General features: G+C 42.1%; 1 protein-coding gene across 4 annotated transcripts; it reads left to right on the forward strand.

Moving 5' to 3' along the window:
- Positions 1 to 20,006: 20,006 nt before the first annotated feature.
- Positions 20,007 to 82,418, forward strand: MMRN1 (multimerin 1). Of its 4 annotated transcripts, none has more exons than XM_073340687.1 (8): positions 20,007 to 20,646; positions 38,340 to 38,459; positions 42,396 to 42,502; positions 49,608 to 49,706; positions 54,273 to 54,446; positions 59,755 to 61,734; positions 69,482 to 69,628; positions 70,904 to 82,418. In XM_073340687.1, the coding sequence occupies exons 1-8, from the start codon at positions 20,090 to 20,092 to the stop codon at positions 71,323 to 71,325; spliced, it is 3,606 nt and encodes a 1,201-aa protein (XP_073196788.1). In that variant the 5' UTR covers positions 20,007 to 20,089; the 3' UTR covers positions 71,326 to 82,418. The 4 variants fall into 4 exon arrangements, with proteins under 4 accessions (XP_073196788.1, XP_073196789.1, XP_073196790.1 ...); XM_073340688.1 differs by having other exon boundaries at positions 54,276 to 54,446; XM_073340689.1 differs by lacking the exon at positions 54,273 to 54,446.
- Positions 82,419 to 144,179: the final 61,761 nt, after the last annotated feature.

A 144,179-nucleotide genomic window follows, 5' to 3' on the forward strand; every position in this document is an offset into this window, starting at 1 on the left:
ATTCATTTATCTTCAGTAAAACATACAGATTTTTAATAGACAATTTTTGTCTTGATCACATGCACCCCGTAACCATTGCTCTTTGTATCTCTTGCACCATGTTCCCTATATATGAAACGCATATTTTGAGAGTAACTGTACTCCTTTTAAATTCAGACTCTTACAAGCTTTAATGTTGCATCTGAGCCTTGACTGATAATTCAGAATGAATGACTTGCCTTACCTCTTCCGATATCTATTCGACCCTGTACACTGAATCTCACACTGCACTGAGCTGCTTCAAAAAAAATTATTTCCCCATGAAATACATAGCTAAAAGAAAACTGATAAAAGATGAGCATGCCTGAAGTCTAGCCTGCATTTTTGCCATGGAAACAGCAACCATAAGAAATAAAATGAGGGGACTATCAACTATCACTTAAATCATCTTATTACACCTTGCAGACATAGCCAACAGTAACTTACTCCTCGTACAGGCGCAATAGACTCATCAATTTTATTGGGACTATTAATCTTTCTGATGTACGTTGTTGTTACTTTTAAAATGTCCTGGCTCTTCTTTACTTCTTCAAATGCAGGAAACCTTGGGAGAGACAGAGGAATAGAAGGAAAAGGTGAGAGTGAAGTTCAGCTCTCTGGGACTTCCCCATTAGATATTCAAATCATTTTTGTGAGGGGCAGTAGCCATAATCTACTGCAACATACTTCATGCTCTGAGCTTTGTGTTCCCCAGCCAGTGAGGCATCCCTGCATATTCGGACCCAGAGATGTGGTGAGAAGGAGAGCGGTGTCTTTTACAGACTTCTGGAAGAGGAAGCACTGGAGCTGTCAGGGCCCTAGTTTGTACGTCTCTTTGTGGATGCCAAACATCTATTCTGGTTTCATTCTGCTCAGATATGGGCTCAAATCAAAACCTAGCACTGGGCTCCTCCAACCTTTGAGGAAGCATAAAACCCAAGATGCAAATCCAGACTCTGTGGCCTGGTTCTATCTCCACTACTGTTGCTCCGTCCCTTTTCCTTGTCATCTCTCTCTCTCTCTCCCTCTCTCCATTATTGCCTCTGCCTCTCTGTGCTGTCTTCTTCTCTCCTCGTTCCCTCTCCTATTTTCCTTCAGTCTGATGCTCTGTTCTTCTCCAGTCACGTCTGTCTTGCTTCCTCATGCATTCTTTTTTGCGACCAGAAGTACTGGTGGAAAGGTTCCCCCTGCTCTCCCTTGTAATATTAACACAAATACAACCAGAACAAATGACTATTTTTGCTGATGGATCATCTCGGGATCACTGAACAACCATGTGCTGAATGCCATCTGTTTTTATCAGACTCTTCAGGATGTGGATGATTGGTGGGGGTTTTGCAATGTCTGAGTCTAATCGGAGTTGTTGACGCACCCATAATAACAGTCCCATGGGCTTTGACTGATTCTAGTGCTCAGTTAAATGGTGTTCTCTAATACTAGCCCTCTGAGGCACTGTTGCATGCTCCCATTGGGCTGCATAATGATTACTCATCTGTGGAGCCATCTTCGGCCTGGAAAACCTAGCAGCCCAGCTTTCAACATATACCACAAATAGAAGCATCTCATACTGTTTTGGCGCGTTGTCACTGAACTGGCTCCCTTCCAGTTTCCCAGAATAGTATTGATTGATACATTGGTAAGTGAGTTAGCCCAGCAGCTCTGCTCTGCTTATCTGAGTTGTTTATGTCTCCTGCAGCACCTGTTTGTTTCCCAAAGTGCTCTGCTAATGGTATTTTCCACTGAATGCATCCAGTGAAGTGAGCTGTAGCTCACGAAAACTTATGCTCAAATAAATTTGTTAGTCTCTCAGGTGCCACAAGTACTCCTTTTCTTTCTGCTAATGAGGCTTTGTCAGTTGCAGAGACGTGGAAATTTTAAGCAAACAGCAGATAAATCAGAAGGCCACTTTAGCAGCTGCCCAACTTGCTCAGAGGAAGTACTTCTCTTTCAGAAATCATTAGCTAATGTGTTACAGTTTCTGACATGACACACTTTCCTTCTTCTATTCACTTTCTTGTACCTAGAAAGAATAGGATCTAATCCTTTGGTCTGGCTGAGCTCTGCTCAGGACAGACGTGAGGGGAATAAAGATATTTGTATATTACTCTGCACTTCCTTTTATCCCTGAAATAGTGGGGGATGATTTGGCCGCCAGTATAATTTAGAACAGGCTTGAGGCTGCTCTAAGTTACCCTGGCCTTTTACAGCCCCTAAAGGGCCATAATGCTAGCCAGGGATCACTGGAATGAAGAAGCTACAGTTCTTTCTACCCCTACCATACTCTCTTACACCTGGGAAGCCAGAGAAGATGGGATAGGGCCAGAGTTGTCAGCTTTATACCAGCTAGTGAGTTCCCCCATGCTGGGAGAATCCTCAGCTGTTGCTTTTCAGAGAGGTGCAGATAACTGAGGCTAAGGAATTGGCTGGAGATCCCACAGTTACGGTATAATACTTGGAAATTCAAGACTCAGTGTTGCTACAGCATAAAGTACAGAAGAGTTTGAGTCACAATACTGAATCCTCTGGAACTCCGGGGGAGCTCATCAGAAGATCTACATTTTGCTCTGAGATCCATTTAGTAAATTTAAACTTGACTCTGAGGAGAAATAAGTAATGCAACATCTAGGTAGCTAAATTCTTAGTGCCAGCGTGTTTTATTTACACATATAAACCACTCCTGGAAGAGAGAGGCTAGAACAACACACCAACAATCCCCTCTTCCAGGGAGCTCAGCCCAACACTAATGGGCAGTTCCCAGACAGCAATTCTGCCCCAAGAATCAGCTTGGGTTAGAGAGCGTAAGGCAGAGAGCAATCTCCCTTGCTCATTGCCACAGCTCCCCCAAAGAAATTACAGCAGAAAACCAATAATGCCAAAGCACATCCTCTAAGGCTAAACACTTGCTTTCACACACACAAAAATGAACTTGTAAGGTTGTGTGTTACAGCATCGCCCGTTGACTTCTGCCATAACAATGCTATATTTTGTTTGCTTAGTTTTGCCAACAGATGAAGGTCAAGGTGGAATTCGCTATCTTAGCTGGGTTGTCAGTCAACCGCAGCTCAAAAATCACACCTCAGCTGGTTACATTGCTCACACTCAAACCATTAATCTAAAGAGTTTGCTGTTACCTTCTTACTACAATATAGCCTCTTTCTACAGTCCAAGGCTGGCAACAGCTCAGCAATTTTGCTCTTATGTATCACGCTAGTCTATAGTTGAAGCTTCTTTATTTATATAAACCAGCCAGTAAGTAGGTAATCATCTGAGCCCTTAATCCAGTTGAATTTATTTTAGACATTGTTCATTCTGAAAGTGTTTATTAATCTCATTTGTTTTCATGGGAAATATTATTTCATCAGTGCACAATGTTTGTGTTCAAAAACTTTAAGACTCTTGGAACTCTGAGGTGACTTTTATTTTAGTTTCTATGTATATAACCCTTAAAGGTATGCTACAGAGCAACGGGCAAAGTATTCACGATACAAAAAAATCTGACCTACCAGACTGTTAACATGCAGGGGAACTTTGTGTGTTCTTTGTGTGCCTGGAGTGAAGATTTTACCTGTAGGACAAGGCATAGAGACTTGTAGAAGTCTTTATGCAAACTATAGAGTAGTTTTACAAATACATGCAGTATTTGTTCTCAATTGGTGCAAAGTGTATAAAAACTAGTTGATTCACTAGTATCCAGTGGAAGACCTGTCTTAACATAAAAAGAAAAGGAGTACTTGTGGCACCTTAGAGACTAATAAATTTATTTGAGCATAAGCTTTCGTGAGCTACAGCTCACTTCATCGGATGCTCACGAAAGCTTATGCTCAAATAAATTGGTTAGTCTCTAAGGTGCCACAAGTACTCCTTTTCTTTTTGCGAATACAGACTAACACGGCTGCTACTCTGAAACCTGTCTTAACATAGCTGTCCCTTATTTCTTCTCCTGATGAGGCCATTTTGTGTCCTAATGCTACTGTATCTCCATACCCTAATTTTATTCGCTTCATATTGACAAGAGATAGGAGAGTGGAATAAACCATGGGGCTCATGTTAAACTGAGAAGCATTGATTAATGCTTACAGTGAGAAAGCAATATGATACCTCTCTCGTGCAACAAGATCCTAAACAAACAAACAAACAAACAAACAAACAAACAAACAAACAAACAAAATTGTTCTGAAGCAATGGGGGGCTAGATTTTCCGCTGCCCTATGCCTTATGCAGTCATTTACATGTGTCAAGTGGATATAAAATGTTACTAGATCCAAGTTCTCTCACTCACACTGGAGCTAGCGTTGGTGTAAATGACTACACCAGGTGCAAAGCAGCCCTAAATCCAGTGGTTTCAGCTCTTGTAGAAGGGGATCCTCTGGTGGCAGACAGTCACGGTAGCAGCCACCCCAGCATAGACGGCGTGGCTGGAGAAAAGGACGTGGTTAGACATTCATATACCCTGGAAATTCCAGGGTGCCAGAATGGCCCTTGCGGGCCATTGACAGGTCCAAGTTGTTCTGATTTATGCTGGGGACAAGATAATTGCCCAATGACCCAGGGATGGGGATGTAAAGTTGTGTGTAGCAGAAGTGGGTCACATTACCTAAAATAGCAAGTGATTAATAAAATAAGCTTGAGAAAGAGCAGTGACTGCTCTAAAGTGACTATCCTGTTTGCTAACCATAACAGAGAGGTCATCTGATGGGGACAGGTAGAATAGACATTTTAAAAGAGAATTAGGAATTGTAGGGTTATGTAGTGTAGGGGATTAGAGCCTTTCATTTATAGGTCATGAGGTCAATCCCCACCCAGGCTGGTAGAGACCAGAGCTGGGATGATACTGAAACTGTAATTTGTGAATGTTTTGTTGTAGAAGCATGTTTAAAGACTTGCAAAATAGCTTTGTTCAGTTAATATTATGCCACCTGCTCTCGCACAGACCAGAAGCCATTGCCATCAGAAGCCTATTCAATGATTTAGGCATGTAAAATGGTGTAGCTCCTCGAAAAGCAGTGTCTACATCACAATTTGCACTCTTCCTGGCAATCTCAGACGACTGGCCAAGGACTGTGCGAAAATGGAGACTGAAATACCTTAGACGTGGTCCCTCCCTCTGTGGCAGTGGTTCCCAAACTGGGGTTTGTGAACCTCTGGGGGTTCATAAAATGTTACAGGGGGTCCCTAGGGATACCAGGCAGCACAGGGCCAGCAGCCCAGAGCCCCTGGACTTCCTAGAGCTAAGCAGATCAAAGCAAGCATATCTATCACATTGAGAAGATTTAAACTTCAAGGCCCCTTATAAGAAATGGAAAGGGAGGTGGATATTTTTTGCTGTTTTTAAAATTAAAAAGGCAGCTAGTATTGTTTTTAAAATTATGATGAAGAACAAGTTTAAGCTTTGTTGTACCGTGCGTCGTTTGCCCAGACTGCTCAAGACCTGAACGCTTGTGTAGGAGGAACTCCTTGAGTTGGCTTCTTAAATACCTTCATGCTGCTTCACATCTGATACTCCTTGATGAAACATAGGAGCCTTGTCTTATAACAGGCTTATTCAAAGTGATACAAGCTACGAAAGTGAGATCTTGGAAGAGTGTTGCCGTTTTCATAACGTAATAAAAATACTGTAATGATAAATAATAATTAATAATAAATAATGTGTAATAAGCATGTCATAAAAGCAAATTTTATATTTCCAAGATCACTGCTTTTATAATTTATACTTAGGTTAAGGAGAAAATCCCTGGAAATATTCATTTTTAGGAGGGGGTTTGCGAGATTTGACATTTTAGTGGAAGAGGTTCACAGGTTGTTAAAGTTTGGGAACCACCGCTCTATGGCAACCCAGTTGCATGGAAGTAATGAAGGTTGAAATACTGGTGTCTGAGATTAGCCCAGTTTATGGCAAAGAGCTATAGTCTGAACTATTCAAAGATGCATAAGGGCTTTTGGTGCCCAATTCCAATTAAAATGAATCATCAGGGCTATCAATCCAGCACTTTGAATGGGTCTAAACCAACAACAAAAAATTATAATTTTAATAAAAGTAGCTGGAAATTATTAGCCTTTAACCTACACAAACTATGGCTTCATGTAGCTCAGCTCACAGGAAATTACAACTGATTGGACTCAGTGACATAGCTCTAGTCTGCAATAGTTTGAAAAGCCATCACAGCACTGATCTGACAATCCTGGGATTGCTCACCTAAATTAAAATCAGTTTCAACCATTTTTATCATGTTTATTATTTAAGCAACACTTAATTATTTAAGTTTATTATTTAAGCAACAAATAAGTTTATTAGTTAAGGAACAAATAAGAATGACAAGACTAAGTTCTCATTCAACAGTATTTATGCAAGGAAAATAATCCTCGTCATATTTAAATCCACTAATCACTAAGGGCCAGATTCTACAGTACACTAGTTAACACTGGTGTAAATCTGGAGTAATTCCATTGTCTTCAGTGGAAATAATCCAACTTTGCAGTTGTGTTACTCAAAGTAGAATCTGCCCCCAAGCTTTTATCTTTTCAAAGCTTTGTTTGTTTAACAAGATTTTATTTATACACAGAGTATGTTGCTACTTCAATTATTTTTTTAAAATCCATTTCACATGTAATATATGAAAGTGATCTCAACTAATTTGCCTCTCCTTTTATCTTGGGACCGCTGGAAAAACAGGATGATAAATATCAATGCAGGTAACGGTTTTAATTCAAAATCTGGAATGTGCGGACTGGAAAGAGAAGATGTCAATGAGAGGGTAGCTTAAATTATCCTTTAAACAATGTATTTTTTGCATTTTGTATTTTGCTTTCTTTTGTGTCTCTCCATTCACAAAGAGTATCTGTATATTTTCAGCATGAATGACAATTTGAAATTTTAAATAAAGACAGAACAAGAAAGGGTTGAGGAAAGTGTCGTCATTAGAAAGAAGCACAGAGTGTGTCGCCATAAAACAACTTGCAAAATGATAGCTGTTTTCAGCACACAGCAGAGTTCTAAGCATTTAAAGGTGCAGTCCACATAAAAAAACAACAGTAACACAGCCGAGTATATTCTCCATGCCTCCCAGCATCATTTAACCACTTACTAAAGAAAGGCTAACCAATATGAAAATATAGCCATCAGGTGGGCTTGTTATGCACTCATCAGAATGGTGTATTCTCCTTCGTTTGCATGTCTTGATTCCCAGAAATGCCATCTCAAAGAGCAGTATTCAGGGAATATTAAAACAGTGTCAACATCATTCCACCAAACTATTGCCTCCTGAAGGAGGTTACCACCTGTATTGTATAGAAAACATGGTGTTTCCCAAAAGATACATAGTGTACATGGGAGATACTCCTATATACCACATAGGCAAGGCAACCTCAGTGCATGCATTCTCTGCTGCCATGAATGTTGGGCCTGGGTGAGGGGACCAGAGGACAACATGGTTGGGTTGACAATGCTCCTAAACCAACCCAGTTCATATCAACAATGCCTCAGATCAACCCAGGGAAAATGGGCCATTTCATCAACCCTTAAGAACAGGGGTGGCCAACCTGAGCCCGAGAAGGAGCCAAAATTTGCCAATGTACATTGCCAAAGAGCCACAATAATACATCAACAGCCCCCCATCAGCTCCCCTCCAACAGCCTCGTGCCCACCAGCAGCCCTGCCAATCAGCGCCTTCCCCTCCCTCCCCACACCTCCCGATCAGCTGTTTCATGGCGTGCAGGAGGCTCTCGGGGAGAGGGGGAGGAGCAAGGGCCTGGCAGGCTCAGGGGAGGGGGCGGGATGGGGTGGAGTGGGGGTAGGGCTTGGGGCAGAGCAGGGGGTTGAGCAGTGAGCACCCCCCCGGCACATTGGAAAGTTGGCACCTGTAGCTCCAGCCCTGGAGTCGGTGACTATACAAGGAGCTGCATATTAACTTCTGAAGAGCCGCATGTGGCTCCGGAGCCACAGGTTGGCCACCCCTGCTTAAGAGGGTGCATTTTATACTTCCTTGTGCCGCTTCCCAAGGCCATGACCGATTCTCCTCCCTGTGCTATTGGAGTAATGCTCAGAGCACATGAACTTCAAATGTACACAGCCTCTGCAAAGAGGTACAAGAGGATCATTCTTCCCTCCCCTGGCTCCTTTTGTTCATCCTTGCAGAAGTTGAGCACAAATTGGCCCTTGATGTCATGAGTCACTGTACTGAGACTCATGTCTTTAGTGGCAATTTTCTCCATTGGAAACAAGAGGCGGACAAATTCTATGCCACATGAAATGCCGTTGCCTTTAGAGGGGCTTCATAATGGGAGGTGTAAGCCAGAGCAGAATTTGTCCCAGCACCAAACCCATCTTCAGTTTTAGGAAGCAAAAATTACACAAAACACATTTATAAATCTAATCTCTTCTCTGTATATCTAATCTCATTAAACGGAAATCTCTCTCAAAAGTCAAGAAAGTCAAGTCTCTCTCAGAAAGAAAGAAAGAAAGAAAGAAAGAAAGAAAGAAAGAAAGAAAGAAAGAAAGGCTATACTCTCAGAAGTCAAATATAGCCTTTCTTTCTTTCTTTCTTTCTTTCTTTCTTTCTTTCTTTCTTTCTTTCTTTCTTTCTTTCTTTCTTTCTTTCTTTCTTTCTATAAAACACTTTAAAACGCCAAAGCCATGCTTGTGCCACAGCAATAAACCTGACAGAAACAAAACTATGATCCTGCTGCCAGCAGTTCTAATAGGCTCACATCAATTTCGGTATTAATCCATCCTCATGATCCTCTTCAACAGGGCAAGGTAGCTTACGTTTCCTTATGGTGAGCTGCTAGAGAACACATTTGAATGTGAACTCCTTTGGCCATGGCTAAACTGACCATGAACTGTACAGTAAAACCACCCATTTTGTAAAAAATTGTGTTATTATAGATATTTGGGGATGTTGGGTTGGTAGTTGATACAGTGATCTCTCTGAAAAATGATAAATGGGATGTTTTATTTAAAAGAGGCAATGAATAACACTGAACATTTGGTTCGAGCATCTGTAGTTTTGTATAAACTGCATGTGCTGAAATTAGTTTCACCTTGCTTCTCTTGAAACACCTTGTTTACTACTGTCATGCTGCCTTCTTCAGTTTTTGTCTCGTATGTCGAGTACAAACCTCAGAAGGAAATGGTAGCTTAATGCAGCACTCGGACTCTGTTTCTTGGGTTTGTGGTTTAACAGATTGTTCCATCTTTCTTTGCACGTTTGTTAAAAGCAAAGAGTCTAATTCTTGCGAGGTGTTTTGAGCAGTGAGTTTGGAAGGACAAGAAATGTACAATGAAGTAATTGAACCGCCAGTGTCAGCCATGTTGGTGATCCTCCTATAGCTGTCGGGGTCTCATGGCCACCACTCTTCTAAGCAGTATGGATGAGAGCTGGGAAAATAACAAACATTTTGGTTTGCTGGCAATTTTTCAGTTGAACTTGTGTTCCTGTGTCACTTCAGCCCTCTTCAAGAGCCCACTCATAGTGCTTTCAGTGGTGATGACCACTGGAATCTTGTCTATACTGGGGCTCCCAGTGTTACCAATGCCAGTGGACCTGAACCAATGTAAGCAATTTTTGACAAACTTCCCTTGTGTAGACAGGTCCTCAAGGTATAAAGGAGCTGTCTATAGTAAATACATAGGGCCAAATCCTGCTGTAGTGTACCTCTTAACTTTCAACCCGGGTGTGTTGGCAACAGAACAACTCTATCTGGGAAGTCATGTTTGTACTATTTTACTAACAATACTGATATATTCTTCCTCTGTAATTAAAGCAGACAGACAAATGCATTGTAACACAGGCACATGTACAGTGCACATGTCAATTCTGGATCATCAGACCTCTGTGTGTTACTGCTAGCCTACAGTTTTCAGTAACCACATTTTGCTTGTTTAATCAACATGGAGAACAGCCAGAAAGAATTTGCAGGGGATGGGCTATGATAATCCCCAAACCCTCAAGATTCTTGCTTGGCACAGGTGTGACAGGCTACACTAGGTGGAAGGCCATGGAGTGTCAAGCCCAAAATTGTCTTCCTCTTCTCTGTCTTTGTTTTTACCTAAAGTACATACTATTCTGGTTAGACGGTGATTATTATTTGTTTCACGGTAGCACCTAGAGGCCCCATTGTGCTAAGCACTGTACACGCATAAGTGGCTATCTCTGCCCCAAGAAAATTAGTCTAAATTGATAATAGAAAGACAAGGTTATTGTGTGTCTCTTTGTATAAATTGAAGTGCTCCTCTCTATGCTCGTTGTTATTACTTTATGCAACTCCATGTGTAGAATCCTGACTTCTGTGGAACTATGTTTTTAATAAGGGAAAAACAAGGTCCAAAAGAAAGTGACATTCCTGGGAATTCAATGTAGACCAAACCACTCATTATTTCCTTTTTTAAAAAAAGGTGAATTATCTGCTGTAACCTATTCCAGAATCTCAAGGCAGCTGAAAAAGCATACGTGTGAAAATGTCATCTCAGCAATAACAGAAGGAAAAACTGGGTAAGACATTGCACAGGGCAGATGGAACGAGAGCAAGAGGACCCTGGGAGAGGTCTGGAGAAAAGATCTGTGAGCTGCTTGAGAACTGAAGCATGAAATACATGACCAGGCTCATGGGGCAGATCACTGAGGCTTGGAGTCACCCTGTGAAAGGTCAGAGAGCCATGAGGGAACAAAACAGCTAACTTTTAAGAATTTAACCCACGCATGGCAACTTTCCCTCTTCAACATGGAGGTTCCCTTTGGGGTATGAGCAAGAGGACTATGCTGGAAAGGGCAGGGAGAGGAGAGTGAGTGCTGGGTAATGAGGGAAAGAGGGTCTGTGGTTGAGGAACATAGGGCTTGTATGCAGACATATTGACACTTGAAGAGTTCCCCAGAGGACAGTTAAGGTTCCAGTGCTTGACACACTAATGGCCTGCCCAGAGACACTTGTCTCTTCCAGCTCTGCTCTCTGGCACACCAGAGAAGCAAGAGAGCACCAGCTGTGGAGCCAAATGACAGGGTGTTGAGCTAATGGCACTTGAAAGGCGCTTGTAATGCCGCTGTCTCCGTTCCTGGCCACACCAGGCACCAGTCCCCTAAGCACAGCCCTCTTTTACCATCCCAGAGTCCCTGCTCATCCCTACTTACTCACACATGGCCCCCAAAGCCCTGTGATTTGAATAGTCCTGCTCATCCTTTCTTCTCTCTCTCTCGCTCTCTCTCTCTCTCTCACACACACACACACACACACACACACACACACACACACGGCAGCCCGAGACTAGCAGCCAGCAACTGGCGCCCTAGGCGAAACATGCAATCAGCGCCCCCCACCCCAAAACCTCAGGGGCAGATCTAGGCTGAGGTTTTTGGTAAACTGGGAAACATTTTGCCCCTTTTTTCCTTTTAATGTTTTTAAGGGTTTTTTTTTGTTTTTTTTTAAAACAGAGGCTTAATTATTCGGTTTGTCCATCCCTCTGTCCAACCAATGTTTCTGAGATCAGATAAAACAGAGACACAAAATTTTCATAATAGATTTGTACATGACAGCTAGATGATAGTTCAATCCAATATCAAATAAAAATGCATTAAAATGTTAATTATAATTTTTATTATTACAAATCCAAAATCATCCATCTCCAAATAAAAAACACTCTGTGCTCTTAAAACATGACTTTTCTTGCTTTAAGTTTTGAAAATTCAGTCACTAGTACTTTTAGATCCAGTTTTCCAGCTATTTCATGCTCTATTGACATTGTGTCAAGTACAACAAGTCTCTCTTGCACCATTGTTGAACGCAGATATGTTTTTATCAATTTTAACTTTAAGAAGCTACATTCCCCACTAGCTACAGAAACTGGCAATGAGCAGAGCCATAAAAATGTTTGGAAAAATGCTGTGAGTTTATTTTCACAAACAAACTTCAGTATCTTTCATATGAAAACTGCTGTTTCTTTTGCCGAATGTGAACTGACTCTGGTTCAAATTCTGTCGGAAAGTCTGTTTCTTCAGCAAATTCGAGAGAATCTACCAGTGTTCTTTCAAACCCTTCATCACTTATCATAGAATCATAGAATCATAGAATATCAGGGTTGGAAGAGACCCCAGAAGGTCATCTAGTCCAACCCCCTGCTCGAAGCAGGACCAATTCCCAGTTAAATCATCCCAGCCAGGGCTTTGTCAAGCCTGACCTTAAAAACCTCTAAGGAAGGAGATTCTACCACCTCCCTAGGTAACGCATTCCAGTGTTTCACCACCCTCTTAGTGAAAAAGTTTTTCCTAATATACAATCTAAACCTCCCCCACTGCAACTTGAGACCATTACTCCTCGTTCTGTCATCTGCTACCATTGAGAACAGTCTAGAGCCATCCTCTTTGGAACCCCCTTTCAGGTAGTTGAAAGCAGCTATCAAATCCCCCCTCATTCTTCTCTTCTGCAGGCTAAACAATCCCAGCTCCCTCAGCCTCTCCTCATAAGTCATGTGTTCCAGACCCCTAATCATTTTTGTTGCCCTTCTCTGGACTCTCTCCAATTTATCCACATCCTTCTTGTAGTGTGGGGCCCAAAACTGGACACAGTACTCCAGATGAGGCCTCACCAATGTCAAATAGAGGGGAACGATCACGTCCCTCGATCTGCTCGCTGTGCCCCTACTTATACATCCCAAAATGCCATTGGCCTTCTTGGCAACAAGGGCACACTGCTGACTCATATCCAGCTTCTTGTCCACTGTCACCCCTAGGTCCTTTTCCGCAGAACTGCTGCCTAGCCATTCAGTCCCTAGTCTGTAGCGGTGCATTGGATTCTTCCGTCCTAAGTGCAGGACCCTGCACTTATCCTTATTGAACCTCATCAGATTTCTTTTGGCCCAATCCTCCAATTTGTCTAGGTCCTTCTGTATCCTATCCCTCCCCTCCAGCGTATCTACCACTCCTCCCAGTTTAGTATCATCCGCAAATTTGCTGAGAGTGCAATCCACACCATCCTCCAGATCATTTATGAAGACATTGAACAAAACCGGCCCCAGGACCAACCCTTGGGGCACTCCACTTGATACCGGCTGCCAACTAGACATGGAGCCATTGATCACTACCCGTTGAGCCCGACAATCTAGCCAGCTTTCTACCCACCTTATAGTGCATTCATCCAGCCCATACTTCCTTAACTTGCTGACAAGAATACTGTAGGAGACCGTGTCAAAAGCTTTGCTAAAGTCAAGAAACAATACATCCACTGCTTTCCCTTCATCCACAGAACCAGTAATCTCATCATAAAAGGCGATTAGATTAGTCAGGCATGACCTTCCCTTGGTGAATCCAGGCTGGCTGTTCCTGATCACTTTCCTCTCATGCAAGTGCTTCAGGATTGATTCTTTGAGGACCTGCTCCATGATTTTTCCAGGGACTTCTGAATTCCTCCAGAATATTTTTTGTTTGCTGCAGTTTTTGAATAGCAAAATGTATGTTCAAGTTCTTTTCCTGAAGCTGCTTATTAGTGAGGTTAATCTTGAAAAGGATATTATGCCACAAAATGAGTAAAGTCACAAATTTGAACTTGGAAAGGCTATTTGCAAGAGCTTCTGCATTTGAACGTGCCATATTGCCAGATGATCCAGTAAAGGTAGTATCATCAGAAATTTCAATTAGGGCATCATAAATGTTTCCAAGTTCATAGCGAAGAGGCTTCAAAGCATCAGTGTGACTCTCCCATCTTGTCTGATTAAGTGGTTTCACAGTTAGCGAATTCACATGGCGAGTCAGAATCTCCCAACGGCATGCTGAGCCTGAGAAAAACACATAAACACATTGCACCAGGTCAAAGAAACTGCTTGCCTCCAAACAGCATCTAGTAGCACTATTGACAACCAAATTCAGAGAATGCACACTGCAAAGAACGAAAAAAGCCCTCGGATTGATTTCCATCATTCTCTTTTGTACACCATTGTCTTTACCTTTCATATTATTCCCATTATCATAGCCATGGCCACATACGTTTGCAACAGATAATGACATTGTTTCAAGATCTTGTAGAATAATTTCAGTCATAAATGCTCCGGTCGTCTCCTTCAGTGGTATGAAACCCAAAAAATGTTCCTTTATGAGCACTTCAACATTATCTTCATCTGCAGACTTTTCCATATCCACAAAATGAATGATCGTCATTTGTTCAACATGACTCATATCTGCTATACAGTCCAGTATTATTGAAAAGTATTTTGCAGAAAGGCAGCTTCTACAATTTTCTTTTTAATGGCATTTGTTAGGATTTGAATCAGTTCACTCTATATTTTTTCCCAAGTAATGAACCTGTGTTTCATGATCAGTTATTTTATGTAGATGCTCCTTCATGACCGGATCAAACAAAGCTAGGTATTCAACAAATTTTTAAAAGTTTCCATTACCTGGAGTGTATAATTTTTCACTTCTACCACGGCCGTGGAATGCTAAAGTTTGCCCACCGAGAACTCTCACTAAAGCAATCAGATGCTCTAATCTTTGTTGCCAATATTTTTCTGTTTCCTTGATCACACGTAAATTTTCTTCGATAGTTTTTCCTTTTTTCAATTGTAATTCAAGTTCTTTCCAATTTTGAAAACATTCCAAATGTTTTGTACTTTTCATGTGACGAGAGAATTGAAGATATGTTTTTCCAGTCCTTCGAACCATTTTCAGTAAGTGATGTACCAATTGCTTGATTTCTAAACAACTTGCAGCAAAAGCAAAACATGGAGTCCTTTGACAGTGAATATTGTAACCAGTTTTGATGAATTTCTTCCCCATTAATGAGCTTCCTCTTGTAATGCTGAGCAGAGAATTTTCTTTTATTTCCATCCTTAAGGAAGGGAAATTCATGAACTTGTTCGGGTTCATGTTCCATGAGAATTTGCCACACACTGTCATCACATCTGGTCCATGATTACCCATACTGTAACTTGTTTGTAACTTCCTCATCCTTTCTTTCTTCTACTTCATCTATTTCAATTTCTGCATGTGTCTCTGTCAAGGTTCCTTCCCCACTCTGAATGCTAGGGTACAGATGTGGGGACCTGCATGAAAACCTCCTAAGCTTACTTTTACCAGCTTAGGTTAAAACTTCCCCAAGGTACAAACTATTTTACCCTTTGCCCTTGGACTTTCGCTGCCACCACCAAACGTCTAACACTGGTATTATTATTATTAGGAAAGAGTTTGTTTGGAAACGTCTTTCCCCCCAAAATCCTCTCAAATCTTACCCCCTTTTTTCTGGGGAAAGTTTGATAAAAATCCTCACCAATTTGCATCGGTGATCACAGACCCAAACCCTTGGATCTTAAGAACAAGAAAAAAGCATTTAGTTTCTTAAAAGAAGAATTTTAATAGAAGAAAAAGTAAAAAGAATCACCTCTGTAAAATCAGGATGGTAAATACCTTACAGGGTAATTAGATTCAAAACCTAGAGAATCCCTCTAGGCAAAACCTTAAGTTACAAAAAGACACAAAAATAGGAATATCCATTCCATTCAGCACAGCTTATTTTCTCAGCCATTTAAAGAAATCATAATCTAACACTAGATTACTTACTAAATTCTAAGACTCCATTCCTGTTCTGTCCCCGGCAAAAGCATCACACAGACAGACCCAGACCCTTTGTTTCTCCCCCCTCCAGCTTTGAAAGTATCTTGTCTCCTCATTGGTCATTGTGGTCAGGTGCCAGCGAGGTTATCGTAGCTTCTTAACCCTTTACAGGTGAAAGGGTTTTTCCTCTGGCCAGAAGGGATTTTCAAGGTGTTTACCCTTCCCTTTATATTTATGACAGTCTCTGAAGGTGAATACATTTTCTCCATTTCCATATAGGTCTGAAGCTGTGAGCTGCCTTCATCTAGAAGTAAGTTTCCATCATCTTGAGTTTCCAAACTTCTTTTTTGCGGATGTGAGCTACCCTCATCTGGAAGTAATATACCTTCATCTTGATGTTCCAAACTGCTTCCATGTGGATGTGAGCTAACCTCCTCTCCAAGTAAAATTCCTTCATCTGGATGCTGTGAACTGCTTCATTATTTATTTGGATTAAAGAGAAGATATTTCAGGAAGGATCCCTGCTTTTTTGCTTGGTCCTTCTCCTTCTCAGCCTTTTGTTTATGATATTCAGCTCCTGAGGGTTTTCTTTTTCCCCTTTCTGCCATGGGGCATTTGAATATTGTTATGTACAGGGCTCTCGACTGCAAGCATTATAGCATTAAGGATGGCTGACACACCACATGGTTGGCAATTTAAACCACATTGCAGCCATTCCAACATGTATTTTCACTGGTAAAATGTTCAATGATTAGTAACATACACTCACTTATCTATTAAAACAGTTAGTTACAGCATTTACATGGAAACAAAATGACCTTTTTCAATGTTATAACCCAACGCCAGCTGTTTGGAAAATAATCTCCTTCCTCATGGATACCCTCTTGGAGTGTGACATCATCACTTTCATAGTCTATTAAGCGTTAAAGCTGTTACTTTTCTTTTATGGACCTTATTTATTACATGTGAACCAGTTATAACAAAGAAAAGTTCATAATTATACAGCCCGATAATAACGCTAAGGTTTAATAACGCTTAAAGATACTCACATTTTGGATTTATTCTGCTGAAAGACGTTATTCTTTATTCTTTGACACCAAGAAACACATTTTTCCACAGTATTCGCTCAGTTCTTAACCATCTACCCTGACGTGTATTAAAACGAGCGTTTGACGTATCAACATGCGATATCTCCGCTCTACATGAATTTCCGGCTAAGCGACCTTGACGTATATTCGAGTTAGGTGTCACTACCATTGAAGCTCTTGCCACTGGCGGATGTGTTTCATTGTGGCTGAGTTATTGCTTATCAAAATTGCGAAGTGGGTCATCTTGACTCTACGTCGCAAATTGAAAAACAAAATTACTAAAATATTATTTAGGTTTGCAGTAAATAAAAGATTTGACATATTAATAAATTCTCAGAAAGGTAGAGAAATTAATTATAATTCATATTCCCACCGTACACACACAGGAATTGAAATTATGACATCTTCATTATTTTATTTGTATTTTTTTCATTTTTTCATTTTATTTTTTCCTCAAATTTGGAACTCCATTTAACTTGGCATCTAGGCAACCGCCTAGTTTGCCTATATGAACGGGCCACCCCTGCCCGCAAACACACACACACTCTCTCTCTCTCTCTCTCACACACACACACACACTTTCTCTCACACACACTCTTTCTCTGTTTCATTCCTTCCTGTGATGGGGTGTTTACCCCACCCTTGCCTGGAAAGGGTTGATGGAGACTGAGAAGGGGGCTAATTAACCTGTCGTGGGGTGGTTACCCGCTTTGGCCCTGAGAGGGCTGAGCCCAGCCCGGGGAGAGGGCTGGGGCTGTGGGGAAAAGCCCAGCCGGATTAAGGGAGCAGCAGCAGCTGTGGCCAGCTCAGTCAGGCCCAGCTGGCCCCTATAAGAGGCTGTGAGCCAGGAGCCCAATCAGTCCTCCTCTGCCTGGGGAGGGAGAAGGTCCTGGCTGCAAGGTGCTGAGCAGGGCACCTAGATTGGAGCAGGGCTGGGGAAGGGCCAGAGGAGCTGGGATCTCCAGCCTGGAAAGCCTCAGGCTGCAGGCCTGACTACAGGCCAAATAGGTGCAGGATTGCAGAGGGGCAGCCCATGGGTAGGTGGAGGCAGCAGGTCCAAACCCCCTTGCTGGTGATGAGTGGCATATACACTGCAGTTTGGCCCTGATATAAGGGGCTAAGTGGGGACTGGCAGTAGCCCAAACTGAGGTGAGGTGGGGTTAGAGGGTGGGGGGCATTCCCCTGGGTGGGAAGACCCAAAACCTGAGAGTGTGGGGGTATTGCCAGGGGGGCAGCACCCCAGAGAAAGGGGCACTGGGTCCTGGGAGGGACATGGGGGCTGGCAGTGAGGTGGATCACCGGCCTGCAGAGGATGCTCTGGGGCTGGATGAGCTAATTCCCAATGACTACCAGCAGGAGGCACTGTAGGGGTGAGTCTGAACCTTTACATAACCCAACAGGCCACAGCTGAGGGGAATCAGGTGGCCAAGTAATCCCCTGACTGAATGAAGGAGCCCACCTGAGGAGGAACAAGCTGGGCTGGGACTATAAAGACAGGAGATTGGAAGCAAAAGGGGGCTGGTAGGAAACTCTGTAGTTACTGCCTTGGAGAAGGGAGGTGTGTTTGAGCTGACAAACTTGGAGTCTAGGGGAGGCAAGCCAGGGCTCAGGGGAAGGTAGTAATCTTCTAGAAAAGACCAGACCTTGACTGTTAACTTGCGGGTCCCTGAGCTGGAACCTGGAGGAGAGGGTGGGCCCAGGTTTCCCTGCCAGCTGCTGAGAGAGTGGAACTGTGAAGCAGGGAGTGGGAAGACTCCCTAGGGCTGCTGGTAAAGACAGACTTTCCAACCCCCAGGAGGGCAAAATGCATCCCGTGACCTGGCTGGAGGGCTGAGTCACAAAGCGGCAGTAGCAGCTTGTGGCGTGAGAGAGAGAGGTGCGGGTTTGTGAGCAACTATGGGAAAGGGTGTTGACCTAGTGAGCTATTCCCCACAGTGACCAGGAGGAAGTGCCAGTCTAGTGCTGAGTAGAGCATGCTGTCAACTCCCCCCTGGGTTCCTTAGTTCACTGTTGCCTGCTGTACTGTGAAGTCAAGACATCATCAGTGCTAAGGGGAGATGAGTCTGTATGAACCACATAAAGACTTAATTTCCTCCATCAGCCTGATACATAGGCAGGAACCTTTAACGTAGCCCCATTAGTCACTGACTGCCCCACTCTACCTTTCATGGCCTGACAGATCTTCAGTCTATTCCCTATGGCTCCCAAAGCTCTCTTTAATACCTGTTGCTGCCTGTTTTTCTTCCTTAGCTCCTCATGGTCTCTGTGCTGAGTGGAGATGGAGGGAGTCAGGCTGGCAGCATCAGAGGACAAAACTAGCCAATAGAACTCAAAAGGTCCACTGGCTTTTCATCTGAGAGATAAAGCAGGTTAAAATGAGGACAGGGAATAAGTCTGTTTGTGTTTAAAATTAATGTTTTCAGAAATGGCCTGTGTCAGAGTTGCAATGGAAGTGTGTGTGTGTGTGAGTTGCTGTGGCTCTTTAGTTAGAGGATGGGGGGACATTTTATAAGTGTAGGGAAAAAATTCAAAGAAGGTTCATTCAGAAAAGTTTCCTCTGCTAAAGTTAGTAAATCTTTGACCAAAGCTATTATAGAAAATTCAATTGACCCACAAAGAGCATATATTAAATTTTGAGATTAAATTCAATTGTTAAATATAAAAAGGTCTTAAATTCAAAATTTGAATGCAACCTCAACTCTGGAGTTACTGCTAATGCGTCCATAATAACTATAGTACTCCTTGTCATAAACTTCAAAGTGCTCTGGTCCTACAGGGTAGTGTTACAAGGAAGGGGCCAGGTATTGGCTCATAGCATGTAGATAAAGTTGTTCTATTCATTTATACTTTTTCAGTCTAGTGCAAAGGCAATCTCTTCCCACCAGCTCCATTCCTGCAGCAGTTGTTTGCTTGAGTATTCAAATCCAGTGAGAAACATGGCAAACATTACATAATGTACCAGTGTATTGAAGTCCACCCAAGTTCTTTTCTCGGGAACTCCATAGCAAGTTCACAGCAAATATGAACAACTAAGTGGCACATTTGACAGTTCTGTGCATGGATACATGGAAAGGGAAATTACTTAACTGGTTTGTTTCCCCCCCCCCCCACACCCCCAACTAACTTCACTGACAAAGTTTCCATGTACACATTGTGCCATTAATCTTCATCCTGTAGCTTCAGCAGATAACCCTTTTTATTCTTTTCCCCTAAGGCTTCCAGGCTCCAGGCCTGTAAGGGGGCACAGGTTGCAGAGAAACAGGAAATTGAGCTTCCTCAGTCAGTTTTGAAATACTAAAAACCTGTTTCCTCTTCTGCAGAAACAAAACTGGCAAAGCACTCTCCGTGCAGGTTCACTCTGAGAGCCGCGCCTCAGGAGGAGGAGAAGGCGGCTGCAGGATCCTCACACAAGGAATACGTGCAAGACATCGTGTGACTCTTACAAACCAACACAGGATGAAGGAGATAATCTTCTTATTGCTTCTATCTCACTTACAGAGTGGCAGCCTGGAATCTGCTACCACTGGCAAGCCCTGGTCCATGACTAGGGATGGTGAAACCCAACCAAGCCATGCAGACTTGACTTCACCTCCTACTGCAACACACAGCCTCAGAAACCTGATGGCAACCCCTATATCCACCCCTTCTGAGACCCAAACAGCTGCAGCAAGTACATCATGGGAACATGCTGTGAAAATCACCCCTGCACCCATAGAAGAGGTTCAGGGATTGAAAACCCTGCCAGGGACCCAGGAGAAGAGAACCTCTACCCCTACAACACAGTCCAGTGGAAACGGCAATCGTGGTGGTGCTAATCCTAAGCAAGGAACCCTATCCAACAGCACAGGGAGCTTTCCACAGAGCACTCCTAGAAAGATACCTCCCCAACAAGGGGCTGTTAAAAGCCAGCAAAGAACAGGGAACAGATCTCCCAGGCTGTCGTACTATAGTGCCACCAGCACTAAGAAGGATGCTGACTTCAAAAAATCCAGCTTTGAAACTACCCGAGGAAAGTAAGGAAAGCGACATATTTTATTCTCTTATCTTATGAACTGCTTATAAAGGCCATGGACTATATCCTGGTCCTACTGAAATTAAAGGCAAAGTTCCTATTGATTTCAATAGGACTTGGATTTGAGGAAGGCTGGGGTGGGAGGAAGCCAGAGCCAACAACTGTAGTCCGTACTCAAGGTCTGTCTACACTCAGTGTATCCAAGTCCATGCACCCACAACTGCAAACTCATGATTGCCAAGTTCCTTTGGCTCCCTAACATCATGCCCATTGTAGTGGCTGAGTAAAGACTACAGAGTTTTAGCCTGTCATGCTTATTATTTTAAACCCAATGTACAAGTCCTCACTGTCATGTATGACTAGAATGGTAGATGGAATAACCTAATTATCTGTGGTCAATATACTTCAAGGTTTTAAGTAGCTGCCCACAACACACATTTTATTGTAGATGGTCTATGCCTGCTGTTTTAGGCACTCATATTGAGCAGTGTGGTGTATAAATTCTCCCTCTTGAATTTTCATTTTTGTGGGTCCAAGAGATTGCACACCCACTTCTTTGGGTGCACAAACATAGAGGCCTTTTAAAAAATGTTTGGCTTTGTGTTCTTGAACTGCCCCTCTTAAAGGATATGCAGTGGTGGTGAAGCCATGTTGGTCCCAGGAGATGAGAGACAAGGTGGGTGAAGTAATATCTCTTATTGTACGCATTTCTGTTTGGGTCTCTCACCAACAGAAGTGGGTCCAATAAAAGGTATTACTTCACCCACCTGGTCTCTTTGTTAAAGGGATCACAAACTATTAAAATATGAGGATGCCACACAAAATGTCTTAATTGAAAGCCAAACCAAGTGGCATTGCAGCACAGTTAACATTCATGACTGGGCACTTGTTAGACCAACTGTCTTTAGTGAATAATCTCACCACTGGGCAGACTCGCTTGGGTGAGTCACTTATAGGGTGACCAGATGTCCCAATTTTATAGGGACAGTCCCAATTTTTGGGTCTTTCTTATGTCAGCTCCTATTACCACCATCACCACCACCCTTCTCCCCCACAGACACACACATTCCCTGTCCTGATTTTTCACCCTTGCTGTCTAGTCTCCCTAGTCAGTTAGCTTGTTTGTGCCTCAATTTCTTAAACTTTAAATGGGGACAATAATCCTTACTTACCTCAATGAAGTGTTGAGGCTTCCTTAATTGTTAAGAGTTTGGATATTTGGCGGAATGATGCAAGGTGTTGCTATTTTTCAGAAATATCTATTGCTGTGTGGCTATACAATAGAGGTTTCCTTTTCTACAGTGCTTATTTACATTTTAACATTAAAAATGTAGACTTGTTTTTCTTTTTAATTTAAACAAAATTAAACTCTTAAACATCTCTATGCACATTATGCAGCAACCTGATATAAAACCTTACTGGGCTTTAGAGCAGGATCTGTGTACAAGTGATAACAGACACAAACGACAAAAGTCTATTTGGTTTAACCTAGGAAGAGATTACAGTAAGGAGAGCACTTCCATAGAAGCAGTATTCCACTGAAGTTCTCTAAGATGAATATAGTATGAATATATATAAGATGAAAATATATATGAATATATACAAGATGAAAAAACTCCTTGTCACAGTGGGCTAGGTAAACTGAAGTTAAACTGGATCTCTCTATTGGTGAGAGATCATGGAACTGTATCACCAATTTCATATTTGTTTGAATCAAGAAATGGGTGGACAGCTTTAACCCTTGATAAAACTGAAGTCCCTAGGCTTTTCCACATTAATTCAGCTTCCAGCTGGTGTAACTACTGACTAGGAAGTGGCATTTCTCAGCTTTTCTCAACCCCTCAAACAGCCATAGCCAACTCCGGCAGACCTCCCTTTGCAGTATCCCACAAATTTCAATTAATGTTCACAATACCACCATGGAATAGGTACATATTGCCCCTATTTTGTAGATGAGGAAATGGATATAGAGGGTCAAACTCAGCCCTGGAGTAAGTGAGCTCACTGGAGTCACACCCATCAGGGCTGGATGTGACTCAGAAGTAGAAATTACCATACCTCATGTTAAACAGTACCTTTTTTCCATGAAGAGCCCCATGAAAGCTAGTGGGGTTATTTGAGGACTAAGCTACTTCTCAACACAAATACCTTGTTTTGCTCAGACTCCATGCAGCAGGTGAAGTTGCAAAGCAAGAATTGGATATTGCATTCAGATACTCCAGGGATGAGTTGCAGTGTAGGGCAATAAGATGGATCAGAATGTCAAACTCAAGCTGCATGACCTGTCACTCTGAGCTAACTCCTACAGTTCCAGATTAGATTTCATCCTGATGGTCTTTAAGGTAGAATGGTTAATATTCTGCTTCTCATTCCAAGATTCTAATTCTCTGTCGTCCCATAATATAGGTCTAGTCATAACTATATGAGTATGTTTACAACAATTTAAGGAGACTGGGGTTCTATTCTTGGCTCTGTGACTGGCTTGCTGGGTGACCCTAGGCAAGTCATTTCACCTCCGCCTCAGTTTCCCCCTCTAACATTTGGGGGTTCTGATACTGACCATCTTTGTTAAGCACTGTGAGATCGACTGAGAGATGAAAGTGCTATTTAAGAGCTAAGTATTAACTATTTTTAATAAATGTTTTTAACATCCCCACAAAGTACTTAAAGATGATTACTGCTACCCCCCCCCCCTTTTTTTTTTTGCAGTTTGGTGTTAAATAAAAATAGACTGGCACAAGGTAAAACTTGATGTCAATACATAAGGCTTTCTTTGAGTTTCCTTCATTGTGTAACACATTAGCATAGCACAAATACATCAATAGCGGGTTTTAATAGCTTTAAAATGCATATCTTTGAGTTAATTTAGAAATCCAACTTGCCCTTTACTTTATTTTGAATGGGAACATCAATCTTTTGTTACATTCAGTTTGAAACAGACTCTTCCAGTGACCTTGTATAAGCTGACATCATACCCTTTACAGCAACCCAGTGTGTTAACATCTGTACAGGCACACTGCTGTCGAAAGGTTCGTGCACAATAGGCAGAGACCTTGAAGGGGAAGAGATAATAGGGGAAAAAACATAAGTTTATTTATCATATAAAAAGTGATGTATTTGGTGGAGGGAGGAACTCGGTTTCCAGTGCTGTCAAATGGAAATTCCCTCAGTGATACCTAACCTTGATTATTGTCCAACTGTCTTCTGGGACAATGAAGAAATTCAGATAAAGTTCTTTTGCATATTTACATATACATTACAGCATGCAAAAAATGCCTGTTTTTCACAAGCATGTTCATAAATTCATTCCTTTTGGTCAGTATTCAAAATTTTGTCCAAAAAATGGTCAAAATCAAATTTTGGAAAAATTCCATCAGTTCGCTGTGTGCTGCTTTGTTTGTGTATATGTGTATGCATATGCTTAAGAGAAATATTTTTTTATTTCTTAAGTTTATCATAGTTTTAAATTTGGTACTAAATAATCATTATTAGTGATCACTTTATTTAGATAATACTCCCCCCACCAGGCCACTTCATGCTAGACAATCAAAACAAAATGAAATTCACTATAGAAATCCATTAAAAAAATAGCAGAAAGTCAAACAATGTGGCAACCCAAAAACAAGGGGATCCTATACAGAAATAGAATTAAAAACTGGATTAGCCACTTTAAAATTTTGTTTTCTAGCCTAATGTAGTTACATAAATGTGGTAAATACTTACTGGATACAGGGAGATTTAAGTTATTGTCCCTTTAGTTGGGGCATTCATGATAATGTCTAATGACAGGGTTATATCTGTTAAATGACAGTAATGTGCTCAGCACTACGTGATGCACAACAAAGACAGTGCTTGTGCCAAAGAGCTTCAACTTGCGTAGACAGAAACACCAAACATAGGCACTAACATACCGGATCAGAGCAGTGGCCCATGTAGTTCGGTATCCTGCGTCCAGTGGTGGCCAGGACCGGATGTTCCAGAGGAAGGTGCAAAAAGTTTTGCAGTAGGCAGTTATGGGATAACCTGCTTCAGAAAAGAATTTCCTCCTCTCCCCCAATAAGCCCTAACACATGAGGGTTTTTGTCCCTCCATAACCTTTTTGTAAGCAGTTCCTTTTATATTTCTGGATTGTCATGTTATCCATATAGATGTCTAAAGCATTTCTGAATTCGGCCAAGCTCTTGGCCTCAGTGAGTTCAACAGTCTAATTGTACATCATGTGAAAAAATATTTCCTTATATTTCTTTTGAATAGCCACCTTCACTTTCACCGAATGACCCTTTGAAGATGGGACTCACAGAGAAACTCAGAGGGGAAAAACTAATTAGAGGTTTGGTTGATTTTGTATTCTGTTCAGTGCAGTTCTTTTCTTGTAGGGCATGCAGAAGAAATGAGTCTCAAAGAGGGGCATAATGTATCCATTGAACTGTATTAATACTTTTTGCCACCGCTCATCACTATACCAAAGGTTACCAACCACTCAAACTAGTTTCTGAGTGACAGAGTAGGGTTTAGTTCTTTAAGTTAGTGGGTATTCCACACCACAGGGCTTCCACAATTGAACACTCAATGAGTGCTAGCTAATTAGAGGTGGGCCTGAGCAGTGAAAAATGGAGCCTGACACACAAAGCTGAACATTGTTCAGAACTGGATTATAGTCAGAGACCCTGTCTCTGTCTCCTTGTTATCTACTAAGTTAATTAATTAGTTAAGCACATTACTACTGTTGACTCCACATAAGACAAATATTAGTTGACTGGACAACCTGCACCAAAGCTAATTTTCCAGCTCAAATTGACTTGCTGGATGATATATGTGATCATTTTGGGCCCAGTTCTGTTCTCAGTTAGTGTAAATTCAGAGTAAGTCCATTGACTTTATGTGGGCAGAGCAGCATGACTGCAGCTAAACAGATCTTGCTATCCTTTTCCCATATCCAAGCCGAGCATGGCTATTCAGACTGGCCACTGGTCTCAGGAATTGGACTTAATTATGTTCCTAAAATGGAAAGTGCTATAGAAGCGCAAAACCTTACAACTGACTTTCAGTGGGCCTCAGAGAGAGAGCTGCTGTTTAATATTAACAACACTGGGTTGACAACTGTTATAGGGCTTTACTGCTGTAAGTGTTGTAAAAAGCCAAACCCTGAATTGATAGCAATTTACTGTTTTAGGACTAGTTGTCATTTAAATACTTAAAATGCCATATGCAAGAAAGTTACAATAAAAATTAAATCAAGAGTTGTTTTGGAACTACACCCTGGAGTCCAATATGACTCAAGGGTATTAATTTACAACAAAGGTTAGATTACTGCAATATTTCACTGCAAGTGGTAGTGTAATGATTTTATTATGTTGGGGTTACAGAGCCAGTCACAGGCTAATCCATACAGGGTCTGAGACATCTATAAACCTACCCTTCCACCCCGACTATGCTGCTGCTCATTGCTATTATTACATCTATTAAGCAGAGAAAGGTTTAATAAACCCAACAACCATGATGGATTTGCTCAGTTGTCATAGCTGATGTGTGTGCTATAGCAATTCCTAGACATAACCAGAGCTCTGAAATTATCAGCAGTTCCCTGTATGTTTTTTGTGATGTTTTTCACAAGGAGGAATGTGTAGTGTACATAGAAATAAAAGCTGATGTGCAATGTTCACCAGTATAATCTGGCTGCTTCGATGACAGAGAATAGCTGTAAACCTGGTTTAACCAATTGGTTAAGCCACGTTTATGGACGCTTTGCATCACCAGAATTGCACATGGTGGTGAATCTGGCCTTTTGGATTTTTAAGTTCAGAGGAGAGGGATTCTTGAGTGGATTTCGGAAGACCTTGGATATCCCTGTATTTTAAAGACACACCATGTTAAGCCCTGCTTTTTATCTTATCTGCCTTCTGTGATTACTGTACTTTCACAATGGTCTGTATGGAGAGAGGCATCCTGTGTAAGATTGCTCTCGTAACTAGCTGGAGATACTTGGAGAGTGAATGGTCCTCCACCTTCCTTCCCAAAGCCTAAGTGAGTACTTCTGCAACATACCATTCCTCTACAGTAGTGTAAGGAGCATGATGGTATTCCTGAACCTTGTCTCTAATCCCCCAGTCTAGCAGTTTTTAATTTTCCTATCTGTGTATTCTGAGCACATTTACTTCCATTATGATCCTAACGCCCAAAGCGTATTGCTAAACCAGGTACTGGCATTATTTCACCAACTCATTGCTTTGTTATATGCTAGGTATTAGGGGTAATAATGTACCTCCATGGCTGGTCCATGTAACTACCTGATATGTCACTATAGCCCCGTGGCAAGGAAATGCTAATGTCCCAATAGAACTTTAACAGAGAATACTTACAAGAAAGTCACTGATGAATGCAGAAGTGAAAGGTTTAGTATGGTTAAGTACTGATGGGTCACTAAACATGCTTCTGTAAGGTGACAAAGGAAAACCTGCAACCTGCATGGACTTTTTCATTTAGCTAGGTTGAGTAGGGCTGATACAGTTCAGGGAGATGGTGGGAGACTGATTTATTTGAATCAGTACTGCAACAGTGTTACGTTATGGATGATCACTCCCAGTAGTACTGCCCCATGCATGGAATGAATGGACAGGTGATGTAGTTCGGTTGTGATATTAACATTACAAATAACTACAATATATAGTTTGGGATGAGTCACTTTGGGGATTTGGCACACAGAGTGACAGTAAAGGCTACCTAAGGTTGTTGGAGTTCTGCTCTGCAGGTATCATAACACACTAAAAACTATCACTTATCTTTGCCTGCAACCGCTCAGGAAGGAAAGAAGGAGGTGTTACGTGAGCTGCCCTGTAATTATGAAACTTAAGTGAAAATGCTAATTGCTGAAAACAAACATTGTGGCTTAGAAAAACAGCAACATCTAAAATGCAGGTTTTCTAAGCCTCAGGCTGGTGGTTAAGATTACAAGGTATTGGAGTGGCAGGCTCTGTTTTCTATGGTATTGGAAATACAGTACTAAAGGAATCCAGCCCATCTCTCCAAGTGGCATTTTTGCAACATGAACTAGGCATTTATTACAGAGGAATACTCTTGGTATAGCTCTTTGCTTAGCTCCTTCAGTAAGAGGCCAAATTGGGGTACTTAGTTTCCTCTTCAGATCAGATTGTGATGAAGTGATGCTCTAAATTCAGATGGTTCTGCTTTCTCAAGTCTGCAATATTTTTAAGGTGGTAATAACTGCTCCCGCTCTCCCCATTATACTAATTACTTTAATGATAGAGATGTTTGTTTATTCTCTATATAAAGGTAACACATAAGAACATATGTATTTAGTGGTTCGGTCTTAGTAACAATAAAATTGTGAGATAGAAGTAGTCAAGCGTGATTGCCTTTATTAATAAAGTTGCCTATATTATTAAGAATAGCTCATAATAAGAAGAGGTGTATGATACCTAATCTTTATGGAACTAAAGCTTGCAACCAATGACACGAATGACAGTCTGGTCCCAGTTCTGTCTGTTGGATCAGTAACCCAAACTTTATCTTTAATAGACAGATTGTTGTCAAGCCATAACTTCCCTTTTTACACATGACACTTACATATACCTCCTTTTCTCTGGTACATGTTGCAAACTTCCAAGTACATATTGCACTATCAAGACTTTCCACAGTAATGTGGTTAGTACATTTTGCAGTTAAAAACACTTTTTCTGATATACAGGATATTATATGAAACATTCTACTCTTCCTAAACTAAATTTTCCACTCTTCGTAAAGGTTGCACAATTTAACATTATTATTGAAAATTATTCTTAAAGTTTGATAGGGGTTTAGTTCACTTAACAATAGGCCCTTTGTCTTAATGGTCAACATACGCTTTGTTTCACATTCCATGTGAGCAGCAAGTTTCTCACATTATTGTCACTTCTTCCCATTATACAGATTAAGATTACACTAACAACTTGGCCAGTTAGTGTTAGGATTTAGTTCCAAACCATTCACACAGGTCTGACATTCAGTTCTTTGCTGTATTTCTTATCAGGTGCACAGAAAATATGAACTCTCACAGATATGAATGCAATTAACACTTTAGAAAATTAATGCACTAATTCTTAGAATAAATGTGTCAAGAAAAAGAACAGCAGCTAGGTTTTCCCATATGTTTTCATAAGGTCTTTCTTTTACCGCCTGTTTCTTGTGTGCTGAAAGTGGTTTAAAAGGCAGATTTCATACTGAAAATGAAGGAAGGGAAGATTCTGCCACTTGTGCTCCTAGTAAGTACTAAGGGCCTGATCCAAAGCCCACTGAAGTCACTGGAAAAACTCCCATTGACTTCTGTGGGTTTTGCATCAGGGCCTTATCCTGTCCTCAGCTCCATGCAGTCACATTGAACTGCTAACTACTGTTACCGAGAAGGTGATGGTACTCAAATCACCGAAGTAATTGGGGGATACTTGGGTTTATCCAGGGGAAACTTTGTCCCACTAAGCATTATGGTATGTTTTAACATAAGCAATGTAAATATCATCTACAAAAGTAGGCAGTAAGTTAAAAGGATGATAGCATATGGGACTTCATGCTTGTGGCTGATTAGGTAATGGGAGATAATTATTAGAGAGAAAAGATCTCAAATTTAACTGTAACTATGATCTTTTTAGAGAATGGATATAGGTTGGTTTCTCAACTCTATTTTGAGGGCTTACTCTCAAACTAGGCTAATGGAAGTGTTTTTGAATGGTTAGTTTACACTTCAACTGTGGGAAATGTTGGTTATTTTGACTGAGCTCAGAAAGGTCAGGTGTACCTGGCAGTTGGACTTTGAAACAGTGGAGTAAAGGTCTCAAATCCCACCCCAGCTTACCTGACATGATGAATGGTCCTTATTTTATCTGAGCAAGTTTACTGATCTCTAGAAATGATGCTAATAGGTGAGTGGAAGCTGAGGATTGACACTGCAGCATTGGAAAGAAGATTTAATGGCTCATGATGTTAAATCAAAATTTGAATAAAACAAAGGGACTGTTCATTGTCCAAGATTTCAACATGCTATGTGCAACAAAGGAAATGAATGATGACAGAAAAGCATCTGTTTTGGAGAATGCAGGAAAAAATGTCAGGGCCTTGAATCCTGAGAAAACAAATTGTACACCTTTATTTTCCACTATTCTTCTGTATCAACAAGAGTGCTCTCTCTCACAATAAAAACTACATATTTAAAAGACAGCCTCCATTGCATGTGGTACCATTACCTGCAAAGTGATCTGAGCTGAAGGAATTCTGCAAATTTACTTCACATATAGTTTCCTTTTTGCATTCCATTTAGCATGGACAATGAAAATAGACTAGTCACTTTCACTTTTTATAGTCCATTTCTAGTCGTTTAAGCATTTTTTTTATTTTCAATTAAGATTAATAAAATCAGAGATGTTAAGGATAGAAGGGGCTATTGCATTTATCTACTTTGACCTGCATGATACAGGCCACAGAACCTCATCCAATAATTTCCCCATCGAGTCCATAACTTTTGCTTGAGTTACAGCATATCTTTTAACAAGATCTCCAGTCTTAGCTCTGGTGGCATCTACACTTGTGATCGAGGGGTGTGATTCCCAGGTCATGTACACACATTTCTGCTAGCTCAATGAGAGCTAGCGTGAGTATCGGTAGCCACGTAGCCACAGTAGCATGGGCAGTGGCAACATGGCTCAGCCGTGCTGAATACAAAGTCTCACCTGAACCCTGTGGAGGCGTATTCGGCATAGGTAAGCAGCGCCACGGCTGCCTGTGCGACTATGCTCCTACTTGCACTTGCCTAGCTCTCATTGAGCTAACATAAGAATGTGTACGTGAGCTGAGAATCCCATCCCTCCTAGCTCATAGTATGGACATAGCCTCAAAGAGTGCAGGCGATCGAGAATCCATCATGTCTTTCGGTACGGAACAGGTGAAGAGCTTCTTATTGTGTCATCCATTGGATACCAAGAAAATCATCGAGGGGGGAAAAAATTGATCCTGTCATTTTTGGGCTATGGGGCAGTAGCAAAACGCTGTGATATTTCTTTCTGTTCTCTGAGTATGCTGATTTGCATTATATAAATGTGTAGACTCTCTCAGTACAAATACTTGGCAGGCTGTTTCAATCAAACTAAGAAATATTCTCATTGGAATCTTTTCTAAAAAAAAAAAAAAAAAGTATGGATACATTTCTATTAATCATAGGCTTTGTAACATCTTGTTTCTACATAATCTAAATTCAAGGCCTGACTCAACCTAACAAGTGTTCCTTGAATAACTCTGTTTTCAGATGGGGAAAACTTATTACGAGGTTAATTTTTTGTAATAAAAGACATAGTCATTGCAACCCTTACTCACATGAGCAGTCCCATTGAAGTCAGATTCTATCCTGACTTGCACCTTGATAAGCATTTATGTTTATGCAGAATGAGTGTAAGATGCTACCGGAACAGAATTCTTCTCTCTCAGCTTTTCTGAATTAAAACATGTACCTGTTTAAGAAAAAGTGTTTTAAAATGAAATAATTAAACAGGCACAGACTCCTTTAAGTATCTAAATCAATCAATAAGTCAATCAATTTAAAATTAGCCACAGAAGGGTTTGTACTTTTTTGACAGTTGATTTAAAAATACACCTTATTTAAACTGGGACCACTTCTAATACATGCAAGGGTTCACCTATACCAGGGTTGGCATATTACATTCACTCTGCACTTCTTTTGAACAGGTGCAAGTAACTATAAAAAGTGTAAGGCAGTAGAAAATTAGCCCAATTACCAGCATGAATGCGGAGTAGCTAAATGTGGTAAAGGCTGCAAGCTGAGACTTAAGGAAAGGAAAATCATCCTTTTTTTTAAAAAAAAAAAGTAGTATTTCTTTGCACACTATACTGCTACACAACACTGTAGGGCCATGCTTTAACAAAGCACTTCAGCATGTGCTTAACTTGAAATCAAGGGGAAGGTTCACATGCTTAACGTTAACTATGTGCTTAAGTCTTTTGCTGCACTGGAGCCTGAGAAAGAAAGTGAAGAACCTCATATCCCGTTTAAATTGTAAGGGGAATTTACATAGATGCAATGAGGTTTCACAAGTTGGAATATGGTAAGAATGCTGGACCCAACACCCCTATTCCTGCATTTTACTTTGCTATTCTATGAGCCTGATTCTCCACAGCCCTGTATCCTGGGGAGACATATATATCAGTGCACAGCAGGTGTAATATGCTACCATTCTCATTGGGTAGCATTTTACAACCATTTTGCACTGATGTAAATGATGACACAAAGTGCAAAGTAGGGGAGAATGAGGCTCTGTATCTCCTACACTATTCCATGCAATGTATACAGTGAATATCATCTGAATCAATCACAGAGCTATGTGTTGCCTTTAATTAGTGCTCCAGATCTAGGTCCTTTTGTATTCCTTCAGCTACACAGTAATCCCATGGTTCAATGCAGTTCAACTGTGCAGATTCAATATCGCATGAGTTAAAAGCTAAGTAATCTAATTTACTTGTGGATAAAAATAAACCCCTTTTCAGCAGTGGTACAAAACAAGTAAGGGAGCAGAACTAAACCCATGCCCTTTGGGCTTTTGGCTAGCGGGAGTGTGCCTTTTGCCAGGGTTTAGGAACAGTTACAAGGATTGTTCAGACGCATCATCTGTGTTTCTAAGCAAATGGAAGCAAAGTTGCAGAGCTGGCAGTGGATGTTCTTTTTTTTTGCTTTGTAATGGATTTACAGTGGCAACATGATACGGAAATGGTTCTTACAGCCTCATAAACGTCCACTCTCCCAGTCGCCCCAGGGAAATGAACATTTTTTTGATGGTTGAATAAATCACATTTCACTTTACATTTGCATCACTCATCCTAGTAATAAGGGGCCTGATCCAAAGCCCATAGAAATACTCCCCCCATTCGCTTCAATGGCCTTTGGTACAATTCCCCAATGAACAAGCTGATTTTGTCAGCGGGCTGGTAAATTTTCATGACAACTTTGCAAGGCTAGCCTTCTTTATAGAAAGGGTGCTGATTGAACTGCTCCAAAGCAGGATACACATCTCCCCACTTAAAAATATCCCCTTTTTCTTGCAGTTGTTGGAATTATACAGAATATTTTTTTCTTGTTTTTAATTACAGTTCAGTGATCTCTATCGTTCCTACAACCCTGGCTTGGTCCTCATTCTGCTTGTTCAAGGCAATCTATTATATTAACAGATGGGTTTAGGAGCACCTTTACGGCTGTGTGTGAATTTTGCACAACCATGAAGTGCAGCTAAACAATTCTGGCTCACAAGGAGACAAGATCCTCAGCGGGGGTAAATTGGTGACTCTCTGTTGATTTCAGTAGATTTCGCTGCTCTGATCCTCTGGAGGATCTGGCACTTTGGGTGGAAAGCTATTTCTCTGGATGCCATGACCCTAACAAATATTTTTTCTAATACTGTTTAGAAAGCAAAAATGTTATAAATTGTTTTTTTAAAAAAACAATTGTTATTCATATGGGGAAACTCTCTTAGCAAAAATCTAAGATTCTCACATGCACACACCACACTACACAGTGGGAAACAGGAGAAAAGCTGCAGTGCGGGGGGCAAGGTGAATCGTTCTGGTGTATTTCATTGTGTGGATATAGTGAGTGAAATGTTGTGCATGGGTCCTTTAGCTGCATATGTTGGGAAAGGTTGCCACCTGCTGGCTGTTACTGTTCGTGGGTGAAATAGATATACTGAGATGGAAGATTTTAATACAGACATTGAAAGAAATTCATCAGCCCAGAAAAGGGTGGTTTCAGCACCTAGAAAAAGACAGACATTAAACCAAAGAAATTAGAACAGACCTTCACCAATGAACCCTGTGCTTGAGCCAAGTTTATGATTTACTAGCCTTCTGCTAGCTTTTAACTGGATTTGGGGCAGTGGGAAGAACGTCACTTGCTCGAACCACATTAGAAAGGGGAGTTGGTATTATTGCTAAACCCCAATTCAGCAATGGACTTAATCATGTGCAGATCCCAGGATGCCCAAGAATGAGCAACATACATTTTACTTTCAAGATGAACGTTTCTGTCCCTGCAATCTTGCTTTTTAACCCAACCATCTCTTTCTTCAACATACACGATCCATAATCCATGGTAACTTCAGAATCTCAGCCAGTCAGTGAATTATGTCTGCTCATTATCATGAATGTTATCATAAAATCATGACCGGTATGGAGAAAGTAAATAAAGAAGTGTTATTTACCTCTTCACATAACACAAGAGCCAGGTATCACCCAATTAAACTAATAGGGAGAAGGTCTAAAATAAACAAAAGGAAGTACTACTACTTCGTACAACACAGTCAACCCGTGGAACTGGTTGCCAGGGGATGTTGTGAAAACCAAAAGGATAACTGGGCTCAAAGAAGAATTAGATAAGTTCACAGAGCATAGGTCCATCAACAGCTATTAGCCAAGATGATCAGGGACCCAACTCCGTGCTCTGCGTGTTCCAGCTGCCAGAAGCTGGGGCTGGACAACAGGGGATGAATCGTGTGTTAAGTGCCCTGTTCTCTTCATTCCCTCTGAAGCATTTGGCACTGGCCACTGTTGGAAGACAGGATACAGGCCTAGATGGACCACTGATCTGACACACTATGGCCATTCTTATATTCTTATCAAAGGTTAAACAAAAGTACAGTAAATAACGCGAGCACTGATATTTGCTACTTTTCACCTCCTAAGGATGCGCCACAGCTCAGGGTTCGTGTGCTACTTGTTCTTACTCCACAGAAAGAGAGAGAGCATTTTTTCTGGGGATTAGATCATTCTGAAGGTCAAAAATGCTGCTTAAACTCCTGCTCCATCCACACCATGATATCATGAGCTTATTACCATTTACTGAGAGATGGCTCAGACAGCTACAAACCCTGTAGTTAGTTTAATACTTTCAGAAACAAGTTCTGCCTATTAAGGAGGAAAATGCATTATTAGTGAATATGTGCCACAGCATGGCAATGTGCTTGGTGCATGAGAGGTGGGGACTGGATGCTTCGTGGTCCTGATTAGTCCCACTCCCAAGACCCTACAACATGAGAATTATTTACATTGGCTTCTTAGCTTGCATTGGCAGGAGAATTGGACCCTGAGTCTCCATAATGCTTGCATTGGTGCCAGTGGGAGTGATGCTTGCTAACCTTTCCTGTAGGTCCAGCATGGATTCCCTCAACAACCCCAAACTCTCCTGGCATGCACCGTAAGGAGCATGGGACAGCACGGCTGCTTTTTATATTGGAGCACTGGGGAGAGAAGAGCAGGCTTCCTGCTTTCCTTCATCTGCAGTGCACCATAATTTGATCCTTTATCGCGAGCCAGACAAATGTCCTTGTCATTACTTAATATGGCTCTGATTCTCAGATTTAGCCATGAGGCACTTGGTGCAGGACTAAGTGGCTGTGGAGCAAAGTTGGCTTTACACTCAAACACTATCCTAAATTTGGCCCTGCCAAAAGGGTGTTCTCTAACAGCCAGGAACAGTGGGAGCGTAGGGGTACTCTTACTGCAGCCTCTTTCCAGCAGTGTTTTCCTGCCCCCGCATGCAGGGAGCTGCAAGAGGATTGTGAAAAGCTGCTACGTGGACTTTAGGCCACCCAGGGAACTTCCACTGTTACTACCAATGTGGTTGTTTCTGTTTTTTAAATACAATGTTTCACGAATCAAATCTAAGTTAGTGCAAAAGGAGGGCAATAGCAACTGCAGGTCGTGACAAAGCCCACAGGTTTAGAAATCAGTATTTCCAATCTGTAATAAATTATTCCATGAAAGGTAAAGAGGATTTTCAGGTTTAAATTCACTTTATGCAAAACAGTTGTTTTGAGTGGCTGCCTTTGCCTTTACACTCCCTATCATCATCCTTCCGTCATGCTTCATTTTCTATTTTTAAACCTAAATTTTGTTCAGACTATTTGGTTTCAAAATTATATTTACATTTTCAACATCACTTAATGAGCTTATTTCATTGGTAGCACAAACCTAATTATGAGTCTCACCAGGGGCTCTTTTACCATCCATATTTCCTCCAATTTAGGCTGATCAAAGATTGCTAGGCTACAGAGAACCACTTCAGCCATTGCCCGATGCAGCTTGAAATCAGTTTAACCATTTTAAATACAAATGCTCTTTGCAGGCAACACTAGAGTTAATTTTTTATGGAGATCAGAAATTGATGTTGACTTTTTTTTAAACAAAACAACGCTTAGCCAATATTTTGGAGTGGGCTTGGCTGCTTCCTTTCCCATCCCCCATTGGAATGCATCCAGCAACAAAGATGTGTGCAAGTTTCAGTAACTCTTCCACTCTCCATAATTATGATTAGTGGATTTGCACTATGAACCTTAAAAAGTAGGCTACGTTTCTGAAAAGTAAACACTCTCTGTGTTTCAGGCCTTTAATGTATTTTAAAATTGTTTCTTGTGGCTGCTTTCTTTTTTTTCATTTTGTCCTTTGTTCAAGTGTAAAAACATATCTAATTTTAAGAGTGCTACCAGTTTTATCTTAATTAATTTATTTCTGTGGGGAGAAGTGTGATCTAGCAGTTAGAGCACAGGTGAGGGAGCCAGGAATTCTTAAATTCTAACCTTGCCACTGACTCACTGTAGCTTTGAGTGAGTTATTTTGGGCCCCGTTTTAAATTTTTGCTCTACTTTTGAGTGCCTTAGCTGCTGGGTGGCCAGCTTTAGAAATTCAGAGGCAGGATTTTTCTGACATTCTGAATACCTGCAACAGTTGAAACTGAGGATACTCAGCACCACTGCAAATCAAGCTCTCCATGTCATAGATGGGGCACATAAAATTATAAGCCACGTACCAAATGCAGCTTGAGCATAAACAACTGGCTTCAGTAGGAGCTCCACCTCTGAATACCATGACTCACTTTGATCCAGTCTTTTTTCCATATCTATAAAAAGGAGATAATACTCACCCCACATCTATGATGGGAGACTTAGTTCACCTTTGTACTGTGTGTCAAAGATAAGGACTATCTCTGATCTCATTGTTATCCATGTAGAATCCTCACCTGAGCTATACCGGGTGCAAAGGTTGGACATGCAAAGCATGGTGGTTCAGGTGCTGGAGGGGTGCACGCTGAGGACTGACGTTCTAAATGGGTGTAACCTGCAACACATTAGCATGTGTTGCCAACCACCTCATATGCACAGGAGGGCAAGAGGCCTGGCCACGTTCATGCACAGAAGGCTGTGTTCCCTTAGGATTACAGAGCACCAGCAGGTGCTACAGCCAGAATTCATTGCTACCACTCAATAGCAAGAGCCTGCTAGGAGCATATTTTTTCCTACTGCTGCATAAGTGTTCTGGGATGGAAGGGGCGACCTGTGCCTTTTTTTTCCCCTTACCTAACTCACCTGTATATCACAGGATAGGGAGTTAGCAAACGTGTCATTTTTATTCTGAATAACTATGATAATTTTTGAAGTTCCCTTGTTTCCTCACTCCATTGGTGGACTTTTATGTCCCATACAATCCCATGGTTGTTGTAAGTGGTTTTATGATCTCTCTGCTATGACTATAGTGTTTGGTTCTCCACTTACTTACACCGGTTTTGCATGAGTGTAACTCCATAGACATCGAAAGAATTATTCCTGATTAACACCCTCTATGTGAGAGAAGAATCTGATCCTTACGTTTACTGTTGGAGGCTGCATTTATGTTTTCCAAATATTTATTGATGCAGTTTGCAAACTGACACAAAAGAATGAAGCTACGAGTCCTAGCCATAGGAAAGAGAATATAAACAGAGCCTCATACGAGAGCACAGAGTTTTTACACCCCCAGTTAAAAAGACATATTTTTCCTGATGTAAACCCCCAAGGAAATATACAATGAGTAAGAGAAACAAGATCAAAGAAACTACACAACAACTCTTATATGAAGCACATTCTTCAATAATTATATAATATGGGCTGTGTCTGCGTGCCCCATAATGTGGTATACATGAGTGCTGCTGAGTGTGAAGTACCTCTCAAAACAGAGAGCAGGTTCTGTGGATGTCAAATCTCTGTAGTCCAGCAGTCACAAGTGCAGTTGGGCTCAGGCACCAACCATATGCTCGGTGCTCATAGTACCTTTCCTGTAAGGCTCTCAAAGCACAACACAAAGTGGGTAAATATTAAAACTGGTTAAAAATGTGGGGTGTGAAAACCGATCAATGAAATAGAAATACTGATAGATGTGTGAATGCTGAAACTCCAGGACCCGCTTCTGTGAATCCCAGAGAACAAGTTTCTATGACCTCAAAGCTAGAAAATGCCTGCTGAAGTATACTGTTATTGTTATTTGTTTGTGCTCCTGTAGTACCTAAAGGCCTCAACTGATATTAGGATCCCTTTGTACTAGATGCTCCACAAGCATTTAGTAAGCAACAGTCCATGCCCCAACATTTACAGAAGGGCAGAAAGGAATTATTATCCCCCTTTTACTGACGGGGAGTTGAGGCACCGAGGGATGAAGTGAGTCGCCCAAAATCACATGGAAATCTATGACAGAGCTTGGTGCTGTACCCAGATCTCCTGTATCCCAGTCCCCTGCCTTAATCACAAGGCCATCCTTCCTCTTGAAGGATCATGTTCCCATTGTATTTGGGGAAATGTTATTTGGATATCACAGTTGTCCACTTGTTCCTTCTTTCTCATACAGGAACTGGTGTGCTTATGTCCACACCAGACTCTTACCTACCGTCGTGGTGGACAACATGGAAACCTTGACATCAGGCAAAGCGAAGCCATGTACCTGGACTACTGGAGCCTGTCCTGTGAGGTGCGTAATCCTTTTCAGAAATAGCATTTGCATGCACTTTAATTATGAATCAGCAGGTAACCTGCTATTACTTTGAATGAAAAATAGCAATTCAATCCATCCTGCTTATAGCCCTGAGCCAAATATGGTGGGACAAGCATCTTGTATGATTCTTTGATCATATCAATGTAAAATTCTGAAGCAAAACGTAGTAGGTAACTCGGTACAAATTGCTCTTTAGCTTCTATACCAAGGACCAAATACTGGCCCTTCGCCCATCAGGGTAACCAGGTTTTGTGTCGGAGTTCGAAGAGGTCCCACGGAAGAAAGGAATCCCTGCCAGGGAATGACTGATGGACTTGATGCAGACACTCTTATACTAGAAGCAGCTGGGCACTTGCAGTCCCTCAGTGTGGCACTCCCTCTGCCAGTACAGATCCTTCTCCAGATGAAAGCACCTATGTGGTCAGAGCCTCCCACACACAGCTTCCTTTCAAGCTCCCCACACCCACAGCTTCACCACAATCACGAGGCCTTCCCCACACAAACGGTGCGTGCAGCATGTGGTCTGAAGGCAGTGGGCCAGACTGAGCTGTAATATTGCCAGGAAACGGGTGCACATAGGTTTAGCAAAGCAGTGCTACCGGAACGGAGTTGGTATTTGGTGGAGGTGCAAAATTTGTGTAACTTAACACCTGTTCTGTAGGGATCAAATTCAAATCTGAAGTGAGCAATTATACCTCCTACTGAAGGCAGCAGAAGTTTCACTGTCTTACAAAAGGGTGGGGGGGAGTTGATTGTTTGTATGGCATATGGCCATTTAAGAACCATGATGTTTGTGTTGTCATTGCACCTTTAAGTTCTGAAACGTTCTGTGAAAGAGAGAATTCAAAAAACCATCTCAGTCACAGCTGTTGCAACTGGAGTTGGCTGAAGACTGAGCCCTGGGGGTAGTTTACTGATTAGGACCCACTCACTGTGCTAAGCATAGTCATAGTGTTTATTCCCTCTGACGGGGCTGTGGTTGGATTGCCTCACTGGATTCTACAAATGTTAGTTTTCAACGACCTGCTAGTAGAGTTCGGGAAGGATTGGGGGGATGGGATGACATTTTTGCAAAAAAAGTTTGCGAAACATTTGTCCTTTGTTTTAGTGAAAATTTTCACAATTTGATTTTTTGTTTGTTTGTTTCGGATGAGCTTTATCTTCCAGCCCCTCAGTTTGGCCTGGACTTTTTCATGCATTTTCCACTTAGTGGCAGGATTGTGTACAGAGGACAGGATTCAAGTTTAGGTTAGGAGTAGATTGAAGTTGGACACTGCTGTCCTTCATCTCGCCTTCAGCTCCTTCTTTCCTTGTCTGTGATAACCTCCAACCCAGGCTAATGGCCTGTTCTTAAAAAGTTTTATTGCCAGAGTCTTCTGAATTTGGTCTGGTGTGTGCTTTGGTGGTTTCCCTATTACACCTCCGCTGCTACTTGGGGTATGCAAAGGGAGACATCCCCTAAGTGTGTCTGAGTTGTTCTAATCCAGAAGTTAGGACTTAGTGGCTCTCCATCTGTGGCTATGACCACTAGACTATACCATTCTCTTGTACTGTATAAACATCACGTGCTGGAGTCTGCCTGTGGCTTTGCTACTGCCTATCGGTAGCAGGTAAATTACGCTCCGCATTTTGGGAATGCTTTAAGTGGCTCTGGGGAAGGCCATAACATGTGTTACTAATACACTGTGCATGTGATGAATCTTGCAGTTGTAACATTGTCTCTTTTAAGTGTTTTTTAAATTATTATTAATTCAAAAATTTCAGGATGCCTTTGTAGGAAAATAAGCTCTTTCAGCTGGTTGTGTAAGTAAATATTGTACACAGTCTTACTCTACTAGTCAGAGCTCGGCTATCTGTAGGACAAAGGGAGAGCTTCTGGCAGCTGCAGAAAAGTAGATGATATAAGACTATCCCTTGTGAGACAGTGTTGAGATTAACTGTAGAGTAAAACAAAATAGCATTTTAGAGTTCACTGGGAGGATGTTTTCCGACACAAACCTGGTGGATTTAGTCTTCGAGTTTGCCTTCTTCCAGCAGTCATTTAGATTGGGATTGTGCTGCTATAAAAGGACTGAGAATTCTGTGGCAGCTATCTTCAGAGCTCCCAAACTTTGTAACTTTAGCCCTCTCACTGGGAACAGTGTCTAGTAGCCAGTAGCATTTTTTATCACTGCTTCTGTCTGGCGTTTATATTTAGAATGTTAAAAGGGGCAGAGGAGATTTTATATATACATATATAAATATACATAAACACACACACTAGCTTCCAGTCTAGACTGATTCTTGTATGAAATTAAGGGGGGAAAAAACAAGAAAGACCAAATGCCCAAGAGCGAGTGTGGCAAGTGTATGCTGTCTCCCTGATGGGCCAAGCAACTCTGAGAACAAAATGGCTACTTTCTCTGCACTCAGGCAAAGTTCTTAATTATAAAGGTGCAGTACACCTCAAACGGAGGCAGCACAGTTACACAGCTATATCTACCTTCATTTGATTTTCAGATTGGCTCTTGGGTTCTCTCTTCCCATCCTCCTTCAGTTCTTCACCAAGCTTCCATCTCTGTCCTGCTCCACAAGGTTTTCCACCTTAAGTCAATTCCTTGAGGGACCAAAGTTCACCTCCCTATTCAAATCTTGTACAATCTCTGCTGGAAAATAAACTCTGAGAAACTCCATTGAGGGGAAGTCACTAAGAATGTGAGATCTGGATGGAGCACTAGTGGGGAGCAGAATAGACTCTCAGCCGTTCTGCTGTTACCAACATCCTGCCCCATAGTTTCACATTGCGGGAAGAGAAAGATGTTTTAGGGTATACAGGAAAGCAGAGGCATCTAGAAGCCAAGTTGCAAGATGATCACTGGAACCTGAGAGATAGCCGTATGTGGCTAAGGAAACCTAATGAGGATCCTGGGAATCCGAGCAGAGGGAGTGGATGGCTATGAATATTTGGAACCAGAATTAATATTCCAAACTCCATATATTTACGTTGTTGATTATTCATAGTCATGCCCATCTTTTAGGACTATGCATAATTTTACTTCTTAAAGATGAGTCCTTACTCAATTTGCACTCTTCCCTCGTGCACAACAGCCGCTGGTTTTTGCGTGCAGGAGGAGGGACCGTGCAAACACCAGCTCTTTAGTGTGATGTAATTACATCAGTATGGACAGAATGGACAGAAATGCCCTCATGAAACCTTTTTCTGAATGGGAGAGAAGGCTTAAGCTTTTAGTGGTTTTCACTATGTGTGTGTGAGAGAGAGAGAAAGAGAGAGAGCGCTTCTTTATGAATTTCGGAGAGAAATGTTACCATCAGTACAAAGTCTGCTTCACGATAACACCGGACCTAATTCTGAAGTTCTTACCCAATTTATACTCTCTCTTTCTCTATTATAGGAGATTTGCATGAACAAGGACTAAATAAAGACTTAAAATCCTGATCTGGTTGAAGTCAATAGCAAAACTCCCACTGACTTCAATGAGGCCAGGATTTCACCCTTCAGAATTTATCTTGCTATAAACAGCAGAGCATACACTGTGGCCCAGGCCTTCCAAAGTAACTAGATATTTTGGATTCCTGAATGTTTATGTGCCCAATCTCAGATACCATAAAGAGGCCTAATTTTTTTTTTAAGAAAGCACTGAGTTAACCCTCATCTGAAAATCAGGCCCCTTTTAGATGTCTGAAGTTGGGCACCCAGAATCAGTCGTTAGCATTGAAAATATACAAAGGTTTTTTTGGTTTTTGTCGTTGGGATTTTTTTAATTCCTTTCACTCCAAAGTAGTTGTAAAAAAAAATTAATAGGTGAAATGTGCAGTGTAATGTGCTGATTACAGATTTATCTTCCAACATCATATTCAATCTTCTGAGACAGACGCGTAACATTTGATTTCCAAACTCTTCTTGATCTCCAGATCCCAGACGATGACCCACCGAGCCTACAGAATCAAACATAAAATTGTGACATCACTGGAGTGGAAGTGCTGCCCTGGGTACAGCGGAGAAAAGTGCCAACCCAAAGGTGCGTCAGAGTTGTATTGATTTGAATCCAGTTCAGTTTAAAGAGAGAAAAGGCAATCTGATTCAAGAGCAAAAGCCCCAGATGAAAGTCAGTCTAGTTCAGATCTTTTCCTAACAGAATGAAATCCATTAAAATCAGAAAAGTGCAGACTGGCAGCATTTATTTACTGTCCCTGCTTTCAATTTTTACTGTTCATGCCACATTATTCAGAGAGAGAGAGAGGGAGAGAGAAATTACCTCCCCCAGCTCTTCCCTTAATAAATAAAACTCACGAACTCTTGATTCTGATTCTATTATACGGCAACCTGGAATCTGTATTAAATGCTTCACTACTTCTGTCTGACCTTTCTGGGGGGCAGAGAGGGTGTACAGAATTGCAGCCTTGGGGATATTAAATCAAGGTCTTTCACTGTGTACCTACTGTAAAATTAATCGACCTATAGTAGGCTGACCCCTTTGCCTTTTGAGATTCATCCACTTGGAATATATTTCAGCCAGTAGATAAGATAATGTGCCTGATCCGTTTTACCACTGAAGTCAATAGAAAAATTGTTACTGATTTCAGTGGTAGCAGGATTGGATCTGCTGACTGACTTTTACAAAAAGCCACACCAGATATTATACATGGCCTACGTACAACTGTGCCTTTTTTATACAAAGCATGTAGCGTTTACCATTGCCCTGGTGATCAAACATATGGCAATGTGCTGTCATTTAACATCTGTATAACTGCTACTACTTTGCTCCTGGCCTTAAACAAACTGCCCTTGAAAAATAAGATATGGCATTAGCATACATATTTTAAATGAATGAATATTACAAGAAAGGCTATTAGATGTGGTGGGGAATTCAATCAACAGTGGTAGAATAGAGGCTGTCATTAAAAATTAATGTAGAGGAATGTAGAGAAGCCACAGCCATTCCCATCTAGGAGAGGGAAATATTGAAGAGCTGGGACCCCAGCAGTCGGGAGAATCTCTCTTACAGCATTGAAAGCTAGTGAGCGTTGGGTCAGGCTCTAATGTGGCACGATCAGCCACCACGATTTATATCCAAAGCCCCTGTTTGACATTTTCAGAGTTGACATTTAAAAAAAAATACAAAACGTTAACAAAAACAGATTACAAAAATGAAGGCTTAAGAAGGAGGCAAAGTACAATCAAAGTAACTGGTCCAGCATCAAGGAAATATGGGAAATGATGTTTATACCCCAATTCATTATATATTAGTGTAGAAAAATAGAAAGGGGAGTTGTGCTGGGTTACAGCTGGTGATCGACAATCAAACTCCTAGTTTCCACTCCCAAATCTTCCACTAACTTGCTCTGTGACCTGGGAAAGTTACTTAACCACTCCACATCTCAGTTTGCCCATCTAGAAAAATGGGATGAGACATCACACAAGGGCATAGAGAAGCTTAATTAATGCATGCTTGTAAAGCACCTGAAGGGCCGGCCTCGGATGAAAAGTGTTACGTAAGGACAAAGTATTTCTCTTTTCTCTCTCCAGAATCCTGCCAACCACTCCAAAGCCACTGACACCCACCTCCCACACAGGGCTTTCGGCCAGTGAATTTGCAGAGTGGTGAGCCAATGGCCATGTGCCCAGGCCTCCCTTTCAACACCGCTGCAGAGAGAATGACTATGTATGCACTGTTCTGTCTCACACAGAGCTGAGCGGTGGATGTGGCCTCTCCTGACCTTGCCCTCTCTACACAGTAGAACTGTGGCTGCATGATGCATTTATGGGAGTCCTGTGACTATGAGTGCATCATGGGAGATGTAGTCCAGTCAGGGAGCCTGACCCATAAGAAAGAATGAACAAGGTCATAAGGTTTCTGAATTATAACTCTCATGAAGCAACGTAGCACCGTAGGAAAACGTAGTTTTATGCTGAATTGACTTGAAATGAAATGTTTTAGGTCAGTTTAAAACAAAATGTTTTGATATGGGAATATTGAAATGTTGTTGTTTTTTGTCAAGAATGCCAAAACAAAATGTTTCATCACCTCCAAATCAAAATGTTTTGTAACATTTTGTTCCTCAAATAAATAAAATAAAATGATCACCTTTTCGTCCCAATATGTGATGAAAACAAATGTTGAAATATTGGAATTTCCTCACAGGATAAAAGTTCTGATTTTTGCTCAGGTCTGCTTACATACAGTGCATTATGCATCACAAATCATTTCTGGAAAGGACAAACTGCACCCTCGTAAATGTAGGTCATGTTGCATCCAAATGCAGCATTGCAATGTAAGTTGATTTTAAGTGCATGGATTCAGTTTCCTCCCGCTTTCCCCCGAATGATTTAATCTGTGCTGGCTGCGGCTTAGGGCACACAATATTCTCAGAATTGCAGAGAGAGTACAGTAACTATTCTTAACTCTAAATATGTCTGCAATAATACACTTTTTCCAGCAGATGGCTCTAAAATGTTCTGAACAGAAACAAGGAAGCCACAGCAGAGTGTAAAAGACACGATGGGCAGCAATTCAAATTTAAGCACAGAACTCTCAGAAGGATTATAATAGGGATGGGGAGGATTCTTGTAATGAAACTCAGAAACTCCCCATGGTGATTCTCCTTTAGCTGCTCCTACTGCATCACAAATATATTCAGAGAAAAAGACGATCTAATCTCCATATTTTAATACTTCCTGAAAATCATTTCATGCATATATGTGTTTAAAAATACGTGCAGCAATATATTACATATCTAGCCCAAGATTTTCAAAGACAGGAGTCTGATGTTGGGCTCCTGAATAAGTGACCTAATTTTTCAGAAGTGCTGAGTGCCCAGCAGCTGCTGCTGGTTGCTCAGCACTTTTAAATAACGACCAGTTGTTTTCTTTATTATGCCTAAGAGTGGATTTAAGAACCTAACTTCAGTCTTGTGTTTTTGAAAATCTTGTCCTAAATTTAACATTGTGGGTGCAACTTTTAAAAGGCAGCCTCAAATTCCATATGTGCAATTTCTTCATTTAGGCCTGTACACTTCCTGAGCACAAAATTAAAGGCCAGACTGGCTGAGAAATCGAGCCTTAGACTTGTGGCCAATTCTCCCAATTAAATGGGAAGCAAAAGATGTGGATAGAAAGCAAAAGTTTTTGCCATTCGGTGACTGTTTGCTGGCCTAAGGGAAACAAATTTAATTATTTCAGTCCGGGGCTCAAATTACAACTGGCATTATTTTCATCCTTGTTAGGACATCCTTGTGTCCAATGAATAGATAAGCATAGGGATTCAACTCCCATCTTATCCCTCCAGATGGTTCCTTCAGAACGGGACTGAGACAAGTTAGCGGGATGTGGTGAGACAAGTCACGTTGCTGCTGACTGTTCTGAACCTGTTTTGTTGATAAAGGACCCTAATTTCTAAAGTTGTCCATCATGTACCTTTCCCATATGGGCAGGTTATTCCATAACTGGTCACTCAGAGGAAAGTACAAGAAAACCCAGAAGCAGTTTGTCCTGGCTACAGTAGGAGGCAGAATACTGGACTAGTCTGATGCAGTATGGCAATTCCTATGTTCCCGTTCTCACAGGCATTCAATTAGCTAGACAATTTACAACATTAGTGAAATAAACGTGAAAGGAGAAATATAAGTCCCTGAAACTATAAAAGTGAATAGAAAGCACTATAAGGATCAGGAATGTGCCACTTGTCTGAAGCAGTGAACAAGCTGCTTGATTCGATGTGGGGGGAGATGAAAGATAAGACTGATTGAAAAATCTGGTGTCTTTAGCCGTAAGGATGCTGGTGAATACATTTGGGAAGACAGAGAGATTGGTAAATGAAAGAATAAAAGGATGTCCATCAGCTGGTCCTTTATCACAGGCGAGTAACTGACTCCACAGTCAAAGATCATATTATCTCTCCCCTCCTGATAAATACTATAGAATGAATTGGGATGAATGTAAGAGTTTAACTGCTGTCAACAACCATGGTCAGAAGAAGATAACAGCAGCTATTGAAATCGTAAACAGACCTTTCGGTTTCTTACCCAGCATGATTGCAGTTCCATTGGGTTCCATGGAACAGACCAGGTGATAATTTGATGTCATGAGCACCTGTTCAGTAGCTAATTGTTATTTCCAATATTCACTTACCCCATAATACAGCTCCTTGTATCTTCCTTAAATGTCATTGATTGATTACCATAAATATTGTTATGAGGCTGATGGAAAGTAGGGAAATTTATATATATATTTCATTCCATTCAGTTACCTTGGAGAGTCAGGTTAGGACCAAACTAGATTTCAGTTCTTTACCTGAAAATAGTCTCCCTAAACCTATCCTTTTCTACTTATCCTGTATTTGGGGTCAGAAATCCTGTCAACCAAATTATCACTCTTGCTCCTGTCCATAGCCTTCCAACTACACCCAAGTTATTTATGAAATATTTTGCACACTTAGTAAATGTGTAGCGTCTATTTTAGCCACCCCTACTCAGGGTAAGTAGTACTTTACACTGCAAACCGTCCTATTGATTTCAATATTAAGACAGGCATAAGAGAGGCAACATTGTCTAGTGGTTAAAGCAGAGGCCTGGGAGGCAGGAAACCTTGGTTCTATTCTTAACTCTGCCAGTGGCTCCCTGTTTGGCACAGGCAAGACAATATCTTTTATGAGACTTTGTTTCCCCTCCTGTAAAATGAGAATAATACAATTTGCCTACTTGTGTAAAATGCTTTGAGATCCTCATATGAAATGTGCCACAAACGTGCATAAATGGATGGAGTTCCCACCCAGCTCCCAATATAGATAATGGATGTTTTCCAAACTTACAACCTTTCTTGGATTTGCCTTTATTGTTCATTTAAATACCAATCAATATCAACTTCGGCCTAAGGTTCCTCCTCTAGGTGGCAGTTTTGAGTTTTTCCTTGCAGAACCTCACTGTCCCTGCCACTAGTTCTCTTTACATTACAGACACACTCAAATCCCTCAATATTCTAAGTTTGGAACTTATAGGACCCATCTGGTCTGGTTGCCAGAGAGAGTCACCAGGATAGCTCTGCATCTCCATGAAGGTCCATAAGGGACACCTTGTTATGAAGTACAAAGTATGTATTGATTATTATACGAATAATGGGCAAGCTTCAAAAGGTTCAGACAATTCCTACAAAATTTGGATATTTGAATTTATCTGAACCTTTTCAGGTCTCCGTCCCTGCTCTTTTCCATCTTGCCTCTGCCTTTCTTCTCTCACTCCAAACAGATCTTTCTCCCTTCCCCTGTCCTCACCTTCCCTTTAGCCTGACTCTCAGCTCCTCCTCCCTGAGCCCAAGGAGTTTGAATGCTATTCTACGGTGTAGAGATCTCTAGTCTAAATATTCCTTTGAATTCTGGACTAATACTACCCTCATCTACAGCAATCTCCATGTCTTGCCTGAGTCAGATGAGCCCCTGAATGAAATGGGCTAGATTCATCCCTATTCAGTTTGGGTTCACTCCTGAGGAGATTAGAGAGTGTTTGCTTTGGCAAGCTGCATCGGGGTTCTAGAGGGAGAGATGAGCTTTAAATGACAGTTGGGGTCATTAGGAATTGTACCAGCAAAGGTTGCCCAGGGAATGTGCTGAATCAGCCCATTCCATGATCTTTCTCCTCCTCCCCAGTAGTGCTTCACACTTTGAATTTCCATTGGTGGTAGGACCCCTTACCAGAGAGAGAATTGCAGGTATCTTGCACTGCTGTGACCCCTCATTATTAGACTTCCTGCTGCCAAGGGCCCCTGCTTCTCAGGTTTCTCTTACTCACCCTGTGGCCCTCAAGAAGTCTCATAACCCCTGAGATCTAAAGAAAGCAGCCAGCCCAACAGATACACTGATACAAAGAGAAGGAAAAAAAGGGAGGGAGGGCTGAGTGAACTACTTATCTGAATCTTTTCTTAATCTTAAAACAGTTTCTGTTTTAGTTTACATTCACTTGAAGATTTGAGCTCCCCTCACGTTTGAAAATCCTACCATAAATACTGCTTGTTCTAAGGAAACTAGTATAACAGCAACTGGGGTTAAAATACATGATTCCACAGCTGTTTTCCTGCTTTTAGAAAATCTCCTCTTTAAATAGATAGGGAGTTGTTATTTTATTAAATGTTGTGGTTGATTTATAGAAAAATGCCCTGCAATACTTTAATATTGCCATTCTCTTCACACAAAAAAGCTCTTTCCATTTAGAGAGGAGGTGCAGCACATGAAAGCCCTCATCTCAAATCTCCCTCCTCTCCTCTTGCAGTTTAGGGAAAGTTCAGATCCAAACATGAATCTTTACTTTGCAGCCCAGGCACATCTCTTATTTCTGTTGTAGCTTAACTCTTGGTAAATGTGTATCCAATTAGCTCTGTTGTTCACTTATCCATTATAATGCCTGTCATTTATGTGGCACTTTTTATCTGTTGCTCTCAAAATACTTGAAGTGGTAAAGCACAGATAACCCCCAATCATATCTAGGGAAACTGAGGCACAGAGAAGCCACATGAAGGTCACAGAGCAAGTCAGATATGAGTACCGAATCCCTATCACTAGATTATGCTGCTTTCCGTAGTCAATTAAGGTGACTTTTATTACCTTTCTGTACTTAGTTTGATGGTCACAAAATGTATTGTTTGTACAGTTCTGTTTTTTTAAAATGTTTGATTTTCAATAAGCAAAAAGCCATTCTCTATTCTTTGTTAGACACCAGCTGAAAATTTCTTTAGCTAGCCATCAGGCAAAGACATAAGATATTTTTATAAATTAGTTTTGTTTTATATCTGTCTTAAAGCCTCTACTCTAAATTTAATCCAGATTTCTGAATGTTCCTAATTATAGGGGAGGTTTAATCTTGTATTGGCACCAACTTCTACAAATCACAATGAATTGCAACATCTGTGAGACATTTATAATCTTCTCTGGTCAGAATTAAATCCAGTCACTGTCTTTACCAATGGTCCACATGTGTTACAGATAGGCTAAATTGCTAACTCAGGAATCACCACAGACAATTAGGTTTTGGGAGAGATAGAATGGAGAAATGAAGAGCAGTACCAATATTGCTGAGTACGGGATAAAGTAGTCATGCTGAATGTTTTGCTTACCTCCTTTCTTTCCCCCCCTCTTTTAGACCAACAACATCCATTGCTTATACATAGCAACCAAGCTGAGAGCAACACAGCTATCAGTGCAGAGACACGGGGAAACCAGCAGGACACCAATGACCCAGGTCAGCAGTTGTAATTACTGTCATCTCTAACACAATCATTGTCAACGCTATTTATTAAAGCTACTACAAAAGACATCCCCAGCTGCCAAAAGCTGTGAGATGAAGCATCAGATTCTCTTGTAGCTCTGTTCTACTGGTGGTGCTACTTTGAGAGGGGGGAGGGAACTGAATCTTCTGGATCAGTGTCTAAGAGTATGCAACTAAAAGATTCAGTCTCCAAAATAAAAACAAAACCCACTGTGGCACTGGCCACAACGCCTCTATTAAAAATATACATATCTAGGCCAGATCTGCAGGCAGCAAAGCTTAGCACTGCATTGCAAAAGAGAGGGGAGTTATGCTGATTTACACCAGCTGAGGATTTAGCGCTCTCTGTTGCATATATTCTTATCAGACTGATATGTTTATTCTAAACCAGTTCAGTAGCATTTCCGCCAGAGTGCTCAATGTTTGACGAGAGGAGTTTGGTGTCACTTGATTGTCATCTTCCCAAATGGAATCACAAGCAAGCTATACAATAATACTTTACGGGTCTGTTCTGAATAGAGTGTGATATGACCCCAGCTTATTGTGCTAATCATAATTGTCTCTCGGTTACTCTGTTCTTCCCTTCTCTTAGTTGCAACCACCTGTTGTCTATCATTTCATAGTTAGATTGTGAGGATGTTGGGGCAGGGATTGGCTCTTTGTTATGCACATGTAGGCAGAGCCAAGCCAAGTCAGACCCCAATCAGTAACATGAGTAATTTTATACAATCAGTAAGCTAAAGTCAGAGAGGACCTAAACATTGATGAAGCTAGATACCTTAAAAAAGACCCCCTCACATATTGTATTCTTTTACAGTATTGAATGCATATGCTTTGGCCAGGCTCACTTCCCTTTTGTATTCATTTTCCACGACTATTTTATGTTGGAGTTTTATGAGCACAAATGTTCCAGACAATGAATTCCGTAATCACCTGTGGTGACAAAGTCAGGCTGGGCAGCTGCAAGAGCGTGAGGGAAGGCAGGTATGTTAACCTTGGCCTAGAATGATAAAGGCCCTTTTTCCTATCAGCTGAGAAGGGTTACCTCAGGTCAGTGAGGGACACCTGAGTCCAATTAGGCTGTCTGAGACCTTTAAAAGCCCCTTCCTCTGGTTAGCCAGGGGAAGGAGAGAGGAGCTGCTCTGGGGCTAGTGGTGGTAGAGAAGCAGACCTCTCTAAGGTGAGCAGCTGCAATCCTCCCGAAGGCGGGAACCCCCCCAAGCTGAATGGCTGTTGAGGAGAAGGATGGACACCCTGCAGCCAACAGCAGGACAACAACCCCCCCGCCCCCCCCAGGAAAGGTGTTCCCCTGTTGTTTTGTGTTTGTAAAATGATTTCTTTTTGTTTGCTGGAGGAACGCTCCTTGGGCCTGTCTTGATACGGCCTACCTTGAAAATATTAATACGAGAATACAGAGGGGGAAGATTAACACTGACTAGAGGGGGGCTGATTTAAAGCAGGCTATGCCTCTGTCAGAGGGGGAAGTGCAAAGTCGGGCGAGACAAAGGAGGAGCCTTGCCACACTGTACAAATAGTCAAGGAAACCAAATTTTACTCATGCCAGTGGGTGAATTACAAATACATCCAATAAAATATGACTTATCAGCCCACTCCAATTAGCCAACAGTTTATATATCGGATACTCACAGAGAACTACTCAAGATCAGTGCATGATGTTTTTTAAAAAATCACAAAATAAATATGCTGAATATTTTGAAGGAAGAACGTTTGAAGAAATTGTTTGCTTGTGATATATATATTCCCAAGAAGAACGCAAGACTCCATTTGCCGATAAATTATGTACAGCAAACTATTTGTTCCTCTCTAAATGGTGCTGTTACCCACACATGGGCAAGTCAGTGTGAGCAGTAGTGAACTGATATAACTTAGCTGGTGAGATGCCAGAAAAGGAATCCACGAGCTGTGAAAGAAAGTGTAAGATATAAAGCTAGATTACACCTTTTTGTACACCTTTCTGTTAGTTGCTTTTTCCTGTTGGTGTCTGAATTGCACATGCCTGCACCAGCTCATGGTGTAACAAGTACCCTATTACTTACCTCTCCATTTACATCCCCTCTGCATCTGGCCTTGTATTCCAATACACTTTGCCAGATCAAATAATTGTTGTAGGTAAAATTCTGATCCTTAAGTTTCATTTCTCAGTATGCCACTCTCCCTTGGGGAGATTCATAGGGAGAGCAGAAAGTCAGAATTCAGACCTGCTATGCTACTCTGACAGGAGAATGCCCTCCCTCCCCCGAAATACCAAGAGTAAGAGAGAAATGAAAAGGAATAGGCAAGAGAAGAAAGGGAGTGGCTGCCGGACAGACATACAGGAAGGGTGTTTCAAGTGGGAGCTACAGAAGAAAAAGCTTTCATACCAACAACAAGGGTGAGATGGTGTGAGAAGACAAAGAAGAGCTCAATTGCAGACCATAAAATAGCCGTAAAAATAAACAGGCAAATGAATGCACACCACTTCTTCACTATTTTATTTCACTCCTAAATTCTTACAGTGCAAGTCTACCCTGAAAAGTGACTCTCTAAAGATAGTATCTTAGGATCTTATGTGTATTGTCACTCAATGATTTTTAGATCAGATTTGCTCAGTTGACCAGTAAAAAGATGTCTTTTCTGGCTGCCAGCCCTGTAAACACATCCCGGGCCGAGACACTCAAATCTTCCTGTCTCATGCTTCGTTACCAGTTACACCAATTCTGCAGGCCAGATTCTGTTCTCTCTTATACCTGTGCAATCCCCTTCTCTGCAGACCATTGTTATGCTTATCCAATTCTACTGTCTACAAGGGGCCGCAAAGAGAGGGGGGAGGATCAACAAACATAACTGAGGAAAGAATCTGCAGATATAATATAGTTAACAGTTCTCTCAATTATGCATGAGCCAAAATGGAATTCAACTTGCTTTCCCATTGCTGAAGTGTAAACAGGAGTGAAAAGCAGTCAAAATCTCTTATTAATGTCAATAAAGCCAGTAGCTGACGAAAGACGCGTCTACACTGCAATCAGGGTGTAATTGCAGCACACAGACATACCCAAGCTATCTTATTCTAGTTCGCTCAGGTAGTAATAGGAGTGCAGCTGCAGCAGTACAGGCTTCAGAGCAGGCTAGTCACCTGAATAAACCCAGGGCCTGTGTGGGCTTGTGGACCCTGTATTAAAATCCATGCTGCTGCAGCCTCGTGTTCATGCATATTGTAGACCTATCCCGGACAACAATACCCTAAGATTACCCACAGGGAGAACTGTTAAATAAGAAAGTGCCAGTGGTAAATAGTCACTTTTCAACATAGACCCACACTTTAAACTAGATGGTGTAAACACCGAGTCTGCTAACTAGAATTCTGAAGAATCATTGTCCCATTGCACTACTGCACAGTTGAAAGAAAATTCCCCTTTGCAGGCTACTTCCTTTGTGTAGTCTTTATACTTCCACCAAATTTGTGACTATTGCCATTTGCTGCCATGGAAAAAGACACTGAGGCCATAATGAGAAGTGACACAAGATCAATACTAATACTATGGATCTCCACTAATAAATATTTGTATGGATCCATTGCAAGGTGCTTTATTAAGTCAAAACATGGTTTGGTCCATATGGGGTAATGCAAACAAATCTGTATTTATCTATCTATATATTTAAAGTTGTCATTTAGGTGAGATTTTCAAAGGAGTTTAAGGGAGTTGGGCACGCAACTCCCTCATATTTTGAGTGCTTAACTCTCTCAGGCTCTTGAAAATCCCAATCTTAAAACCCACTCCTGCAAGATGTTCAATGCAGGCATATGCGTGAACCCATTGTGAAGCCCTAATAGTGCAGGATCAGGGCCTTACTTCTCGACTGGCTAATTTAAAAGCTGGGAACCAGACATCCACTAATCTCAATAGACCACAACCACAAGGAGGGGCAATTTGGATTGATATTTTAATAACTGAACTTCCCAGACTGGGCAATTAGCTCTTTTTTGAATGCTAGTGTCAGAACTATAAAGGTTCTATCCTGTATTATTATTTTTTTATTTTTCTGGTGCTCATTCTTGATGGATCTGGCCGCCCTGTTCAGAGGGTCCTTCTTTTGATCCTATCACTCATAAATGGATGTATCTTCTTAAAACTGAAGCATTCAAACGACATGTGTTGATTGATTTGTAAATGATCAGTGAAAATAAATATCTTGGTGCTATTAAGGGACAAAGAATTAATGATCACTGAATCCTCCACTGGGTGGTAGGTGGGAGAAGACTGGGATTATGCTGATTAAGATAGGTTAACCATTCAAAGAGCTCTTCTAGAACTATAAATACTTGATAATGGATATGGGATGCTTCAGTAATTAGTTACTGCTGTGCTGCTGAATGTCACTAATATGTGATATATGACAAAAATTAAGATGACTCACTCATGAATTGTAACTCAGAAACTTTGCATTCTACTTTCAGCGAATTCTTCTCAGAAAAAAATCCACTTCCTCTTTCCCCTATGATTTAATAAAGCTTCTTTTTTGCTCTATTCTTCCACCAAGCAGTGACACAAAAAATGAAAGAGCAGATTAGCAGCCAGCAGGTGAAACTGACTTTTCTACAGAAGAAGGTTGACAACATTTCTGCTACCATGAGTGATGTGAGCAAGACACTCTCCTCTCTGGAAGGCAAAATCAGTGAAGATAAGGGTAGAGACTTCCAGTCTTTCCTAAAAGGTAAAAGAAAGAAAGAAATTAATGCAATCACTCACCCTGTTAAAGGTGCCAGGAAAAATGTTCTTATGCTGACCTCTATTATTATTCCATATTTGCAGAGGGAACTCTTTCTTTGTTTCTTTTGACAGTACAATTTTTAAAAGACCTTTATTTTGGTCTCTTTAATAGTAAATAATCAATACAATATGTTGTGTACACTCCAAGGTAAGTTAAACCAACCCACTATTAGGGGATATGAGTTTATCTACAACTTCTACAAATTTCCTTTCCTTTGCACTTTCTCCATTTTGCTAGCTGTCGGAGAAATGGGTTTTGCTCTGTTTCTGAGAAGCCTGAATAATATTTGTGCAATACATGTTTCACACAGGTTTGGGGCAAACCTTTGAGGAGGTTTGTTGTTGTTTGGTTTACAATACAGCATTCATTCTATTGAAAAATTTGCCTTTGTGATAAAGAGTAAAATTTTCCAAATGGTAATTGAGGGTTTAGCCCTATCTCCAAGGAGAAGGATAGCTGTGGCTAAGGCATTTGAATGAGGGCTTGTCTTCACTGCTTTAAAAAAAAAAAACTTCTTTTTTTTTTATACTTTGTGTTACCTGTGAGAGCTCTCCTGAGGTAAAAACATAGCAAAGACAAGGTACTTGTCGTCAAGTTCTTTCTTGACTTCTTTGTTTTTTTAAAAAAAACATGACATGAACCCCAACCCCTAAAGTAAGTAAGAAAATAGAAAATAGCTATTTTGGGAAGGTGGCAAGGGCATGGCCAATGGGTCAGTGCGGATCCACCTGCAGAAAACAAGGACACACATCAACTACTCCTTTGCATGCCCCGTAGTAATAGCTATGGTCCAGCTGCACAGATACCTCAGCTGATCAGGGCTGAAAATTCCTTCCCTCAGAACTGCAACATTTTGCTCAGTTTCCCAGGATTTGCCCCCAACTACTTACTTTGGTTTTTTATCCATTGGCTAAAGAATAATTTTAGGAAACTGGTATTGTAGGCATAAACAACATGCTTCTCTAAACTTCGCTTCTCTAAATCTACGAAATGTAATTCACGTTTCCAATCCTTCTGTCTCCAGAGTTGTATACTCCACATGCTGTGTGGTTCTGCTTTACCCCTGATCACATTTGTACTGTCTCTCTCATTCAAATTGGCCTGCTTTCACTTCTACATTTATTGACTCTTGGGCACACATTTAATTCGTCTTCAAACATTTCCCATTTCCCCTCTGCATCTTTTCTATCCATTTTTTTATTCCTTTCTGTGTTATCCATCATTTACACATTCTTCCAAGATATGCATTGCTGAAATCCCATGCCCATGCTTTCTACCTATATTTTGGACTCATTATAAACCTAATTACGAATGTACATTATAAGAATAGCAGTTTTTATACTATGTCTGTCTACAAATGGTTTTTGAGTTTTTATTGCCTTTTCCTATCATGCCCCATGTATTACCTGGCTACATGAAATCTCCCATTACTAGTTCTGTGTTAGATTACCAACATAAATCAATCTCCTAATCAAGTTGCTATGATGAAAGTGCTGCCATCAACTGCCTTTATTAGCTCTAATTATAAACCTCAGGCCCGGGTTGTTGCCAATCTTTTTCAGGTGCGCTGTGGGGAGACTGGAAACTAGGATCACATCTCTCCCTGGTGCTGTCTTCATCAGGGGTAGGGACAATTGCAGTTTCTGTGCTCTGGGGTACACAAGTACTGCTCCCTCCATATTCCCCCTAGGGCAAACAGCATACCAGATTGGGGTGAGGTGGAGAAGGGCCATGTCCTCAGACCACCTCCACACTGACCTGAGAAGTAGGACAGATGCACAGTGGATAGGATGCTGCACCCCATGAAAAGGTGCAGCAACACATGTTTCCGAGGAGCATGGAGCCTTCATCGGGGTAGGGACAATTGCAGTTTCTGTGGTCTGGGGTACACAAGTACTGCTCCCTCCATATTCCCCCTAGGGCAAACAGCATACCAGATTGGGGTGAGCCCACAAGGATTGTACGCCACTTCGTTCCTCCTATTTCAGTTACAGACCATCTTTCTTTCCATTGAGATCTTCTGCTCCTCTCCTGTGCTCTCCACATGTTTTTCCTCTTCCTCCTTATCCCAACACTTGTAATATCTGTTAATTTTTCAGTCATGGTTACCGACTACCTCGCTCTTAATCAGTGGGTCTCAAAGCACTTTACACAGGAGGCCAGTATCATTCCCCACAATTTACAGATGGGGAAATGGAGCCACAAGTGACTTGCTTGAGGTCACCCAGCAGGGTATCAGTTGAGCCAGGATTCAAACCCATGTCTCCTGTGTCCAGTACAGTGCTCTATTTGCTCGGCCACAATGGCTGCTTGCTGAGCTCTGTTCTGTGTACTGACAGTACCATGTATGCCAAAGCCTTTATCTCTTTGCACCTCAGAGCATACTTGGATATTTCTGTCCTACCTTAGACATATGGCACCAATCACCAGGTGTCATGTTCCTTGCATGTCATGTTCCTTCCCTGTCATGTTCCTTGCATTTGTATAATGAGTATCAGATACTCCAAGAATAGAAAGACCTTTTCAGTAGGTTCTTCGCTGCATTAACAGACCTCCCTTCCTTCTTCATGCCCAAGTTATTCTCTCTGAATATTTCCCCTCTATTTTCGGTCTAAATTTTATATCTATTTTCTCCCTCAAACTACGTTCTTGCTCTTCCATTTGCTTTCTTTCTCTTCTGACATTTTGAAATAGAATCCTTCCATTATTATAACAGTATCTTTATATTATATTTAAAATATTAAATTGACTGTAGAGTTAAGCAATTAGAAGTCAAAAAATGCCAGTTACAATTGGACATGAAACCTTAACTCTCCCCTCTTTTGCATGTACACTTTGATACATGCTATTCCTTCATTAATAGTTGAAACTGCAAAGGGAATTTATAGCTGCAGACTACTATAAATAAGTAGCCAAATTGGAATTTGGCCAGGATTAATACCTGTAATCTTGCTAAAATGGACAGGGATCCTTACTGACCACCAGTAGCAGGGACCTTGGTTTACAAATTAACTAACATACCGCTGCCAGCACAGCCCTGAGCAAAGGGGCAATATAAGTTGCACCACCCAAGGAGTAGCCCCAAGAGGGAGTGACTGTGATTCAGAGACGGAAACCCCTGTGAAGGCACAATTCCTGCCCTGCTCTCTCCAGGGCAAAAAAAAAGGGTCACTGCAGCCACTGAAAGGATGCAGATTACTCCCTGTGTAGCAGCTGGCTGGCTACCCTGATCTGCAAGCATCCTTCTTCTTAGCATATGCACAATGAGTCTTAGGTGGCATGTGACCAGGATTCCTCACCAGAGTTGGTCCCCTGGTTGAATCATTAGCTTCCCTGGCCTGGGCCAGGTCCTGACGGGGAGTGCAATGTGAACGCTCATCCATGCCCCCCCAGCAGTGGCAGGGCAGAACCTAGGCTTGTGCATTTTGTCAATCTGCTTGATAATGGGGGGGATATCCGAAAAGCAGGGGTGCTGCGGCTCCACAACAGACAGGCTGCTTTCCACTAAGCAGGGAAGGTAAGGGTACCACATAGCCCCGAACAAACATCTCTTTCTGCAGCACCCAGGTTTCCTTTGAAGTGGTCTCCCATCTAAATAGTAGCAAGGCTTGATGCTGCTTAGATGAAGAGCGCTGACAAGGGTACTTTGTGCCTCTCCGTATCCATTAAGGTCCTGCTCTGCCCCCGTGTTTACGCTTTTAAAAATCCGGAACATTTTTCAAACTGAAGCAACTTTTCTGACTCCTGGATGAAGACGCCCACAGTGCGTCTGTAAATTATTTTATTCTTAAACCACATCTTCAGTTCTTCACCCACTGGGTTTTCATTCTCAGGTTTCCTCCTTACAATCGTCTCTGACTTTGCCTCTTTCCTGCTGCAGCAGATTTGTGTCCAGCAGTTAAGCAACAAAAAACTCTGCTTGGAGAGCCCAGTTTTATTCCTTTGCTCTGTTAGTGTGTGTGTGTGTGTGTGTGTGTGTGTGTGTGTGTGTGTGTGTGTGTAAAAATCACCCAAACCTCTGTGACCCTGGAACACAATAAATAAGTGCGTGAATTGCCAGGAGAACTCCCTGTCATTTCTTAAATGGCATCTCTTCATGCTCTTGCACCTACAACCCCTCCTCCCTGTTATCTCTCTTGGCTCAAAAAAGCCACTAGCTGAACTATTGACAGCTTCTTTGTCGAAGCATCTGGGGCGTTTACCGGTCATTTCACCAGACACAATGCACAGCAGGTCTGTTCTTATTTCCTAAAAAGCTACTGTTACCAGTTTGGCTCACTGCTTTTCCAGCTGGAAATACACACACAATTCAAGATGCTTAAAACAAGGAGCTTCCTATATAGTCAGGCTTGTTGAATGGAACACTTTTCATTCTGAATCCTAATTGCAGCCCAAATAATTTTCAGAAGTTATATAGGCAAGAACCAAAAGCATGTGTGGCTTTTGCAAACATTTGGCTACTTGTAAAGAGCCATGTGTCAGGTATGACTTATGCTCTTCCTAAGGCCAAATATCACCATGGTTTAATTCCACTGGCATAACTCCTTCTAGAATTAGTACTTATGTGAACGAAATTAAAAGTACAAGAGGTGCCACTACAACTAGGCAAAGGTGTGACCTGCAAAGCACCAGCCTTTTTCAATGGTCTTGCTGCTGCCTACAAGTTCTAAAGTGTCAGTAGTACCAAAATTAGAAGGATCCATCCCCTCTGTCTCGATTTCCCTTTTTCCTGTCCATCTCCTTTTATCCACTCACTCTCCATGGATGACAGGTAGGCTACAATGAATTTTCTTTCTTTCTCCCCCTCCTGACCAAACACAGACAAGGTAAAACAGATATTTCCTCCCCTAGTCTTTTAAACATGGTGTTTGAGGGGAAGGATTAAGCCTTTTTCTCAGAGTAAGCCAAGAGAACACACACACCTTCTCTGTTGCTCTGCTTGGGACTAGGCAAATGAATGTTGAACCCACACATTCAGTCTCTGATTCTGAGCTGATTGCAATCATCAGTAAAGCTCCATTTGACTTCACTGGAAACAGTATCAGGTCCTCAAAGACCAACAGGCCACTTTATTACTACCATATTAAATTAAATTTACAAGCAAACAGATCACAATGAGACAACCATTACATTTCAGTTCCTTACGACACACTGTGTGTACTCATGAGATGAAAGAATGTTGGATGTCTATAAACAAAAGACTATTTAGTTATTTGGTTTTTGCTTTTTTTTTTCTTGTTTTTTTTTCTAGGTCTCAAGTCTAAAAGTATCAATGAACTAGTCAAAGACCTTATCAGAGAGCAGTTTAAAGTCTACCAAAGTGACATGCAAGAGACAGTGGCCCAAATTTTCAAGACTGTGTCTAGTTTATCAGAGGATCTTGAAAGCACAAAAGAATTAGTCAAACAGATGAATGAGACCCAACAAAAGTATGCCCAGGACAAAGAAGACAGACCAACAAAGAATGAAATCCTGGAGCTGAAGAATGATATGGTACAGATGAAAGAGGAGATGAGGTTTGCTTGTGACAAGCCCATCAAAGAACTACAGGCAAAGCAGAAATCCTTGGAAGTTGACTTGCAGCATGAGCAGTCAAGAAGCACCATTTACTATGAATCTCTGAATAAGACTCTTACAGAAATGAAAGAGGTCCATGAGCAACTGTTATCAGCTGAACAGATGTCGGACCAAAATGTCCCTCCAGTAGATAAAGCAGTGAATGATAATGTTACAGAATATATTCTCACTCTACATGAGAAAGTGAAGAAACATGGCCTAATGGTGCTGCAGCTGTATGATGACTTAAGAGAACAAGATATCAAGATCAGCAATCTTACTGTTACATTAGAGATTCAGAGAGATTCTGTTCATACAGTATGTGAAGACATATTGTCAAAGTGCAGGAATGACTTCCAAATAAAGCTAAAGGGCACAGAAGAGAATGTGCATGTCTTAAACAAAACCCTAGCTGCTGTCGTCTTTCCATTGGGCAATAAGATGGACAAAATGAATGAGCAAATTAATGATTTGTGTTACGATATGGAGATCCTCCAACCCTTGATTGAGCAGGGACCACCGTTTAGTCTGACAGCAGAGTATGAACAGCAAATTGAAGTGGAAGCAATCAGCAGGACTTTGGCAAACCTAACCTCTGTTGTTAATAGTCTGAGTTCCACCGTCAAAGAAATTGTCAAAAGTCAGGACGGACTTAAAAGTGAGGCTCAAACTCGAGATGAAGTCTTTGAGAGGCGTATTAATGAATGCCTCATGGACCTAGAAGATGGCTTAAATAAGACCATGACAGTTTTAAACAGTGCTGTTGATTCTATTCAGGATAACTACGTTCTGAAAGATACTCTAAGTGTCCTGCAAAATAAGACCGAGGCCTGTTGTGGTGCCGAGAAGATGGACAGCATACTGGCATTTATTCCCCAGTTCCAATGGTTGAATGAGTCCCTTCAGACACTGATCAATGACAAGCAAAGCCACCAATATGCTTCAAAAGTAATTCAGGACCTTTCCAATTTTCCATATGAAGAGCATGAGAAAAAAAGCCTCCCTGACCTCAGACAAGTTTACCACATTTTAAATGAAACATCATCCAAAATGGTTGAGCACCAACAAGACATCAGTCGACTAGAAGAAAAGCTGTTACACTCTACAGTGGTCTCAAAAGATCAAGAAGTTCGCCTGCAGAGCATTGAGTCAAATATAACCAAGCTTTTGGTGAATAATTGTGTTTCACTAAAAAAAGGCAAAGTTGCTTCAACGGAACAAGAACAAATGGTCTCTCTCAAGTTACAGACACTGAGTTCCAGAGTCAAGGCACTGGAAGCAAAGTCTATCCGTTTCTCAGTTAATATCCCTCTTTTGAACAAGACTGCTTATGAGGCTTGGGGGCTGTGTCAGGATGCCTCAGCTAGCATTCGAAAAGTGAATGCTAGTGTACCCCAGTTAATTAAACTTGCTCAACCTGATATCCCACTGCTGCAGAGAGGCCTAAAAGAGCTCATAGAGTCTGTATTAGAAATAAAAACAGGGACAATCCTGTCTAATTTAACCTGGTATGTGGACAAATCCATGGCTGATGCTCTGAGCAATATTACCAAACTTCAGAAGCAGATGAAACAGACTGTAAAGAAACCAGCTGCAGCGAAAAAAGGGACAGTGAATACCACCACAAGTCTGGCAGGCCGAAGTCAGAGAAACACAGACAACGCTATAGAACCAGGTAATGCATTTTCCAGGCACTAGCTGCTGGGGTCTTTAATGTTATCATAAAGGCTTATGTAATCAATGTGATTAACCAAGTCAATTAGTAGTCCCAACGGAGTTGGCAGGAGAACTTGACGAAAAAATGACTAGGAGTAAATAATGCAGCAGCTCACTCTCAACATATCTGTGACTGTGGGTGTCTGTGTAATACAATTAAAATCCTGCAGTGGGCCCATGCCAGCTGACTTGGGCTCGTGGGGCTCGGGCTGCAGGATTGTTTAATTGCAGTGGAGATGTTCAAGTATAGGTGGCGGCACAGGCTCTAGGACCATGTGGGGTACGAGCGTCCCAGAGCTTGGTCTGCAGCCTGAACATCTACACCACAGTTAAATAGCTCTTAGCCCAAGTCCTTTGAACCCAACTCAGCTGCAGGTGCCAGCTGCAGGTGTCTAATTGCAGTGTAGACATACTCTTAAAGTATGTTTGTCCTCTAGAAATGGACTTTTTACAAAAGACCTCCTGAGGTCCCATGGTTTTTCCCTCAGTGAAAGGATGTAAAAGTAATGATGGGTTAGTTTTTAAATACCAGCCCAGCCTTTCAAATTCAACTGAGAACCTGAAAATCAAGTGGCAGTCCAGCTAATGCATTAGCTATAAAGGTTCTGCAGTTGGATGTCAGAATAAAGATGTGAAAACCAGAATAGGAATCCAGTTTGCTCTTCAAGGGTTGCATCAGCTTTGCACAGGCCCGCCGACGGGGGGAGGAGGAGGGAAGAGGGCAATTGCCCAGGGGTCCGGGCAATTTAAATGGGCGTGGGGGGGTCCTGCACTTCCTCCCACACCCATACACCCTCCCAGAGCCGACACCCAGCACTCCCTGCCGTACCCCAACCCCCTGCCCCAGTTGGTGAAAATGAGTGAGGGTGGGGGAGACTGAGTGATGGAGGATGGAGTGAGCAGAGGGTGGGGCCTCAGAGAAGGGACAGGACAGGGGCATGGTCTTAGGGAAGGGGTGGGGCAAGGGTCTTTGGTTTTGTGCGATTAGACAGTTGGCAACCCTACCGGGTGGGCATGTAAAAGCCCTGGCCCTGCCGGAAGAGTACACCCTGCAGCGCAGCCGAAATATCTCACTGGGCACCTGCCAGAGCAGGCGCAGCTCCGCCAAAATGTCGGCGGACCACGTCCGCACGTGCGTGGCTTCTGCGGGCATGGGGCCCACTGACCGTTCTGCCCTGGGGCCTGGAATTGCAGTACTAACAGAAGTGCGGGGGGCGGGGGGGGTTAATATAGGCCCCTGCAAACACTGAAGCACATGTTTCCCTTTGAGTATCTGAGCAGTCCCACTGATATTATGGGACTACTGCTAGCTACTTGAAAGCTTCATTAAGACTACTAGTGTACTTAAAGTTAAACACATGCCTAAGTATTTGCAGGATCAGGGCTCTCGCCAGTAAAATGGGTCTAACTGAATATACTTAAAAAGCAGATCCTGCTGAGTAAGATGATGTCATTTTTACAAAGGCACGTTTCAGAGAAGAATCACATGTGAACGGGTTCCTAACTGCATGTCAGAGGTCTAATATCAAAAAGTAAAAAGATAAAATGTGAGGTACAATATTGGGCATAAGATTTGACTGAAATTCTACAACACAAGCAAATGCTTAGTCTGTGTCACTTCTGAGAAGAGGAAATAAAATGAGAAAAAAATTAAGATGCTGGGTAAAATTTTCAAAAATGGGTTAGCGATTTAGGAGTCCAAGTGACTTTGGTAAATGGGATGTGGGCTCCTAAGTCACTTGGGCACTTTTTGAAAAAATTATTCACGGTCTCTGCAGGATAGGGAATGGTAAGGGAAATAAAAATGTCCATGTTACACTCCCCTGTTTATACGTGCCTAAGCATGGGCAAATCTCTTTGTGTCACTCATCCACCTTTCCTATCCCATTTTCCCCCAGGTTCTTGGAATCTGCATTGTGTGCAGGAACCTATCCAGTTTTTTCCCCATTTCCACACATCCATTACTAAAGCTAAGCCAATGGTGCAAAAAAAAAAAAAAAAAAAAGATTCCTAAATATCCATTGGATTTAAAAAGAAAACTGCAGTTTCACTCTGTTTGAGACTCTCTCGTGATAGCTTGCAAGATCTTGAGCTTTATTGGAAAAAACACTGATTAAGGCTTCAGTTCAAGTATTTAAGCATGTGTTTAAGTCCAGCTATTCAGCAGAATATTTAAGCACATGCTTCAGTTTAAACACACATTAACCCCATTAACCCAAAGATCAAAGAATTGGGCTCAAAGTTGTCTTATCCTTCGGGGGATAAGTCAATCTTTTATCTGGCAACTGAAAGATGCTTAAAAATGCACTGAAATGTGCAAAACCTTTTCCATAAAATAAAAGCAAATTTCAATTATTTATCCTAAGAACAGCAACTCCTTCTGAGCCATCTCTGTTTTCTGCCTGCCTCTGTCATTGCACAAAAGATGGAAACTCAAAAAACCTTGGTCCTAATTAAAACTAAAGGGAAAAAAAATGATGTCATTGATCCCTCCTGGATCTTTCACTTTGTTGGAAACTGTCACAAGGGCCACTGCCTGGAGCACAGGAAGCTGCCAGCTGCTTATTTTTAAGCGTTAATGAATAAATGTCAGTCCTATTTATTATTTATATGACTGAATTTTCACAAATAGCTTTTTTGATAACTTTGGATGTGCTTGTAGAAAGCAGGGATCTTTGCAGATAATAGCAAACACCCAATTTCTTTTAAAGTAATTTTTCTATACAGTTTGAAAGTAAGGTTTCTATAGGATTTTCTGAAGATATTGAGGCTTTTGAATACACTGTAGATAACCCCTTAGCACTGTCACTAGTTTATTACTGTACAGTTCTACAAATAGTCTAAACATTATCCCTCTTACGCCTCTGGTCCACTCTGTCCTATTCCTTGTGGGAAGGATTTTTCTCATCCAGAAAGGCCCCCCCATCCATATTTTAAGAAACCATACATAACACTCCATAAGAGTCTCCAAATACAAATGGTCAGCATCGCCACTGAGTTACAATTCTCTAATTACTGATTTTAATAGGACTTAGATGTTTGTTTTTCTGGGCTTGTCTTCACTACCAGGGTAAGTCGACCTAAGTTAAGCTACTCCAGCTATGTGAATAACATAGCTGGAGTCGACATAGCTTAGGTCGACTTACACCGGTGCCTTCACTGAGCTGCATTGGCAGGAGACGCTCTCCAGTCGACTTCCCTTACTTTTCTTGGAAAGGTGGAGTATCGGAGTCAACCAGAGTGTGATCTGCCGTTGATTTAGCAGGCCTTCACTAGACCTGCAAAATCGACACCCGCTACATCGATTGCAGTGGCGTCAATGTCCCCGTAGTGAAGACAAGCCCTCTGTTTAATTTTGTGACAGCTTGAGGAGCCTAATCCTGCAACCCATATGGAAGTAGAGCCAAATCTTGGTCCCACTGACATCAAAGGTAGAATTTCCATTGACTTCAGTGTGATCAGGATTTGACCCTACTTAAATGAATGTGAATTTTGTGACTAATGTTAATGGGGTCCCACTGAAATCAGTGAGACTACAGTATGAGTTTGAACTCTGTATGCATATAAGTAAATGCAAAGTTATGATCTAAGTAATGGCTCCACCAAGTAACTGACTTCAGTGGGATGACAGTCTTTGAGCAGGTGATGTATTTTGTGCCTGTGTGTAAGAGAGCGAGAGACCAGGAAAGGGAGAGATAAGCATAAAGGTTATTTTCTCTTTGTTCTCATCTCCTGTATCTTATTTCCATTCCTTCCATCTCAGTACACTCACATGGACCTGACTAAAGTCAACCGTTCACAGTTCATCAGAGAATCAAGCATCCCAGAAGTTATAGTTTGTTAAGGTTTCAATAATATTTCCACTTTATTTTCTATCTTTCTGCTTATTGTTTCTGGCTCAGACTCCCCAGAAGCATGGTATGTGCAATAATGGATAACAACAGTACAGACTGAACGTTTTTGTCTTTCAATAAGCTATATCAGACCATTTAATTTTAATGCCCAATTCCCATTTGTTCCATTGGGGGTGGGACACTCATAATGAGGCTTAAGATGGAGTTCTGAAGTCTGTAGATGTGGAAATAGAGATCTATTTTGGGTCACATTTTACTGATACATGTAAATTCTGACTCTTCCTGACAGAAATGTTAAGCTTTCATTGTTGCTTTATCATTCAAGCCTGCAGTAAAATAAGCCCATTTGTATTTTGCATTAAGTGTTTTAATTGCAAGAGACTGATGATTATTCTAATTCAATTTGACTCTTCATACTTCAATTGTGCATATTTAGTTTGATAGAATAATAGGCAGATGAAAGGCGATGGTGATGGCTTTTTTTTTTTTTTTTTAATTTAGTGCTCACAAAAGGCATTGCAATGGAGGTCCTGGAGACTCTCATTCTCTGTTGTAAAAAAAACCCCATAAGGATAGAGCTACTGCAGTGCAAGCTACCTCCCCACTGCAAGGCCAATGTGCTTCAACCCTGAATGCTACTAGTGAGGCGACAGCGTAATTCCATGCAGCTTTGGCCTCTCGGCTGAGGTTGCCTCCAGGGCAGTCAATCAATCTGTGCCTCTTGTGCTATGGACATCTAGCCACTGGACTGAGACCAGGAATTCATTTCGCCTGTGCCACTGAACAGCCATTACTTTTATCGCTGTCAGACTGGGCCAGATTCAGACTACTGACCTAACTGTGACTACGTTGCAGTATGACAGCCTATGGGAGTGTTAGAAATCAGTTTGGCTCAGGATAATCCCAAACTCTGCCCATCTTTTAATGGTTGCAGGTAGTTAGACAGTCACGGTTACTGAAAACCAAGCATTGAGAAATGACTTCTAAATGCCTTCCTCTTAAACCATTCCCAAATTAAATAATTGGACTCATGCCTCTCCATAAACAGGCCAGCTGCAATAATCTGTTCCATCAGATTAGTAAATATCTGATTTCTTTGTAAATAGCACCTCAGTGGATACTGACAGAGTTTCATTACTTGTGTGAAGATTTGTTTGTACCACAATCGGCAGAATATTCCCTAAAGAGAGACTGTGGCTGTGTGCCTTTACCAAGAGTAGCAGAACTCTGCCTTAATACTACATCTGTCCTCTGTCCCACTGTATGGCATGTAACTAGTAACCTTGTTTATCTTATCCTGTGCAGTTATTTCTGCCATTTAAACCTTTCATTTAACTATCCTTGCTGAGCCTCTCTTTCACTTACCTGTCCCAGTGACTTGTGAGGGCTTAAATAAAAAGAGATGAAATGCTGTGTTCAGAGACATTTCCCCAAGTGAAGTCTGTTTGCAACTTACTCCATTCAGAAGATGTGTATAGTATGGCGGTTGTGTTTAGGGATGTCATGGAGTGCTGAATGGTGCAAGGAGAAGGAAAGTATTTGGTGGCTTGACAGGGTCATAGTGAACTACAAGCACAGCACAGAGCCTACAGTGCTTTAGCAGATAGCTAGAGGATGAGCACCTCTGGGAAATTCCTCACTTTTTATGAAGAAAGAAAAGGAGTACGAGTGGCACCTTAGAGACTAACCAATTTATTTGAGCATAAGCTTTCGTGAGCTGAAGTGAGCTGTAGCTCACAAAAGCTTGTGCTCAAATAAATTGGTTAGTCTCTAAGGTGCCACTTGTACTCCTTTTCTTTTTGCGAATACAGACTAACACGGCTGCTACTCTGAAACCTGTCACTTTTTATGGATTATTTAATAACTTGGCTTGGTCGTCTCTAGGAATTGGAGGGCCAGATGCTCAGCTGCTGTAAATTGGTGTGACTCCATTGACTTATGCCAATTTATATCAGCTCAGGGTCTCTCTTGATGAGTTTAACTTCACTCTCCATGGTACACGTGTTCCTCTCTTTGCAGCCCTTTAACCAACCATCTCCTTCCCAATGCAGATTGCTTCACTGGCCTCTCCTCCTGGCTGCTTCATGGATATATGTGTTCCTTTTTGGTTGTCCCTGGCAGCTAGGCACAAACACAGGCCAGTTAACAGGCTGAGATACATTCAGCATCCCATGCACGCTGGGCTGTCCACGCAGAGGAGCTGGTGCTTTTGAACTGTGGCACAATCAGCCACTATCCATCCTTCCTTACATACAACAAAAGCAATTGTGAGAGTCTGAGAAATGTGAGTCAAGAGTCACTTCAATTAAATATAGAGCAAAGCGATTATCCAGGCAGGAGCAAACAAGTGCTTCATCTTCAGCTGCCCGTGTTGTGACTTTTGACACTGCAATCTTACATTGCTTTATTTCAAGCACTATTGTGACGGATGATACTCACTGTCGGGAAAAATTACATGAGATACACAAGAACCTTTTTGGTATTTCAGTCCATAAGTCTGATCAGTTTAAACTCAAGAGACATTGCAGAAACAGAAAAAAAGCTTTAACATTCTGTTCAGTGAAATAACATTCATCATATAAATAATGTGACTAAATGCAGTAGCACCTGAAATGGCTGTGCTGGAAACTAAAGGTACCTCATTCACAGTCATGGAGTTTATCTGTGAAAAGAGACAATACAACACTTCCCCTGGCAATCAGAGCTTTTCTGAAAGGACCTTTCATCTCCCAATGACCCCTTTAAATTTACCATCCTATTCTTACACACCTAGAAGTTGTCCAACTTGCTGCCTTTTCATAGGACTATACACAATTTCAGTTGCTGGACTCTGCTCTTAAGACCGGAGTCTGTTGTATAGTATGGCTGAGACCAATGCACCACAAATTACAGCAAAGAAAAATGTTCTCTATGATTTTTGGCTTTGATTGACCAGTATAACTGGGGAAGAAAAATTTGCAAGCTTCCCTGCTCAGAAAAGTACATAAGCCTTCAGGTGGTTTGGGAGCTCTTAATCTTTACCACTTTCCATTGAACAGTTTGAACCTTGTACATTCTTTAATTTCAGGGACAGATTTTCAAAGCAGCCTCTGTGGTAGCATGCCCAAAATTGCAGGCGCAAGGTTTTAAGTGAACAAATCATGATGTTCCAGAGCTCAGATGATATATCTTAGGGATTGCCTCTGTCCCTGTGCCATACCGCCACAACTTCAGGAGAATCCAAGATGAATCCTGTTGACTTTATAAGAGAGGGGCGGCTGGCAGAGCTCCAAGACATGGGAACTTGATGTCCATCTTGGTCCAGAATAACCCAAATTTGGTGACCTTTCCCAGTTCTGCTGCCACCTAATGGAGTGGTGGGTAATGAATGCCATCCCTGAGATAGCTTGCAGTGGATTGGTGGACAATGATTCAGGACCAGCAATGGGCCTACTTGCCATGGCCTAACTGCAGATTTGTTAGATGACCCTGGGCCATCCACCCACAGTAGGCAGGGTTGTAACATCTTCCATCTTATCTCATCTAGCCAATCTTTACAAGACATGTAGAGGTGTGGGGGGGTGTGAGTGAGTGAGAGAGAGAGAGAGAAAATGCTCCTGGAACTGGCTGCCTGGAGTGAAGATGTGCAGGTAGAATAGATTGACTGACTGATAGGGAAGGTCCTGCTCTGACTGAACACTCTCTGAAGTTGACTTTCACACACAAATTCAGAAGGGGAATTTCACCTGATTTTAGGTATGGATAAAAATGTTTTCCATGGCCCTAGTCAAGACCCAGTGGGCGTCATTGTAATTAACGTTGGTGAATATAGCGACCATGACAATTCAGGTTATTTTTTTCCCTTTAAAACAGGTGAGTACTTGGGCTGCACTAGCTCCCCCTGCGAGAATGGAGGAACCTGCATCAATGAAAAGCGGAGTTTTATTTGTGCTTGTCGCCACCCCTTTGGAGGAGTCAACTGCAGTAAGAAGTTGGTGGACGAAAATTCTGTGACTGTAGGTAAGTACAGTATTTAGCACGGCAACATACTAACGCATATGAGCGTTTTGCATCATGCACCAATCGGCCAGCATTTGCTAACATCATACACTGACTAAATATCTTGTGGCCCCCTCTAGAGACTGGTTCACAGAGGATAAGGGCCTACTACTGCTGCTACCAGTTAAAGTTACTCCTTTAGCTCAAGTAGAAGAGTCCTGCGCTTTAGCACTGAAGGACTTAATTCCTGTTGTTGACCCTATTTTAGCATGGCCCACATCACAAGGTTTAATTGGTCTGGGTCACAGAGCCAGCCACAAACCGAGAGAGCTCCGTGGTGGGTTGAGTAGACAGGTTACTGGGGAAGGTGTTAGAAATGTATTTGAACAAGCTGAGATGGAATTTTATTACACAATAGTGAAATCCCTTCACTGGGAAATGATGGGCCCAGCACTTCTTGGGGTGTGCTGTAAATCCCATTAGCTACTGCTGAGCCTGGGGCCAGATCCTCAGCCAGTCAATCAAATCAGAGGAATTACTAGGCCACCTAACGATCTGCACTCTGAAAGCCACATAAATGCTACTGGGAACAGGGAAAGCAGAAAATATATTTGTTCAGCCAAGCTTAAAAATAAATAAATACACATTTTACATCCAAGCCACATGAAATGTGATTTGAATGCTACTTGCAGCAGCTGTTTGGCTGCTTCTCATTCATGACTACATGTGAATAGTGAGTAAAATCATTTGTACAGTAGCAGGGATATTAGCGTGTATGCTCAGCTGGAATGGGAAAAAAACCCATACATACATTTTTATTTTCCCCCATTTGTTGTCAGGAGTGCTAAATCTCTCCCATATTTGTGTAGGGCCTGTGAGCACAATCCCTGGCTTCAGAACACCCATACACACTGTGTAAAGATTTGTGACACAGGGAAAGAAAGAGATCCTGCAGTGGGGGCAAGAGGAAAAAATAAAAGCTTTTCTTAATAATAATGCAGTACGGTCAACAGTGAAGTTCCCTTGCTGTTTCTGACATACAGCTTTTGTAGGTGCACTTGGCACTAATTGTGGAGGAAACTGCATTTTCTGCAGTGCATAGGGACTCATTTTGTTTCTATTCTAGCTGCTGAAGCTACTTGACGAGATGCCTTAAATGTTTCTACACTGTGTCTGTTTCAATTCCTACTTGAAACTCTGACATACAGTATGGGTCCTCTTTAATTATGCAACACATGGGGAGTGGGTTGGAAAGACCAAGAAACACATCTCAGAAATACTCTTTACTCTTTGCAGATTTTTCCAAAGGATCTTACAGATATGCACCTATGGTGGCTTTCTTTGCCTCTCACACCTATGGGATGACGACTCCTGGCCCCATCAGATTTAATAATCTGGATGTCAACTATGGATCTTCCTATGTCCCAGCAAGTGGAAAGTTCCGTGTTCCATATCTTGGGGTGTATGTTTTCGAGTACACCATTGCATCTTCCAGTCCTCGCGTCTCTGGCTATTTAGTGGTTGATGGAATAGACAAGCTCGCTTTCCAGTCTGAAAATGTCAACGGTAACAAGTACATTAACAGGGTAATAACTGGGCATGCTTTACTGGAGTTAAACTATGGTCAAGAAGTCTGGCTCAGACTGGCAACTGGCTCCATCCCAGCCAAGTATCCACCTGTCACTACATTTACTGGTTACTTGTTGTACCGTACATAAGTCAGCCATAAATGCAAAATACCACCTTTGAATGAAGCAGCCTGCAGAGTTATTTGTCTGTACCTTGAATTTCCTCCTCTCCTGCAAGGTAAATTCCATTGCATAACACTGAGTTTCTCTAAGAAAGATACTCCCATCCTGCAGGACAGGTGAAATTTCAGGAGTCCAGGGACCTGATTCTCCACAGCCTTGTTTCTCGTATAACCATTTACTCCTGTGACAAGAGAGTCCACAGGGGCTGTAATATGAAAATATCACCATCATAAGTGAGTGGAGAATTCTGATCTGATCATTTTTTGTGCTCACCTTGAATGGGTAAGAGTGCTTTTACAAGGCAGTGGAGAATCAGCCCCCAAGTCTGCATACGGTGGGTCAAATTTTGCCCTGATTTTTCCCTTTGCAACCCCATTCACTCCAGAGGTGTTGCATAGGATTTGCAGCTCAGAATTTGGGCTCCTCTTTAGCTTATTGCATCAAGTGAAAACTATGTGTATTTTCTTTTTGGCCTTATATGATTTGTGAATATCTTTGTATTTTAAGGCTACACTTAAATATTTTTCTATATTTTCTATTTTCTTCATAATTTTGTACATGGTTTTGTACATAAACAACATGGTAGTAAATAGCTCTTTACTAGAAAAAGGCATAACAAGATCTAATGGTTGGAAACTGATGCTAGACAAATTCAGACTGGAAATAAGGTGCAACATTTTAACAGTGAGGGTAATTGACTATTGGAAGAACTTAGCCAGGGAATTGGTAGATTTTCCATCACTGAGCTTTTAAATCAGGACTGGATATCTTTTAAAAATATATTCTATAGTGTACTATATGCTCAGGCAGAAGTTATGGGCTTGATACAGAAATTATTGCATAAGGTTCTTTGACCTGAGTGATGCAGGAGGTCAAACTAGAATTATCCCTTCTGGCCTTGAAATCTATGAATGAATATACAAGATTGTTTGTTTCTGCACATTATTCAAATTGATTGATTGTTAATGCAATCAAGATGGGTTCCTTCTGTATGAGCCATTCCAAGTTGATGTCATGTGATAAAGCAGCATAATATAAATTAGAACATGCATCCAAATGTCTGGTGGCACCAGTTTGAACATGTTATTGGTTTAAAAATTGCAGGCCTGATTCTCCACTGCCTGACACCATTTATAGTCACCTACACCAGTGCAAAGTGGGTGTAAAAAGCTATCAATGACATGAATGAACAGAGAACTCTGTACTGGCAGCATTTCGTGCCAATTGGCCTTTACTTTTCTCAGATGTGAATGTCTAAACAGGGTGCAAGGCACTGGGTATCAGACTCCTAATTGGACTTGTTTAAATAATTTCTTTCACTGCTGGATAATGGATCAGATCCCCAATTGCTATAAATCAGCACTGCTTCATTGATGTAAATGGAGCTACACCAGTATACAGCAGCTGAAAATCTGGTCCAACAAGTTTTGGATGCTCTCTAAGTTATATTGCTTTCATTTGCCAGGAACTTGTTTCTAAGAAAGTCACAAAACACCAGGTTTATTCTTAGTACTCATTGGTAGATATACCTGAAGCTTAAACAAGAAAGAAAGAAATGCACTGAAGTCAGGAGAAATACTTTGGAGTCCCATAATCTGAAAATATAGCCTAAAGCTAGGCAATCTATTCATAACTGCTTTTTTTTAGGAATTCAAGGTATTTGAATACTGCCTCCATTCAGGACTTGTGATTTTAATGAAGGTCAGTGGTTTTCTATGGAAGTAAAGGTAATGGACAGACACTTGTCCTTCCAAAAGGCTCTGACTCCCACACTTAGCAGGAACAAACATTATAGGCCAAATTTGCAAAGTCTGCTCTACCTTATGTCCTAACTGACCCTGATAGGGATCCTTCCCCCAGAAAATCCTCCCTTAAGAGTGTCAGTCAGCTAGCCCCCCCTAAACGTGCACAGTTATGTTTCCCGTGCAGTCGGGTGTTTACTTTAGATTAAAGAAAACAACACAACCAGAAAGAACAAAAATAAAGTTTCCATGAGAGAGGGCAGTGCATGTCTCCTCTGTAATATGCTGCATTAACCCTGCCTCAAAAATTGGCAGCTCCCCCTGCAGAGGGGGGCATTCTGTAGAAAGTTAAAGGTGCAGTGCACAGAAAGCAAAATAAGGAGAGTAACATGGCTACATTCATCACAAGCAGGATGGAGGTGTTCTTAGGGTGGTTAGGAGATAAGTTGATTCATCATATCCCCTGGCAGCATATGCCAGCAAGGAGATTCCTTGGAGCCTACACTGAAAATGGAGGCTGCTCTCAACTGATGAAAACCTCAAGGGAGAGCAGACAGTGATCTCACAATCTTTTCTAACCCTGGTTTATCACCAATGGGGAACAATAGGCTTGTTTGGGACTGAAAACATGCATCTCACTTACCACAGACCAGTCTGACCTACTGCATTTGTTTTTCCTCTGATTCCCATGTGATCTGAAAGCAAGAAAGCCCCTTCCTTTTTCTTTGCCTATATCAGTCAGATAGTTAACAAGTGAGGCACATGCTTTGCTCTGAAAAGCCTAGATTTAAAAATCTGAATTTCAAGGAGAAAAAAAGCCTCAATAACAGTGCATTTACTGGAGGCCTAAATCCACTAATGGTTTATTAATGGATCTCACCATGCATAAGTTGTCAGAAAGGTAACCTGCAGCTCGTTGACCGACACCCAAATAAGCAGAGTCACCAGTGTTGGGAACAAATGCAAACCACACTAGTGTAGTGGTTTTATAATCCTCTCTTCCGCTTGTATGAGACTAATCCTCAACACACCATGAACCTTGAATGTGTGTGCTCCAGCCCCTTCCTCCCCAGTGTACCGTATCTTTCTGTAAACACTTGACATCCCTGATTTGACACTAACTCATCCTACTCTCTCACTGAATTTTATCAAACGTACTGCCCACATTCCCAAATCCCACCCCTCCCCTTGTATGACTTTGTCATTTTAATAACGTATTTAGTCCTCTTTATTCCTGCTGTGGAGATGGCTAAATGGCGTGGAAATTACCCTGCAGATGAAATTCAAATGACCCACCAGAGATTGCATCTCTTTTTAATGTGACTTTCTTTGCCCTTGCTGCCCTTGCCACAAAATCCTTCAAGCTGGGTCTCCAGCTTCATAGGCACTAATTATATTCTCACAGCAGCCAGATTCTTGATAGGTCATCATGTTTTTCAAATTTTTCTGCCACAAAAATTCCAAACTCATTAGCTATGGACCAAGAACTCTGATTATATCCAGGCCTTGAGTAGCAATAAATTGGAAATCATCTTCCCTAGTAGCATTGTTGCTATTCCTATTGCACCGATAAAGGGGGAAAATAACTTTTTTTTTAAATACACAATAAGCTGAATCTCCTGGCAAGTATATATTGTGCATTAACTCACAATGATCTTTTCACTCATAAAACAAAGTAGAATTGCCTGTGTGTTCCTGTTAAAAACTTAAATGCAGTTTCTACAGCATGTGCATGTATCTGCCTCAGCCTTTAAAACTCATTTCTGGGCATCTGACGAAGTATATAAGCCACTTGATCTAATAAAACACATGATACTGAACATAACTGCGGATCAAAAAAATCAGTAAGACTACCCATTTTGCAGAAAAGATAGTGATAAATCAATCAATCTAGATTCTCATGTGACCCGATTAGAAATCGTCCCAAACGATGGCTCCAACAGCATTTTGACATCCCTTCCCCTTCATTTTAACTCTTTGATTTGTTTTCCCTGATGATACGGAGATACCCGGTTGCACATCTGAACATTAGTATCTCCCAAAAGCCCACATAAAGGATCACAAAGACTATCCCAAACCTTTATACAGTAGAGCGAACATTGGTCTCTTTATCTGGGTGACTCAATAACCATGGCAACATTATCTGGTTTGGCTTTGACAAGCCCATCCAATTTACTCTGGAGCTTGCATTATCATTTCCTCACCTACACAAACGTAGTTATCACTGAATGCATTCCCCCTCATATTTTTTATCATTCATGCTGAAATCTGCAGTTTTTTCGAGCAAACAGTGTATACCTTCTTCTGTAGTGGAACAAGCAGCGTTCCCCCAAGTCCTTTCCACCTCACTCCTCTATACGAGCCTCAAGAATCAGCACCTGAATCGCTGTCATGAATTGTAGATAGAAGAGTTATTGGCTTCCTTGCACTCCCGTCCTTTTCCTTTTGTTTATTTTTTGGCTGTGAAATCTCTTCTGTGGAAGCCTACATACTTTTGAAACTCCTATTACAGCCTTATCTGCATCTTTAGGATTCAACTATATGAGCAGGAGAGAGACATACTCCTGAAAGCCAAAAAGACAATTTTAGACTATTTCCAAAGGAACGTCACCCACAACAGTTTTTCGCAAGATCACAAAGTTGCAAGCATTTTGTTATCCTTATTAATTAAGTGCTGATACTGAGCTTGGCATTGTTCAAGACACAGACATGGACTCTGCCATGCTGAGCTTTATAATGTAAAATCAAACTCTCATTGACTGATCATATCCTGAGTGCATTACACAGTGACTGAGTAACTTCTGAGACTTGATTAACCTTTTCAGGGGTGTCAGATATACCAAAGCTAGGCTACTTGAGTCTATATTTTTCATCTAATCCTTAATGGATCAACTTCACACTTCTTTACCCATTCAGCCTATTGTTAGAATGCACAGGCCCTTTCATTGAACCAGGTGAAATCATTACCATTCTGGAGATCTATGAAGTACGTGGAAAAGGAGACTCTTCTTGTTTTGTTTGGGGGGGAAGCCTTTGTATTTGCTGAACCACATTAATTCAAGTCACTGTTTCAGTAATGTTCAATGAGAAATACTATGAATTTAACATTGCTGTATATTTAATGTGCACAGTGAAATCTTTTTTTCATTTTCTGTGTGAAAAATTGCCACTCATTCTTGAACTATAACAATAATGTGTGTTGTAAATGCCATTTTGTCTTCATGAGTAAGATCTAGTAAACCTTTGCCTTTAAATAGGGTTTCATTCTCAAAATGTTTAGGCAAGAAAATTCAATCTGCAATCTTGGTAATAAAATTGCTAAGAAATATATTATCGGCAGCATGTTCACTTTAAATGTACTTCAGTGCCCCAGTACACAATACTTAGACATTTGGGGTGGTTGCCTTACAGAAACACCAACCGTACATTCACATATTCCATATACCTAAGCAGAAATCCTTTTGAAAATCTTCTTGATGGCGGGTTGCTACGTTGTTATAAAGGATTCTTATCTTAGAAAATGCAACATACAAACAAAGCACAACCAAGGATGTGACTGTTTACAAATAGCATACAAGGCTTCCAGAAAGCTTGCGATTCAAATCTATGGGATTTGTACAAGTGCTTTCTCTGCAATGAACAAAAATTCTTTGTAAATACCATAAGTCTTTTGAAAGCTGTGTGAACACATTATTGAAGATCTGTACATTTCATATTGATGAAGATTTACCATGACGAGGGCTCGATTGTCTCAGATGAAATCACAGGTGTCTGACACTGAATATCTGTTAGAGTATTCTATCTTGTTATCTTGTTGCAAAGCCAGGAAAGATGGCAATTAAAAAATGGCTAAAATGATACACCTGTTTAGAGGGAGAATTATCCTTGGCTCTATCTGAACAATCTGACCTCTCTGCAAATTGCCTTACCGGGGGGGAGGAAATGAGTTAGTACTGGTTTACTTATTGCTTTTTATCATGAAAGGTAAAAACATACATGTGCATTTGTTGTTTATGATTAGTGTCTGTCAAAGAATGTGCCATTACCTGCTTATACTTACAAAAGACAGCATTAAGCCTCAGAACACAGGAGTGGATTCTCAGTGGGTCGAGAGCTGCAAGGATCTCGTTGACTTCCAGGATGTAGCCCAAAATGTATATGTTTAACCACCCCCTTTAACACTGTATGCCCCAGAGACCTGAACAATAGTGCAGTTTGTCCATAGATACCCATTGACATATACAGAAAACACAGGAGAAACAGAAAATATGTTTGGCTGAAAATTAAAGAGTATATTTCCATGTTGTGGACGCAGCTTTTTCCATCAAAAAATCATTTCAATAGAAAATTCCCAACCAAAATTCCTAGTCATCAGCGTTATGAAAAGACTTTCGTCATTAGTACTATTAGATACCGTATTAATCTGAAACACTGCCCAATCTCCTCCCAATCCAACTACATGTAATTCTACCCTACCCACTATCCTTATCCTTTTCCCCAAACTCCCCTGACTTGATCCCCGTCTTGAATTTCCTTACTGGGTTTGAGTATAATCAGCCTTGGTACCTTCCCATGTTTCCTCTCCCAACTCTTAACTCTCTTTCCTTGATTGCTAGATGCCCTTAACTTGAGTAATATAATTCTGGGATGACTGTCAGTCTCTGCTGAGCAGGGGTTGGATATCCTATTCAAATATGCACATCAGTGTGTTGCCCTAAGATCTGAACTGCCACTTCCCCTCAGTCACATGGTGCAATACTCCAGTGTATGTTCCTTAGGTTAGGGAACTCCATTCAACAGATCAGCCCGCCTGGGGGTGGCAGACTGACTTTAAACCTGCTGAATGCTTTGATGCCAGTATCACCTAAGAAAACACCTGTCTGTGAGAGAATAGATACTTTCCTGAACTGATCAGAATCTGAAGTGGTCCAGATTCAGATGGTGGAGGCTGTTTTTAAAGAATCAGTTTATTCACTTTTGTGCCTACATTTTTTAGAACCACAAAATAGCCAACAGTTTCCATCTCATAATATGGATTCAGCTGTGTTAACTGCAATGACTATAGGGATCAGTCCTGCTCCCACTGTAATCAATAGCAAAACTCTAGTAGCTTTCATGGGAGAAAGGTTGGACCCACAGGTTTCTAATCTGTGTTGAGACATATATTCCTACACAAATATTTAGCCTCTTTTACTACTTCTGTTACGCTTGGTTTGGTCCATTTCTCAGGCACAAGTGGAAAGAGCTGGTGACAATTACTTTTTTCAATCACCTGATTGATTTACATTTCTCAGGTTGGAAGCAGATGGAGTTCCTAGCCTACTCTGAATAGAAGCTGCTCAGAATGGGACTGATTCTCCATTGTCTTGCACTAGGTACAGTCAGTTCCTTTTGTGTAAAGTGAGTGCAAAGCAAGTATATAAGAATACCATTATGGTTTGCTAGTGTGTTTTACTCCACTTTGCACAGGTGACTTCCTGAAATGACCCTTCCAGTGACCGTTGCTGAGAACATGCTGGCGCAGCAAAGTCTGAAATTTTCTTTGGATACGAAAATATTAGACATAGTATACAAATATATTGGTGAGATCCTTACAGATTTCAAGACATACTACTGGATTGCCAACGGGTGATCAATAACAGAGTGGAGGCGACAGGAAATAAAGTGGAGGGTGATGTTGGAATGTCAGTGGCAGAATGAGTCAGTTGGCAATGAGGTTGAAAGAAGGAAAGCGGCTAAATTCTTTACCGACAAACTTTTCTTATTCAGCATAAATTGAAAATCCAGCATTTATCATATCATTTGTCTATTATCTAAACTGAGTTTTTCCACTTGCCCAGATAGATGGTTAAGGAGATGCATGAACAACAGGATCTGCTAGTCTGGACTATCATTGGGGAGAGGAGAATTTGAGGGGGAAAGGGTTACAATTATTTCAACAAACCCAGATCAGGCATTTTTTCTGAGAGCAGGCATGTGACACAGTAAGGAATATAGTGTCCCACTGCTGCATGAAAGATATATAGAGTTAACTGCTATTCCAGCTACTGTGATTTAAGTGAATAAATCTCTGGTGTGCTAGTTAGCAAAAAGATCTCCTATTTACCTAGGACAGAATTTGAATGAAAAGAAAATGGATACATAACATATGGACTTAGAAGCTTAAATAAAATATAAAAGGGAGACAGTCTTGCTACCTGTCCATAAAAAAATTGATCTCAGAATGAAGAATTAAGTAGGTTTATGAAACTTGCTGGGGAGAATACTGAAGGGAATAGAGGAAGAGTAGAGCTGGGTGGGAAGTAATATGTGACTTCCACTGTTCCTGAAAAGATCCGTGGATGACTAAGCATTCACAGTAGAAGGGTCCAAGCGATGGAACCCACTCCCTCTCAAGGCACATCAGTCTTATTTAGCAGCGTGCAGGGCATAGCATAAGCTGTGGCCTCGAACCTGCAAGAACTTATGTACATGTGTAACTTTAGTATGGTTAATAGCCCCACTTATGTTCATGTGTAAGAATTTGCATAGTTGGGGTCTGTGTTATGCCTTTTCCTGATTATTGCTGGTAGCCAGGAATAGAGCTGATCAAAACATGTGCACACAAACACACACACACACAAAACAAATTGTGAAAAAGTCAAAATTGTATTAATTTCACAGGGTTTGAAAATTACCCATTTTGTGGGGATTGTTTTGAAATAATTTAAATGGAAAATGTTATTGACTTGTTTATCAAAATGGTTTTTGAATTTGTTTCCATACAGAAAAATGGATTTCAATAACAATTTCAAAATGATTTATTTTTGAAAAACAGTTCTTACAAGAGAATAATTCTGATAACTATTTTAATAAAAAATATAGTCATTTACATCTTAAAAATAGCATGAAAATCCATTGAAAGCAAAACAATGTTGAAAATTTTTCACTAAAAAGTCGGGGGGGAGGGGGTTTCAAATGCCATTTTTTTAGCCAACAACAGTAAAAATGTTCAAAAATTTCCAACCAGCTGAAGTCAGGAGGTAGGATGTTTTATTCTGCCTGCCCACTATATACAGGCGTCTTTTTAAAAAAATCTTTCAGAACCAGGGTAATACGGTGACAGGTACCAATGAACATTTATGAATAAATATAAAATGTATGTGAACAGCTCTATCTTCCATATGTAGGAGATCTATGCAGAATGACTACAATGTCTTATGTCGCGAGTACTTTAGCTTGGTGATGCTAAAAAGACTGCCCTATGTGTACAGATTTAAAACAAAGGTCTGGAAAGCATATGGTTGCAGAAGGAACTAATGTATTACAGACACACACACAGGGTGTGAATATCTGCACATTTAAAAATGTGGGGAAATCACACTGTACATAGATTCCATAGAATGTGCATGAAATCCTGACCCCTTTGAAGTCAATGGGAGTTTTGCCACTTACTTCAATTTCGGCAAGTTTTCACGCTTATGCCTTCAGCACTGGGCTTCTCTACGCATTGTGCCACTTCGCTCTGAAGCCCTATACGAAGGAAATCATGAGAAGCGTGAGTTCCGCATCTACAGTCAGATTGAGTGTGGCTGAATAAAGAAAGGATGCTGAATCAGAGCCTCAGTTTCACCAGCTATAAAATGTGGATAATAATATTTATCTACATACCTGGAGTATTATCAGAATTATTTAATTAAATCACTTTCAAGGTGAATAGTACTAGACTGGCACTGAGCAGTACTCTGTCCTGATGGTAATGTTGTATGTCACTCTTTGTTTGCTTTTACCTTTTTAAACTGGCTCATTTTTATTTCCTAAGCATTGAGGAAAAATAAAAGGAAAGGTCCGGGGGGGGACGGGACTGATGACTCAGGACAATATTTTAACAACCACAAAATTGCTACTTTTCTTTGGAAGATTATTTTAAAAAGCACTGACAAGGACAACAAAATTATGAAGTTGCTCCCCAGCTAACAACCTTAATGAGAAATTTCTGTCTGGGTTTTGATCTTCCCACAGCATGATTACTGCTCTTTGCAGAGCTGCATTACCAGTCATGTGCTCATGTATGCTGATAACAGCATGCTGCCATGCCTTACGTTGCTCAATCTGTCTGTTGAGTGTGATGGAACTGATCATGGGAGCTCATCTCTCCATGAGCCTCGATATTGCCTGTTAGTAGTTTTAGTCTCTTAGTTAGTGCATTATACGCAGTTCCTTGCATGTAAGATGCTTTTTTCTGCCAGTTCAGTACAAAGGTGCTGTGAAGTCCCACAAGGCTCCATCCTTAAACCAACACTGTTCTGAGTCCACAGCTTTCTCTCAGTATTCTGGAGCCCAATTTTCAGTCATTGTTATGCTGCTGATACACAGGTTTATTTATCAACCTCCCAGGGAAGCTATTTCAAATTTGATTTGAGTACCTCAGTGATATTTTAGTCTGGGATGTCTGAAAATCTCCTGAAGTTAAAGTGTGAGGAGTATCTTTCTCCACCATCTAAATACTGTTTTGCATTTCTTTTCAACAGTCTGGGGGCCATTTTGAGTGGTAAATGTGAGTTTCATCTCAAAAACACCACTGAGATGGTATACACCAGCATATAACAAGAAGTTTTGTCTCAAGAAGTTAAGTAGTTCATTCATAATGTGTGGATTTTTTTTCGCCAAGGATGTATCTGGACTCTCTCATCTTAATTCCTGCCAGAAATGAAGTGTTGAGCTCCTTCTCAAAGGTGCTGATGGCCCTTAACTCTTCTCAGACCATACTGTGCTCTCAGATACAGTGATCTAAATCCACCCAGATTTAGACCAGTGTAACTGAAAGAAGAATCTAGCCAACTGATTTCAAAGGGAATTGAGGGTGCTCAACAGCTAGGAGACAACAATCGCACCCCATAGAATCAGTCCACAAACACACAATACATGTCAAGCAAGAGTGTCCAAAGAGAACATGATGGGCCACATTCTCTGCAGATGGAAAATAACTTCAATAGAGCCATGCTGCCCCATACCAATGGAGAATCTGGCCCTGTGTTCCTTCCTGGCTAAAAGTATTTTTTGCGAAATAATCTATCCGATAAGGTTCTATTTATTTATGATGAAAAAGCAGACACAAATACAGTTAAACAATTTTGTTTCTCTCTCTGGGATCTTTCTTCCATGGGGAGACATTATCTTTCATTGGCACTGAGTCCTTTGACTTTTTGGAATTGAAAAAGAGAGGGCTCAACACTGTGGACCAAATTCTGCGATATTTATTTGATGAAAATTCTCATTACACTTAGTGGAGATTTGCGGTAGTAAAGATTGCAGAATTTGGCTCAAACAAAAGAAGGCTTATCACTGCAAAAGAAAAGGAACCAGCTAATATCAGAAGCACAAATGAGCCATTTCTGAAAAATTCTATTACTGATGGATCACTTGGTGATTACCTGTTCTATTCAGAAAAAACAACGAGGAGTCTTTGTGGCACCTTAGCGACTATTCATTCCCTCGGGGGCACCTGGCATTGGCCACTGTCGGAAGACCAGATACTGGGCTAGATGGACCTTTGGTTTGACCCAGTATGGCTGTTCTTATGGAAAATATTCACAAATGAAATAAAATTTAAAAAAACCCATTGAAGTAAGAGACTTTACATTTCCTCATTAATTCAGAAAAACAAACTGAGTTAATTAAAGCTTTCCAAGTTTCAAAGTATTTTTGCTCAAAATTTCAGTTGTACAAAGATTAATGTTAAGCCATTTCCAAGAAAATTCCACGAAATGTTATTTTCATGCCCCATTCACCTGTATGAAGGCTCCCAAATTCTGCCAAATCTGCCTGTAACTATTTAGCACATGATGCAGAAGGTCTAGTTGAAAAATTTTAAATCAACTGACTCATTTAATCCACACTCATTCTAATTGAAAGCATGAAATGAAACTCTCTGTACCATTTTGAAAATTATACCTACTTGTGAAATTCTGTGATTTTCTTTATGAATATGATGAGATCTTGCTCTGTGACTACACTTTAATTTGACCCGCATGTGGCCACCAGTTTCACCATCAACAGCTAGCAAAAAAGATGGGGAGGAGGGGGGAACCATAATGATCAACTCCACAAATTCTTACAAAAACAACAATATTTTCATGCATGAACCAATCCTCAAAATCCCTTTGCCCAATTATATTTTACTGTATTTGTCAATGTATGTTGCCAAATATTTGTTGTCTGACTGCATGGAATGAGTTTATAAGACAAGTCTTATAAAGAAAAATCTAATGTAAACATTAAAAAGGGGTGGTGGCTGCTTTACATTGTGTTGTGTTCTTCCCTCATTCTAGTGCCACTGAAACCACATTCTCTGGCTACAATTAAAACAAGTAACTTGACTCTTAAAGATAATATTTAGATTATAATAAACCCGATACTCTGGAAAATATAATTACATTGCAATAGAGTTCACTTCTTTGTTTCTCCAATGTTCATACAGTTCTCTATCTCTGACTTCCTGCTTCTATCTCTTACAGAATCTCTGTCTTAGATTGTTGCAACATTGCTATCAGTCTACTACATTTCTGCTCATGCAGCGATCAGTTACACACCACCTGCCAACCCATCGTAACTGATCGCCAAGTAGACGAATTTGACAGGCCATTCCCCAGAGATTCCTACGCTCTGCTTTGTAACAGGCGGCTGCACAGCAGGATCAGAGCCTAGGAATGTAAACCTGAAAATGCGAGATGGAGAGAGAGAGAGAGAGACAAACTAGATTCAGGACAAAAAGCTTTAGCAAGCAAAAAAAAAATTAAAAGCACTAAGTGAGAGATGCATCCTGCCAATAATGATGAAAAGTACTATATAAGGGGCGGGGGGGAAACAGATGTGGGGGGAAGGCAGCCATAAAATGGAAAGGAAAGAAACTGCAGTGTAACCTGAACATTGCAAAGCCAACAGATTATAATATGCAAAATTGGAAAACAGGAAGTAACAAAGGAAAAGCAATACTTGGAAGGCAATGCTGAATCAGATGAGAAAAGGCACAAGACTATAGAACATAGCAGGAGCAAGAAGCAAAACAGGAAACACAAAAGAAAGATGACTGATTCATTAGCTTGCACTCAGAGGGCTGAAGCTTATGGAGAGGTGCATTTCATAATGCATATAAGTCTCTGGAAACAATGGGGAATGATTACAATTGTTTAGCAAACTAGAACAGAGGAATACAGTGGCAGAAACAAATATTTTTGAAAATGATCTCATCCTTCAGCTATCTCTGGAGGGAAATTAGTCTTTCTTAAGCACTATATGGCCCCCATTACCGTGCCTTATAATCATTAATACATTTAATCTCACCACATCCCTGTGAGGTAGGGCAGTGCAATTGTAACCCACACAGACAGCTTCTGGGTGTGGTGTTCTTTCCCATTTAGTGGTACTGAGACCACTTAAAGAGAGACAGAGTTAAGTGAGTTTGCTCTACACACTTTGAGTCAGTTGGCTTTTAGCTCACGCGGTAGAGGCTCATGCACTATCCTCCAAAGGTCCCCGGGGGTTCGATCCTGCCCGCTGACAACCCGGGTCATGTCAGGGGTTAGACAATCATCCCCATATTACATAGAGGAACTGAGGCACAAAGAGGATGAGTTTATTTACCCAAGGTCACACAGCAGGAAGTCTGTGGTGCAGCAGGGACTTAAACCAAGAGTCCCAAGACCTAGTCTGTTGCCCTAATCACTTGGCCATCCTTCTTCTCTTAATAGTTTAGCTTTAATAACTTAAATACTTCTGCTTGGTTTTTATTTATTGTCCAATTACTAGTTGGCGCCTCCAGCTCATTTCTCTTTCCCACAGAATGATGGGTAGATGTTCCCTGTCCTCAATTAATCTGGCAGTCCATTTGTGTTTACAAAAGGTGATATGTTGTGACCTAACTAGTCAATCTGAGGTGTTCATTTAGCACATTTTTCCTGATTACATGGAAAATGAGCAGTAAATAAGGAAGTGGGAATTACAGAATTAATTTGTGCGTATTAGTAGTATGATTTTAGTGCACTGCTCAAACGCAACGGGCCTGATCCCACAAACTCTGAAGCACAGGCATAACTTTACTTGTGGGAGTAGTGCCATTGAATTCAGTGGGACTACTCAGCTGAACAAAGTTAAGTCATTTGCACAAATGTTTGCAGGATCAAGAATTCACTGTGCATAATTGAAGGATTTTAGGGTAAGTGGAGGAACAAATTTTTTCAGGTCTCCATTTATTTATTTTAAAGCCAAATCACTTCCTTTTTTTTCAGTTGGTGTTTTTTCATCTCCTGAAAAATACAGTATAACTCCTTACTACACAGTGTCTTTCCTACAAATTGTACCCCACCATGATTTAAATAATACAAAATAGAAGGGAGATGGATCTTTTGTCACAGACAAAGGGAAAAACATAATGTTTTCAGCTGAAATTTGAAGAGAGGCGAGACAGTGAGGTGAAGAGGCGTGAGACATCTGTTCCAAAAGACAGAAGGTGTAGAGGAGAAGGCTCTCCATCCAGGACTGGTGCTATTCTGTAGAAGGCATGAGACGAGACCAATAGTAAGTGGGCAAATCAACCAGTCTGTTCTCTTCGCCAGCGTTGCCAACTCTCCTGATTTCCTTGCAAGTTATGTGACTCTGGGCCCTGCTGAAACCAGTCTCAGGATAACAAGACTCTCTTGCCCATGTAGGAATTTCAGCCCTGCTTGGCTGAAAGCCTCCCCTCTGACTGGCTGCTTTCCCTGCTTCTTGGGGAAGAGTAGCCAATTAGCTCTGCTGCAGGAGGCGGCCAGGCTCGCCCACTTCTCCCCAGGAGCCAGAGGAGGGTGGAGTTAGAAGGGGAGAATGGGAGCAGCATGCTGTCCTCACAGGAGGGAAGGGGAGAGCAGAAAGAGCCCAACAGTTCAGGGTGATTCTGCTCACTCTTCCCTTGCCCCTCCCCATACCTGCAACACCAAGCCTGGGATAAGGGGGTGGAGAACCACTGGAGCTGGGGCTCTGCTGCAGCTGCCCCGTGCCTGAGGAGGCGTGAAGAACTCCAGGAGCTGGGAAGGGGAAGAAGAGGACCTCTCTGCAGCCAGTCCCCCGCTTCAGGAGACACACAGGTACACTGAGGGGCAAGGCTTAGACATGTGGCTGGGGGCACAAAATTAATTAAATAGAATTTGGGGTTTGGAGAGAAGCTGGGAGCTCTGCACCATCAGGTGGTTAGCAACAGCTTCTGTAGCAGGGGGTGGGGGAGTCTAAAACCATTTGACTGTACAAATGGGGGAGAGCTGGTGACACTGTCACTGGGGATGGCCAGGGGGAGATCAGAACTCAAAACAGACCAAAAGCACTATTTCACCTTTTTTTAAAAAAAAAAAAGCTCAAGATTTTGGGGTCTGGCTCATATTTTTTGAGCTTTTGGTGTTGGGACGCATGTAATCATGAAGCACATACTAAGCTTTCTTTGGAGTCTTCTTTTTCTGTAATGCCAGAATCCTGAGCTGGTCTGCAAGAGCCTAGCTCCGTTGGCTTCTAATGAGCTAAACTGGAACCAGATGTGAATGTGGCCTGTTGTAGTCTTTGATCTGAAAGTCACAAGACCAAAGTTAACAGCAATACGTGTATTTCTAGTCTTACTTCTCACTGCCAGTGCTGTTGTAACAAAGTACATAGTAGGAAAGCTTTCCATTTTCTCATCTCCAGTGACATATCATTTGTTTACTGGGTGATGATGATTCATTTGCTTTTGGAACAGTCCGTGCAGCAGTGCTCCTCACCTGGTGAGGCTTTACCAATTCCTTGAGCTCCCAAGAGAAGTTGATCACCCATCAAGCAATGTACACTTGGGATGGCTCTAGAAAAGTCTCTGGGCTTCTACTTGGAAGTGACTTAGTGTAAACTGGGATTAAAGATTCTAGCAAAGAGAAAATGTTCATTGATTTGCCTGGCTGTGGTGTTGCAAGCTCATTGTAAAGGGCATAGGCTGCAGCTAGGCTGGGCCCTGAGTAAAATGCATAAACCAGAGAGAGTGCAGGGATGCAGGCACTCTATTGACACTGCTGTTCGAGCCATCTGTCAGGCTAGGCAAGAGTTAGAGGAAGGAGCCGGGAACTGATCCGAGGCTAAAGGGGGCCTGCAAAGGATTTTGCTTGGAAAAGCAACCTAGTTAAAGCCAGCTAGGTGTTCCTGCACTGTTTGTTTGTTATTTCTCATGGGATTTGCACAGTCAGTGTTGACAATCACAAGCATTCAAAAGTCATCAGTGAGGGCTCAAAATTCATAAGATTTAAAAAACTAAAATTGGGTTTTTTTGATTTGCCTTCTGGGTTTTGCAAAAAGAAAAGGAGTACCTGTGGCACCTTAGAGACTAACACATTTATTTGAGCATAAACTTTCGTGAGCTTCAGCTCACTTCATTGGCTGCATTCAGGTTTGATTTTCCTTTCAGGTTTGATTTTCCAGGCATTAGTCCTCAACGTTGAGGGCTACACACTGATTGATTGTCAATAAATCTGAGCTTCTCAGATAAAATGATTCTAAGTACTTGGGGCTGTAAGAAAAACCCCAAACAGCATGGGACTTGTAATAAAATCATGAGACTTGGCACCAGTTGTGTTTACTGGAACTGGATGTGAGGTAAATGCACCAGGGCTGTAGTTTTTGGAAAGTTATGCCCTGCCTGATAATCTGAGATACCCTGAAACCATAATCTCTGGAGGATGGTGGTCTCACATACACTCTCTCTCTCTCTCTCTGAGCAGATACCCTCTTGTACAATTCAATGTAGCTGCACCAAAACATTATTTTTTATGAAGGGTTAGTTGTCAAATTGTTATTACAGATATATGGTAATAGTAAAATGACAGTGGGGGAAACTAGTAGGGGTTGTTTTGCAACTGGAGCTTAAATATCAGAAGCCCAAACTATATCCTGTATAACTAGGGCCCTACCAAATTCACGGTCCATTTTGGTCAATTTCATGGTCCTAGGATTTTAAAAATCATCAAGTTTTCATGATTTCAGTTTTTAAATCTGAAATTTCATGGTGTTGTAATTGTAGTGGTCCTGACCCAAGAAGGAGTTGTGCGGGGATTGTAAGGTTTTGGTACTGCTACCCTTACTTCTGTGCTGCAGCTGACGACGGCTCTGCCTTCAGAGCTGGGCAGCCGGAGGGCGGCAGCTGCTGGCCAGGAGCCCAGCTCTGAAGGCAGAACCACTGCCAGCAGCAGCGCAGAAGTAAGGATGGCATGGTATGGTATTGCCACCCTGACTGCTGCCTGCAGACCTGGGCCTTCAGTGAGAAGCCACCCCTCTCTGGCCGCCCAGCTCTGAAGGCAGAAGCACAGAAGTAAGGGTGGCATGGTATGGTGCCTTCAGAGCTGGGCACCTGGCCAACAGCCACCATTTTCTGGCCACCCAGCTCTGAAGGCAGCACAGAAGTAAATGTGGCAATACTGCAACCCTCCCCTAAAATAGCCTTTTGACCCCCCCCCCCCCCCGCACCTCTTTTTTTGGGTCAGGACCCTCAATTTGAGAAACGCTGGTCTCTATAGGGTAAAAGCATACAAAAGGCCAGATTTCACAGGGGAGACCAGATTTCACAGTCCATGATACGTTTTTCATGGCCATGAGTTTGGCAGGGCCCTATGTATAACCAACAGTTCTCATTTAAATATAACTCACAGTAAATGACAGATGTTGAAATGAATAGACAAAAAGAGGAAAAATTAAAAGGTATTAGCTGTATACAGTCATTTATCTTCTGATACTGTGAGCAAAGCTCAAGTCAGATACAGTTAAATGGATTGAAGCTTTAACAGTGCCTTTTGAACTGCTTGAATTAACAAAATCAATCCTCATAAATTAAACTATCATTGATCTATGATACAATTAAGTTCCATAATCAAAAAAACGTTATCAGTGCATGCAGTGTCACCGTGCTAGTCCCAACGCTGAATTTTAACCACTGTTGGCTAACTGCTCCTGCCATGTTGTGTAAAACTCCCATCTGGTACATGAGACACTAACATTATGATACAGTATTTCTTTTCCATTTCTCAATTTAGGCTGACATCTGCTGGTCTAAGCAAATGGTAGGCAGCACTGCTGAATGTAAACCAATTTCAGAGCCAGCTATTTCAGTTTTCCCTTTGTCGTTTTATAGACCTTGGAACTGCAACCAAACCACTTAATTATGTAGGAAATTCACACAGAATAATAATTTGTAGGGGGAGAAGAAAGGAAAGAACAATACTGGGTAAAATAAAGTGACTTTGACATGATAAATTATACGCATACACGTTCAGTGTGCTGTGCATTTACTAAAAGGAGTGAATAGAAACTACTTCATATTGGCCAATTACACCTACACACAAAGGGTGCTATTTAAGGGCACCACACTGTGGATCATAATGAGAAGTCTGAAGATATAAAAGTTCCTTCATTTACCCTATCAGTAGGGCTAAGTAGCGGGGGACCGGTACCATGATGGGCAGTCAGCAATAGATGTTTGAACAGACATAAGGTAATTTTCACAAAGTGTTTCTCTTTCTTTAGGGGGCAAGGGGTACTTCCATTAGTTAGTGGCAGTCCTCAGTGGCAGTCCAGATGGAGAACGAGTGTACACGTGTCCAGAACTAGCAGCAGAAATGACAGGCTGGCTCCACTACTGTTACTAAATAAAAATCAAAACAGGCAACTCCACATTCTCAGTTTATTGTAGGTTCTGGTCCTCTAACTACACAGGCGCAGAAGAAAATAATGCAATATGTATATTAGCACCTTTTGACTTCCCTATCATTCCTTGTTCAATTTAGCCATTTAGAACACACTTCCAGTATGTCTGAAATTCAACAGTCTGGAACCTCAGCTATATCTCTTCAGCTGTGTCTTATTGGCTTTTGGAATGGCATACAATAAATACTTCAGAACAGGAGTGTTCACGTTCTCGTCTTCCCCCCTGCAGCTTGGGAATGATAAATGAAACTGGAAGCAAAGGGTATTGGTATGGAGGTATATAATTTTAACACTTGTGGCTTATTTGGATTCTGGGGAGGGGTGGGTCGTCACTTGTGGGCAGACCACTCTGGGGCAGAAAGGTTCTCTTTATCTATACAGCAGTTTTGCCTGATCTATTGATTGATTACTTAAGGATTCCCAATTAACACTCTGAGGTTTCATAGGTTCTAGTCCTGAGACCAGGCCCAGTGTTGTTAGAATTGTGAAGTTGGGAATCCTGACGTATACAGGTACAACACTCACACTTTGGCAGGACCTTCTGTATTTGCAATAGTGTCACACTTCACTCAGCCAGGTAGATAGAGATAATACAGAATGAGTGTTTGAGCATTCATTTAGTCACACGATCCCTTGCAGAAAAACCTGAAGTGTAAGTCCTCATCCTCCTTTTCATCCCCACCAGTGGTCATCATCCTGGCATCTCGTAAGGCACGCAGGCCAGTGGACAGCTGCCAGAATGAGTTATGCTGACACCGCTAGGCCAAATGCATATTGAGTAGGGGTTTCAGCCCCTTTTCCTTATTTGAACATCCACACCTGACACATGCTGGGGTGCCCTTCTCCCATGGGTTACTAGGCCTTTTACCTCCAGTTTATTAGCGGATACGTCAATTAGCTACCATGGCATTCTTGGGGTCAGACATTTGCTGATATTCGTATCTTTAAAATATCTAAAGCTGATAACAACTGGCATCCTGTGGTTACCTGTCAGCTGTTGAGCCATTACAGTGCTCTATCTTGTGGTATCATGTGATCTAAGGTTACTGCTGGTTAGCTGCGAAGGCTTTTGAGCAGAAGTGGGCAAACTATGGCCCGTGGGCCACATCCGGCCTGCGGGACCCTCCTGCCCGCCCCTGAGCTTCTGGCCCAGGAGGCTCGCCCCCGACCCCTCCTCTGCTGTTTCCCCCTCCCCCACAGACTCAGCTCACTGCATTGCCGGCGCCATGCTCTGGGCAGCGGGGCTGCGAGCTCCTGGGGCAGCGCAGCTCAAGAGCCCAGCCTGACCCAGTGCTCTGTGCTGAATGGTGCGTGGTTGACTCCAGCCAGGCGGCGCAGCTTTAGCACCTCCAGCCACCGGTGCTCCAGGCAGCGCAGGAAGGGGGCAGGGAGTGGGGGAGGAGGGTTGGATAGAGGGCGGGGAGTTCGGGGGGTGGTCAGGGGTGTGAATAAGGGTTGGGGCGGTCAGAGGGCGGGGAGCAGGGAGGTTGAATGGGGGCAGGGGTTCCAGGGGCGATCAGGAAGGAGAGGAGGGGTTGGTGGGGGTTCCGGGAGCGGTCAGAGGACAGGGAGAAGGGGTGGCTAGATGGGGCAGGAGTCCTGGGGGGGCAGTCAGGAAGGAGAAGTGGGGTTGAATGGGGCGGCAGGGGGCAGTTAGGGGCAGGGGCTCTGGGGACAGAGAGGGTGGATGGGGCAGGAGTCCTGGGGGGCCATCAAGGGGCGAGAAGCGGGGGGAGTCAGATAGGGGGCGGAGGCCAGGCCATGCCACACCTGGCTGTTTGGGGAGGCACAGCCTCCCTTAACCGGCCCTCCACACAATTTCTGAAACCCAATGCAGCCCTCGGGTCAAAAAGTTTGCCCATCCCTGCTTTTGAGCCTTACACCTTGTTTAGCTAAGCTATTGTCTTTTACCAGCCTTTTGTTCACTTTCATTGCATGAATGCCTTTACTTGTATCCGTGCCTTACCTAGCAATTAGCTATACTTGTAGGCTACAGCAGGCACAATAGGGTCAGCAACAATGCAAGCTTCCCCAAGGCTATCCGACCACTATGCCTCTGCCCCGTCCCAAGGGGACCACTGAACTGCCTTCAGTCTCCTTTGCCTCTGCTGGCGGAAAATTTAACCCAGTGATGTCGGAGTGCAAATGTCTTGTATGCCATAACACCTGAACTGTCCACTCCACTCCTATTAACTGAGGGCTAGATCCTGAGCTGTAGCTGAGGAGCGCTCAGCACAACTAAGAATGGGGTTAGCAAAAATTATTTTAAGTCACCTTTATCTTCCCTGAGCTTGATGGTGGTCCCTAGCGCAAAGTATAACAGTTTTCAGCTGCCACCATCTGCCCAAAGGCGCAGCCAGCAGGTGGGGACGTCTAAATGTCCTGGCCACACAGTTCATTCTCTAGCCATGCCCCATGGGCTTGGAAGGGGAGCTGAGCAGGGAGTAGTGTCAGAGCCATTGCAGAGGTTCAGCATCACCCGAGGAGTCCCCTCGACAGTGGCTAAGATGCCTTTTAGGTTGCTTTGGTGCTCATTCTTGCATGCACCAGGGCAGCTTTGCATTACTCTGGCGGGGACAAAGTGTATTCAGTTTACATGTACAAATATGATTTTAGCTCACTGCCCGCACTCCAAACCCAGCTTGGAATCTGAAAGTCAAGCTGTGTTATTCCTGGCTCAAATGCAATGATTGTTGGTAAGCATTATTAATCACTATTATTTGTTAAGCCCTGACAGACACAAAAGACGACACACTTGCCTTCTCCAAGGTCCTTACAGCCCAAATAAATCATCATTCATTCCCAATGGAGTCTTATTACAGGCATTGATAAGGTGCAATTGAGGTGTAGGGTAGCACTAGGCAAAGATTTCACAGATAAAACAGCGTTGCTCGTGGTGATGTGTGAGACAGTATAGAATTCTTCTCGCTCGGATATTGCTGACGTTTCTCAGCAGTTCTGACAGGAGCAAAATGCAGAAAGAAGTATTTTTGGTCCAGAAAGTCTATAGGCAGGTCTCTGAATGTATCCTTGGGACAGATTTGTTGAGCAATAAGATTTCACATTACTACTTTTCTGATCATAGTAGTTAGCTTCCATAAAAAAATTTCAGCATTCCATGACTGCAGTTCATTAATACAAACATCTCCATTGACCAGACAAGGATATATAATAATTTTCTGCAGTTTAAAATCAGGTTTAGAGCCTTGGCTAGATCCCTTATAAAAATATGATTAGAAAACTTAACAAGCTACAGGACAAATAGCCAAGTACAAACTAACCAGTAACTGTAAGTATGAAGGAAATTCTTAAAATTACCTTAAACCTTTAAAAATTTTATTCTGTGTCAGACAGAATGCCTGGTACAGTCTGTAATGTATATCTGGTTTTATGATTCATAGATGAGTTTCTTCAGCTTAAAGCCCTCTGGATGCTCCCTATCTCATCTCTGGAATTAGTGTTCAGATCGCTGTGTAGGGTCACTTCCAAATGAAAATGAATGTGTTTACGACTCAGTTCTCCTCTGATTGTGGGTATACACTTTTATTTCTCTCATAAATGCTACAGATGTCTTGTTACTGTCAGATGCTTAATAATAAACACTGATGTACTCACAGACATGCCAGAGACTTGCAAAGTTACCAGACCCGATAGGAAAATGTGCTGAGACCTACACTTGAAGAATGAAGCTATTTTAGAGTATTGGACTTCCAGATGGGCGAGATTTTTGCCCCCGAGCACTTCCGCTCTTTGACAGGGACAAGAACCAATTTCTCTTAAAATTACTGCTTTGCTGATCGTGATATCCTAGATTAATGAACTGCCAACCAAAACCATGGGGCTTGATGTAAATCTGAGTGGTGTCCTCCATTTCCAATCGCCTAATACAATAGAAGAGAGAAGTATGTTAAAAGTCAAATGGTAAGAAAAAAAAAAAAGTAAACTTAAGTGTCTTGCTTACCTTAGCCTCAGTCCTCTCCTCTGGTTGGGGTCTTTTGAGCAGAAGTGGGCAAACTATGGCCCGTGGGCCACATCCAGCCTGCGGGACCCTCCTGCCCGCCAAAACTCTTTTAGGGAAAAGAGTCAGCCAAAACCTCTTTGGCTCTGTGTACACAAGGAAATTTTAGGGAAAAATTACCACTGGTCCTACGCAGCAGTTCAACTGTATTAAAATTCATTAATGGTCAGAAAAACATTGGCCTAGTTCACACCAGGTATAACTCCATTATAGTTCATAGGAGCTGCTAGTGCACTACACTTTGGAAAGTGAGACCGCTTTGGCATTTAACTTTAGACAACATTTTAAAAACACTTGGCCTTTATATCCTAGATGAGAGAACCTTGGCTATGCTGTGTAATACATGATGGCTTCACTCAGTCTTGTGAACACTGGATGGAGTAAGTTCAAAAGGCGGAAGACAGTATGATGCTTGCTTTACTTCCAGGAGGCATTGTCAGCACTAGTAGATGTTGTTTGTATCATCCAGCTTCAACGATTTCTCTTCCAGTATTGTGTTACCCTTAGCAGCAATTGTATCAGCACTTTTGTCAGGAGCATCATAGATGTGCAAGGGAATTCTTCACCTGCTCCATCCTCTAGTGAAAAGCACCATCCCATTAAAGGAAACAATTTGATTTTTTATTTGAGCATCACTTGCTAATGAACAAAACTTGCTGATTTTTAGCATTCCTGAAGCCATAGGAAGGATAGGAGGATCCCAGTAGTGGCAGCTCCTCTGTTCCCTTTTCTGAACTGATCATGCCTTTCCTCACCTCCCCTGGAGTTCCTCCCCAAATATCTCGCAACCCCTCACATTCCTGCAGCAATTCCAGGGCATATAGGCTCTTCCCAGCCATGAAAGTGGAGGCTGGGTTCATCCCTATGTCCTCTCAATTTTCCCAGCATTTGCAATGGGCTCATTCTAGTCACTCGATTATTTGGAGGCTGGGTCACCTTCTTTATTTCTGCTTGTAAGCATGTGGGTCTCACCCCTGCAGCGGCTCCTGCTGGAGTCCTGGGAATTAGCTCTACTTCCAGCCTTGGAGCACCTTCTGCAGGCCCGTGTTCCTCCCGGACCCAGTGCCCCTTGTATGCTGGTGTGCTGCCCCCTGGCAGTAACTCCTCACTTGCAGGGTCTCCCCACCCAGGGGAACCCCTATCCCCACTTCGCCTCAGTCTTTGGCTATTGCCCAGTCACTATCTAGCCCCCGCTCGCTGGGGCTGACTGCAGTATACAAGCCACTCATCACAGGCAAGGAGGGTTTGAACCTGCTGCCTCTGCCTACCCGTGGGCTGCCCCCTGCAATCCTAGTACTTAACTGGCCTTCGACTAGGCCGTAGCCTGGGGGGTTTCCAGGCTGGAGCGCCCTTCACCTTCTCCTAGCCCTGCTCCACTCTAGGAACTTGGTTAGGCTCCCCAGCAGCCAGACCCTTCTCTCTCTACGGGCAGAGAGAATCTGTGTGGACTCCTGGCTTGCAGCCTCTTATAGGGGCCAACTGGGCCTGACTGGGGTGTGGCCCCAGCTGTTGCTGCCTTCTCCAATCAGCCCAGGCTTCTTGTCCCCAGCCATAGCCCTCTCTGGGGCTGTTCTAAGTCCCTCAGGCAGGACCGGGTTTCTACCGTGCTACACAGCTGAAATATGCAAGATAAACACACTAAAAGAACTCCCCCTCCCCCAATCTAATCCTTGAAGACTTTTCAAAGAGGGGGGAATCTAGAATTTGTAGTTTCTGAACTTGAGAAAGAAGAGACAGATGGAAATTGCGGTCTTTATAACCTTGGTGACCTTTTAACAAAGTCAAGCTGTATAAATCTCTCCCAGCAATCGAACAAAAAACCAACAGCTTATATGTCACAGCAATATCATTAACAGAATAAGATTCAAGGTTATGATGTGATTCCCATGAAATGCAACTTCCTTCCAAAGCCTCATTTTTTCTAAATAAACCGTCCTGCTGGCAACTGGTATCAACCTGTTGGCGCCACTAAAGATTCTGGTCTAATTCTCTAGTGACTTGATCTTGTGGCATCATTCACACCTGTGCAAAGAGGGGGTAACTCATTGCCACCTCGAAATGTAGCATTTTACATCTACTTTTTGCATGGATCTAAATCACTATACAAGAAGCAGAACACCGGAGAATCAAGCACAATGTACCCAGCACAATAAGGCCACTTTGAGTCTTTCTGGTAGAGTGAAGGACTGGCATCACTAAGCTATATGAGTGCAGAGGCTACTCTAAATCATGCTGTGGGTTGATTTGAACCCCAGTAGTCTGAAGAACTGGGGGTGATACAAAGATGGTATAAAGCTACCTTTGCCCCTCCCCTCCCTGTACAGAGCTTTGGCACAGGTGAGAATCTGGCCCAAGGGCTTAAGTGTTGGCTGCTAACTATATGTCAGCTCTCGGGGCCTATTAGTCTCATTCAAGTATCTTTAAGCATTTAAACTATTAATCTATGAGTTATATCCCTCATAGGCAATAACCCTTTCTGTGACTTTACGTCTTTGTCACCCTACAGCACAGTGTAAATAGGGCATTGGCAACATTTGGAATAAATTGACCAAGAATAATTCATTTTTGTTTATACTCTTAATGTAAAATCCCCCCCCACACACACACACACCTTCTGCAGTTCCTATCATAGACTCAGGTGGATTTGAGACTGTTTATACTGTCCATCTATCAGGTGCCTCTGAGTACCAGCCCTTCAAAGTCTGGTGGTCAGGTCAGTGAGACGGAGATTTGGCTAAAAACGTCACGGTCCCTGCAGCCTTTGCTTGACCTCAGTAGGAGTTTGGCTTGAATGAGGACTTGAGGATTTGGCCCCGAATAGATGGGTTGAAGGGCTTAACTTTGAAAAACATACCATACATAAAATGGTCAGGCGCTCACAGAGAAATCTGTTGTCTCAGTATGTGTACTCTGACCTCTGCATTAGCTCTCCATCGGTTGCAAGCGACCGGGGTTGAAAGAATGCACTGGTGTTCCACAGCAGCAGGTAACAGTAGGAAAATTAACCTGAGATAAGGAAGAAAGGAGCAAAATTTCCAATTAAAAGCTCAATTTTGCAACAGCTGCCCTCCTTTCCCTAGCTTCACAGGAGTGAGAGGAACAGTGGGGATTTCCTCTCACAGTTACTAAGCTTACCCGGTTCCCTCACATCACAGCATTTGCAGGCTCTGTTCTTTTTTTATAGATGACATCTTTAACAATTAGAAAACCTTAAGAACAGGTAGAGCTTTTATTCTATAAATATCAATGCAATTTTCTCTTAGGCACGTATTGTGGGAATGCATCTCCCCTCCCCCAACTCCTAACCAACCCATACTTCCTCATTTAATTGTTAGTGGAAAAGGAACTGCCTCTTTTTTCCCAAGGCAATGTGGCTTTTAGGCATGTTCCCACCTCCCCCCGCCCCCACCCATGATTCATACAAAAACGTTTAATTTATAGAACTGACACATTAACTCCAATGGCCTAAGAGAATAAATGAATAATACTATATATTCATTTGCTAAACAACAGGCATATTTTCCCAAAGATTTTTTTTTAATTGAAACCATTTATCATCTTGAATGTGGAATATATTCATTAGAAAGCTACACCTCAGAGGGGACAGGCTAGCTCAGGAAATTAGTAATAGGCTGCAAAGCCTTTTGCTTCTAGGTCAGTTCCAAATCTGTCCAGGTCATTATTGATCAGAAGAAGCCATTACCATCTGATAGCTGTTTGGGAGCCTATTATAAACGTGATCTTGTGGGATTAGTCCAGTTCTTTGTGGAGAGGTACGTCCATATCACAAGAACCACTGTCACCCTTAGAATGCTTCATGGTAGTGTCTTCTCATACAGAGAGACTGAACTAGTTTTTTCACTCCAGATTGGAATTGAGGCACATTGGTACACATAAGAGCTGGCTGAAAAATGGGAAAACAACTGAATGAAACACTTCGAAATTTCCAAGTTGTTTCTGTTTTGCAGGGTTTGAAATGGACCCATTTTCTGCTTTTGACACAATTTTCCACATTTTATAGTAATATTTTAATCATTTTCTAAAATTGTTAAAAATTGTCATTTACCAAAACAGTATATTTCCTTACTGAAAAATGGGCCCGGTGTAACTGAGGAAGAATAACCATAAGCACCTCATGCATGTATATTTTTTTTCTCAGTGACTTCCAAGGCACAGATTGTTCCCCTTAGATCCCTGTGTAACCTACTGGTGAGTGGATGTTAAGGGGCTGCCACTGAGACTGATTGGCAGAGGAGATATGGGTCTTTTACCACCTCAGCTAGAATGCTTTAGTTGAAATTTGTAGTAGGACATGTGCTTAGCTCAGGAGGTCCCTGATTCAACCCTCAGTGTGTTGGCTAAGAGGGTGGCCACCACATAAGTACAGAGAATATCCTTCCCTGGATAACAGTGGACTCAACTACCTCTATGGCACTGTTGTCCTCTTCCAGACCCTAGAGAGGGCATTTCCTGGGTGAGGGGTTCAAGGAAGGGGAAGACCAGAGTGAGCTACCCCTTCAGAAGATTGCTTAGAGAAGATAACTCAGCCCCAAGCTGAATTATCATTCCTCAGCTGTTTCCTGGGAACGACTGCAACCATGGGGAGTCTCTTGCAGCATAGCTCCAATGGAGCTGAGCTGCCATGAGGGAACGGAGCTGGTAGGGATAAATAGGGCCTCTATGCAGAAAGCTCTGGTATCCACCAGGTTTGGAGGTGGACTCTGTGGCCTGTTACGGGGTGAGGTTGTGAACAAACCCCACATGCCCAATGTGGTCAACTCTCCATGGGGAACTTCACAGGGATGTCCTCCTCTTTTTTTTCTTTTTTATCCTGAGAGAATTTATCTATCCCTAACCTGTCTCAGTTTGTAAATTGGAAAAAAAAAAAAGTTGTGTTGGGTTTTTCTAATTGCTTGTGCTTTAAACTTGAGCCTGGGATAGGCAAGTCAAGCTGAAAGTCTCCAAGTAATACATTGTCACCGAGGAATAACTATCCTGCATTCAGAGTTCAGCTAACAGTTTTGCTGGTGGTGCATATAGCAGAAAAGATTCCAGAGCTGCATTGGGTCTGTAGTACTAACAGTAGGCAAAAAGGGTCTTTGTCGATGAGGCCTAGAGTATGTGCTGTCACGTTTCTGACTAATTGCTAAATTCTGCACAAGGATGGATGTTGAGGGCTCTACAACGTCGCTCCTGAGCTAAATTAACCCCAGTGCCTTTTGAACGCTGCAAGCCCAATGCAGCTCCTCCCTATGGGGCTTATGAGGTACAGGGGGTGCTGCGGTGAATTGCCCTGGCACAGTAGAGCATTGGCACACCTTGCTGAGTTCTTGAAGCAATTGCAGCCTATGTCTTTGGATCCTTTTTTGTCAAGAATACTTGCTGTAAAATGCCTCCAGGATATGGCAATGTGTGCCAAGGCTTCAGTGCACCTCAAAGCGTGGTCAAGATGATGAGCATGTAAGAGCAATCATCACATGCTTAAAGGTGGAAATTCAACACACTGCAGAGCACATAGCCCTGTGCACCACTTACGTTCTGTGCATAGAGATAAACTACTTTATTGTATTAAAGTTCTACATGCATGCGCCGTGTCAATGACTAGCAAAGATCCATTAACCCATGAGTCTTTTACACAACAGTTTAAACACAAGACTGATGAGCTACTGTGATGCTTCCAGTCAATGCATATTATTAGGGGCTCCTTAATCTGTATAATAGCTGTTTCTGCAAGACATGAGTATCTAACCAATACTGTGTCTGTAGGTAGAAGTACTTTAATATTTTAGCAGGTGTATTTTAGTATTTGACCTGCCTCCCTGCAATGTTTTAGGCATAATTAACGAATGATTGCCAAGTGCTTTGAGATCTATATAAATGCAAATTATTTGTATTACAGTAGCAACTAGAGGCCCTGACAAAGTGTGGGGCCCACTTGTTCTAGGCACTGTCCAAGCATATGTTGAAAGACAGTACCTGCCTTTGGGCAGAACAAACAAAGGTGGGACAGGAAAATAGAGAGATGAAGTGACTTGCTCGAGTCACTCAGCAGCTCAACAGCAGAGCCAGCAATGAACCCAGGTTTTCTGATTTCCATTCCTGCACCCCACCCGTTAGATCACAATGCCTGCCCAGATTCAGGCCTCTGAGAAGGCTACTTAATCAGCTACATGGGGATTGCTCTGTCCTAGAGAAATCTTTGGGAGGTGGAGTAGTGTTACCCCAGGATTAGACTACAAAGATGACATAAAGCCACTTTTGTCTCATCTCCTTCTCAGTTATGCAGAGTGATATTTCACTGCGAAGGAGCTAGCCCTCTAGTGACTACTATTTATTATTACTCTCACTTCTACAGTTTTTATCTAAGTGAAAACACTCTAAAATTTAAAAGTAACATAGATAATGTTACAACTAGAAACACGCTTCTGTGAATTTCATGGATCTTTCGTATAAAGGGGGGGAAAGGCTGATGTTTCAGCTTCCTTTCATCAGGCAGGCAAAGTTAACAAGCAGCTCAAAATAATAGTCCTCCTACCAGGGAATATTTCCCGATGAAGCTTGTGTACACATTTCAGTGCCGTGCACAGGGTTGTAACTATATTACACATTAGAAGAGCTATCTTTGACTTAGACTTCAGTTAATTGGACATTTACTGCAGTGCTTCAGATGTGGATAAAAAGCCAGTTGAGGGAGCCTTATTAAAATGAAAACCCATTCAAACCCTACATGTTAAACCCTGCCTCTGAAAACGCATCGGATCGATGATCCTTGAGGAGGAAACAAAGAACAAAAGTCAGAAGGGAAAGGTATTTCTTATGACTATGTTTAAATGGAAGCACTAAGGAGTTTATGAAGGTGGATTCATTTACCTTTCTGTGAGCGTTCAGACAGCGTACAAAACCAGTTAAAAGACCAACAAAAAAACAACAGTACAGAGCTTTACAGTAGTAAAGTTGAGGAAGTGAGACAATTACATTCTGTGGTAAAGACTTCCCTTCAGAGTTTGGGTTCGCTTTTGGTTCTTCTTTGCATGGGGAAAAACACAGAAATATGTTAACTTGGAACATTAAAGGCTCAGAAATGAGGACATGATTTGTTCCAGATCAAAAGGGGGAACTCTGAAGCAAGGGTGAAAAAATAAAATTCTCTTTTAAGTATAAAAAGAACATCCGAAATGGAGAAAGCGAGAGCAAGAGTTTAGTAGGCTAAAGCATAAAAATTAAACTGGTACATATTTTGCCAATGAGATACTATTTTTAACCAAACACAGAGGGTTGGAAAAAAAGGAAATGACTGTAAATAAAAATGAAAGCATGCACATCAGAGAAGATATAAGAAATTATTTTTTCATATATAGAAAAAGAAATGTGAAGAAAAGCTTATGAGGCAAAGTTATTAAAGCAAAGATAATTCGTGAAACAATTACAGCTAGTTGCTACACTGCAGGATTTACTGAGATATGGAAGGTAAAACTCAGCTTTGATGACCACACGGCCTTTTCCCCTAAAATGTCTTGTGCTTTTATCTACTGGGTGGCTTCATTTGCATTTCTCATTTGCTTCCCATCAGGTTTCCTGTAGAGATCAATACAAACATGTCAAAAGTGAAAGCACTGAATTTTATCTTCTTTGCATCTTTGTAAAGCCTGCCTAGAAAGGGTAGTAGGATAATTCTGTAGAAAATTCTTTGTGGCTTGAGTTGTGATTTCCTAAAACAACTAGGCCCTGATCTTTCAGTGTGGCCAAGTTGTTCTTCGCTGAGGAACCATGGGGAGGGGCAAAGGAGGGCTCTGATCTGATCCCCCTATTGGTTTGCCCAGTTCTGTCCTATCTTACCCCACTGTAACTGCCCACAAGGGACTGTGAGGCCAAATGGGGATCCCCAGAGTTCAGTATGTCTTTAGCCATCAGGCAGGTCCCTACCCTACCCCTGGAAGAGTAGCATACGACCAGTTACGTCAGCTCGGGATTCCTCCACACCGCTTATGGGCTCCCCTGAATATGGGTGCTTTTCTGAATCCTGGCCATAAAGAGCTCATCATATTATTTTCCTCAGTAATATCCCAAGGTTAGAATGCCTATTGATCAGATTAAGTGCTGTCTTGAATAGGGGCATACATGAATAATAACAGTAGTTACGCTAGCTAGGAGAAAATGTATAAGGGATGTCAACCCTCATGCTACAGGATATCAGCCAGGTACTAATTGTCTGGGATGAGGAGAAAAATTCTCCTTTTATCATTATCCGGTATGGCTCTCCCTACAGTGATTTAATTAATTTTAGTCTTAATTCTGACCTCTGCTGTTCTTTACATGTCTCCTCTCAGTGCCCTTGCCTCTCTACTCACTGCTGTTGTGCAGTGGGCCTTCTCCAAAATACTTGGGAATGGTAAAATCACCTGCCAATGTTTTCAAAACTGAAAAGTTAGGCACCTAAATCATATTTAAGCACCTAAATAAGAGACTTTGGGCTAGTCTACACTGGCAATGCTCTCCCAGCACTCTTTAAAAAAAATCCACCTCCATGAGGGGCGCAGCTCCCAGCACTGGGGGCGCGGTCTACACTAGCGCTTTACAGCACTGAAATTTGCTGTGCTCAGGGGTGTGGTTTTTTTCACACCCCTGAGCGAGAAAGTTGCAGCGCTGTGAATTGCCGGTGTTGACAAGCCCTTAGTTATCAAAATGTCTGAGCAAGAGAGAGTTATAGCCATCGTATAATGGGCGTATTCTGTTTGCGTTAATCAAGGTGCATGGTCTCTCTGTGCAGGAAACACTGAAAAACTTAGCATGTGAAGTCATCATAAAGCTTCAAAAGATGAGGATTCAAGATGTTTGAAAATCAGGCCACTAATTAAGGCTTTGACTGGGAGATTTTCAAAAGCACAAATGGGCCTTAGATGCTCAACTCCTATTGACTTTCAGTGGCATTTGTGTGCCAAAGTGCCTTGAAAATCTTCACCTAGGAGCCAACCTTAGGTAATCACCTCTGAAAATCTGGAGCCCCCATCTTTTATCTAACTTTTTGAGTGCACGCACCAAGTTTTGCATTACTTCAAGCTTATGGCCTCTCTTTTTGTCTGAGCTGTAGGAAGCAATGTCTTCTCAATGAATATACACAGAGCTCTCTCTCTTTCCCATCACGAGAGTATCTGAGCTCCTTCTGTCACACTCCATCACGTTACCTGATATATATTTACGTATTTACTGGTATAGTACACTCAGACAAGGTTTACGTTGCACAAGAGGAGAAAGAAAATAAAAATGTTTAAATAGAAACACATATTGGACTTGGGTGTTTGCATGCCTTAGAAGACTGCCCATTGGTGAGAGTGTGTTCAGGGGAAAAAAACGACGATAACAGAGGCCTACAGACCAGGTATTCTTACCCTTTTCGAATCACAAAATTTGTTCTTAACGTCTACTGTGACAGCGTGCTTTCAGTTCATATGAGAATGACCACCTGCCTCAGTCAAGGTCCTGCTGGGCTTGGAGTCTCAACTTTTCACTCCATCCGCTTTGATCCTTAAACACACAATATGAGGGAAACGGTGAGTTTTAGTTTTCTTTGTAGTAAGGAAAATAATTTCGTTTCAGAGGGTCTCTTTGAAGGCATTTCTCACTGATGACAAAACAGACAATGCATGTAGTTAAATTATATTTGTGATTCATATGGGGAAATAATCTAATTACCTGTGTTTTCAAGGAATCTCTTATTATAAATTCTTGCGTCAGGCTGGTGGGAGGGGATACTATATGCTTTTATTCCTTTGAAGTCCAGTCAGTTCTTTGAAATGCTAGATAGAAAAACTGGTTCATTTAACTTACTTGTTAAATTATCCAGATCCCCTTTGTCTGCACTTACCTGTTTTTATTTTTAAGAATCTATGTGGAAAAAAACACCTTTTAAGAAATTGTCCTCTACCAAATTCTAGCTGCTTTCTTCTGTTGCTGGACACTTGCAAGTGATATCACAGTCTTAGATTAACTAACGTTAGCCCAGGCGGAGACTGAGTCTGTTTCTACCAATAAAGAGGGATGCCAGGGCACAGAGGCACACTAGATTGAAGTTTGACTTCTGAATAGGCTGCTTGATACTTCCTGCTTTTCAGTGAGGACTCCACAAAATAGGTAAAATGCTTTTTCACCGCACATGTTAAATCTGGACTAAAAGATTCATCTGAAAGTAGAGAACCCGCAGAAGGTCTATGCGCCACTTACGTCCTTGAAAAAGTAGAGCTGAGAATGGCTGCTGGTCCCCTGGACGGGTTCTGTGAAGCTGGGAGTGGGACTGGAGAAAGAAAGAGAGGGCAAGAAGCTGTAGACGAGCTTGCTGAACTGATGCCCTCACCATGTAGAATTGCCATGTGTCTAGTGCCCTACCACTGAAAAGACAGAGAAGAGGATGGACAGCAGCAGAGAGGACCTAACAGGCAGAGATGGAATCAGAGAATGCCAGGCCCCAAAAAGTACATGATATATTTAAGACAAACTTGGCAGGCTGAAGACAACAGGGTGCAGGACGAGCAATCTTGCAGAAAGGAGGAGTATGCCCATCCGAGAGAGCATGCTGGGTGAAGGAAAGGTCCCACTGACTGCCAGCAGAGTGCACAAGAATCTGTAGTGCACCACATCCCCTTCGCAACTGGATACATCCGGTTATAGGGAGATCAATCTACAGCCCTTCTATCCCTTCCCATCAGCAGAGTGGGGACAAAAGGGGCCCATTAGCTACTTTGCCAAACCGTGCATGCATGCACACACACAAATATTAAACTGGAAAGACTATAAGAGGGACAATTTAAATTCTCTCTCACCTAAAACTGAATGCCTGACTACCTTATTTTTTAATACTGTTCATTTAAAAGAAGACTATTTATGCAAACTATTTTTCAGGTAATGTATAGAATTAAGCATGTGCAGTCATTTTAATTTAAATTTTGAGTTGCTTAGAAAAGGAGATACATAAAACAGTTAATTACTGATACTCACATTTTGGTGGGTGAATAAGTGGAACCTGTTCTGAACCAGGAATTGTCCCTTTCCTAATTATAAATCGCAATTCTGTCTGTCAGTTGCACATATAAAATAAGCATTGTGCTAGAGAACAGCCTTGCAGTTCCTATTCTTTCCAGTTTCTTGAATTTTTAATTTCAACACAGAAATCTTTTGTGTGAAAATGACTAAAAACAGCATCAAAATATTTCATATCTTAATTCAGGGGATATAAAAATCTGTGCCCACAGAAGCAGAAATAGCCGTGTTCAGTTATGATATGTGTCCAGAATTGCTGCTACTCTACTGTATATTACTAAAAGAACCAATTACTTGTCACTGATTTCTTTCTTGCTACTGTTTACCTTGATCAGAAACTGATGACTTGCCTACCATGGACATGAGAAAAAGGAATTCCATGAACTCTAATTAAAAAGAATAATCTTCATTGATTTCTTCTCTAATGACAACCATTTATGGTTTTAGTTGATTCCCTCCCTTTGTGGAAATATAGTGAATTGTCTAGCTATACAGGAACAGGTACCAGGCAGTAACTACAGAATCCTGAAATTTTGATATGTAAAAACCCTACTCACTAAGGGCACAGCCCTACAAAATATAGAGCAATTCTGGCCCTAATCTAGCAAATCATTTAAACACGTGCGTAACTTTAAGCACATGAGTAGTCACAGGCTTAAAATATAGCACTTGCTTAAATGCTTTTCTGGATATGGGCCAGGGAGCTCCGCGCTTTGCGGGATTGACCCCTTACCCCTCTATTCATCCCTGATCAAAAACCCATTGAAGTAAATGGAAAAACTCCTACTGTCTTTAGTGTGCTTTGGAGCAACCCCTCCTAGTGCAAGATTGTCCCCCCGCTTTCCTGACTGTTTTCTAAATTAAGTTTGAATGATTAGAGAGATGGAGATTCGAACACACCCTTTTATTCCATAGTCTGATTGCTCTTAATTTAGGACATTTCTCCAATAAATGTTCTTGGTCCCATTTCATTACTTTAATCAGCTGTTTCCATTAAGGTCTTCATGAATGCATAATTACTCATATGCCTTTTTATTCTTCTCAATGACTGGTATAAAATAGCAATTCATTAACCCTACCTGTATAAAATTCTTGTTGATGTGATTACCCCCTCATTTATCAATGGACCTACTTTTCTCTCGTATTTATTTTATTTATTTGATAAAGGCAGTTATTGTTTCCATTAGCCCTGTAAGCTAGCAATAATTCATTTTCCACCCTTCTCTTTCTCGTATAAACTTTTACTCTCTATATATTTTTCATTCTCTCTCTTATTTTCCGTTTCTAGTATAGTTTGTCCTTTGCTTTCAGATCCCTGTGAAGCAATGATATATAACATGTATCGTTTTAAGTCAGCTGTCCGTGATAAGGAGGTTCTTCAGTTTTCTAAGCACAGCCTCAGAAATATGGGTAGAAAAATAATTTCTCAGTATACAGCAGACCTATTGCACAACTCCCACTGACCTCACTAGCACCTAAAAATCATCAGACCAGAGATCTATCTAACCCCATATACTGTCTTGCAGTTAGTCCGAGGTTGGCTTGTGCCTTGAAGCATTATGGTTAGTGGGTAATGTTTTAAAAAATGTCTAAGGCCCAGATCCTCAAAAGAACTTAGGTGCCTAACTCCCACTGATTTTGAGGATCTGGAACTCAGTGACTTAGGAGCTTTTGCAAATTTTACACTATATCCCTTCTTTTATACTCCCTGCTACTGTTGGGCAGTGATGCTGGGCAGTGTTCATTGTGCTGCCTGGAAGCTGTAGTGGTAGGAATCTCATGGGGATGGGAGGGCCAAAAACTCTGTCCTTGTAAGATTTCCAACCTGGTTTTACAGACTCAAGGGTTTAAGAATCAGAACTTGGTGGATGTTTTTCTGACCCAATGCCTTGAAGTTTGCACAGCGCTCTTTAGAATAGGAGCAGCCATATCAGGCACAGGCAAGAAGCAGAATAAAAAGGAAAGTCAATACAACCCTCTGATTCAAGGCAGAAAGAAGTAGTATCTTTGTAAGTAATTGTCCAACAACAAGTAGTTAGGAAGCCCATCAATAATTGTATTGAATAAAGGAAACAAGATAAAGAAAACCAAAAAGTAAATGGATCAGTGCAGCACCAGCCTTATTACACATATATTAATCTGATGACCCTGCCATCTCTCTACTATGTAACTCATTTTAGTCCCAAAAATCACCTGTGGAGTTCCCTCACTTTCATTACTGAAAACTCTTTACACCAGAAACAAAGAATCACAAAGCGGAGGTTATAGGAAGATTCTCTCTTACACAATGTTTTAAGTTTCCTGCATGATTAATTTTTCTGTGTCCCTCATTCTGGAGACTTGTCAAACATTCTGCCCCATATTCCCCTTTGAGGGTATGTCTACACTGCAACAGAAGCCCCACAGCTGGCTGGGTCAGCTGACTCAAGCGTGCACGTCTTGGGCTGTGGGGCTATAAAACTGCAGTGCAGATATCTAAGCCCGAATATCTACACTGCAGTTATGTAGCCCCACAGCGTGAGCCCTGCGAGCGGGGGCTAGTTGCAGCTGTGCTGCAGCTCTTCTACCGCAAGTTAGACATACATGCTGAGAGGTACGGGTCCGACAGTCCTTACTCGGGCAAAACTTCCATTACTGCACCTACAAAAAGCCCTTGCTCGATTTTGTTCCGGCTGAGCCACAGTAGCAAGCAGGCATGTACTGCTCCTTCAGTTGTGCTGTTATACTGACAATTAGGTACACAATCATCAGTCTCGTGGGTCTCCCTTTTTTTCCCTACACAGTCTCACTTCTGATGGCCTTTTCAGTAAAAGCATGGCTGAGTCTTTCTCCCCCTCCATGTACAGATAGTGGGTCTTTCTTCCCCCCTCCCTCCCATATATATACGCCCATACCCACTGAAAACTGATTATAGGTGTCATATAATTGCACTAGATACAAAACTGCTGCGACTGCTAAATCCTCCCTTAGGAATGCTTTCTTCACTGTTGCTAATTCTTTCCGTTACCCTGAGTGATCAGGCGGAAATCCGGAAAGAAGCTTTAATTCCTCAAAGAAAACCTTCTTTACCCTCTCCTGATCACCTGCATCTGAAAGATTTACAGCCAAGGTGATGCCTTTGTCATGAGTCCATATTGTAGAGTGGAGGGGAAATTCAGCAGTATGATCGTTTTTTTTGTTTTCTTCCTAGTAATCTCTACATATTCAACCAACACAATAAGATTAAAATAAAAAAAACCAGCCACATTCCCAACAGTAATGGCATAAGCAATTCCACTTCTTTGTTTCCCTAGAATTCTCATCATGTTTTAACCTCACAATCGCCCAAATTGGTGGTTAGAAAAAGACAAATCACAGAAGTAAGGTAAAACCCTGCAATTAAATAGAAGGAAAAGAAAACCAAACATTCAGTTTTTAGCCACTGAAATCGTGTCAGCGGGTCCTATTATAGAATTATACGTTTTTCATTGGCACAAAATTCTTGAGCTTTCTGCTTTATTCAGCCATATTCAGAAGGTTGTTATCAATGAAAAAAAACCACAACAGATGCCAAATAGGCAAGTTATCCTGCTGTTTTATTGAACTTTCATGGAGAGGGTGACCTTTTCCCTTCCAAAGCTTTTGTGCCTCCTCTCTCTATGCTTTCTTAATTTTTTCCTGATTACTCTAGTACAGCAACAAACACCCAGACAACCAAATCATTGTACAACATGCTGTAAATGCACATGGGAAGTCATCGTCCTGGCCCCAGAAAGCTTACAGCCTCAGTTCTGCAAACTCCGCTGTGCAGACAGACCCATTTCAAATGCACAAAGTCCCATTGCTTTAAATGGGGCTCTCCACAGCCTTCATGGAAGAGTTTGGAGGACTGGGGACAAATTTGAGAAAAGATATTACAAGTGAACGTGACTGAAAAAAGAGGAAAGTGGGGATGGAGGATGAGGTGACCAATAATAAACATACATAGTTGTACAGGTTAATGAAGCAATGCTGATTTAAACCAGATGAGGGTCTAATCTACTGAGTCCAGACTTTTCAAAAGGTGGGGGTGGCAATTGTATGTCTGTCTGTTCTCCCATGCAGAAGGGATCCTTCGCTGAAGACCAAATTATTTGAATGCATGTGGCTGATAGGAGAGTTCAGAGAGCGAGAGAACTAGCATGGGAATTCTCACAGTACATTGGAAACCGAACACCTCTGCAGGCTTCATAGCAGATTTTATAGAGCAGGCCTTGAGGCTGGAAACTCCGTCAATCCGCCATCCTGGGATGTTCTGGTACGTGTGGTTGACATTTATGGCCCAGTGTCCTAAGAAGTAACCTCAACTGTGGTAACTATAGGATTCTCCAAGGGGTCTCAGCCCAACCCACACAACTGGACATAACCTGCACCTCATATATAACTGAGGATTAGACATCACAAACTGGGTAGGCAGCTCCCTAAAGTGATAGAGTCATCTCCTTCAAGCAGAGGTCATAGCCTTCCCAGCTGGATATAGACTAAACAGAACGTTTCACTCTTGAATGTTCTCCAACTCAAGAAGATTCCATAGCACTTTAGTGGAACACCTCCCAGCCGTCTCCCCGAATGCAAGTTCAATACAAAGAAAAAGATGACCACGTAAGGGCAGTAATAGAATTTAAGCCACCTCCCCCAAGAGCTGAGGATATAATTTGTGCAGGGGGCGGCTGCTTTTAAAATACTTGTATCCAGCATCTAGAAAGTGTAATGAGTAGCAAAACCTAAATAAGTGTACAGAAAGATAACTGACGCACAGAAATAAGTGTTGTGGGGAATGACCCAGATAGGGAGCAAGCCTATGCTCCTAAGAAGCATGGCATATTTCTGATATGTCCATTGAGAACAGGTGGTGGATTTGTTTTCTGGGGTCTTACCCACAAGGCCCACAATTCAGTCCACTACATGGAGCTCACTTTACAGCATCTACCCCAGAGAGACAAAGCTGATGAGAACCTGCCTGTACACAAATGTGTGGCTGAAGGGAGTCTTGATACTTGGGACACCTAACCCCGTACTGCCAGCCAGGCTTAGTTGTTAGTTTCCTTTTACAGTCATGTTTTACTCTCTTGGTTTTTTGTTTGTTTGTTTTTGTTTTTGTTTTTAAAGAGCACCTAAAACACCACATAGATGCACCTGTTTTTCTAATGGGATCCTTCTTTGCTTAATCTTCTCACTGAATTTTCTCCCCCTCTTTCCATTTTATTAAACCTCTTGCATTGCTAGCTGGGACACTGAACTTGACAAGAGATGCCACTGTTTGCTAATAGGGGATTTCTTCTCAGCCCTATCGTTAACAAGTCCCACCTCTTATTTCTATTACTTTGTTTCTCTAACACGGGTCTTAGCCTTAAATAAGTCACTATATTTTGCGAGTGCAGATGGTTAATAAGCTATCCTGACCTAGATTTTTTTCAGAGTTATACATTGCTTCTAAACAGATGTGACAATATAATGGTCAATCACTGCAGCATTCTTGACATCCACTGAGTTAAATGCCTCAAAAATTCCACTCATATCAGAAGTGGATGATTGAAAAAAGTGTATTTGCCTTTTTCTTAGTGTGATGAGAACACATATGCAGATATGCAGCTGCTTTTCCCATTACTCCTTTGCAGACAGCGTGTGGTATTCATCACTGAGCAAAGTAAGGCACAGAAATAAATGAGAAGAAGGACTTGCCTAATTAAGATAATTTGTTTGGAACTAGGGAATTTATTACCTTCCATCCATACCTATTGTTCATTTGAACCATATTTGCCGCCCCACAGCTGAAAATAGGCTTACAATTTTTTAATCATTGGATACCAGCAATTGTATTCACTGGGAGTTTATTATATTGCATTCTTCAGTGTTCTTCATCAGACAATGCTGGCATATTATTTCGCTTCTAAGAAGCAAAATCTGTAACAGGGATGGAGGTGGGGAGGAAAATTAACTTTTTCAACCCATGTCCACACAGCCATATCTACAACAGCGGGATGACTGCAACAAATCCCATCTTATTATCCCACAGATGAAATGTAACTAGGCTAATGACCATATGGAGCAGATTAATATGAGCAGAATTTAATTTAGTGAAGACATGAAAAAATTGAAATTTCTTACTTAATTATCTAGTAAAGAAGTACAGTGGAGAGTGTAACAGGAGGCACGTATTTAAGAGACTTCCCATCATATGTTCTAATAGCATAAAGGCGCTGAGGCAGACATGGAAATGGCTGGCACTATTTGTATGCCTTGACTCATGACATGGTTTGGCAATTTAAAAGGGCTGAGGCGATTTTGCGTACTTTGATTTTCGGCTGCCTAACTTTAAACACCTTAAAAAGGCCTGATTTTCAGAAAGTGTTTGCTCAGTATTTTCTGAAAATCAAGCCCCTGTACTGTACTTCAAGTTGCATGCTTAAAAAGCGAGGGACCCAGAATCGCTGGCACTCACATATGAAAATCTTGACTGTATCTTTGCTCCTAAAGAGAGACAAACTTTTACAAACAACATACACACAAATATGAAGTATAAGCAGGTGTGCCTTCCTCAGTAAAAGGTTCCTGAACTTTCATAACAGAAAATGGCAAAGATAACTGCACAGTGAGGAAAGTTACATCCTGCACAAACATTTTTGTCAGTACTTGTAGGAAGTATTTTAATTAATTCTCCTGGGTTCAGTTTTATACCCCTTTTGCATCCAATTCCTGGAAACTTTCTAGGGGATACATTTACTGGCAGGAATGATGGCAGAAACCATTAATTTCAAGGGCTCCATCATGCCATTTAGGCATGTGGCTGCATTTGGGGAGCTCCATAAGCACTCTGCTTCAAGGAAGTGTGTGGGAGGCCACACACCTTTGGGGATGCAGCATAATCCCCTTGCTCACCCAGACAGGAAGCAGTGGGCCTGCAATTGTGCTCATCTGCTGGATGGGGTGTCAATAGGGCAGGGGTTCTCTCTGCCATCCCCCAGCTCTTGCACACCCATCGTGCAGCCAGTCACATTATGGCCCTAAGCTAATGTTGGAGCATATTTGCAGGAAGTCCATTTTAAACGCACACTGGAAATCTGATTCTAAGAGTTATGCTCCTCCAGTCAGGGAACAGAAACATACCATCTAGCTGACCAACTTGCTCTCATTTATATTTTCAAAGAATGAATACATGCAACGAAAAGCTCACATGCTTCAGAGCAGGATTTATTTGCAGGAATCATTCGGCCAATAATTCAGAATTTATTCATGTCTAATTTCAAATCTGAGACCGTGTCAGTCTGTGCACTGACAATTTATGAACTAAAAAAGGGGCACAATTCAATTCAGATCAATTATTTATAAAGAAGTATTTGCCCAGCTCCAGTATGATATCGGATCCTATCACGTAAGGAAACCAATGTCCTAATAATACTAGAGAGTCTAGAAAAGGAGAAAATAGATAGTAACAAAGGAGAGCAAAAGAAGGGTAAAGACACAAATAAAATCCAAACAAAGCAACATCCTGGATGTTACTGTTTATCCCAAATCATACACAAATAGCCACCAGGAGCATATGGGATGGGGAAGCTGACAAGGCAAATCCAGATGTCATTAATTCACAGTAAAACTCCAGAAACAGTTTCCATATGAGAGAGTGGGATTTGCATTACATTAGTACAAGTAAAGCAGTTTCCTGACATCTTGCTCTGTTCAGGAGTGCAATAGTCCGTAAATCAATGTGTGGTATAGTTTTTGTTTCCCAAGTTGATCGGTACAATTCCCTTGGCTGTTATTGCTGCCCTCAGAAGCCACCTCCATTCTCATAAATCCAAAGTAGGTAGAGAGCTTGATTTTCCTAGTACCAGGATTCAGCATTAGACAGTGTGGAGCTTGGTTTTCCTTTTATTATTTTTAAATGCAGTACAACAGCACATCGAGACCCCTGACAAGTATTGACTCCATTGTGCTGGGATCTGTACAAATGCATAGCAAGAGACAGTCTTTGTCCTGAGCATTTAAACAGACAAGACAGGTAAAAAGGGAGAGAAAGGAAATAACCTTTTGAACTAATTTTGATTCTTTCTCAATGCAAACTACATGCATACAGTTGGAGTGTGGGTCCATGCTTTATAGTTTTGTGACTTAATATAATTTTCCACAGGCAAGCTATTCTAGAATTGCAAAGAAATCATAGGTGAAGCTCCTTTTTTTGTTCTTGTTGTTCATATAAAATCCATCTAGAATCTTCCAGAATGCAGGAAAACACACGTGGCATTTTCACTCTTCCCCAGAGAAGGGATTCCTGGACTCTCCATTCAGATTTTTTTTCCTTCTCTGCAGCCTTTATTCTGCCTAGCTACAAGCCTGATTGTATAATACTTTTTAAGTTGGATTGTCACATCTGCAACAATGGGTGACTTATGCTTAGTGTGTAGCAAAATGTAATTAAAGATATGCATTCCACAGGAGAGGTAGGGAAAAGGAGATTTGTCTGACCACAAATGAGGATTAAGCCAGAGGGAGGTTTGCACAGACTAGAATACATCCATTTTCATAACAGCTGGTACAGTAAAGCAGAAAATTCTTTAGTCTATGTTGACATTAGTGCATCCCCTGATGAGGGACCAAGAAGTTCCTGGGATGGACTGGATCTGACAGTACAGTACTTTATGGGCGGGTCAAAGCACCTACAATGTCTGCTTCCTTATCACAGGTTCTAGATGGAAGCCAATAGCCTGTAGCCAGGGATCAGGGTAATTAGGTGATGAAGAAAGAAGCATATTTGCCATTTGTCCTTTTGGATTTTGGTTAAGAGGAGGAAGAAGTTGTCAATAGTTATTTTTCTGAGCAGATATTGGGACCAATATCTAGTCCTGTGGTGGATTTCAGCATCCTGTTAAAGTTCCATCACCAAGGCAAGAAGATAGAAATGCAACGCTGGCATTATCTCTGACTTTGGCCAATTCTTTGTAAAGCTTAAGCCATCTTCAGTGGTTCTGCAGGGAGCAGAAACCTCAGGGCTTGGTGTACCAAGAAGGATGTAATTTGCAAAGACGCCTGTTTTCTGGGGCACTCTGGTACCCTTGGTGCTTTGGTTCTGCACATTCTCTCTCATATTTTCTGGGGCATTTTTGGACTTCTGCGGATTTGTTATGTATGTGAAAGCGTTTGAGCAGTAGAAGAGTGAGTAGTAATCTAGTGTAAAGATATCCTAGTAGTATAATGGCACTACCATTCCAAAGAAAGCAATGGCAATATATTGGAGAAATAAACACAACAAACACCACAGTAACTCAGTATAGGGTTACAGTAAAGTGATTTTAATGTCAGATTTGCTTAAATGTGTTATTAATCACAAATGTATGTTGGAAAAAGTTTCTTGTAGATGGGATCAAGGAAACAGGCCCCCAGCTGGTGTAAATCAGTGTAGCCTCACTGAAGTCAATGGAGCTACACTGAGTTACACCAGTACATGATCCAACTGAACTACAATACACTGTACTTCTGGCCAGATTCTGCCACCCTTGCTTGCCCTCAGCAGTACATTGCTCTGCTTGCTGAATAAGGCAATGTCTTTTCTACAGACATCTATCTGAACCTGTTCCTGAACTGGAACAAACATCTCCCAGGGAAATGATTTAAGCCCAATGATATTTAATGGCACTGTTTCCTATTTAATAGGGATGATCATTCTGCTTAAGGGAGACACTGTCAGGTGATTCAGTGGTGTTTAAGATGGGCCTTTCTGGATCTCAATCTTGTGCTGATTCAGTCTGCTTTCTCCTTTACCAACAACTTTCGGGCTCTTCTTAGCACTGACTGAAAGCTCAGTGGGGTGGCAACTGTGTTTTTTCTCTGAGTTAAAGCATCTCTTTAGGCAGTACTCGAAGCCAATGGCGTGCACAAGCTGCACCACTCCAATAGCAGTCCCGGGAGCCATTGCCCCTCATATGTACCCTCTCAGGCACAATCTCTGCTTCTTCTTTTGCTCCGGGAGAGAGGTGGTAACTTGCTGCTAGCCTATACCAGCAGCAGATTACAAAACCCCTGCAGGCTCAACCATAATGGCTGCTGCATTCGGAGCAGAACCAAAGTTCCACCCCTCCCTGCCCACAAACCACCCCCCTGCTGTAGGGGAATCTTACACTTTAGTGTGCCTGGCCCCCAGGTCCATATAGTCCACAATGGGGTATAAGAGAGACTCCTCCTCAGCCTTTCTGTGCTATGTGGGTGTGTAGTAACAATCTGTCCTATAATTCTGGCCAGGGGAGGAACCCTTGTGCATTTCCCTCTGGGGGTGGAAAGATAATATCTTCCCATTTGACAAAAAGAAAAAGAGCCTTTCCATTTTCACTTCCAATTAGAAGCAAAGCTGTGAAATGTTCAGTGTTTTCATGAAACTGCAGAAATGTGATTAATTTTTCACCAATTTTGCCAGCAGGCACTCATTCATTTTGATGCAGTCTGAACAATAGGAAATGTTCCTTTTGCTCTCCCAAACTCTGTTGGCACCAATGCTCTTCACAGAGACATAGCCCTTCCTTTCAGCCCAAGCTGATCTTTCAAAACCCCATGGCACTCTTGAAGAGGTGATTCTTTCCAAAGCCTTTCACTCCTTAGCTGTCCATGGACTTCTGCTTGCTGCTTTTTCTCCTGCTGCTTTTCCCTTCCATTGTGATGCGACTCCTGTGTGGTGGATATATAATTTCCTGCCTGTCGCACAGAATAATCCACAGGATTTGGTCATATGTTTGTAAGTATATCTCTACATAAGAGTCACAACATTTAATGGTGGTGGTACCAAAACGTGTTATCCTAGATGTATTTTCTACACAGTGTAAATCCATGTAGGGATTTTAGAGGAATCCATATGATGTAGCTTGCTTTTCATTGTCATGCTGAAATTTATTTGTACAGCTCAAGGGGAAAATAAGTGCAGCCAGCTTGAAGTTCAGTGAAACTTCGCATTTTGCCTTGTCTACTGTACATGCATAAATAATTTCCTTTTGAATACAGATTACGGCTTTTTTAAATTCAGGGATTCACTGGGGACTAAGATTTCTTCCAACACAGCGTTTGTTGAGAGGGTCAGAGCAATTCCCTCTGAACTTTAGGCTCCACAGTAAACCTACACAGACTCGCTTCATCAGCTATCCCAAACAGAACCATTGTACAGAGCAGGTGACTTCTCTTTAGCTGGGATAATGCACTGAGAATACTCTTGAAGAGGCATGATGGCAAATTTGGCTAAGACTGCTGGGGAAGATCCACCACCCTATAAAGTTCATCTCTGCTTTGCCTCTGCTCTGTTAGCTGGTGCATAAGTGGTGGCTCCATCACGGCCCCACTGCTGCCCTTTGGGGAGTCTAGACGCACTGCCCACTCTAGTCCGTGTGCACGGGAAGCTGAATGACCAGGAATGCATCTGACTCTCTTGCGCATGGACAAAAAATGGAGGGAAAGGTTCCCTGAGCAGATTTTTAAAGGTATTTAGGTGCCTGTCTGCACTTTTAGGTGCTTAATTCCATTAAAAATCTGGCCCCTTGTGCCTCCTGGCCTTGGTTTGGCAGGTAGTAGAGAAGCAAATCTGACCTAAAAACTATCACAGAAAAGCAAAGTCAGCCGATCCAAATTCAGGATGAGGTCTGAATGGCGTATTAACTCCAAAGGAAACTGTGACAACTAGAAGCAAACAAATGATCAGCGTGATGTGGAGAGCATAGTCACATAACTCCCATTAACACTGTGGTAATTGGAGTTCTTTGGTTACATTTTCTGTATGATACATAGAGATTTATTTTAATACACGTGATGTGTGTGAGTGGGTTTGCGTTCGTATGAATTTCAATTGGAGTTGAGCACCTAACTGCTTTGGGTCCCTTTGAAAGTTTTAACTAGATTCACTAGCTGCCACAACACTGCCACAGACCCTGGTGGCAGATCTTTGGCAACCTTGAAGATGCTGATGACTGTATCTCATCAGATCCCTGTTGTAGCTTAGAGGTACACAAAGCAACAATAGGTTAGTCGTTTTAATAAAAAGATGAAGTGCTTCATCCTGTGAAATGCAAAACTGGGGATGAGCCCCAGCAAGAGTGTTTGGATGGATTCTGACCCATAACCAAATTTTCCTAAAGTTCACATCTGGTGTTCTCTGCATTACAAATGCCAGGCTTATGTGACCTTATTCAGGGAATTGGTAGCCAATCAATAGTCTTTAGTGCCCAAGATATTGAACAGCAGATAGGAGAGCTATATATGCGAAATGATTAATAGTCACAGGCCCATCTCAGCCAGCCAGTCAGACTGTGATTGAACATCAAAGATTGCAACATAGATTTGAAGTTCTCCAGAAAATTCCACAACCTCACAGAGTTTCTTTACAACACAATCTTTTTTTACAGCAAAAACGCAACATACTGATCTCCTTTAAGTGGGAAGGAAAAAATTCATTGGCTGCCAAAGGCCCTTTGCAACACAATGGAAAAGGTTCTACTGCACAGTGGGGGAATATGATTACTGAGGTGCTGTGTAAGCCCTGGTCTACACTAGGACTTTAGGTCGAATTTAGCAACGTTAAATCGATTTAAACCTGCACCCGTCCACACAGTGAAGCCCTTTATTTCGACTTAAAGGGCTCTTAAAATCGATTTCCTTACTCCACCCCTGACAAGTGGATTAGCGCTTAAATCGACGTTCCCAGCTCGAATTTGGGGTACTGTGGACACAATTCGATGGTATTGGCCTCCGGGAGCTATCCCAGAGTGCTCCATTCTGACCGCTCTGGACAGCACTCTCAACTCAGATGCACTGGCCAGGTAGACAGGAAAAGAACCGCGAACTTGTGAATCTCATTTCCTGTTTGGCCAGCGTGGCAAGCTGCAGGTGACCATGCAGAGCTCATCAGCACAGGTGACCATGATGGAGTCCCAGAATCGCAAAAGAGCTCCAGCATGGACCGAACGGGAGGTACGGGATCTGATCGCTGTTTGGGGAGAGGAATCCGTGCTATCAGAACTCCGTTCCAGTTTTCGAAATGCCAAAACCTTTGTGAAAATCTCCCAGGGCATGAAGGACAGAGGCCATAACAGGGACCCGAAGCAGTGCCGCGTGAAACTGAAGGAGCTGAGGCAAGCCTACCAGAAAACCAGAGAGGCGAACAGCCACTCTGGGTCAGAGCCCCAAACATGCCGCTTCTATGATGAGCTGCATGCCATTTTAGGGGGTTCAGCCACCACTACCCCAGCCGTGTTGTTTGACTCCTTCAATGGAGATGGAGGCAATACGGAAGCAGGTTTTGGGGACGAAGAAGATGATGAGGAGGAGGAGGTTGTAGATAGCTCACAGCAAGCAAGCGGAGAAACCGGTTTTCCCGACAGCCAGGAACTGTTTCTCACCCTAGACCTGGAGCCAGTACCCCCCGAACCCACCCAAGGCTGCCTCCTGGACCCAGCAGGCGGAGAAGGGACCTCTGGTGAGTGTACCTTTTAAAATGCTATACATGGTTTAAAAGCAAGCATGTGAAAGGATTACTTTGCCCTGGCATTTGCGGTTCTCCTAGATGTAGTCCTAAAGCCTTTGCAAAAGGTTTCTGGGGAGGGCAGCCTTATTTCGTCCTTCATGGTAGGACACTTTATCACTCCAGGCCAGAAACACATACTCGGGAATCACTGTAGAACAAAGCATTGCAGTGTATGTTTGCTGGCATTCAACCAAAATCCGTTCTTTATCTCTCTGTGTTATCCTCAGGAGAGTGAGATATAATTCATGGTCACCTGGTTGAAATAGGGTGTTTTTCTTCAGGGACACTCAGTATAGCCCATTCCTGCTGGGCTGTTTGCCTGTGGCTGAACAGAAATGTTCCCCGCTGTTAGCCACAGGGAGGGGGGAAGGTTGAGGGGGTAGTCACGCGGTGGGAGGAGGCAAAATGCGACCTTGTAACGAAAGCACATGTGCTATGTATGTAATGTTAACAGCAAGGTTTACCCTGAAAGAGTGTAGCGACTGTTTTATAAAATGTGTCTTTTTAAATACCGCTGTCCCTTTTTTTTTCTCCACCAGCTGCATGTGTTTCAATGATCACAGGATCTTCTCCTTCCCAGAGGCTAGTGAAGCTTAGAAAGAAAAAAAAACGCACTCGAGATGAAATGTTCTCCGAGCTAATGCTGTCCTCCCACACTGACAGAGCACAGACGAATGCGTGGAGGCAAATAATGTCAGAGTGCAGGAAAGCACAAAATGACCAGGAGGAGAGGTGGCGGGCTGAAGAGAGTAAGTGGCGGGCTGAAGAGAGTAAGTGGCGGGCTGAAGACAGGGCTGAAGCTCAAATGTGGCGGCAGCGTGATGAGAGGAGGCAGGATTCAATGCTGAGGCTGCTGCAGGACCAAACCAGAATGCTCCAGTGTATGGTTGAGCTGCAGCAAAGGCAGCTGGAGCACAGACTGCCACTGCTGCCCCTCTGTAACCAACCGCCCTCCTCCCCAAGTTCCATAGCCTCCACACCCAGACGCTCAACAACGCGGTGGGGGGGCCTCCGGCCAACCAGCCACTCCACAACAGAGGATTGCCCAAAAAAAAGAAGGCTGTCATTCAATAAATTTTAAAGTTGTAAACTTTTAAAGTGCTGTGCTTAAAGTGCTGTGTGGCATTTTCCTTCCCTCCTCCACCACCCCTCCTGGGATACCTTGGTAGTCATCTCCCTATTTGTGTGATGAATGAATAACGAATGCATGACTGTGAAGCAGCAATGACTTTATTGCCTCTGCAAGCGGTGATTAAAGGGAGGAGGGGAGGGTGGTTAGCTTACAGGGAAGTAGAGTGAACCAAGGGGCGGGGGGTTTCATCAAGGAGAAACAAACAGAACTTTCACACTGTAGCCTGGCCAGTCATGAAACTGGTTTTCAAAGCTTCTCTGATGCGTACCGCGCCCTCCTGAGCTCTTCTAACCGCCCTGGTGTCTGGCTGCGCGTAACCAGCAGCCAGGCGATTTGCCTCAATCTCCCACCCCGCCATAAACGTCTCCCCCTTACTCTCACAGATATTGTGGAGCACACAGCAAGCAGTAATAACAGTGGGAATATTGGTTTCGCTGAGGTCTAAGCGAGTCAGTAAACTGCGCCAGCGCGCCTTTAAACGTCCAAATGCACATTCTACCACCATTCTGCACTTGCTCAGCCTGTAGTTGAACAGCTCCTGACCACTGTCCAGGCTGCCTGTGTACGGCTTCATGAGCCATGGCATTAAGGGGTAGGCTGGGTCCCCAAGGATACATATAGGCATTTCAACATCCCCAACAGTTATTTTCTGGTCTGGGAAGAAAGTCCCTTCCTGCAGCTTTTGAAACAGACCAGAGTTCCTGAAGATGCGAGCGTCATGCACCTTTCCCGGCCATCCCACGTTGATGTTGGTGAAACGTCCCTTGTGATCCACCAGAGCTTGCAGCACTATTGAAAAGTACCCCTTGCGGTTTATGTACTCGCCGGCTTGGTGCTCCGGTGCCAAGATAGGGATATGGGTTCCGTCTATAGCCCCACCACAGTTAGGGAATCCCATTGCAGCAAAGCCATCCACTATGACCTGCACATTTCCCAGGGTCACTACCCTTGATATCAGCAGATCTTTGATTGCGTGAGCTACTTGCATCACAGCAGCCCCCACAGTAGATTTGCCCACTCCAAATTGATTCCCAACTGACCGGTAGCTGTCTGGCGTTGCAAGCTTCCACAGGGCTATCGCCACTCGCTTCTCAACTGTGAGGGCTGCTCTCATCCTGGTATTCATGCGCTTCAGGGCAGGGGAAAGCAAGTCACAAAGTTCCATGAAAGTGCCCTTACGCATGCGAAAGTTTCGCAGCCACTGGGAATCGTCCCAGACCTGCAACACTATGCGGTACCACCAGTCTGTGCTTGTTTCCCGAGCCCAGAATCGGCGTTCCACAGCATGAACCTGCCCCATTAGCACCATGATGCATGCATGGGCAGGGCCCATGCTTTCAGAGAAATCTGTGTCCATGTCCTGATCACTCACGGGACCGCGCTGACGTCGCCTCCTCGCCCGGTATCGCGTTGCCATGTTCTGGTGCTGCATATACTGCTGGATAATGCGTGTGGTGGTTGATGTGCTCCTAATTGCCAAAATGAGCTCAGCGGCCTCCATGCTTGCCTTGGTATGGCGTCTGCACAGAAAAAAGGCGCGGAACGATTGTCTGCCGTTGCTCTGACGGAGGGAGGGGCGACTGACGACACGGCTTACAGGGTTGGCTTCAGGGAGCTAAAATCAACAAAGGGTGTGCCTGTACATCAAGGAGTATTTCAGGCAGGACTGCACGGAGGGTTCCAATAAGAAATGGTGCACCAAAGTTATCGTTGTTATTGGAACAAGGAGGTTAGCCTGGCCTCTGATTGATACATGGCTAGATTAACCTCGCTGCGCCTTCTCTGTGACTGACTGCAGTGTGATCTAGACAGGGGAGGAGGAAAATGAGTACAAAACAAATCTGGTCTATTTCTTGTTCTGACCCACTCCATCTATCCTTTACATCTTTGGCTGGCAGCAGACAAAAAAGGCGCGAAATGATTGTCTGCCCTTGCTTTCACGGGGGGAGGGAGGGTGTGAACGGGGTCCTGACGATATGTACCCAGAACCACCCGCGACAATGTTTTAGCCCCATCAGGCATTGGGATATCAACCCAGAATTCCAAAGGGCAGCGGAGACTGCGGGAACTGTGGGATAGCTACCCACAGTGCAACGCTCCAGAAGTCGACGCTTGCCTCGGTACTGTGGAAGCGCTCCGCCGAGTTAATGCACTTAATGCACTTAGAGCATTTTCTGTGGGGACACACACACTCGAATATATAAAACCGATTTCAAAAAAACCGACTTCTATAAATTCGACCTAATTTCGTAGTGTAGACATACCCTAAGGAATGTACACACTTTGCCTGGGATAGATGATTGCTTTGCAGTAGCCTGCAACAAGTTGTGAAGGAGCAGGGCGTGCATAGTGCAGAGGAAAGGTGGGGCAGGGAATCAACTGTTGTATACATCTTCCTATTTTGGTCCCCCTCTGGTGGGAAAGGCCTGGCATATGTTGTTCCAAGCTTTCATCCTTTCCCTGCTTCCACCTGACACACCTCCGCAGCACACAGCCTGACTGTTCAGGCTGGTCACTGGCGCTTGGAGTTTAGCCTACATAATATATTTTTTTAAAAATTGCATTTATTGTGCCCTCCAACACTCACTGTCATTTCACAGTACTGAACAGCCTGTGTATCGTGATGGCTCAGGAGATCTTTACTTCTAGCTCTTCAGAACAATGACACTATCCATGACCTTGACTAAGAAGGTCAGATTCTTTTCACTCATCTCCCAGTCAAGTGTTATCATTTTCATGCAGCTTACAGTGGAATGTAATTAGCAGGGAATGGCTGTGAGTTTTAGGTCCACAGTGGAGGAGGGGAGGGGAAAAAAAGGTGAGATTTCTCTAGTACATACTTGACTGTTCGCTAATTAATTCCTACTGCATTGTCAACACCAGAGAGAGATTTCAGCAAACATATCCTGGACAATATCAGAAGCAAAGGACTCAGGACACCCTGTTGTTCTGAAGAATCAGTTCCAGTATGGACTAATTTATTTCCACAACTTTGTCTCTCTCTAATAATGTAATGCTTTGTCTCTATTCTCAGTGCTCCCTATACAGAGATTATTAGGGTCTGTATCTATGGGCAGTCTCTTGTAGTTGCAAAGATGACAGTTAAAGCTATGTGTTAGTAACTGTGTCGGTATATATTGTATTTCTGGTCTGAGAATATTATATACTTCCTACAGCGAGGAGTTGGTCCAGACAGACATTTTGTAATTGGCTTCCCCTCCTTCATTAGCTTGGTTGCAGCAGGGTGTGGACTGACAGAGGCCAGGGGAAACAGTAAGTGAAATAAAATGTTGTTTTGGCAATGTTACCACTGCCCCAGTCCATAGGCAGATGTAGCGGTTATTGTATTCTGTGCCCTTTTATATTGATGTTTGAGTTTTGGGGCCACCCCTAAACTTCTACTATTCTGAGCCAATGCACAGCTCTTCTCTACAGGCTACTTGTTTGTCCTTGCGCTCAAGTCATTTAGTCACACAAAATGTTATGGGCATAAAGTGTAAGGCGCTGAACTATTTTCAGTGCCCAAAGATGGTGGTAAAACATTTTATGCAATGAAAAGACTTCAGCCCTTAAAAACTTCTCCACATGAAACAAAAAGAATGGGATAAAGGGTGCCTGTCCCCCCCACATCTCTCTCCTTCCCAACTCCCAGTCAAAAACTCAGGTCCATGCTCACACCAAACTCAGCATGGACAGGCACATGGCTTGGAGGCATGCATGGTTTGTGTGGCCTGAGAGTCTAAATTTTGTGACTGTTCCCAAAGAGCCTAGGTGCCTCACGTGGAGTGGGTTTGTTCGGAGGGAATGCAGACCTGGAACCTCAGGCTTCTTTTCTCGAGGGAGATAATGAGCAACATGGACCAAGGGGAGAAAAGAGACCATTCAGAGCATCGTCAACTTTTTTTTCCCTGAGGTTCACAATTTGCAGGGATCTGTGCACCTAGGAAGTTTCCCTACCCTAGTCCTCTTGTCAGGAAACTTTTTTAAATTACAAATTCTTGATGATGATAATACTATACATTGGCTTTGGTGATACGGAATCTGTCAGTAATGACAGACAATGCTAATAGCTCTATTATATATCCTCCTCTGATCTCAGTATTCCTCTGCACCTCAGAATTGTCCCCTTCTTCCTCACCAGCTCCCAGTCCCATACTCCTCTCTTAATTCACACCCTTCTCCTTGCCTATCCAGACTGTTCCCAGTCCCAGTTTCTCACCAGACCCCTTGTTCTAGTCTATTCTTTTCCCTTTCCCCCGTCCCCAGTCTAATGCTGTTCCCCTGTGCATTAGAGTCAAGTGGTTTCCTCCTTCACACTGCCTGGGTATATCATGAGGCCCTTCAGGAAGGATCAGGGCCTAACTGGCCCACGATGACCTTTGTAGGAAATACCTGGAAGCAGATAGTTGCTATTTCCCCATGTTTATTCCCTTCTCCCCCTTCCCCCCCCACAGTTCCTCAGACATTCTTGTCAACTGCTGGAAATGGCCCACCTTCATTATCACTACAAAAGGTCCCGTCCCCCACCGCTCTCCTGCTGGTAATAGCTCACCTTACCTGATCACTCTCGTTACAGTGTGTATGGTAACACCCATTGTTTCATGTTCTCTGTGTATATAAATCTCCTCACGGTATTTTCCACTGAATGCGTCCGATGAAGTGAGCTGTAGCTCACGAAAGCTTATGCTCAAATAAATTTGTTAGTCTCTAAGGTGCCACAAGTCCTCCTTTTCTTTTATAAAAAGGAAGTTACACTACAAGAGGAGTTCTCTCTAGAGAAGTCCTGCGGGTGTTTCCGGGCAGAGGAATGCACAGGAGATAGAGTAGGTGAAACAAACCCTAAACAAGAGTTGACAGTAGAACGGTCAGACACCCAGGGGAAGGGAGAGAGTGGGCAGTTAGCTCCAGGAAGTGGGTTGGTGGCCATCTCTAAAGCAAAGAGGCGAATAGGAAGATGAAGTGTGCTGACAGGGAGAGAGAGACCCCACAGAGAGAGCCAGTAAAGACTGAACCCCAGCATGGGTTGGGGTACAGCAGCTGAGTCTGGGAAGGCAATAGGGGCTGTGGGTGACTTACTGATGACAGAAGGCTAGAAGAAGGATAAGATTCCACAAAGGAGAAAACAGAAGCCAGAGACTATTTCATTTTATTAGCTGTTGGTTATTAATTAATATAAAGTTCCTTCTGAATAAGGGATTCCTGAAGGCAAAGCGTAAGTGGGGACTGATTTATATAGCTAAAAGAGGAAAGTGAGGCACAGCACTTGGGCCTGTGGCAGGGTGCCAACAGTGGGGTCATTGAGATGACAGGGAAAACAAGCTACCTATTCTCTGTTCTGGTGCTCAGCCTACAGTAGCCAGGAGATACAGCCCTGGGATGGAGGATGCTCATTTGTTCTCTGGGATTGGCACACATACTGTCTGGTCACAAGGCGGAGCTATGAGAGAGTGGAACATGCTCAATGAGGATGGGCTCTTCAGGGATTTTCGCTGTTAAACTCTAAGAAGTCTCTCTCTATCTCATGGCTGAACTGATTTTTTTTTTTTCTTTCAAAGGGTTACAACTTAGCCAAATTTTGGCGGATTTTCACAGGAACAGTCAAAAGCACATCCTTGGTACAAAGGTCACCCCTCTCCTTCTAAATTTCAGGCAAATTGCAAATCTCTACTCCAAAGTACGGGAGTACAAAAGCTTTTCAAATAAAAGGTTGCCAGATATTTTTTTGAAGGCAAGGCAATGTATTTTTTCCCTAGCCTTGCTGGCTGAACTGTTTTGGCTGAAAATTTCCAGAAGAATTCTGTCTGAGGCAAACAGCCTGTGTGGAAAAATTCAGCCCAAACAGTTGAAGTTTGGCAAAATTATAATTTAACTGAAAATTATAAGGGGAAATCTCAGGCAGCCTTAATAAGAGGCAGAACTGATAGCACCACCTTGCATGTATATTTTAAATCTACCATAAACTTGAGTTTTCATAGATATTTCCGTTTAAGGTGTACAATTAAACAGTAAGAACACTTTTAAAAAAGGTTCCCATGTAACTCATATAACTTAAAAAAAAAAGTTTGCTCAGTTATTTCCAACTTTCCAGTATTTTTACAAGTGGCTGAAAATAATAACCAAGTTCTGAGATCAAAATTGTTTTTCTATGTAAATCTGAAGGGGCTGTGAATATAGGACTTGCAATAGAAGGTCCACAGTGTAACCTTTACTGTGAACAGATGACTGCATAGGCTTGCTTTTTTTTTTTCTATTTAGAAATGCCTTTTAAGGCCACTTGTTCCCATGCATCTTCACAGGCGAACAGGCTCCCAACTCCGCTGTGCAGCACCATAGCACTAGCTACCATTGCAGCCGGGCATGGGGATGAAGGTAGAGGTTGTGTGCATGATAATGCATTTTGCAAGCAAGCATGGAGAGGGTGCACTGCAGAGGCAGCAGAGTTGGCTAAGTAGATCGGCTCCGACAGCAGCAGTTGCTGGGAAAGTCCTGCTCAGCTCCTCCAGCCCTGGGCTGGAGCATCTCAGTAGTAAATACAGAGAATATAATACAAAGAGAGGGGTGGAGGGGTAGAATGCCCTGTGCTCTAAAAAGAGCTGTAACAGAAGGGTAGCCTTCATGAGGCTTTCCATAGGGAGGCACAGTTGAGTTCTGTCTCTTGAATAGTGCGTATCCTAAAGGCTTAGTGTGGCACAAAACGATTTTATGAAATTGTTACATTTCCTAAAGAAGACACTTAGTATCCATTTTACCACCCTTGTAAAATTGCTCCTCATTTCAAAGGGTTTTGCTGTTTCCATGCCATTCCGTGCTTGCATTTAGCATAATTTCCAAATTAGTACACTGGGGAGATTTGGAGCTTTATCGCCATAGTCTTGTCTTGATCCATCAAATCCTAGTTATTACAAGAAGAGTTAATTAGGAGGATATGAAATTAAAATACATGCTTTTCTAGGGAACTACATAGAGATGATAGGAGAAAAGAAAAAGGAAATAGATGAATATTGAAAGATGCCACAACTCCCCAATCTATTCCTTAGTACTGTTTAGAGGTAGAACAGATAGTTCTACAGATCAGGAGGGTTAGGAGAAACTTTAGCTTAGAAAGTGGACAGGCACTGAGTTAATTACATAGTCTTTCCTCTGAAGTGAATTGTATTAGGTTACGTATCTCAGACCTTGTCTAGAAAGAAATTGGAGAAATCAGCACCTTTATGCACTGGGGGTCAGACTGCTCTGAAGCAAATGCCACCCAAATGACAGTTCCACTGTAGGTGTAGATAGTAATTTAGGTCAGGATGGACTTCAAAAAAGCAGCCCTGAACAAACTCAGAGAACTAGTAGGTAAGATCCCCTGGGAAGAAAATCTAAAGGGAAAAAAAGTTCAGGAGAGCTGGCAATCCCCTCTTAGTTGTCTCTTTTCCAAGCTGAAAAGTCCCAGTCTTTTTAATCTCTCCTCATATGGAAGCCGTTCCATACCATTAATAAATTTTTTTGCCCTTCTCTATACCTTTTTCAATTCGAACATATCTTTTTTTGAGATAGGGCAACCAGAAGTGCACGCAGTATTCAAAGTGTGGGTGCACCATGGATTTATAGATGCTCACCTCGTGCCAATCTACAAAGCTCCACAGAAGTCAATAGTGGTACACCCATTTATACAAGCCGATGATCCAGCCTATATTTTTAAAAATGTAACAATCTCTCTACAGTAGCTATTCAAATTTTTAAATTGCACTCAGCAGCAGAGTGTCTGAGTATTGGGTGGAGCTTGAGAAAGCTTAAGAGATTTTTTTGCCGTAATTAGGTATTATTTACAAAAAGACATCTTCATGAAAACCTTTTAAATTCCCTCCTAGTGCACTTCCTATATTTGAATTCCTGAATATGTCCACTTTTAATACAGAATAATAATTCATATGCCAAGCATTGGATGTTCATTTCCAAGACACTGCAAATCCAAATTAAGTCTTAGAATCATAGAATCATAGAATATCAGGGTTGGAAGGGACCCCAGAAGGTCATCTAGTCCAACCCCCTGCTCAAAGCAGGACCAATTCCCAGTTAAATCATCCCAGCCAGGGCTTTGTCAAGCCTGACCTTAAAAACCTCTAAGGAAGGAGATTCTACCACCTCCCTAGGTAACGCATTCCAGTGTTTCACCACCCTCTTAGTGAAAAAGTTTTTCCTAATATCCAATCTAAACCTCCCCCACTGCAACTTGAGACCATTACTCCTCGTTCTGTCATCTGCTACCATTGAGAACAGTCTAGAGCCATCCTCTTTGGAACCCCCTTTCAGGTAGTTGAAAGCAGCTATCAAATCCCCCCTCATTCTTCTCTTCTGCAGGCTAAACAATCCCAGCTCCCTCAGCCTCTCCTCATAACTCATGTGTTCCAGTCCCCTAATCATTTTTGTTGCCCTTCGCTGGACTCTCTCCAGTTTATCCACAATGTATCTTGAGATACATGACTCTGTTGGTTTTAGCTCATATACTACTGAACAGTAATCCACAGTCCAAAACTAACATAATATAATTATGCAATATGTCACTTTAAAAAATGAGAACTGTGCGAGTTGAGAGACTGAAAATAACAAACAGTTACCTCTCCAGCACAGGAGGCCACAAGTGGGATGGGGAGGGGGAAAACTGCTTTATTGCTTCTTGCATGGAACTGTATGGGAATTAGCTATGATCAGCGGTGAGTGGAAGATGGATTTCATTCTCCAACCTTAGCAGCCTTTCACAGATCACTGGCTAGATATTTTTAAACAATACATTTCATGTGTTTGCTCACATGCTTCCGTGCTATCACCATACATTCATCTGGGACCAAGTCACTGTTTGAAGTACGTATTGATTATGCAATATACAACAGTAACACAGTTTTAAAAATAGCAACAAAACTTTAGCAAGAGCAGACCAGGATATCAACAATAAAACCCAAAGGCGTTAATGTTCCTGGCATGAGCTACCCTGCACAGGACAGAGGAAACTCTGTGTGTTTCCACACTGTGTTTCATGTGAATTCTTCTAAGGAACGGTTTGACACTTGGAGCAGATTCCCCAAGATCTTCAGAGGTCAGGGCCACCTGCATGAAAGCCCTTGATTCCTGGCTGGGCGTTCGCTTCCCCATAGCTCTCCTGAAGCAGCTGTACTGCCAGACAATTTCCTCAGCCACTTGTTGTTACCAGACCTTCACAGAACAGAAGTGACAGGAAAGCAGGCATGTTCATGCGGACAGCTTCATCATTCACTTACCTGCAAAAGTCCCATGGCTTTCCAGTGGGTCAGGCAAGTTGAGTGCGATCCCACTCACACTTCCATTTTGCCCTCTCACACAGCAGGTCCCAAACCTTGTGAAGCCCTTGTGAAAGGAGGTAACCATTCAGTGGAGATGTATTTCTTTCTTCTCTCTTCTGACCCACCAGGTTCTTTTTCCCCTCTGACCATGGGACAATTGGCACCAAGTGAAATTGACATAAGACTGGTCTTCTCTAATTCAGCAATCTTTATAGGTAATTTCCTTTTGCTCTCCAAGTGCCTTTATAGGTAATAGTTTGTTTAATAATTTGTTCCAGTGTCTTTCTAGGTTTTGAAGTTAGGTTGTCCAGTCCATAATTCCCTGTCCTTTTTGTTGTTCTTTTAAAGATGGGTAATATATTAGCCCTTCTCCATTTCTCTGGGCTCTCGCCTGTGCTCCAGAAGTTCTCAAAGATAATTGCTGATGCTTCTGAGATTGCTTCAGCTAATTCCTTAAGTACTAATAGGATGAATTTCTAATTTTTGTAAGTATTCTTTAAATTATTCTTTCCCCATTTTGGTTTGTGTTCCTTCCCCCTTGTTGTTAATTGTGTTGAGTATCTGGCCACCATTAATCTATTTAGTGAAGACTGCAGCAAAATTGCCTTGACAGAAGTCTATTAAATCATGAATGAAAAAGTGGAAAAAGTGAATAAGGAAGTGTTACTCCTTCAGAAGAACCAGCAGTCACACAATGCAATTAATAGGCAGCAGGTTTAAAACAAACAAAAGGAAACACTTCACACAACGCACAGTCAACCTGTGGAACTCGTAGCCAGGGGACGTTGTGAAGGCCAACACTAGAACAGGGTTCATAAAAGAATTAGACAAGTTCATGGAGGATAGGTCCATCAATGTCTATTAGCCAAACAGTCAGGGATGCAACCCAGTGCTCTGGGTATCCCTAGCCTCTGACTGCCAGAAGCTGGGAGTAGATGACAGGGGATGGAGCACTCAGTGATTGCCCTGTTCTGTTCATTCCCTCTGAATGGCACTGGCCACTGTCGGAAAACAGGATACTGGGCTAGATGGACCATTGGTCTGACCCAGTATGGCCGTTCTTATGTTCAGGGGACCAGGCTAGAGGACCTAGGAGCAGAGGAGCATGAAGTGGCATAGCCTTCTTTACGTGTGCCCTTTGCCCCAAAGTTGAAGAGTGTACTCCAGTGCCAAGGGCCAAGGTCTTTGGTTTTTGTGCACATTTTCTGTTTGTAATTTGTAACACTCAGCCCTGTTGAGTACCAAGGAGCATTTTCCAGATTGCAATCTCATGTGATGTAGAAGCTTCTGGATAACTCTGGTGTATTCATCTATTAATTGTTTGATTACAGATAATTTCTGAATGTTTCAGACTGTATTGGGAAAGAACAAAATACTCCAGAACGTGTAAGTGAATGTTCACTAAGAGTTAGACAAAGATTCCTGACTACTGGGTCTGCTCTAAACATCCTGGGAAGGAGTAAACTGCATGAGGTCTGTACCTGTGCAGGTGGGATGTAGCAGCTCTGCCACACCTGCTCCCCCTCCCACACTTTTACCTGTGATGCAGGTAGCCAGCACAAGAAAGTAAGGGGGTACCTTAATTGTAAGGCCTCCCATTCATTGCCTTCTGCCTCCGAGCAAGCCAGACTATCCTTTGATCTTAAATATATAACCAGCATTAATTATGAAAATACAGTTCCGTAAATCTTTTCAATAAACGGCACACGTCCGTTGTGGCTATAAGGCTGAAAGTCCTAAATCCGCTCTGCCCTGCCTTCCGCTTTAATGCAAGCCTGACTTTCTTAAAAATAATGAAATACAGTGTACTCTGCTGCAGCTGGCCACTCATTCCACTGGGCTTCTGAGGCTCGAAAAAGGAAGAATTAGAACGGATGGCTTAAAAAAAATTAGCTTTATAAAACAGGTTACAAAAAGCCTTGTTTTTAATCACATGTTTTGAAGAGAAGAAAATAGAACAAGCGTCTGTTCAGCAGATAAAGGGCTCTGTTTTCTTAGTGATGTGTCTGTGTATAGTAATGCCTATTAACACTAAGTGGAGTTACGAATCATGGGTTGCTCATCAAGATGAGAACTGCACTCAGAGGACAGCCAAGAAGAATGGTGATGCACACAAAACCCATTCTCACAGCCATCCTGAGGCTTGTTTATACCAAAGTGTTTTATTGCTGCCAGCGCTGTTACAAAGAACTGCAATGCTGGTAATACCCATTGTGTCAACACTCCTCAAAAGGGCTTGCAATAGTGCACGTGTAACCCACACACCTCCTGGGTGTGGTGTTCTGAGAGAGAGAGATTGACTGACTGACGGATTGATGAGTCTGCCCTACAACTTTAGTTAATAGCCAAATGGCTTTTAACTCGTGCACTCGAAAAAAACTCATGCACTAAGCTCTAGAGGCCCCAGGCTCGATTCCGGCCGCTACCGACAGGGGTCTGTCGGTGTTACACATAGGCGTTACCAACATCGTTGCAATGGCACTTGCTCTAAGCTAGGCATGCATCAGTTGCATCCTTCATCAGGCCACTCTGCATCATTACGTTGTCTGTGTCGACAGAAGACCCAGAAGCACTGACATTTTGGATCCACTGATCCAGTTGGGTTCTCTTCTTACAGTTCCACAATGTCCCTGACATGTCCTCAGAAACCATTCTGGTCAAGGCCCTATATGGTATTTCCCATATGATGTTTATATTTCATACATACACTTTTTATACATGCAGAGCCGCATCCTCAGCTAATGCAACATAGTGACACTAGGAGAGGATCTGGCTCATAAATGTGAAATGGTTATAGATTACAAATAGGAATCTGGACAGTGCAGTGGATGAGGATTTTTGCAGAGAACTGCAAGACAGGTATCCATAAAACAGTCCTATTGTAGTGCTACAATATGTGGACATGGTGAACCCAAAACAGGATGACTACTGTAGATGCTCTCTTCGATGCAGCTTACACCCATTTATTCACACCAATGCAGGTGCAATGGTGAAGTTTTCTAGTGTAGACAAGGCTATAGCTGGAGGCAAGGTAAACTGGACAACTTGGTTCTATTCCAGGATCTACCACTGACTTAATTTACCCTTAAGAAAGTTGTGTCATCTGTTTTGGTCCTTAGTTCATATCTCAGGGAATAATGCCATGTTATTTTCCCCACTGTCACTTGTTTGTGCTTTGTTTCAAAAAGACTTTTTCCTAATTAGCGACACTAAAGTTTGGTTTGCATTCTACATGTGCACTAATGCTTCACATCTGTATGCCTGGCTCAGAATCAGTTAGCCAAAAAAGATAAGCCCTGTTGATATCGGAGGGAAGTTTGAGCATTTGTATCCGAGAGTCCTAGACTGCTTGGTACCTGACATAAGGATTTAAAGTGATTGTGAGCAAGTAAAGTTCTCATCCTGCTTAGAACAGAACCTAAGTACGCAATATATAACCTTCTTAAGCAGGAGAAATATTCTGAATCAGGTATAGACAGACATGACCAAGGGGGTTCTATTGTGAAGGTGAAGGGGAAACATGTAAGACAGATTGACTTTCAGAGTCTGTCAGGTTCCCAGATTGCTCCTGGTTAGGGTTCGGCAATGCATTGCTCCTTGTTCGGGGCTCATGGCAAAGTAAATGTAAAATGTAGCCCCAAGCTTTATTACTTCAATAATAAAGTCTTCCTCAAATGCCATAATTGTTCTCTGTCATTCCTTCTCTTTGGTTAGCCCTTCGCTAACTGGCCTTACAGAAAGAGTAGAAGAAAGTAAGTTGAGGTCAGATTTACAGGTTTATCGACTTCTAGTTTTCCTGTTTATGACTCAGCTAAATCCATCAGAAAATGCAACCATTCATAGGTAGCTTTAGCTGTCTCCATATATCATGGCAACCTGTTTTTTTTGGTGCAAATGAAAATACTCTGTAGCTTGCAATGAAGTAATATGTCTTTAATGTGGGAAAATAATAGACCAAACTGTGAATTACTGTCCAAATCGAAAAGGAAAGTTAAACTCAGTTAGATCCAGATTGTGATGCACTTGCACAAGTTAGGTACTACCTTATTCCAGTCCCTTTAAAACCAATGGGACCATTTGAGTAAGTTATCACTCTGCGTGAGTAAGGGAATTGCAATCTGGCCCTTAGCTATATTTCTCTTGCATTGTATTCCCATCAACAGTAGACAAGAAAAGAGCTACTACAATGGTCAGCAGTGTATTTTACATAACTATTCAATGTTGATTTCCAATTATTTTTTCTCAGGGAGCAGACGGGAAGGCAAAAAAATATAGGCTAAATTTGTCTATGGTCTAACTCTCCTGGAATCAATGGAGGTAGACCAGGGATGAATTTCACCCAATAAGCACAACATTAGGTCTTCCCGGTAATGATGATGATATTTTAAACATATGTACAACTTTTCATTTGAGGATTTCAAATAACTTTACAAAGGTGGGACGATATCATTGTCTCCAGTTTACAAATGCGGAAGCAGGCACAAGTGTGTAGAGCTGATAAACATCATCCAGTGAGTTGGTGGAAGAATCACAAAGAGAATCCAGTGCCCCTGACCCCCAGATGCGTTCTCTAGCCCTAGATCACATTGCGTTCCTTTGTGAGCTTCCAAAGCAATTCTATAGACATAAACCTATCTGAGTATGAACAGCAAACAGAGATGAAGCAATATTAATAATAGTTAACTTGTTGACACACACATTCTAGGGATAAATTCTCTGCAATTTACAAGCTTTCCTTTACTGTCTTAATTGGAGATCTGTTGCCCCATTGATACCCCATTTTACTGATAAACTGAGATAGACAAACCTAGTTGAAAGCTCAGCTGTCTGATTTACATTTATACAGTATAGGAATGAAGACACATTTTTAAGAAATGTGAGGCAGTGAATATATCAGATTCTGAGGGTATGCATATATTTGTTTCATGACTGCAATGTTTAAATTATAAATGAAGTATGACAATTTAAGTATCCCTTGTGAATTAATATGATATTGCTTTGAAACAGAGCTAATCATTATGATCTCGTTTAATGCTTATATGGACACTGGCTGTATTTCCATTTGTGCTGCATAATCATTTAGTGGCATTCATCACTGGACTCTTAAAATAGTTGACCATGGATTCACACATAATGCAAATAGATTACCTAATAAATAAATGGGCTTTAAAATAATCCATGTGCATCTTCAGTTTCACAAAACATATCTGCTGATTCTTGTTAGTTTAAATTCAGCACACTGTTGAGGTCTCATCTACAGTACTGTCATTAAACTTCCATAATTTGTTTTAATGATAATCCACCTGATATTTAGTTGTCTATGTACCTCAGACCTTTACAGTAAATGGATATGTATATTGCTGTGAGATAAAAATTGGGATTTGAGATTTTGTCTGAATAAGTGAGTGGACTAGTGAAATAAACAGGTTTTTTTGTATTATTCTATAATACCAAATAGGTGTGTGCAGCACATGACAGAAATTACAGTCCACACAGAAAAAAAGGGAAATCCTGGCCCAAAGAGCATGCACTTTAAAAGCTCAGTCTTGCTCTTGTTGAAATCACTGGGAGGTTAGCAGTGTGTGGACCACAATGGGAGCAGGATTGGTCCCGATGTGGATAAAGCATAGCAGCAGAGTAATACAGAAGCTGGAGGAAAAGGAGATACATGTGATCATTAGTAGAGCATAAGGGCTCTGAAATAAGTAGGTGTTCAGGTGTCGATTGAAGGGGGACAGGGAATAAGCTTGGTTAATGTTGATGGGGAGGTTGTTCCAAGTGTAGAGGGTGACATTTTAGAAAGCATTGAGTTGGGGTGCATGATGGGAACAAAGGGGGAAGCTGGGAGAGCAGCCTGGGTAGAGTTGTAACCCTCGTGAACTACAGTCTATGTGCTAGAGTATTTCAGTGTAAATGTAACTACTTTTGTGCAAGAACTAGAAGCAATGCCAGGGCTATACTTTCCAGTACCCTGTCCCTTTAAGGTTTGGAACTGTGCTGAAGAGGTTGAAGAGACATAGCAGAGTTTGACTCCCCAGCAGTGGGGTTTGTACAAGCTGTGCGTATGTTGTTTGATTTATGGCAAATGTTTTTATAACGTCCTCCAGTTTGAAACAGTACTTTGCTCCGGGAGTGTAACAGAGTGCAGGAAGAAATGGGGATCGGAGCTGTGGGTGGGAATAGAGGTGTCCCCCGCCTTGTTTGCGAGAACAAAAGGCTTGAACAGGGTATGGAAGAAAAGGGGCGATAATAATGTGAGTGGCTATCTCTATGGATCATAGCACTGCGACAAAATCCAGTTTGTGTCTTTTAATAGTGATGAATGTTCCTTTCTGGCCACCAATACAAAGCATGTAATTTTGGACTGGCTTGTGGTACCCAGATGATGCAATTCAGCTTCAGATAACAATGGAAGTTACAGAAGTGAACCCAGAACATATTTGGCCCATGGAATAACATTTAAGAGTTCCAGATAATGGGCCAGATCCTCAGCCCCGTCGAAATTCCCCTTGTGCAGCTGGCTTGATGCAGCACTGAAGGATTCCCTCTCATGGGAGAATCCTCGGCTTGCATAAGACTGATATAGTCACGCTACTGCAGCTGCTCCTGCTCTTTCCAGCCATAGAGGGGTGCTTTGGAGGAAAAGGGGTCATACCAGGAGTGGGAGGACACAGGGCCAGAGTGAAATGAGCTCTTTGCTACTAAAGTCCCTGGGAGTCGTCATTCTCTGGTGCAAATTAGAGCAGCAGTTGGGTCAGGGGCTCAATTAGCTCAGCAACCTCCAGGGTCAGGACAGGCAGAAAGATGATGGAAACCTTCACTTCTCTTCCTGTGTACTGGGAGCTCTGACACACTTTGAAATCAGGCCTAATATGTCTCTTACCCAAAATAGTGCTTGTAATTGATCCATTCATGTGAAACATCTACACTGAAGCTATGTTGGTGCAAAGACAGGAAGCACATGTACCATCTAATCATGTCTATTTTCACGCACCAGTTTTGAGGAAATGAGATGTAGAGTATATCAGGGTGTACACCAGCATCCTTACAAAATTCTTGATATGACTTCTGCCTCTCCCAAAAAGTTACAGTATCTTTTTCTTAAATAGCATTATTTGACAGAGCCTCCTTAGGAAGCCCCCAGTGTAGTAATGAATTTTGATAGCACTGCAAGTGTTTTCTCCTGGGGTGGATGTTGTAAAATGGTACAATGTATCTCTCAAACACTTACAAAGCTAACTCTCTTTTCCATTGTGATATTTTTACCACCAAGTTAAGAAAATTAACAGACATCTACACTAAACAGTGACTTACTAGAGAACAATTTGCATGCAGCGCTGGGAAGGAGAATCAGCCAACCAGGCAGTCTGGGCTATGAAAGTCACTGTACTCCAACCCCCCGACCTGCCCCCCTCCCAACCTCCCAAAAAAAACAAAACAAAAAAAAACCCTACCAGATCCAGGAAACACATGTCAGGTTCCACAATGTATTCTGAACAGAAGAAAATGTCACAAATTTACCATGTGACCGTGGTTTTCAACAATATCTCTCTTCAGCCAATCTAAAAAGAAATCATGCCAATGATGCAAAGATGTCCATCGTGACATATCTTTGCACTGTATTCACTAGAATTTTTCAAGCATGAATCTCTTTCATTTCTGTTGTTTGCAATTAGAATTTAACTACCTGTGAGCAGTGATTCATTATACTGCAGTAGAAACTTACAGGAGAAAGACCTGGAGTATATATGTGTCTTTTCTCTGGTGGGGGTGGTTTCTGATTTCTTCATAAGCTATGAAGAATGTAGATGTATTTCCATATTAGTCACGATGCTAGGCATCAGGTGTTAGAGCTTAGTTTTTAGTCAGTTCTCCTATATGCTGAGGTGAAGTGATCCATATTAAAGAGGGATTTTCTGCAATTTCTCAGCAAATGGCCAAGAAACCACCTCTCTATTGTTGACAGTTATTTTCCTTGGTAAAATGTCATCCCATTAGTATATTTTAATGTATTGCATCTGAACCGCATGATGTTGTAAAGTTGGCTATGTGGATTATGATAAAATATTTGATTTAATGAACATTGGTAGAAAATAATTCAGTGAGTAATATCTAGGAAATGTTTGTTCAAATGTTTTTCAGTTTATTTAAGTGCCAGCTGACAGATACAGCTATAATTTCACTTTCTTCATATTATGATGAGCAGAAGAAAGCAATAATGATAATAATTTTAAAGCAATAATGCATATTTGTTGTTGTTATGCATTATTTATAAATATGCATATGCATCAGCACGAACGACTGATGTACTGTTTATTAACTGTGCCTCTATTCATTAAAACAGTGTTTTTTTTCACAAAGGATATTTTATTTATAAGGGGGATGCCACTATATTATGCAGGTAATTCTAGAAGAAAGGAGGTGCTATTTGAAAGCTCCTGTGCACATTCTACCATAGTCCAGTTAAAGCTTACACCGACTTTACCATTCCTTCTGGCTTGGGTTTGACTTCATTAGTAACTTAAATAGCAATAACAGAACACCAGCCTCAGCATAAGTGTTCTGCCCTAGTCTAGCTGTTCATAGGGTTTCCTGAAGGACCTTCATGTCCTTTCTCCCTGCTTCCACTGCCCATAGGGTCACTTCTACTTGTCTCTCATCCAGCTGCCATTAACTTACCAGAGGGAGTCAGTGGAGTTCACTCAGTAGCTATATGCAGCGTCTAACTCCTGTAAACAGGCATGTCAACAAAAGTCTTGCCATCCTGTTATTCCAGGACACAGAGGCTAGATGTACAGATGGGATCAATTTTAAAGGGTTCCTACCCCATGAGTTCCTTTTTTTTCATACAGTGGAGGAAAATGGAGACCCACAAAACTCGCAGAGCTCGCATAACATTCTCCAGCCTACACAAAGCTATTCTCGTGCCAGCTTGTGACAGGGTGTATACCCCACAGCAGCAGAGAAAGAATTAACTGGATCCAGAGCAATTAGTGCACCTGGTTGCATCTGGAGGGTGAGTTAGTGCAATTTGGTTTTAGGCTTAGTTCGGGAGGAGGTGGGTGCCTGAATTAAGGATGAGTCCCAGCTGAGAGAAGTGAGGTGACTAATAAAGGAAGGACTTCAAGGCAGTAGAAGGGAAGCGGAAGATAGGTTTGGGGAGCCTCTACCAAGATGAGTGCTCTGGCACAGGGCCAGGAGATACACTGGGATGGGAATCTACATGGGTGGAACGGGAACAAAAGACCAAGATCCGAGGGAGGCAGCCTGGAGGTTGGGTTTCCGGAGGAAGGAGACTTACACACACAGCCTCAGAAGAGGCAGACAGGATCCAGGGAGAAAGCTCTGGAAGGCGTCATTCAGTACAGGACCTGGAAAGAACTGTGAAGAGCTCAGGAAGGGGTGAGGAGTCCGCAGAAGATGGAGCCCAGGAAGGGGCAGGGGAAAAGGGCCTCGGGACAGGCTGAGCTAGAAAGTGGCTAGTGAGGTACTGGGGAGTGTGAGGAAGCAGACCTTAGCTGCTTGCTGCAGGCTCCTGGGACTGGAACCCAGAGTAAAAGGAGGCCCTGGATTCCCCTACCAGACACAAAAAAAGATGATACGAAAGCCCTGTGTGAAAAGTGGTGTAAGGATCACTGAGCTCAGAGTTAGGCTAAAGACATGGCATGAGGTCACTGGATTATTCAGGGGGACCCTGTGTTATCCTGGAAGAGGTGGGACTGCACGTGACCTGACCGAAGGGTGTGAAGAAGCAGACTATCCAGAGCTGGAGCAGCTGCCAGTAGGGGGCACCAGAGGAGAATAGCAGGGAACTTCATGCTCAGCCAAATGGGGGTGTGCTGAGTGGGTGTCACTCTTCTGCATAGCTAATTACTATATATGTTAAATACTCACAGTAACAGGCCATTTACATACAGATGCCACCCACAGGTCTGCCTTCTTTATCCAGGCCCAAAAATTAGAAACTGTCTGCAAATGGCCAACAGTGAATTCTCCTGTTATAGATGAATTCTTCTGTGGAATGGATGCGCCAAACCTGGGTCCTGTACCAGCTACCCTAGCCACCTTCTGGATAGGGGGCATGTTGGGGGGCAGGAAGAAGTTCATTCGGCATGAGGATGGAACTCTGCTACACCAATCCCATGTCAGTGATGTATCTTACAGCGTCCCTACTCGCAGTTCTAAACATTGTTGGGACTGGAGCCGGTGCAGAGGCTGAAGCCGGCCCTAAGGTTCAAGGAGTCACTTATGGCTCCCTGACATCCCCACCCCACCTCTCTTCTACAGAATGAAGCTCAAGGACAAAGGACAAACTGGTCAAAAGTTTTCAAAGAAGAAATCTGACGACAGCGTCTGTTGGGTTTTCCATGACTCTTGCAGTGTGTAGCCAAACAGGACCACAATGTACTGAAGTGTTCAATTAAACCCCAAAAGGATATTTATCCCTAGTATAATGCCAAGGGATGTTCCAGAAGCTGTGAATTGCCAGAAGGCAGCTGCATTCCAGCCATCCTTCTCCCTCCTGCCATGCTCTCTTTAGCTCCAAAGTGTCAGTAGTTGGGCACTCAAAAATGACACCCAGAATTGTAGGTGGTGTTTTGAAATTTAGTCTTTTAGTCTTCAGACCTGCTTTCCATGCCAACTAGTTTACAACACCTTTGTATTAGCCACCAGTTCTAAATTCCCCAAATATTTGTGAATCTTTGGTATGTTTGCAATATGGACCATACACTCAGCCATTTACATCAACTCTCCAGCTGGGACAACTGAGGAGCAAGAAGGTCAAGTGACTCATCTAAAGTCAGACAGTAAATCAGTGGCTCAGCTCAGATTAGAACTGCAGCTGCTTCCAGTTTTAGCTGTAACTGACAGACCGCACCACTGCCTCCTTAGCTTAAATTGTAAGTGCGGGTGGCAATCGCGCTCTTGCTTGGTCTCCGTGATTAAAAGAAGATGTTATTGACTGTGCATAGCTGAAGGGTAAGAAACTTTCTATCCCCTAATCCTAATCCCTTGAAAACATATTGCAAACAGCGTGCTGGTTGTGCTAATGTGAACGGTACTTTCATTGTATGTTTTCCCACACTATCTCGTTAGAAGTTTTGACAACTTGTGCAGAAAAAGGGCTAATTCCTTCCAGGCCTTCCTCTAATGGATCCGAATCTGTGTTATATGTTAAGGTTACCCAGACTGAGTCATGTTTTTTCCTCTGTAACCACAACTACTGTAACTGTCATCATTCACGTTCTATGCCACATTTTCTTTCTTTAAATAATAATTTGCATACTAATGGAGAGTTTGTGTCTATTGAAACAATAGAGCTTAGATTCTGTCTCCCTGCTATTATCAGCTCAGAACTTGAAACGCTCTCTCCGTTCTTTGTCACAAGGCTCATACGTTACTTTCTTTTGGTTAAAAACAAAAGGGTCTTGACTCCGATCTAATTACATTGGTGCAAAGCAGGAGTAACTCCACTGAAATCACTGGAGTTCTACCTTTGTGCAAGCCTTATGAGATCAGGGCCAAGGTGTTTATTTTATCTTCAGTATCTTATGGAAATATAGACATGATGGGCTAGACCCTCAGCTGTTGAAATCAATTGAGCTGTTCCTATTTACACCAATTGGCCTAAAATACCAGCTTGGTTTATTTTATGCTATTTGTGATATTTTTCTAAGAAGTATGTTGAGCTTGAACCCATTGCTATTGAAGTTAATACTTTACTGTATTTCAGGTGGGGGAGGGTTGTCCTCCATTATTTTCAAAAATAAGGATGGAGGGAAATCAGTTAAGCTTGTCCTTAAAGGTTAAGCATGTGCATAAGTGCTTTCTTGAATAAGGATCCATTACAGAGCCCTAGAGATTGCAGTGCTAAAACTATAGGGTAAATCCTTTCAATATTTTGAACAAGTAATAATTATTTTTACAAAATTGTTGGTGCTCATCCCATTGATAGCTAAAGTCAGGTACTTGTACAAAATTCCCCACGCACCTTTGCCACTGCATTTCAACTTCAACCAGCAGCATCCTTGCTATTCCAGTCCTGAACCTCTCTTGAGCAGCCAGCCAATTGTTCAGTAGTTTTGTGACATGTACAAATATCCACAGGGAACAACTGCAGCATGAGATCACCAAATTCATTTTCACTTCTGACCTTACCAAGAGCTGAATTCAGAGTTTCACATATTAAAGACTAACAAATCTACCACGTATGCTACATACTATGTATTAATGATGTGCTTTGTAGCTAGGGAACTGAGCCAGCAGAGGAGTGTTTGCAAGGTGTTAAGACTACATCGTAAATGAGGTACCATATTCTACATAAATGCTTCAGTAATATGGATTGGAAATACGACAATAATAAATAAAAACTCATGTCTAAAGGAGGAAGATCTCAAATTGGTTTAAAATGATTTATCTTGGAGTAATACTTTCATAAAGTGAAAAACCAGTATCAGAGTTCTTCTGAAAGAGTAAATCTGAATAAAGGTCTCAGTCCGTATATTCAGTAACTACAACTGTGTGTGTGTGTGTGTGTGAGAGAGAGAGAGAGCATGCAAAATAAAAATAATTTAAAAACTGCTAACAGTGATCATCAGCAGGCTGTCTCTTTCATAGAAGCTCCTGAAGAAAAACAGTGACTACATAACATCTCTAAAATTCACCTTGGGATTGGCCAGCTAAAAACATTAAAAAGCTGATGACAAAGAGCTTGCTTCTGATCTCTCTTTACATCCTAATGCTCCCTTTTCATTGCTTAACTCAATGGAATTATCCCTGATAGAGGGTTTGAGGCATTTGAAGTCAATGGACAGGCTGCCCTCGTTGTCTACCGTGAATGCTGGATCAGGGCTGAGACTGGTGTGAGAGCTCAGTGCTGTTCTGAGCAGCTCCTGCCAAGAGTTACTCAGCAGGGGCATCCTCCGTCAATGCAGTTGAGGGTGCTCAGGGCCGTGCAGCATCAAGTCAGATCAAAATCAGGCCCCAAAGGCTCAGTCCCATACTTCTTACGTGGGGAAAATATCCCACTGAAGTCAGTGGTAGGGATTTTTCTTGCATTAATAGCACAGTAGAGGGTCCAGGTGAGTTTTCTGACTCGCTTTGACTATGATCTTTACTTAAAATGTTGAGTAAATGCTCGACTCTTACTTCCTAGAATATTGTCTTTTTGTAGGTCAAAGCATATTCCTGCAATATTATAAGTAAAATGCAGATAATTTATGTAAAGCTCTGAATGTTAATACATGCACAGGTACCACAATTATATTGATTTCATGAACTTTATATTGGAAGGGAAAATCCATTTTTGCTTCTAGTTGGAAAGGTAAGAAATTTCATTTCACTGCCCCAAAATAGTACTCTTCAAATGAATCAGAAATGAAGAGACTATAGAATAACAATGTCTAAGTAGTCTGCTGGAATGGGGGGGGGAAAAGTCTGCTCCCCTTATTTACAAGTAGTTCCACTAATGCCAGCTGGTCTAATCATGTGAGCAAGTGGTGCAGGATCAGCCGGATAGTAAAAAAAATATATTACAGTGGACCTAACATAGCTGCTATTTAAGTCAAAGACCAGTGGTGTTGTTGACTTCTGTGGATTCAGGATCGCACTTACTACAGCCAAGAAGGATTGCAAGAAAATTCATGCCCTTAGGAGCTGATGCAAATCTAGGTGGTGGTGGCAGTAACAGTTGGTGGTGGTTTCACGTGTTTTGCAAAAACATTCTGTATGGCAGTTCCTGGCAGACAATTGTGGTACGTTACAACAGGGGAGTTGAGAAAAGAGGGCCAGACCATTCCACCTATAGATCTCAGAGGATATACAACCTCCCAGCTACCTCTGCAGCAGTGATAGTCCTTTGCCTGCACCACAGGAGAGCTCACAGCGGGTCTGGAAAGCCATGCTGGAGAAAGGGAAAGGCAGGAGCTGGGTGTGGAAAGGAGTAGGAGGCCATATTCCGCCTTTGGTCCTGCCCAGTCTCTGTATTATGGCTCCCTCTTTAATAGGGTCTCATGGCTGCCCTAGCCATGGCTGTGCAGCTCTTACAGAGCCCTGTTCCCAAGGCGTCGGGGCAAAGCCACAAGAGGCTCAGAGGTGATGTGGTGCCTCTGTGTAGAGGGTCTCTGGATCTTGGGAGTCAGTTCCACAGGGTGACCAACAGTGCCACAGATAGAACAGGTTGGGGGAAATATCAAGCAGAGGAACCTTAAGGAGATTGTTCTCCTCTTCTGTCCACATTGCAAGTTTTCCCACAGGAGGGATGATCAAGCCCAGAGTTCAATGGAGTAGGAAGCCAGAGTACAGCAGTCTTATAATAGGCCAATTACAGAACTTCAAGTTTTACATGGACAGGAAACTGTCATCCCAGGAATATCAAATCACATTTATGATAAAATGACCTAGGTATTTCCTCATTATGGAGTGTCTATGGCTATGCTTTCCTCACTGTGCAGAGAATCCACACTGTCCTTTTAGATAATTGTGTTTTTTTCACATTAATTACAGGGGGGGGGGATGTAGTAATGTCAGCCACTCGTTATTGGCAAGTTGCCATACTGAATCATATAGGGATAGATTTGTTCACAGCTTTTATATGATCTACCCTGCATAGTGTATTGTGAGCGGCATGTAAAAAGATCAGTGAAAAATTAGAAGCAAAGAGTTCAATGGGGATAAAAGCAATATCAGTATTAGATTAGTAAAATCAACATTTTCATCACTGTGTATGGCTATAATTATTTTCTACTAAGGGGGAAGAGAAAATATAAAACCAAACAATTTGCTTTGCCAGCTGCCTGTGTAGTTACACTCCCACCCACCTCCTCTCTTTCACTCTCGCATACACACATCAAACAAATGCATTAGCACTTCTGCTACCTTCCCCCCCCCCCAACCCCCCTGCCTTTTCACACCACTTAGGAACTAAACCAGAGTGGTGGTTATGGTTGAGCCTAACAGCAAACCTTACTGGAATACAACATATACTATCAGTGCTAATTCAGAAATAGTTTGTATGTAGGAGTTTTATTTGGGAGTTTAGCTAATTTTTAAAGATATACTGCTGCATTTACAAATGAAACTCCTCAGTATCCCAGGTTGATGAACAGGGAACTGAGATGGTTTCTGCAGCAAGGCACAGTGGGGAAATCATGAGTTAAAATTTTGCCACCTAGTCACAGGAATGTGGTGTACACTTTTGTGATTCAGTGTTCTCCATCTACATTCTTTTAAAAAAACATGTATATATTAAAATGCTCTTTTTTTCTTATTTACAAAGGCCATTATCGTTGAAGACTAGAGTTTAATATTTAACATTTATGGTTAGCTCTAATAATTTGGAAGCAACTAGAAAAGTGGTTGAATAATTCTA

The sequence above is a fragment of the Lepidochelys kempii genome, chromosome 4 (assembly GCF_965140285.1).
Source record: "Lepidochelys kempii isolate rLepKem1 chromosome 4, rLepKem1.hap1, whole genome shotgun sequence".
NCBI classification, from domain to species: Eukaryota; Metazoa; Chordata; order Testudines; family Cheloniidae; genus Lepidochelys; species Lepidochelys kempii.

Bases quoted from the DNA above. Each gene is read 5' to 3' on its own strand.
- MMRN1 (XM_073340687.1), top strand. From the start codon at position 20,090: ATGAAGGAGATAATCTTCTTATTGCTTCTATCTCACTTACAGAGTGGC. The intron at 38,460-42,395 runs GTGCGTAATCCT...CTTGATCTCCAG, and splicing joins ACTGGAGCCTGTCCTGTGAG to ATCCCAGACGATGACCCACC. The intron at 49,707-54,272 runs GTCAGCAGTTGT...TCTTCCACCAAG, and splicing joins GCAGGACACCAATGACCCAG to CAGTGACACAAAAAATGAAA.